Raw genomic sequence first — 144,179 nt, 5'->3', positions numbered from 1 at the left:
TGCAGCGCTTGACCCAGGACAGCAGGGAGAATAAAGTGCCCAGTGTCCAGTGCTGCTGAAGAGGCAGACAGGACTTCAAAGCCTCAAGGTGACAATCTTTTGGGTTGCCAGGGCATAACTTCTGTGGAGAGTATGTCCCTTTTGGCAAACTGGGTGATGGAAAATAGGCAAAATGAAAGTCTTCGTGGATATTTTTCTCCTGTAGCTTCTCTGTCTGAACAGGAAAACCACAATTAGAATGAAGTCACTGGATTCATGAATCTTAGCACTGTAGGATGTTGGGACTAGAAAATACCAAAGAAAGCAAAGAACCAGCTCTACCTTTCAGGTTGCTAAATTGGTGTGTGTTCGCAGGGAGGAGAGGTGTGTGTGTATGTGTGTGTGTGTGAGTGTGTGTGTGTGTGTGTGTGTGTTCTGAGTGTGTGGTGTGTGAGTGTGTGTATGAACATGCATAAGTGCGTGTGTGTTCATATGGTGTGTTTGTATGTTGATATGTGTGTGTTTGTATATGTGTGTTCTTTGTGTACTGGGTGTGTGGTGTGTAAGTTTGTGCACATGTAAATATGCATGTGTGGTGCTCTTCTAGTGTGTGTATATGTGTCTGTGGGGTGTGTGGGGTGTGCATATGAGTGAATGACTGTGCGTGGAGGGGTGTGTGTGTACATGTGCTGTGACTTTCCCAGACTACATGTCTCATCAGCCTCTGAGCCAAACTTCACACCTACTTACTGCAATAGTTTTGAACAGGAGCCACATGGGTAGATCTTCTAATCAGAGTCTAGCCATTTTTCCTCCTTGGTTATCTAGGAAGGACACTGTAGCATCCTTTAAGAATTTCCAAGATCATTCAACTTGATCTGGAGGAGGAAATGTAAACACCACTTTTCAATCTATTCTGTGCATTTCCTGAGAACATGATTCATATGCTCTGGCCACACACATATGAAATCCGATCCCCTGTGAATATAAATGTTTGTGCTGGATTCTTAAAAGGCAGCGACATTCTGATGTAGTTCTCTCACAGGAACAGTTCCCAAATTGCTGTTGATGATGTCTATGCTCCTGGAATTAAAGGTTTGAGGACTTTCATTTGTTTTATTCACTCACCCTGACCCTAATTCACTCTGTAGCTAGTTCTGCCTTCTCTCCCCAGCCAACAGTGTTTTCCTTCAGTCAAAGTTGTTTTCCAAGAAGCACAGTTTTGACACTCTGTCACCTGTTACTGCTCTTGGTCTCCATTTGGTAAATTCTTGTTTGTTTTTCCAATAAGTAGCTCTTAGACAAGTTCCTCTGGGTTTTGCATCTTTTTCCTTCTAAATACCTCAAATATTTGATATTTTTCTTCTCCTTTACTCTTGTTTAACACAACTGTTGCAATTCATTTACAGTAAAAGATTGTTTGGGGTGTATATTTCTCACAGCCCTTGTGTTAAATTGGTTATTGCTTTACATAGTGTACCCCCATGCTCTTACCTGATGTTTCTCTAGATAAAGTTTTCTTCTCTATTCTTTTAAAAGGCTTTTTAATTTTTATCTTACTTGTATGAGTATTTTTTCCTGCATGTATGTGAACCACATGCATAAATGATGCCCAGATAGGACAAATGAGAGCATTGAATGACCTGGAACTGAAATTACATACATGGTTGTGAGCAGTCATGTAGATGCTGAGAACTGCACTGGGGTCCTCTTGCAAGAGCAGCTGAATCACCCTTCCAGCTTCACTTTCTGCATTTTAAATTGTTATTGATTTATGCCTTCTTGTTTGTTTTTTTTCTCTTTAGCTGATCTTCTCAAAAGAAGATTATTAGACTTTAGAAAGGCACAGCTTGGTCCCTATTGGTTTTCAGTATTCTGTTCAGATCTACATTTACCCCTTGTCAATCACCTATTTCTTCTTACATTGTCTGTCAGGAGCCATACAGGAGACGGTAAGACTAGCAGGTGACTTTCCTGCATTTGGACTACCAGTTTTTGTTTGTTTGTTTGTTTGTTTGTTTGTTGCATGGCTTATGGTAGTTGAGCTCTAAAAGGCAAGGTCCCGAGAGACTTCATCTCAGGATTGCTTCTTGTAGTCCATATGCCTTTTCCTATCACTACATAGTACAATGACTCCTGGGCATCAGTATATTCTACTGGGCAGATTTCCTGCAGATCATCATAAAAATGAACTTTTATGAATTAATACCGTTTAGATGAATTAATGTTTTATAGAATACATAATTTAATTCACATAATTTTAGAAAAAAAATTTATGAAATGATTTTCCAGAAACATATAATAAAATTAGTATCAAGCATAGAATGTGCCCACTCCTCATATACTAGTAAGTAAAAACTACATAATAAGAAATGCACTGAGATTTCAAAATTACACTAAAAAGAGAAATAGGCTTGGGACAAATTTATGATAAAAAACATTCCTTCTAGGTCAGATACAAGGATGAAGCCACATGTGTGCATTATGATAAAGCAAGGTCATGCAAAATTGCTGCTTTGAACTTATAATGGGCTTATAGAACAAAACAAGGATTTGAACTTAATGTCATCATACTTCTGTAACTCTTCTTTTGTGTAACATTTTACCTATGAGGTAATTTTCTAAAGAACTCTTGTCTAAAAGGTATTTAAAAAAAAAGTCAGAAAGAAGAAATAGAGTGAGGTCTCTGGGGCTCTACCCCATCCATCCAAATAAATATATGTCTGTTTGTTTATATGTATATACATAAATCTTTAAGTATAGGTTTGTGTATGTAAGTATGCATCAACTTGTGGAGTTGATGAGACCAGTGTGTGTGTATGTGTGTGTGTGTGTGTGTGTGTGTGTGTGTGTGTGTGTGTGTGTGAATATATGTGTGTCTTAGCATATTGCCTGCATAGAAGATTTTTTTTCTGAATGCATGACATTTCTTCCTGGTTCTCAAGGAGTTAATGAACTCCAGGCTTCTTGATGGATCAGCAAGGGACCTGAGAGAAAATAACCAAGAGCCTTATTAATTACTTGTTTACTTAGTGCCCCCTGTACTGCCTCGGCCCTGCTATTAAACAGCAAGTGTTCATTGCCTGAAACCAGCAGAGTTTCTTGCCTCTGAATAATGAAGAGCTAAAATATATGAATATTGGATATGGGGTAGGGAGGGGAGGAACCAGGAGTGAAGTCCCAAGGGCCAGCTGAATGAATAGAAATATAAAACCTCAGAAGATGGGAGGCAGGGGTGACCATCTAGAATCTAGAGACCTGGGAGGTGAGAAAATCTCAGGACTCAAATGAAGGAACCTTAGATGAAATTCCTAGCAGTAGGGAGAGACTTCAGATATCGATTAGGTTCAAATATCTGTCTCTGTCTCAGTCAGATGCTTATTGGGCCTCTTGGAGGACAGCCATGCTGAGCGCCTGTCTGTAAGTACATCTTAGCATCAGTAACAGTGTCAGGCCTTGGAGCTTCCCCTTGAGAAGGATCCCAATTTGGGCCAGTCACTGGACTTCCTTTTTGTCAGTCTCTTCTCCATTTTTGTCCTTGCAGTTCTTTTAGACAGGAACAATTCTGGGTCAGAGTTTTTGACTGTGGGATGGCAACTCCATCCCTCCACTTGATGCCCTGTCTGTCTACTGAAAGTGGATTCTACAAGTTCCCTGTGGTTGAACTAGGGAAGGGCTAGAAGAAGCTGAGGAGGAGGGTGACCCTATAGGAAGACCGGCAGTCTCAACAAACCTGGACTCTGAAAATCTCTCAGAAACTGAGTCACCAAATAGACAGCATATAGCAGCTGGTCTGAGGCCCCCCAACACATATACAGTAGAGGACTGCCTGGTCTGGCCTCAGTGAAAGAAGATGCACCTAACCCTTGATAGACTTGAGGCCCTAGGAATTGCTGAGGCTTCGATGGGTGTGGGAGTGTGGGGACATCGTGTTGGAGATAGGATGGGTGGAGGAATTGGATGAGGAACTGTTGGAGGGTGAACTGGGAGGGAGATAACAACTGGACTGTCAAAAGAAATTAAAGATAATAATTTTAAAAAATAAAAATAAATATTACAAAATAAGCAACAGTTTAGTCCTCCCAAAATGTAGTTTTGTCCCTGAAATCACCAGTGCTGCCCCCATCACTGCTGTCCAGAGAAAAGTGGTGCCTGGGCAGGCTTCCCCAACAATCATTACTGTCCTTCAGTAAGGAGCCCTTACAGATTGCTGGTTTGGTTTGGGTGTTGAGGAGTTAGTTGATTAGAACAAAGGGATTTGTCTTATCCCCTCCTTGATGTTAGTACAGTGACTATTGAACAGTTGGGGGCCTCTAGATTTCAGGGGGTTGTATGTAAGTTTAAAAACATTTATAATATCAAAAGTGTCTGAAGACAACGCATGTATATCCTTGACCATTGTAATCACAATTGCGTATACTTGCTTCTTTAATGTCTGCCTTAGTTACTGTTCTATTGTTGTGAAGAGACACCATGACCAAGACAACTCTTATAACATAAAACATTTAATAGAGCCTTGCTTACAGTTCCAGAGCTTTAGACCATTATCATGATTGTGGGGAGCTTGGCAGCAGGTCATGATGTTTGGAGCAGTAGTTGAGACTTACACTCTGATCCGTGGCAAAGCGGGAGAGAGAAAGAGAGAGAAAAAGCCCATCTGTGCCTGATGTGGGCTTTCGAAATCTCAAAGGTCACTCCCAGTGACACACTTCCTCCAAAGAGGGTACACCTTTTAATAATTTTGTTTCAAACAGTGCCACTCCCTGTTGACTAATCATTCAATCATATGAGCCTATGGGTCCATTCTTATCCAAACTACCACAACTACACAACAGTGATTCCCAATATGCATATTTCCTCCTTTGTGAGACAGAAATGACATTTTTTGGTGGGTTAAATAATCTGAGATGGTTGAGTATTTGTGAGGAGAGTACATACAAGGAGAAGTGAGAATGGGTGTTTTTTTTAAATCAAAGTTCTCGACTATGAAATAATTTCAGAGAACTAGAATGTTATTTGCCATGTATACAATAATGTATAAATTTATTTGTGAGTCATTTTATCTAGCAAAGCCTCAGTTGATTTTCTAACAACCCTAATATCAGTGAGAACCAGGTAGGACCTGTATTCTTGGCAATACCCAATCAGAAGGGAGTGTGTTTTGAGACTGGTATCCTGAGAGAGGAAGTTATTGGCTTGACTGAAGACAGCCTTCGTAGTGAAGCAACTGAGGATAGATTTTAAAAATGCTCTGTTGAATTCCAGTGCTACATGGGGTGCATTGAAGAAGCAAATTGTTTCAAGAGGCATGGCTTCCCTGAGAGTCCTGTTTCCTTATACTGATTTCCTGTTTAGGACCTCAGATACAATCTGCATATTTTATTTATCTCATCACTCTTGTGAGACACTTTCCTGCATATGCTATGGAATTGAAGTTAAGCCATATCTTTATTCTGAACCCCATGAAAGCTGGTATTAAAAACAAAATAAATACACTCCAGGAAAGATAACATTTTTCACAACAGATGTGAGAGCAAAGGAACTGCTGACATGTTTATTAGCAATGGATACACTGAGCATTTCAGTTTGGCCCAGCACCCAGAAAATGCAGATGTGTATCCAGATGCAAATCTCTAGAGTCTGCAAAATATATTTAGTATTGGATATTTTATAAAATCTCTGATACTTTTTACATGACAAGAAGTACCCATGAGAGTCACCTAACTCAGAATATTTTGGCAGGTTTTTTTTTTTGTTGTTTTGTTTTTTTATTTTTTTCTATGCTTCATTTAGTAAGATCCAAGAAATATGCAGGGAAAAAAGACAGGTAGAAAAGAAGGTAAGGAAAAAGAGATGAAGGGGAAAAAGAATAAAAGGTGGAGGAAGGAAGAAAGGGAGAAAAGGAGGGAAGAAGGAAGAAGGGAAAGATGGAAGAAAAGGAAGGAGGGAGAAAGGAAGAGAGTGGGAGGCAGGAAGACAGTAAGAAAGGGAGGGAACAGGGAGGAAGAAAGAAAAGATAGAAGAGAGGAAGGGAGGAAGGAAAAAAGTGAGTGATAGAGGGAAGGAAGAAGGGAGGGAAGGAGACTGGGAGAAAGCATGGGAGAGAGAGGGAGGGAGGGTGGAAGAAAGATGAAAGGAAGGGAAGGAGGGAGGAAAGGAGGAAGGAAAGATGATGGTAGGAAAGAAGAAAGGAAGCAAAAATGAAAGGAAAAAATAGAACTAAACAGACACAAGAAGTTTAATAAACTATATTTGACCTTCAAAATTGGAGTTTAGAAAGTGTCCTTAGCTTAGAATACAGAATGTCTTGTTATCTTTTTGTATCCTGGGTTATTTTTATTTGTTCTGAATACAATGAGCAATCCTTGACTTTTGCAAATGTTGTTTAACACATAAGGTTACACTTTAATTCCTTGACTTTTTTCCCTAGTGGGAAAGTTCTGACTTAAGTCTTAGCAAGTCTGACTTTTTAATGTATGAGCAAATTTTAATCAGAAAGTTGGACTCAGTGCAGTGACCCATGCTCTTAATAATGTTTATTTAAACTAAAAATACTTTAATGATTACTCAGAAACTGAGAATTTGTCAGTTTGCCTACTCTGCCAGTCTATGCAGAATCAGTTAGATTATTAACTAAAGGATCATCCCATGTCATCAGTAAGGTGTTTTGTTTGTTTGTTTTGTATTTTGTATCTGTTACTTAGGTATTTGGCTGCTTGGTTTTTGAGACAGGCTCCCACTACGTAGGTCAAACTGGCTTCCAACTCACAGAGAACCAAATTACTTTGCTTCCTGAGTACCAGGATTAAAGGTGTATTTAACAAAACTTAATTTAATTAAAGGTGTTTTGTAATTTTTAAAGACAGGAACATAGTATTGTATTTACAATCTTCCTGCATGCTGTGATTAAAGACATCCCCATCAGTAAGTTAAAAAAGAGGATAGCATTATAACTGCTATTATTCGAACACATATGACTTCACTGTCTTACGTTGCAGTAACAATGGTTGACATTTTTATTGCTTTAGTATGCTACATACAGTGATAATGAAAACAACGACCTTGCCATCAATCTCAGCATTATGATCACTCCATAGAGAATAAAGTTAAGGCTTGAAAAACTTAAGTTACTTTTGGTAATGGTCTCAGGATTGGGGTTGAGAAGATTCAATGAAGAAAGGTCCGCCACATAAGAGGTAAGGTCCTGAGGTTGGGTCTCTAGTACCCATGTAAAGAGCTGGGCAAGCTGCAGGCTACTTGTAATCCCAGCACTTGGGAAGCAAAGACGGGGCACCCACAGGAAAGCTGTCTAGCAAGCAAGCTTATAGTTTTATTTAAGGCAAGGCTGTGCTTTCATAAATGAAGTGAGCAATGAAGATACTGAAGATTAACTTCAGGCCGCCATTAGCACACCCCAACAGAGACAACCACAACCACACACACATGCACGCACACACGCTCACATGTGCGCATACACACATCTTAAAATTAACTTTTAACAGTTTCATTCTCTATATATTGGTTATTTGCCTGCATGTGAGTCTGTGTACCATGAGCATGCAATACTCATGGAGGCCAGAAGAGGGCATCAGTTCCCTAGAAACTAGAATGAACCTGTTGTTACAGCCACACAGGTGCTGGGACTAGAACCTGGGTCCTCTGGAAGAGCGGCCAGTGCTCTTTATTACTTAGCCATTTCTCCTGCCTCTTAACATTCATTTTAACTAGGTGGAAATGTCATTGAATTTTTAAAATCCTTTTTGGTAACCCTGACACTGTTTGTAAACTTGTTTAGTCTGACAAACCTCAAGCTGACTTGATGATGACTGGTCCCTGCTGTCCTCTCCACTGTGCCAGGAGGAGGTGCATCTGGGCTCAGATGCTCAGATAACTCCTCTTGGAGCTACCATGCTTCCAACACCCAAAGGGAACAGATGCCAAAGCAGTAACCTTGGGTTGAATCATCAATTAGTACAAAGACAAAGGGCTTTTTAAATGATGGATTTATATCTGATCAAGCAACAATAGCCAATGAAAGTGTTATTCAAATTTTGGGGACGCGGTCCACAGGGCCTCCTCTAGCCTGGCCTCTAGCTCTTTTCCTTTTGTACGCTTAAAACTTTATAATCTTCATCTGAAAATGTCTGTACTAAAAAGCCATCGGTGTGGATAAAATGTGTATGAGACATCATGTCGAATTAATGTCCATGCATACACGATTCTTGTACAAAAGCCACTTATAAATATGTTCTCAGGAATGTTAGAAAGCAGAACATTTAAAAATACTTGTTTCCATGGACCAAATATGGGATTTTAATAATTTTTATTGTACCCACATGCCATGTTTGTGAACATGCCCATATATTTCATCATACTTTACTCATCTTTTTGGGAGGCATCCAAGAAAACTGGCTTGATTTTTTTCATAATCACACTCTATTTAAGACCCCAAACCACGTTGCCCTGCTTGGTCATTTGCTTCATCATCCAGGAGCGCTTCTAAGTGATTGTGACAGCTGCTAACACACAAATCCACCGTCAAAGTGAAGCTTCTCACCACCGAGCAGATACCAAATAATGTGCTAGAGGCTCCAACGGCAGCACACAGGACCACTTCTGGAAATACTTTTGGACCGAGAAGCAACAACATCATTGAGATAAATATGTTGTCTCCTAAGGCAACTATTTACCCCACATGTGCACAGGGGGAGTGATGTTCTTCTAACATGCTACACATTATGCATTTAGAAAGGACGCTGTCGAATTTCAACTGAGGTAGAACCCTTTAAGAACTGAGAAAGAAACACTTGCAGAGAGGGTGGGTTCTAAGTTTCAAAAACCTCTGAGAAATCTGCATCGGGGTGAGTGGAACTGGGAGCTTTAACAAACTTCCTCAAGGGATCTTTGTATTGAGACAGGCAGGTGCCTTCAGTGTGCTGATCTGGGCACAGTGCTCATAAGCGTATGCTCTTTGACCAGAGATGTAACTTTCTAATGTGTGTTTTCATTCCTTACTCCACACCAATAAAGCTTAAGATTGTGTTTGGTCTCTCTCAAATATTTTCTATCTCAACTCAACTATAGAAGTTAAACATTTCTGCATGGCTTTAAGCCATGACAGCTTCTAGAATACCAAATGAAGCCTCTCAATCCAGAGTTGAAATGACTAGATGTCCAGAAATATGGGCTGAGCATTTCTTCTGTGCTTGATATTTTGGGGAAGGAAGCCTAATTTCATGGAGGCAGAGGAGTAAATATGAAGAGATTGAAGCTTAGAGATTTTTTCTGTTCTAAAACAGGAGATGAAAGGTACATAAAAGTACAAATAACCATTACCTTAGCATAAAATAATACCACTTTGTTTGCTGTGCATGTGTGTGTGTGTGTGTGTGTGTGTGTATGCATGTGTGTGTTACAAAGTGTGTGTGTATGTCTGTACCCCGGCTTACAGAAGATAAGGGATGAAGTCAGGTATCCTGCTACATTATTGTCCACCTTATTTTCTGAAGACAAAGTATCAACTGAATTTGAAACTTGCTGTTTTTTTTTTTTAAATTTAAAAAACAAAGATAAATGTACAGATTTTAAGAATTTTTGTATAAAAGTATACGAATACATTTTTGTCAGTACTTGATTTTTTTTTTTAAGGTTTCATAGTGTGCATTAAAATCTTACTAGAAACTTGCTGTTTAGATTAGGCTGGCTATTCTGGACCTGCCCATCTGCCCTTCAGCGCTCAAATGAGGACGTGTGCAGCCATACCTGGTTTGGTTTTGGTTTGTTTGTTTTAACAAGGGTGCTGGGGATTAGAACATGTGACCTTGTGCTTACACAGAAAGTGCCCTTAGCTTTCATTCCCACCTCAATCCAACAACTGGATTTCTAATCATGTTCATGGGGCACTCATGTCCCCTGAGACATTTTCTGTTTTGTTGCTTTTTAATGTTTTGTCCCCAAGGTGATAATACCTGTTGCAAATAAAGGTCATACCATGTATTTAAGAAGCACAGACTAACCTTAAATCACTTATTTTGACCCCCACTCCCAGTTGGTGATCTACACAGGGCCTTGCCTTGCTAAGCAAGTGCCCTATGCTACCTCCCAGCCCTCCCTGAACTCTTTAATGTGCTGACATGCAGTCATCATTCTCTCAGATGTTAGGAGCTTTGAAAATCTTCACTTCAGGAGGCTGTGCAGAGGGAGGTAGAAAACAATACAAAACCGCCAGCTTCCTAACGAGGTAGAAGATTAGGCCTGTGGTTTTGCTTCAACATTAAATGGTGGAGTCTCCTTTTATTCAGTTCAAAGGCAAGTGAGCAAAGTTCATATTCTTTGTGATGAAGTGGAAACTTAAGGGTCCTTTGGAAAGTGATTTGGATGGTGTTTTTTCGGAGCAAACATGGGGAAGAACGTTTAGCTGAAGCAGACACAGATGAAAGGATGTTCCGCTAAAGCAAGCACACGAAAGGACATGTGATGAAGGATTCTTTGCTAACAACATACATGTATTGTTCTGCCTTACATTGCATAGTTGAGCTATATTTGTCGGGACTCCATAGAGGGAAACACAGCAAAAACCTTCAAGTGATGTGCTGCAGTTTCTTGCTGCTTCCACAGACTCAGGATGATTGGCAGAGTGATGTCAGCTGAGCCAGATGCACGTGCTGAGGCGAGACTTGTAGAGTGCTGTTTGGACGATATAGACAGGACGGATAGTGACAGAGGCTGAGCTTGGCTTGGTTATAGAGTTCGCTGGGCAACACTTGTGGGTCTCTCTTCTTCGTTGATCTTAGCTTCCCAGAGAGAGGCCCAGCCAAGAACTTCTCCTAGTGCTCCTGTTAGTCCCTCCTGCTGACTTGAGCCGAGGCTGAGGCCTTGCTGTTTCTGCTAGATCTCGCCACCGATGCTGCTAACCCAGCTCTACCGAACTGCACTGCTGGTGTATCTGTGAAATGTTTGTGAGTGGATGGAGCTGCTGCTGCTGACCTGTAAGCTGAGCTGCTGATTTCCACACAACACAGAGTTGCTCCAAAGAAACCTTTCCAAACATGTTCACTTTCCCCAGATCCTTTCTTTCTCACTATCTCTGGTGGGTGGTGGGCAAAAGGGGAGGTTAAAACATTTAAAAACCACCCTTCAAAATAGGTTTAAAAAAATTAAAGTTATACTGTGACAGTGCAGAGGAAGGTCTCTAGGCACAGAGAAGCACTTTTCCGTGGTTTAAAGTCAGTATTACAAGGGTGTGCTTTCTGTAATGTGAATTTTGATATAAGAATCACGGAAGAAGGGGAAAGATTAACTCTGAGCCAATGCTACAGATTAGAGGTGGCAGCAGAAATGAATTATCATCTAGCAGGTAAGAGTGTAAAGCCAGGATTTGATGACCCTGGGTGTAAACTAGTCTTATATGATTATCTAAAGCTGTGGGCAACTTTTCCCCTTCAGAATCTTTGTCTGTAACCCGTTCCTGTTGGTGGGCAATCTGCATCACTGACACAACAGAGTGAACTCAGGCCTGAAGCCCTTAACACTGCGCTTTCTCTGGCATAAGGCGGCTGTTAAATTTTTCGTTTTCTTCTCTGGCAGCAGATGTTTGTAGCTGTTTCAATAGTTTGACCCTACATCTCTAATAAGTTGCCAAAAAAGAATTTTCCATCTCTGCCCCTTTGAACCACACCCTGCTTTAATCATGAACCAGATTTCAACACCACCTCTGAGAGGTCACCACCCACTACAGATTTCTCCATGTAGTTTTACATTTCATTGCATTAAAAGCGATCCATCAGCCAAAATGGATACTTAGTGCCGCCTACTAAGATATTATATAGTTATAGGATCTCACTTTAATCATAAAGAGGAAAGATGTGATTGAGAAATCCAGGGACTGGAGGCATTTATAGTATTCTTGATAACTTCAAGACAGCACTCCACACTTTGTGCAAGGGAGGGGAACCTCACACTTTATAAAAACCATCTCTCCAAAGACTACAATATCACTAAAAAGCTGATATTACCCAAGACCTCCAAATACGCCTGCCCTCCCTGCTCGCCTCACCCTGTCTTTCCCCTCATCCATTTCTTTTACAAATTACTTTCCATGATAAAATACTATAGTCTTAAAGTTCTTATTCTAACACTTTTTATTTTATTTTAATTTATATTTCAGTTTTACTTGTGAAACATACCACACTCAGTTAATAATGTAATTAACCCTAATTTTGAGTAGATCTTGTAGATTTATTTATTTACCAGCTTTGTGTTTCTTGTGCAATAGTGGAAAACCAAACTAAATTTATTTTTAATTAAGAAGGAGGAGGAGAAAATAAAGAGAGGAAGGCGGGCTGGATAACTAGGAAATAACTGAGTTGGTAACATGCTTGTTTTGCAAGCATGAGGTCCAAAACTCAATTCTCAGAACTTGCATCCAACGAACAAATGATTATAATAAATTGAACTTGTAATTACAGCCCAGGGGATGAAGATTGTCACGTCCTTGGACCTAGCCATAAAGTGAGTTTCTAGAAAAATTGTTCAGACCAGGCCAGTGAGAGAATTCTTTTAAAAATACATGGTAGATAAATCTAAGAAATGTACCTAGGGTTATCTTGTGCCTTCCAAATTCCCTCCCTCCCCCCCCCCCCTCTCTCTCTCTCTCTCTCTCTCTCTCTCTCTCACACCACATCATAACCTCTGAAATATAATGTACACAATCCTAATAAGAAAATTTATAACTCTAATAGTCCACATTCAAATATCAAATATTCAAATATCAGAGAAAACTAAAATAAATAAATGCTTTAAGAGTTTGGAAAAATGGGAACAACCCAAGTTGAGAACAAATGATGGGAAGAAATAATCAAGACCAGGGCAGAAACTGATGAAACAGAAAGAACAACCACAACAAAAACTAATACAAACAATTAGTGAAATGAAGAGTCAGTTCATTGAAAATATAAATAATATAGATAAACTGACATCAACTAAACAAGAAGAAAGAGAAAACCAAATTTAATCATATTGATGATTTGGATGGAAGTTATGATAGATATCAGAAATTTAGAGAATTGCAAGATTATAGAGGCATACCTTTAAAGGCCATATTCCAGTGTATTAGAAAGTTTTAAAATCTAAATATATTGATCCGCCAAACTTAAAACTAGATGAAATCAATAATTTAAACATACCTGTAACTAGTAATAACACTATAGCAATGAAGGAAAATATCATGGTAGTAAAAAGCACAGATCCAAAAGATAGAATCAGTGACGAATTTTACCAAAGCTTTAGGAAAGAGTTGAAATTAGTGTTTCCTAAATTATTCCATAAAAGAGGAAACATTGCCTGCCTCCACCTGCCTTTTTTTAATAAAGCCTATATTACTCTAATAACTAAACCAGGTTAAAAACATAACTTAAAGAGAAAACTATCAATCTTGGCCCGGAATCACAGGCAGATCAGGCACACTGTCATCAGGACTGACCATAGAGAACTGAACACTCAGGACAAGCAAAAGTGCTTTCCCTACTGAGCCCACAGGTGAGCCACACTCTCTGTCCACTGATTGTCTGGGGAGAGCCCTCTGTGAATTCTCAGGGTGCAGATATCACACTACTGCTTGGGTCTGTGCCCTTTAGGCCTCCATCTGCACACAGAGCTAGAACTGGCCCATTGTGATCAGACCTCATGGCCTGCTCATAAGAACTGAACACCCAGGACTAATCTTCCTCTGGAGCCTTTGGCCCATAGCCCACAAATGTACAGGAAAGACAAGCTCAATTCAGAGAAAACAAGGTCAACTAACATCAAAGATAAGATGGCAAGAGGCAACAAGAATCTAAGCAACAGAAACCAAGACAACCTGGCAACATCAGAACAGAGCTCTCCCACCACATCAAGCAGTGTATATTCAAACACACACACACACACACACACACACACACACACACACACACACACACACACACAAGACTTGGACTTAAAATTGTGCCTCATGCTGTTGATAGAGGGTGTCAAGAAGCACATAAATAACTTCCTTAAAGAAATACAGAAAAACAAGTGCAAACACTTAGAGAAACACAAGCAAACAGATGACAGAATTGAACAAAACCATTCAGGATTTAAGAACAGAAATGGAAACAATAAAGAAAACACAAAGAGCGACAACCCTAGAGACAGGAGTCATAGATGCAAGCATCACCAACAGAACACAAGAGATGGAAAAGAGAATCTCAAAGGCAGAAAAATAACATAGAAAACATTGATACAACAGTCAGAGAAAACGTAAAAATTAAAAAGCTCCTAACAAAAAATATCCAGGAAATCCAGGACACAACAAGAAGAACAAACCTAAGGATAATAGGTGTATAAGAGAGAGAAGACTTCCAACTGAAAGGCCCAGTAACTATCTTCAACAAAATTATAGAAGAGAACTTTCCTAAACTAAAGAAAGTGATAACCATCAACATTCAAGAAGCCTATAGAACTCCAAATAAATTGGTCCAGAAAATAAATTTCTCCTGACACATAATAGTCAAAACACAAAACATTCAAAACAAAGCAAGTATACTAAAACCAGTATGAGAAAAAGGACAAGTAACATATAAAGGCAGACCAATCAGAATCACACCAGAATTTTCAACCAAAACTATGAAAGCTAGAAGATCCTAGAAAGACATCATACAGACCCTAAGAGAACACAAATGCCATCCCAGGTTACTATATCCAGCAAAACTCTCAGTTACTATAGATGGAAAAATCCAAGATATTCCAGGACAGGACCAAAGATAAACAATGTCCACAAATCCAGCCCTACAAAAGATAATAGACTCCAGCACAAGGAGGGAAACTACATCCTAAGAAATGCAAGAAAATAATTCTCTTGCAACAAAAATCAAAAAAATAAAGGCACACAAACATAATTCTATTTCTAACAACAAAAATAACAGGTAACAAAATCATTATTCTTTAATATCTCTTACTATTAATGAACTTAATTCAACAATAAAAAGACATAGACTATCAGATTGAATACATAAGCAGGACCCAGCATTTTGCTTCATATTGGAAACTCATCTCAGTAACAAAGACAGGCAGTACCTCCACAAAAAAAAAGGGTTGGTTAAAAAACTTTCCAAGCAAATGATGGTCCCAAGAAACAAGTTGAAGTAACCATCCTAGTATAGAATGAAATAGATTTTTAACCAAAAGACATCAAAAACATAAGAACAGACACTTCTTAGTCATCAAAGGTAAAACCTATGAAGATTGACTCTCAACCCTGAACATCTATGTTCCAAATACAAGAGCACCCTCATTCATAAAAGAAACTCTACTAACGCTCAAAACATTAATTACACCACACAAAATAATAGTGGGAGATTTCAACATCCCACTCTCATCAATGGAAAATTCAAAGAAACAGAAACAGAACAGAGACACAGTGAAACTAACAGAAGCTATGAACCAAATGGAATTAAAAAAGCATCAATAGAATATTCCATCCTAAAACAAAAAAATTATATATATATATATACATATATATATATATATGTATATATATGTATGTATATGTATATATACCTTCTTCTTAGCACTTTATGGCACCTTCTCCAAAATTGACCATATAGTCGGTCACAAAGCAAGCCTCAACAGATACAAGAATATCAATATAATCTGATGCATCCAAACAAACACCATGGCCTAAGGCCTGTCTTCAATAATAACAAAAACAACAGGAAGGCCACATACACATGTAAGCTGAACTCAGTGATAGCTTGGTCAAGAAAAAAAATAAATAAATCAAAGACTGTTTAGAATTTAACGAAAATGAAGGCACAACATACCCAAACTTATGGAACACAATGAAAGCAGAACTCATAGCTCTGAGTGCCTCTAAAAATAAACTGGAGAGAACATATACTAGCAGCTTGACAACAAACCTGAAATCTCTAGAACAAAAAGAAGCAGATACACCCAAGAGGAGTAGATGTCAGGAAATAATCAAACTCAGAGCTGAAATTAATCAAATAGAAATGAAAAGAACTATACAAAGACTCAAAAAATCCAAACAAACAAACAAGAGCTGGTTCGTTAAGAAAATTAACAAGATTGATAAACCCTTAGCCAGACTAACGAGAGAGTACAGAGAGAATATACAAATTAACAAAATCAGAAATGAAAGTGGAAACATAACAACAGAAACTGAAGAAATTCAAGAAGTCATCAGATCCTATTACAAAAGCCTATACTCAACAAAACTGGAAAATCTAGAGGAAATGAACATATTTCTAGACAGATAGCAGGTACCAAAGTTAAATCAGGATCAGATAAATCATCTTAATAGCCCCATAACTGCTAAAAAAAATAGAAGCAGTCATCAAAAGCATCCCAACCAAAAAAAGCCCAGGACCAGATGGGTTTAGTGCTAAATTCTATCAGACCTTCATAGAAGACCTAACCAATACTCTCCAAACTGTTCCATGAATTAGAAACAGAGAAAACATTACCCAAATCATTCTTCAAGCCACAATTATGCTTATTCTTAAACCACAGAAAGACCCTACAAAGAAACAGAACTTTAGATCAATTTCTCTCATGAACATTAATGCAAAAATACTCAATAAAATTCTTGCAAACTGATCCATGAACACATCAAAATGTTCATTCATCATGATCAAGTAAGCATCATCCCAGGAATGCAAGGATGGTTCAATATATAAAACTCTATCAATGTAATCCACCATATAAGCAATCTCAAAGCAAAAACCACATGATCATGTCTTTAGAGGCTGAGAAAGCATTGGACAAAATTCAATGATCTTCTTGTTAAAAGTCCTGGAAAGATCAGAAATTCAAGACTCATAGTTAAATATAGTAAAAGCAATATACAGAAAACCAGTAGCCAATATCAAACTTAATGGTGAGAAACCTGAAGCAATTCCACTAAAATCAGGGACTAGACAAGGCTGCCCACTCTCTCCCTACATATTCAATATATTACTGAAAGTATTAGGCAGAACAATCAGACAGCAAAAAGAGGTCAAAGAAATGCAAATTAGAAAGAAAGGATTCAAACTGTACTATTTTCATATGATGTGATAATATAACTAAATGACCCCAAAAATTCTACCAGAGAAATTCTACAGCTGACAAACAAATTCAGCAAAGTGGCTGGATATAAAATTAAATTGAACAAATCAGTAGCCTTCCTCTACTCAAAAGATAAAAAGGCTGAGAAAGAAATTAGATAATAGAAACCCTTCACAATAGTCACAAAGAATATAAAATACCTTAGGGTGACCCTAACCAAGCAAATGAAGGATCTGTATAACAAGAACTTCAAATCTCTGAAGAAGAAAATTTAGGAAGACCTCAGAAGTTGGAAAGACCTTCCATGCTCATGGATTGGAAGAATCAACATAGTAAAAATGGCCATCTTGCCTAAAGCAATCTACAGGTTCAATGCAATCCCCATAGAAATTCCAACTCAATTCCTCATAGAGTTAGAAGAGAAATTTGCAAATTTATTTGGAATAATAAAAAACAGGATAGGAAAAACTATTCTCAACAATGAAAAAAAACTTTCAGGGGAATCACCATCTCTAACCTCAGTTTGTATTACAGATCAATTGTGATAAAAATTCCATTGTATTGGTACAGAGAGAGGCAGGTAGATCAATGGAATAGGATGGAAGACCCAGAAATGAATCCACACACCTCTGGTCACATGGTCTTTGACAAAGGAGCTAAAAGCATTCAATAGAAAAAGGATGGCCTCTTCAACAAATGGTGCTGGTTCAACTGGCAGTCAGCATGCAGAAGGATGCAAATCAAGCCTCCTTGTACAAAGCTCAAGTGCAAGTGAATTAAAGACCTCCACATAAAATCAGGTACACTGAAACTATTAGAAGAGAAAGTGGGGAATAGCTTAAAACACACAGGCACAGGCAAAATTTTCCTGAACAGGACACCAATGGCTTATACTCTAAGATCAAAAATTGACAAATGAGGCCTCATGAAATTGCAAAGCTTCTGTAAGGCAAAGAACACTGTGAAAAGGACAAAACAGCAACCAACAGATTGGGAAAAGGTCTTTACCAATCCTACATCTGATAGAGACCTAGTATCCAATATATACAAAGAACTCAAGAAGGTAGACTCTAGAGAATCAAATAATCCTGTTAAAAATGGGGTACAGAGCTAAACAACAAATTCTCAACTGAGGTAGATAGAATGACTGAGAAGCACCTAAAGAAATGTTCAGCATACCTAGTCATCAGGTAAATGCAAATCAAAACAACCCGAGAATCTGCCTTACACAGGTTGGAATGCCTAAGATCAAAAACTCAGGTGACAGCAGATGCTGGCGAGGATGTGGAGAAAGAAGAACACTCCTCCACTGCTGGTGTGACTGTAAACTGGTCCAACCACTCTGGAAATCAGTCTGGCTGTTCCCCAGAAAGTTGGACATTGTACTATCTGCATACCCATCTATAACATTCCTGGGCATATACCCAAAAGAAGTTCCAACATCTAACAAGGACACATGCTCCACCATGATCATAGCAGCCTTATTTATAATAGCCAGAAGCTGGAAAGAACCCAGTTGTCCTTCAGCACAGAAATGGATATAGAAATTTTGGTACATATACACAATGAAGTACTATTCCGCTATTAAAAACAATGAGTACATAAAATTCCTAGGCAAATGGATGGAACTTGAAGCTGTCATTCTGAGTGAGGTAACCCTGTCACAAAAGAACACTCTTGGTATATGCTCACTGATAAATGGATACTAGCTCCCCAAAAAGCTCAGATTACCCAAGAAGCAATTCACAGAACTTATGAAGCTCAAAGAGAATAAAAGCCAGAAGGTGGATGCCTCAGTCCTTCTTAGAAGGGGGAACAAAAAACTCATGGGAGGAATGGGACCAATAGAGGAGCAGGAATTGGAGAAAAGATCATCCAAAGATAGCCTCACCTGGGGATCCACCACATACGCAGCCATTAAACCCATGCACTATTGCTGATGCCAAATAGTGCTTACTGGCAAAAACCTGATATGGATGCCTCTTCAGAGGCTCTGCCAGAGAAATACTGATACAGAGAACAATCCTTGCAGCTAACCATCAGACTGAACACAGGGACAAAATGAAGGAGCTAGAGAAACAACTAAAGAAGCTTTAAGGGTCTGCAAACCCATGGGAAGAACAAAATTATCAACTAACCAAAATCACCACAGCTCCCAGGGATTAAAACAGTGAGTTGTTATGGAGAGACCCATAGCTCCAGGTACATATGCAGCAGAAGATGTCATTCTCTGGCATCAATGAAAGGAGAGGACTTTGGTCCAGCAAAGGGTAGTTTTTCCAGTGTAGGGGAATGCTGAGTTAGGAGAGGGAGGTTGGGAGAAGGAGCACCTTCATGGAGGCATTTGGGGGGAGGGGATAGGATTGGTCAAAAGGGGATAACATCTGAATTGTAAATAAAGAGGATATCCAATAACAAAATAGTTTAAAAATTGGGGGAAAAAAGAGAAAACTATTGACCAATAAAAGTGGATGCTGACATTCTCAACAAAATATGTACAAACTTATTACATGAAAGTATTAAAAGATTATTCACCATGGATCAATTAGATTTATTCCATAAACTCAAATACAGTTCAACCTATGATAATCAATAAATGCATTTAATCATATACAGAAGTCACATCCCTGTTTCAAATGACAAAATTCCAAATATAAAAGACGCCACCTGAAAACTCCTAAAGCTGATAAACGCATTCAATAAATGTTTCCAGGATACAAATGTATATACAACATTAATGCTTATACACCAATGTCAAAAGTCAGAGTGGCTGGAGAGATGGTTCAGCAGTTAATAGAACTGGCTGCTTTTCCAGAGGTCCTGAGTTCAATTTCCAGCAACCACATGGTGGCTCACAACCATTTGCAATGGGATACTTATCCTCTTCTGGTGTGTCTGAAGACAGCTACAGTACATATATATATATATATATATATATATATAAATCTTTTTAAAAAGTGTTGAGAGACATTAAGGGAAAACCCAATCTACAATCACCTCAAAGAAATTATAACACCTAATGAAGAAAGCCAATGCACTCCAGATGAAGCTTGAGAGAGACACTAGAGATGGTGATGTCTTCTGCTCATTGATCAAACCATTGATATTTCCACTGGGTCCTGGAATTGCTGATGTCGATGTCCATTTGATGCCAAGGCACTGTTAAAGTAGTGGGCCAAAGACACCTTGTGGTTTGGATTCAAGACAGAGAATTGAGGATAGATTTGAGCGGAGGCTCCATCCCCACTGATTAGAGATTATGCAGCCAGAAGGTGCTTTGTAAGCTGTGGGGGCAGGGACAAACGTCATCAGAAACCTAACCAAGGGGACCCATGCACTACAACATTGATCTGCCACACAAGCTGTGTCTGCAAGCAGTGGTGCAGTTCTTGGGGAGGTAACCAGCTGCTTTTGATTGGATCTGAGGCTCATGCCACAGGAAGGCATTTAGATCTGACATTGTAACCATGGGCTCTAGGCACAAGAGGTGCACATAATATTGTTGTTTTGCTAAATGGGCATGGGGTTGGAAGGAAGTGGGAGGTAAATCCAAGAGGAGTTAGGGAGAGGACTGAACACATACTTTGTGTACATTCATGAAATTCTCAAAGAAAAACAGTATATTTTTAAGACACCAAAATGAGATTGAGGACATGAGACTTACTTATAAAAACAATGAGGAGATTGCATTATCTTGGAAGACACTAATTTTAAAATTGCATTTAGCATCGTGTCAAAAATTACTGAGCAGTACAACCCCGGTTGAGTGTTTTCCTTTGCGAGAATGAGGTTTATGACCTTGCATAGATAGGTATCTTCAGATGCAAATTTTCAATTGGTCATCAGCTCATTTGGTCCTGATTATTGAATTGTAGAAAAAGACAGTTTTAGGGTTTTGAATTGTGACACAATTTTTTTTTCTCAAATTAAACCCGAATTAAAATATTTGATGATAGAAAATCGGGCTGTTTCTAGTTTGGAGATCTTAAACTGCTCTAAACAGATGAATGTCGGTCTCTGTGTGGACTGACACTTTCATTTCTCTTAAGGAAAAGAAAACACTGTGCTGAGTAGGTTGTAGGTATATATGCATGTATACACTTAACTCTAAGTTATTTGGTTACTATTCAGGCGTGAGTGTGGGTGTGTAATTTTACACCTCACCAGCAACTCATGAGATCCACTTGTTTGCAAAGGCGGACTTCAAAATGCTTGTTATTTGAGTGGGTTTGTATTTGCTTTTACCAGTGGCTCATAATCTTGAATGCTGTCAAATGTTTCCTGCCATCTGCTTTGGTGAGGTGTCTCTTCAAATATGTTGCTTACTTAAAAATAAAACTATCATTATTACCAAGAATCAAGTGTTATTTACATATTTTAAATACATGCTATAATATCTACTCACTTAAAACTATCTCTTCTTTCCTAGTTTATGGCTTGCCCTCCTCTTTAAAAAAATTGAGACATAGATATTATGTATTACATTCATTTTATACTTGTGTTTTATGTATGTGTATCTGTGTAGTATGTGGACACACATGCCTCAGCTTGAATGTGGAGGTCAGAGGACAACTTGCAGGAGTCAGTCCTATCTTTCTACATGTGGCCTTCGGGCATCAATCTTGGTGCCTAGTACCTTTACCCATTGAGCAATCCTACCCTCATCTCCTCAACTATTTAAGATATCATTTCATTTCATTAATTAAGTTTTTCAGATAAAAAGTTCTTAATTAAAGGGAGTTCCAACATTCCATTGTGTGTATGTGTGTTCATTCAAATATATGTTTAGTTGAAGGTTCCAAAGAATTTTCTCACATATTTTTCCAGAAATGTGTCATTATTTTTATGCACTTTAGGGTCTATGATCCATTTTGAGTTAGTACCTTTAAACTAAGAATAATGACTGTATTTTGTTTTTATATGGATACCTAGCTGTTCCAGCAACATATGTTGGTGAAAGGTACATATTTCCTTCTGTAATATCTTACCCCTTGGCCAACACATATACATTAACAACAACAAAGCCTTGGCTCTATTGTCCCTAAACTTCCAATTCTTCTTCATTATAAGCCATCCAGTATTTGACAATGCCATAGTAAGTGTGACTTTACTGAAAGTCTTATAAACAGTATTGGCTAATTAATATATAATCAGAGGTCTATATATTAAGTTTATGTTTTGATAAATTTGTAGACATATGAATACTAAAACCATCTTCATAACAGAGATAAAGAATATTAATTACCATTGTCTCCAAGTATTTCTATATTGCCTCTATTTTTAAATCCCTTTCTTCATTTTGCTGGGAAATCACTAATCTACTGTCCATAGCTAGAAATTAATTTCTTCTCAGTATTTCCACAAAGTGGAAGTATATGATGCCTAACCTTCTTTCATGGAGTGTTAAGATTTTTCACGATTTAGTATTTATTAATTGTTCATTCCTTTTGATGATTTTGTCAATCTTGATTGAAATTGGGTTTGTGACTATTTGTAAGCTATTACAGGTGATATGAGCATTTGTTTATTAAAGTAGCACAAGCCTCTTTGTTCATAAGAATGTGCTGTAATTGGTCAGATCAAAACAGCCCAGGAACAATAACTCCCAAAGCAATGATTGGACAAAACATATTGTGATGTAAGTGATCCCGGGGCTTCTACCCAGCATGGCCAGTAATTTTCAAAGTGCAAAACCACTGTGAGCCAGAGACAGAGAAAATGTGTACTGGTTTCTCTTTTTCAGAAAACCTTCTCTTTAACAAAGTTCAAGGCAAAGTATTCCCCTTTCCACCTGTCAATCTAGTGACCAATGTATTTTAATTCCACATTAAATCATGCGCTGCCTCATCTGTAGCCAGTGTACATTTCTGTGCTTGACTTTTCAGGATAGATTTGTCTTCTAACAGATCCTTTACATTAGTGGAGGAAAAACTTCTACCTATCTCTACTGCAAAGAAAGCCTCTAGGCTCAAAGACATACAAGCTGCCTCCTTTGCCTGACACGTTATACAGCTGAGACAGAATTCCCTGGTTTTCATTGAAAAAAAATCTCTAGTCTCCTTCTCTGAAGCACTGGTGGCTGCCAACTCATTCAGCCTCTGGGTATCTGGTGAAGCCTCAGGCTCATTGTCTTTGTCAGGTTGGATAGAAGCAGACCCAGGCGTCACTGCTCAAATAGTTTAAATTTGGAAGTAAAACATATTACCCAGCTGTCTCTTACATTCTATAGCATGAGGCTTGTCCTTTCCTGTTCTGAAAAGCTGCAGTGCATATAGGTGAGTGGTCCTTAGGCAACTACACTTGCACTCAGAAACTCTTGACACAGTTTATAATTCCATGCTCCTTCATATATTTCAAAGCTCAAACCTGGGTTTTACCCCTGTCAGCAAGTTCTTAAATAATTTTTGTGTCTTGGATATATTCACAAGTCATTTACATGCTAGAAGGTCTCCCATAGATAAACCATGTTTTCATATATTCACAGTTTCACAAACTGGCCCCAAAAGTCTTTGGTCCATTGGGGAATAATATATTTACTCATTATAGTTCAGTAATAACTGGCATGGTTAAAATTGCTGCAAAGCATTAACATGGTATATATTGACATAACCTTGAGAATTCTAAGTGATTTGAAATGCGATCATCTACAAAATACATCTTCTTATGCTTGTCATGGTGAATTTATACTTGATGTTTAAGCACATTAATGGCTTAAAACTTATATCTGTGGTTTCCATCTTAGCCAAACCCAGACAGATTCCTGCTTACTGAACATAAGAAGATACTGACAAGATCTCTGTTTTTAAGTCTAAAAGATAGTCTTGGACTATATCTTTATTTTATCTCTAAAGCAAAATGTATGGTTAGTAATTATAAATGCATAACGCAAACATTTTATAATTATAACTGTATAATTTATTTTTGAACCGTGGATCCATTAGAATAATTTAGTGCATATTACACATAAAATCCAGGTATCTGGACACTTGGCTTAGCTAAGAAAATGAGAGTGGTGAAAATCCATTGGGTGAGTCTCACAGCTACTAACTTTATGCATTAGATAAAGTTCAAGATGCTAATAGAGGAATCAAAGGGAGAAGAGCAATGCTTGGATCTACCTTTCCAACCTGACCAACACAATCAAACTTTACACACAGAGTCTGAGCGAATTGACAGCTGCGTAGTGAAATTAAAATGTATATACCACCTTGGCAAAGGATGACAATATTTAGCATTTTGTTTTGTAAAAGAATTGAACTTGAAAGATACAATGGATGTTTTAAAATAGACTTTGAAGTGTCATAGCTGATCATGCTGTATTAAAAGCTAAAGCTAATCAGTTTATGAAACTGGTTTAAAGTTCAATTTGATAAGACCTGCTAAGAGTTCACTGTGTGCAAAACAAAAACAAAACAAAACAAAACAAAAAACCTGTCATCGCTTCAGATTAAGAGAGCTCTAGTCTATGGGAAAACAACATTTCAAAAGAGCTGTTTAGCTGGACAGAATTTGTGACAACTCAACACATAAGTGTATGAATGTTTCATAGAACAAGTATTTGACTGTCCTGTGCTTGTTCTTACAGCCTCTGAGAAATGGGGGAGAACTAATGACTGTGTCTCTCAGGGCAGTCCACCTCAAGGACAAGAAAAAGTGACTGACACTCCAGAGGTCATCCTCTCATTGTTCATTTATACCACACACCAGAAATGTTAAAGTCACCCGGGTCCCTGTTTGAAGTCTAGTCTATATTATTCCATGAGAGAAAGCCAAAATATTGATTGGTATAACACAGTCTGAGTTTATCTGTGAAAGATGCAGAAACATGTCTGGAAAGTAAGATCCAACAAAGATCCCACAGGGCCCCAACCAATTCTAAATGGCAGGGAAGATCCATGAGATTGGTATTTGGCCTAATACCTTTAGAGCTACAAATTTTAGTTATAACACAAATCTGGAGGACTTAGTTCTGCATGCCAAAATCTTGTGGTGATGTAATGTGCTGGGCCCAGCAAGCACTAAGTAGTCATTGACATGCTGGGGAGACCTTCAAAAAGAGTGTGACAATTTGGAGGTGGTACCAAGAAAGCTGATGTGTTTACATAGTCATGTCCAGTTTACCTATGTCAGAGGACACGTTGACAGACCCAAGAGAAGGAGCTACACACTGTTCCTGGCTATCCAGACTGCTGGAAATGCCACTAACCTGGCTAGTCAAAGAAAAACACATGTGTCTGCCAGAAGTAACAAAGTAATGGATTTTCCACGAGAAGCCATTGGTTCTGGACAATTTGGTATTTTTAGAGGAAAGACTCGTGCGTGGTAGATACTATGGTTATTCAGTCTTGAACTACTGTGGCTTATGGATTCAGGACGGAGAAGAGAGGTGTTAGTGAAGGATCGAAGCATCAATGAAGAGAATTTATGCCCCCAGAGGAGCAGTAAGTTACCAATATTGGGAAAATATTTAATAGCTCGTACATTGAAGCATAGCATGTCAAAGTCTGTGGATTTCTTATGGCACCAACATACTGAAATGAATGCATGTTTCAGAATGAGAAGCAAAAGCTTAGCAAATGTAAACATACTTTCCCTATAATCCACGGCTATAACTGTGTTCCTTAGAAATGGTTACACAAGTTGTACACAATGTGTACAAGATTTTCACAAACATAAGTATGTCCTAAGGGTCTTTGCCCAAACAACATGAAATAGAGATCTAGTAATTAACTGTGACTGCCTACATTTCTAGATCTTTCCATAGGACCAATTTAATACTTGGATGCTGTGATCTGTTTGTCTATCTCATAAATTTGCATATATATGTGTGTGTATGAACACATATGTGTATACATATATATATATGGTACAAAATATTTTTGTTTTGATTGTTTTATTTTTGAGATTATAATAGAATTACATCATCTCCCCTTTCCTTTGAATTCTTCTATAAAAATATCGTTTCATAGCTTGTAAGATGATATTATGAGAGGCTGGAGAGATGGCTCAGTGGTTAAGAGCACTGGCTGTTCTTCCAAATGGCCTGGGTACAATTCTTAGAACCTACGTGACAGCTCATGACTGTCAGTAACTCCAGTTTCAGGGTATCTACCACCTTCACACACACACACACACACACACACACACACACACACACACACACACAAGCCGGCAGAACACCAACGTGCATAAAATAAATAAATACATTGTGAAAAATATGTATTATGAAAGCTTCCACAGACACAAGTAGGCTCAGTATTTTAAAGGTATATTGACTTAAATTTTCCAAAAATATTGAATATCTGACATATACTTGGAAATCCAGTGTCTTACGATATGCACCAGACCATAGCAGAATCTTACGAAAGTTAGTGCCTAGAAAAACCTTGGACTGATAGAGAGCACATTTTTTCCTCATTAACAAAGTCTATAGAAATGATAGTAGTAGTAAACTATTTTATTTCTCTTGGAACTAAATGCACCATTTAATCTAGGAGTGCCAGATGTCATCATCGAATAAAGTATTCAGCAGCCTATCTATCTGAACATGCATGGGCCCAGATGCCTAGGAAAAGTGACATTGTACAACAGAAACTACTGAAGGTTTATTTTTTGGAAAACGAGTTCCAGGTTTGTGTCTCTTCTGGTTTTGTTCATCACTTAGCTCTAGGCTCGCTGTCCCAGTTAGCACACAGTTCCGTATCAGCACTGGAAAGTCTCCTAATTCTAACACGTTCCTTTTATAATGGAATAAATGGGACAACAGATGCTGTTCTTACAGGACATCCTGGTAATGTCCATCTCAAACAGCTGTCAAAGGCAAAGCACATCTCTTGAAGCTGGTCACTTGGGTTAATAACCATTTATTGCTTTCATAAAAGTTATATCAGAGAATTTTGAGGAAATATTAGGATGGGCAATGACAAACAAGAGAAAGATTTGTATTTACCACAAAAAGGTCTGACATGAAGAGCCACAAAAACACACTGGAAATCTACATAGTAAAGTTCACATTGCACTGTGAATTACAAACTTTATTACTGTAACACCACGTTAATGATGAATATTCACTATAACTCAAGACAGGATATATGGGGAGAATATGATTAGAACTCAAGCTCCAATGCTCAGTGACTAACTGGACAGAAGATATCATGGACTCTGGATAGAACAGATTCTGGGGAGAACCCGGAGTCACTGTGAAACCTGAACAAGTCTCATAAGAAGGAAGTGTCTCAGTTCCCGGCAGAGGTTAGGGTGCGTCAACACTAATCAAATTGCTGAAAGCAGAATGTGGCATGTTGGACCACACTGTCACAGAGCTCCTTAGCACTTTAGGGGCAGTATCTGACCTCTTCAACTACTGCAGACTAAGGTTTCTGCTAACTTGACCAGTCTTGTCTGGTTTAGTTCTCCACCATCCCTATTATGTGCTTGTCTCTTGGGCATGTCTGTCCTTTGGGTCCTAGCTTAGTAAGTGGGTGGCACTTACTGTTCTTTCTCCACTCGGTGTGCTCTCTGTTTCTCTCACATTTGGTCCTGCAGCACTGGGGCTGGTTTCATCACATCTTAAAGGCATAGCTACACTCACCTGTCCTCTGGTCTGGAGAGCTTTCCTGAACATCTGACTTTACTTGACTTTCTAGCACCACAGCCACTGTTCCTTTAATTTCTTTTATCACACTTAAGCAATTTCTGTACTGAAAATAAATATTGAACTCAGCACCATTGTCCATCTGGCTCATCATTTGTGGCATTTGATGCCTGGCACATAGAAAGTACCCAATAAATAGCCACACAAAGAGAAAAGCTAAATAGGTCAAATAAATCCTGATGTGCAATTCAAGTCTGATGTTGAGCAAGAAGGGCACATGCTCACATCTTCCTTCATCTATATGTACAGTAATCTGACAAATCCATACGGCAATGAGTCTGCTTCTCTTGTACCTATTTATTACTCAGAGCAACTCTTTCATCAGTGCCTCCCGTTATTCCTCTAGGATACACTGCAAAAGACACATGGAAACCTGAACTCTGTCCATGGGAACCAACAGACAGTCAACCACACTTCCACCAAAACTGCTTTTTTTTTTTTTTTTTTTTTTTTTTGATATGTTTGGACTGGCCATTTTTCAGCTGGTCACTCTGAGAACAGAAACTTTCTATCCAACTGTGATAGTTCTCAATGCCTGAATCCCTGGCTGCATTTAAGTGGTTAGAGAGACATAATATTTGGCTTAAACATAGGCATCCGTAAGAAGAAAGAACAGGAGGCTGGAATGTCTGTTGCCTTGTGGTTGGAATCGGACACCTGGGTGCACAGGGGCTCACTCACTTTCCAGAGACTGTGTCCATACAGTAGCTTAGGGGTTTAAGGCAGGAGATGGTCTGAGGCTCTCCTAACAATCAGGAAAGGAGGAAAAGTTTGCAGAACAGACAGGAGAAGTTACAATTTGTTACAAAGTTATATTAATTCTACATTACTTAAAACTATTTTAGACTAGGCAAGGTTTGGAGTGAAAGCTGTCCATTTTTTTTTGTTTGTTTTCTTCTCATCTATCAAAATATTTGACTATAAATCTACAAAGGCAGGTTGTGGGATCCACAGACTTAGCTGTTGAATGCCACCAACTGTTGAAAACATGAAGATTCCCCTTCACATTTCTGTATATCATCTAGAGTTACTGTTGACCTGCATCTTACTGAAGCAGATTCGAGGATCTTTGAGAACAAAGAACAAATTACAAGTATTTGAGCCTCCCTCTGCCTTCCTTCCTGCCTCCTTTCCTCCATCCTCCCCCGACACTGCCTCTGCTTTTATTACCCTCTCTCTTTATCTCCCGTCTTCTAGCTCTCTCTACCCTCTAATAATTTTAAGAACTTTTAAGCACACCGATTCAAATATCATCATGTGTTTATTTTTCTCTTAAGCAGAAGAGAGTATGAAGTGTCAGACAAGTAAGATGTTGTTTACCAGCACCTGGGTGCACACTCCATTCCACATTCATCCCCTGTGGGAACAGTGGATGAAAGACATCTGTTAGCCATATAATAGTCATGTCTTCTTGATCCGTCTCTTAAAATTACAGTTATTAGAAAACTCTGCCATCTACTTCCTGTTGGCCAAGACACCTGTCATAAGTGTTTTACATCTAGAATCAATAAGTGCTGGTTTGTAGAGCACACATATCTTTTCTATACCATTCATAAAGATAAAAAGTTCAAGAGTCAGAAATGAGGATTTTTTGTCTCTGCTACTCAGGTTTCATGATCCTCAAAATGTTCATAATATCACCAGCTCACGATATTGTTCCCTGGCTGAGGCCATTTAAAACACATAAACATTAGTCGAATCCAACATATTACCATGAGGAGGTGAAAGGGATGGTTTGGCATTTTGGGGATGTCTTTACTGGAATTTCACAAATAGATTTGTATAGACACATTTGTTAATTAAGAGAGTTCCACATATGTTGGTAAGTAGTTTACACATATTCTACATGGGCTGTTTATCCTATTCCCAAGTCTAAATTAGGTGCTTTTGCAACAGCTTTATAGGGTGGAAAACGGCAAGTGCATTTGTTTCTCAAAACCTAAATAAATTTTTTCCATTTAGGATGTTGACAGAAAGACTATCCTGTGCATTTGTACAGGGCATTGATGTGGGTAACAAGAGAAGAAAGCTCTTCTCTCTTTGCCAATACATTAAGTGTTTTTCTTCTTTTTCTATTTCATTAATACTATACTCTGACAAAATTTATTTAAGGGTGCAAGGATTTGTGGTTTTGGTAAGAAAGTGAAGGCAGCAGAAACTTAAAGAGCTGATCACATATCATCCACCCACAGGGAACATCCAAGGATGAACACAGGTTTCTATTTACTTCCCTTTCTCTCTGTACATCTCAAGATCCTAGGAAGGGAATGAGAATGATGTTACCCACAGCGAACAGCTGGTCTTCCCATAGAAAGCAATCAGGACAAAATACCCAGAGGACCACCTCTCAGGTGAGTCTAGATTTTGTCAGGACAACAATGAACACTAACAGTCACACAATCATTAAGAGCTATAGGGGGGAAGCAAGGTGACAGTAGGTAAAGGTTCCAGCTGCCAAGCCTGATGATCTTAGTTTGGTACCTGGGACCCACATAGTGGAAGGGGAGAACCTATTTCTGCAAGTTGTCCTCTAACCTCCACACATGGATCATAGTATAAAAATGACAGGAAATGGGCATGTGTGCATGTGTACGCTCATACACACAAATAGAAAAATAATGAAAAATTAATTATGAGATACTTGGAAGTTCTCTTTTTTGTCTTTTTTAAGATTACCTTTTTTTAAATCTGTGATCAACTTTTATCATCATTGACATAGTCATTGTCTAAGTACACTTGTGTTCTTGGAAGTAAACATCTCTGCTTGTATCATGTTATCCTTGGGTTTAGAAATGTTTGTTGAAGATGAATGTCTCTACAAACCTTTGATATTCTGTTTAGTTATAGCAAGCATCCATTATTCTGGAAGTTACTGCTACTCTCCCAGACCACTGATAAGGAAAAGGCGCTGAATGGCTATAGCACAGGCTTTATGTTACCAAAACCTATGATCTCCAACTTGAGCCTTTCTTAGTACTCTTTGTGATGGTTTGTATATGCTTGTCCCAGGGAGTGAAACTATAAGAAGATGTGGCCCTGCTGGAGTAGGTGTGTCCCTGTGGGTATGAGCTTTAAGACCCTTGTCCTAGCTGCCTAGAAGCCAGTCTTCTCTTAGTGGCCTTCAGATGAAGAAGTTAAACCCTCAGCTCCCCAAGCACCATATTGCCATGCTCCTAACTTGAGGATAGTGAACTGAACCTCTCAACATGTAAGTCAGACCCAATTAAATGTTGTCCTTATATGAGCTGCCATGGTCATGGAGTCTGTTCATAGCAGTAAAACCCTAGATAAGATACTCTCTATGCCTTAAATGTGAGCCACAGGACATGAGCTCTCTGCTATGGCTCAAGTTCCATGCCTGTCTGCCTGCTGCCATGTTCCCTACCATGAAAGCTATGGATTTTAGCCATTTAGAACTGTGAGCCCCAAGCAAGCCTTATTTTTCTATGGATTATCTTGGAAATGGTGCCTTATCACAACAATAGAAGGGCAATTTAGATAATGTCCTTCTAAAATTCATGTCCTCATCCCATGAAGTCATCTACCATTATGACATTTAATAATCTCATATTCCAATCCTCATTCCCAAAACATAAATATCTAGAATACATGGAAGTCTATCCCCACCTCGTCAGAAAATTAAATTTCAAGTCAAAAGAACTCAACTCTCATCTACTTTGAAATGAGAAAAATTAAATACCTATAAGATCAGCAATGATTTAGTTTTACTGCCACCATGCTGGCTATTGTCTTCTTATTCCATTTTCTCTCTTTTTAGATGCTATATAATGCTATATAGCATATTATAGGAAACTTTGCATTAGAAAAATCTAAGAAAATTTGACTTAAGAGAAAGTAGAAGTTATTGAGAAATACTAACAAATATAGATCCCTAAAAGCTGGTCAATGAAGGACAAGGGAATATCTCTGGAGATCCTGTTGATTATACGGCTTGTAGGTTAATTATTTGTAAAGGCTCAGTGAGTAAGATGGAGAGTTACTGAAAAGCCTTTACAACATCAGCCTTGGGTCCAAATAAATGTATGCTTACATTTTTTTACACCCATACACATTTGTGACCTCACACATGCAAACATGTATACACACAAGCAAATGTGTACACAAATACAAAGAAGATAATCTCAAGTTGCAAAGATAGCTCAGTTAATGAACTTATTGTTTTCCAGCTACAAGGACCTAGCTTTGTATCCTTACCACTCATGTAAAAATCCTAGGATGGCAGCACATATCTGTAATGCCAGTGCTAAGCCACTAGCCACTAAAGACAAATGAGTCCCTAAGGCTTGCTGGCTGGCCATTCTAGACAAATAAGTTGGCTGCAGGTTCAGTGAGAGGCCCTATATCAAAAAGATATAGTAGAGAATAATTATGTTTGAGACAGGAACAAATATATATAGAGAGGGGGAGGGGGAAGGAGAGAGAGAAATAGATGGTAGATAAATAGGTAGATAGATAGATAGATAGATAGATAGATAGATAGATAGATAGATAGATAGATAGATGGATGGATGGATAAATGGGTAGATAGATGGAAGGATAGATAGATATGCATGTTTCGTGATGTGAGTATGTGGTTACAGGTATAGATGCTGATGATAGCCAAAGATGCCTATTGTCTCCCTCTAGTATTTTTGCCTTATTACCCTGAAACAGGGTTTCTCAATGAAATTTTTACTCATTCTTCAGGTATACCAACTGACAAGAGAATTATTGGAATCCACCTTTCTCCAGGCACAGACAGGCCCTACCCAATGCTGGGGTTTCATGCAAATGCACACATACCTAGTTTGTTACAAGGATGCTGGAAATTTGATTCATGTCCTCATATTTTCACAGAAAGTACTTGAATTATCCTTCAGGTTTCCTTCATATTATATTAATTTATTTATTGTGTATGCACTTGTGTGTATATACATATGAATGAATACAAGTGATCACACAATGGCACACATGTGGGGTCAGAAGCAACTTGGGTATCCAGTTCCATTCTTCTACTATGTAGTCCCCGAGATCAGGTTCTCAGGCTAGGCAGCGAGAGCTTTCACCCTGCAAGCCATATTGCCCTGCCCTACTTTTGACAGAGTCTTGATATGTGGTTCAGGCTGTCCAACAACTCATGAAGCTACCCTGTCTCATTAGAAGCCCTATGTATTATGTATTTTGTCATCCAAACATATTTAATTTCCAATACAGAAATATTTTTAGTTATCTGACTTGCCTTTGTTATAAAATAATTTCCTGGAAAGACTCAGGATGTAGAAAAACATCTGTATAGGCACCAAGTCAGGCATTGTGGTGCACCATAGTCATATGGGACTGCTCTTTGCTCTGGGAGAGAGAGAGGCACTGGGCCCAGAGCAAACCTGTTTCCAGGTCTCCATCTCCTTCTCTAAATACTGAGAACTTTCACATTTGACTAGCACTTTTGGCTATAGATAGAGCTGACCAAAGGTGTAAGTAAGGAGATAAGTTCCCTTCACTTCCTCCAGATGGTCAGGCAAGAGATTGCCAGTGGGTTTCAGGGCTCTCTGATTCAAAAAGAACATCAAGAAGTCATGACCATAAATTCTAGGGAGGGAGAGAAGGAGACGGGAGGGGGGAAGGAGAATAACAACGATGACCGTGCTTTTTCCTCGTTTGAAACAGACGAACAACTTTCTTTTGTCCATTAGCTTGCTTAAGAAAATTTAAAAAGTACTCCAAGATAATGTGAGCACACCCCTGAGCGATCGACCAGGAGCATTTTTCTCAGACTGCATGTTTCCTGAGGAAAACTTGGAATTTTTTTGGTTCTGGCCAGACTGGACTTTGTTCCTGCCTACTGAACTCTGCCAAAGCTTTGATCCTAAAGAAACACCTCTGTATTTCAAATTCAAACCCACAATAGCAGACTTTGTGGGTGATGGATTTCACATTTGTGATATTGCTAGTTCACACAGACTTTCCCAAACCGCACTTGCTGGGCACAGGCTGCATACCACATGTCTATTCGCATCTTCCAACCCTGGCGGCGGCTTTTGTCACAGCATCACACACTACCCCCCCTTCAATCAAATTTACTATCCATTAATCATGGTTCAAAAGTTTCTGAGATTCCAAATCTCTAAAGTATTTTTTTTTTCTTGAATCAGAACCATGATGGAATTTTCTTGGAATCAGAGTTGGAAGATGAAGCCCCAATGTGCAGTAACGCCCCAAAACCAACAGCTCCTAAATGTTGGGCTCAAGTGTTGCCTCAAAAAATTTTATAAAATTTTTGCCTTTTGTGAGTGTAAAGTGGAAGTCATTCCCTACTTAGTTTTTAAAGAGTAAAAGCCGGCAAGGCAGAAAATTCCATTCCTGACATCTCTCAGTGGGATGTAAGAGGCAGAACACCAGAGAACCTGCTGCTTCTCAAAGCATGATTGATGGGCTCTGGACCCAGAGTTTCCTCAATATGTCGACTTCAAATAAAACACAGCGGCTACAGTGTCTTAGTGGTTGCTGCACTTTATGACCATGGATTTCTTTGTTCTTGGTCTGCGATGTTAAAATTGTTTGAAAATGCTTCACCTATCCAAACGCTTACCCCCTTCCATTCAAATATATTTTTCCTTACTATATGAGGACTAGGCATACCATTCTGAGCACAGGGCTGAAAGAGAAGGGGCCTTTCTGCTTTTATCTGATACAAGACATGTCTCCTGTCATTTATCACCATACAACCTTGCTTTGCAGTTATTTACACTCGAAGATGAAGCACTGTATATGCACCGTATGTGCACTGTATGTGCACCCCCAAGTGCACCTGCAAAACTGAGCTGGGAGCCAAGTCCATATATTGCTTCTGCTCTTTTCCCTTGAAGTTTATCCAATTTAAACAGATTTAGCCTAGGCTAATCTTTGGATTAACATTTGAAAATGAAGTCACTGAGAGTCTTCATCTTTGTAAAGGACACTAAGAATTTTAGTTTTGGTTCTATCCCTTCTCTCCCTCTTTTCCTTCCTTAATTACATTTCTTGTTTTTTTAATTTTTTTTTTTGTGTTGTTTGCCTCAGCTTTATGTTGGAGAGGAGTAAGATGGAATCCCAGAGTTTGACATTGCCTTGGAGAGTCACACAGTCACACAAATTCTTCATTGACATCACCTCTCTCTCTCCAAGACTGTCCTTTAGAGTGGCTTATTATTTCATATTAGTGATTGGAAGATGATTTTGCCTGGAAGCAAACCATAAGATCCCTTAGAGGAACATGAATCCCATTATAGCATAAGGCATTCATGAATAAATAACAGGAGTGAAAAAGTTTATGTCCGCAGGAAAATCTGTAAGAAGCTACTTTTAAAGGAAAAAATACTGTTAAAGACGGCGATAGGTTTTAGGCTATCTATTTCCTTGATAGTTTTAGATAGTGTATGTTGAATTATATCTAAAAATTAATGCTGATGTTTTTTTCTTGGTAATATGTTTTTCTGACATATACTTATTAAGGAAAAAAAATGACTAGGCTGAATGCCAAGCAAAATACTTAACAGTTATGCCTTAAGTGGAATGGAAGTGAATGATTTATAGACAAATTCCAGATACCTTCTCTAACTAGGTAAGTTAGCAGTGTGGCATATCTCTGAAATATGCTGTCTACCCTGTTAGGAGAGACACCAATACAGAAGTAACTCTGATACTACAATAAACCGTTTTACCAGTGACGTGTGCCCTCTCATACCTCACTCTGTCAGCTATGACAGTGATTCGAGGCACATCCTCCAAGAAGACTGTCATGAGCAAGAACAGCAAGAGTCTGAAAATGAAGCTGGGTTTACTTTAAAGATAGACACTTTTAAAGCTTTGGATAGAAGCTCCCAGATGATTCTCCTCAAAGTTGAGCCAACATGAATGTGATGTGCTACTGTGAGCATTTCCCAAAAGCCCACAGATTGTCAGAAATTGTAGTCACTTTATTGTTTTACTATATTTTTTCAGTAATGTTGAATAAACCTGGCTCTGTACCTTGACTACATGTCTCTTTAAAAATAAATGGCTACCCATCGTCCTTTGTCCCTGACCTTATACATATTTTAATACCTGAGCTTCTATCTCAGTCCTGATTTATGGAGCCTCTTATTTTTAAATGCAACAATTCATCTTTCTTCCTTTGAATTTTACTTGTGATACTTTTCTGCAGCAAACCACAGTTTGCAATGTCTGGTCTTGCATTCCCAGCATTTCTTTTTGCTTCTCCCCTTCTCCAGAAGGTCTAGACATTTTGAGAAAATTAAATTGATTTTATAAAAGTCAGACTTAAGTGGTATAAAAACTCATTCAGGATTTCCATGTGTCCCTATATACTTTATGCTTACTATCAAACTGCTCCTGTGGAACACCATTTTCTCCTCAGTTTTAGCCAGGAGGCTGTGCTATTTCATATAAATAAATGCAGTCTTTTCAGTTTTTGCAAAAAGAAAAAAATAAATTTAATAGAATATCTTCTAATTCTAAGTTTTCTTACCACATTTCCCCTCAAAGGTTTGGTGCTGCTACTCATTGACTTTATTTGAATCTCATAAAACCTGGTGTCATATTATATATTCTGTTATTTTAAATTTAATATGTCAATATTAAACAGTGTTGTGCAAAGATCCCGATTACTTCCAGATGTCCTAGCAACTGACAAGTTCAAGGATCTCTGCTGCGTGTTCTCTGTTTGTCACAGTGAAAACTAATAGGAGATAATGTTCCAGACAGAAAATGAGAAAGCTGAAGGGTGGGAGTTCTACCATAGGTACCGCTCACACCTTTCCTTTGTTTAGGTCCCAGACTTCAGTTGTAAACCTTGCTGATGCATGTGTCCACTATAGTTCAATGACCACACTTTGCAAAGGGAAAGGTTTCTACCACAAAAATATTACTCTTTACATTCACAAAGAAGGAAAGGCCATTTTATTTATTTTGGTCCATTTAAAAAATGCATTCCAAAGGCATGCTTTATTGCTGTGCTGGGTTTGTGAAGAATACATACAAAGGCACCCCTCAGCTGGCCTTCAAAAACAGAAGCTTTGAAATTGTGTGCTATAAAATGCGTGTGTTGCCAGAGTAGGTAGCCCCTTCATTCAACAGACCATTAAAAAGCACATTCAGAGGGCCTCACACGCTTATGTCCACAGCAGGTACTTAAAGCTGGTGAACCTAGAAGAAGAAAACAAAACAAAACAAAAACAAAATGAAGTATGGCTTACAAAGAACAGAAAGCTTATGTCCAAGCCCCAGATTTCTTCCAAGGGCAACACTCCTACAACAAACAGGTAACAGGACAAAACCGTCTCACTTCCAACTGGCCGATCCCAGGGCCCCTCCTGCCCTCCAAGGATCAATCATCAACCCAGCAAAGCAAATGAACTTTTAATCAATAACAGCTACTGTTTCTTGTACCAAGACTGTTTATGATTTCAAAGGGGGAGGAAAAACTAAATCAATCCTGATGTGAATGTTTTTCCTCATGAAGAGAAAAAGTAACACCCCTATGTTATGGCAAGGGGTGTAGTTTTATATATATATATATATGTGTGTGTGTGTGTGTGTGTGTGTGTGTGTGTGTGATATAAATATATATGTAGCATTATAACAAATTTGACATTATAGATAACCAGCATATAGTAATACCAACACTGGCTACTATGGATTGCTGAGCCAGGTCAGCCAAGCACTATTGATCTTTGTCTTCATGCCATTGCATTTCCTGTTTATATTCATACATTGGCATGAAAAACTAAAAATAGAAGAGAACTTAGGAATATCTGCTGAGAGATGGCGGCTGCATTGGAAGAGTCTGCAGCTGTTCAGATATAAAGAATTAATCAGCTTGGGTGTAGGAGAGACAAATTAGAGAGATGTTCCCACTGTTTTGCAGATGAGACAAGTCAGATATGGAGAGTTAATGTGCCAATCCTAATAAAGTATTTCTGTCTGGTTGAAGATTCTTGTCACCCTTTCTATCTATATCCTAAAGGTAACCTTTATCTTGAATTAACAGAGTTCTGCTAAGATTTTCCAACACAATATCAGTCTTTTAAACCTGAAGGATTCTAATTGCTCCCCATGTGTCTTTCATCTAGACTTCAACATCCAAGTACTACTTTTGACTCACAAATCCAAATAGCACCAGTTGTCACTCTTCCTGCATCCCGAGTTTCCGTCTAGCCAGAGACCCATCAAACTGGACTCTTTATGAAACTGGCTGCATGATTTTGGCCTCTTTTCCCCAAACCAGAAATAACATCCCTGAAGATTACTGAAATGAAATCATCTTTCACCTAATTGAGAAAAGCTACACAGGCTTATGCCCAGTTCTAAAGAGTAATGTGATGGGGGAAACGATGATGATGATGGGAGCCATTTCTTGACTGTTTTCTTTTACAGTTTGCTGAAATGGAACAAATCAATCCTGTCTTGATTATTTATAAAACCTTAACACCAACTGGGCGGGGTGAACTAATGAAACCAGGCACAAGGAATGTGGAAACTTTCATTTCTAAGCTGCTGGCACACAGACACACATTAGTGTCTTGGAGCTTTCAAGCATTAAAGAAACGAGTTGGTTCACCTCCCCCCCAAATGACTGTTGACTGTCGGTGAACTGCAAGCATTTGCACCTAATTACTCCTCACTATAGCTGGCAAGTGGGTGGAGGATATAGCAAGAAGCCCACAGTTATGAAGAACTCTAAAGGCATTGATACTTAGATTGAGGGGATTATCTCAGTGCACCCCTCAGGCTGTTGATGTTAAAACAGAGCTGGACTCATGGTTTCCCCTTGTGGGAACTCCCTGTTTTAACAGCTATAAAAAGAGGGTGATTTTCTAACATACTATACGTTCTCTGGCATTGCTCTCAACTCAAGACACATCAGGGTCTCAGGAAAGTTTCTTTAAGTGGTGCTGTCTCCTCTTCCACACTTGTCATGCTGCTCACACTAGTGTTTCATGTCAGGCACAAGTGTGCCCTTTCTATGCCCCACCTCTGGAACTCCAACTACAGTCGTTATCACTCCTTCATTTTCCACCACTGGGACAGAAGTTCAGCCATCTAAGTGACAAGAACTCAGAGATCCCAAAAGCTCTCGAGTTAGCAGAAGAAACTCACGAGGCCCATCTGTGGCCAGTACATGGAATTTCTGTTGCAGAATTATTCGAGAACGGACCTCCACAATGATGGAGAATGAGTGACTTGAATCGGTGACTTGAGGTCAAATTGTTTACATAAAGAATAGCCCTGCAGAATGGTTTGCACTGGGGCTGGGGATTTAAGCCTGCCTTTATAGAGTGAACCACTCACTAAATACATTACTCCTATGGAATGTCCTAACTTAATGACTTACAAATTATTTTAAGCTCTCTAAGGGAAGGATGGTAGCAGACCAAAGACAAAGGAAACACACTTGTATGTCTCAAAATCTCTATATTACTCTAAATAGTCATATCTTCTAATATATCATTTCCAGGTGGACTCCTGCAGTTTTCAAATTATAGTGACCTGAGATCAATAGCATACCTTGGAAGAGATAAAATGGGAGATTTCTCCAGATGTAGATTCACAAGAAGGAACAAAATTTTACCCAAGCTTTGAGCAAAACAAATACTGTGAGTCATCCAAACTTTTACAATAAAGCAGTCTGGCAGCAACCTATTTTTCCTGAGAAAAGCACATGTTGTTCGGCAGTGTCATGAACGTAAAAATGTCACTGATTATATTTGATCATTGAGAAAGCATAAAATGTTATTATCCTGCTATAATTTTATTTAAAAATAAATTTAGCATTTTCTAAAATTATAATAGATTAGATTTTCTGTTGTTACTGTATTCTTGTAGTTGTTTACAATAAAGAGGGAGTGTGACTATTATAAAATACACAGATACTTAATCAGTAATAGAACATGCTTGAAAATGGAAGTAATTTTTGCTCTCTCTCTCTCTCTCTCTCTCTCTCTCTCTCTCTCTCTCTCTCTCTCTCCCACCCACTAACACTCTTCAATTTTCTTTTATCCCCCTTTTAAACTTGTGCTATCTTAATATTTACAAGCTAACCTAAGGATGAGATAGAACTGAATAAAAAAATTTACCCCTAGTCCAATAAGAGTGTCTCCTGGGCCAAAAAAGCCATAGCTTGCTTAATAAAACTGTGAATTTAAAATATTAATCTTAACGGGAAGGTTGGATAATACATCAGACCTTAATATTTTAAGCCTTTGTAGTTTTAATAAATATAACTAATTGACATTTTATATGGATAAATATTACTGATACTGTGTTATATAATTGTTTTGTAACTTCCTTCAATTATATGCATTTCTACCTAACTAGTCACTCAAATTTTGTTATTCAATAGACTATGAAATGACTACTAAAGGAAGGCAGTATAATTTCTTAGCTCTAAATTATGCAATGTTTCTCACTTATTTTTTTATTTAAATAGTTGCATTAGACAACTTTGTAGCCAAGACAAGGCGAGTTTCCATTTTTCCTTAGGATGCATTTCAACATCTGGAATTACAGAATCAGAAAGAAGTTTAAAGCAGAGCCCACTGCCAGCTCTCTGCGTTCTCCACATGAGAGAAAACAACACTCGTGTTTCTGAGGCTGGCTTGTAGCATTTAATATGATCTCCATTTCTGTACATTTTGCTCCGAGCAAGGTAATTTCATTATTCTTTAGGACCAAGTAAGACTTGACTGCATGTGCACACATGCCATCCTTACTCTATTTTATTAGCAGTTTATCTGGTAATGGGCATCTGAGCTTTTTGCACATAATGTTGTAGTAAACATAGATGTACAGACATTTCTATGGTAAACTGCCTTTGATTGGTGCTATTATATGTAACAAATTCACATAGCTGGACCACACAGTAATTGCATTATTAATTTTCTATGTGGTCTCTATACTGATTTCTATAGTTGCTGGGCTAATTTTATACTCCCCTAAACTATGGATTAGATTCCATTTTCTCCTCAGTTCTCGTTAACAATTATGCTCTTTTCTTAAGAATAGTCCTTCTCAATGAAGAGAGATGGAATCTAAGTGCAGCTTTAATTTAAATTTCCCTAATGGCCAAACATATTGAACATTTTCCCCAAGGGTTACTGGTATGTATACTTGATGTGAAAAGTGTTGAGTTAGTTTGGCCATTTATTGATGAGACTGCCACTTGCATATTTAGTTGTGTCATTTTTTTGTATATTCTGTCAGTTGTTTCATTACACTGTTGTTTCTTTTGCACTGACGCTTTGAGTTGATGCAATCACATTGGTCAATTCTCACAATTATTACCCAGGTTACTGGAGCTCTTGTCAGTAATGCACTTCTCTTAGTTAGACATTGAAGACATTATTGCTTTTTGATAAAAATCACCTTCATCCTTCTCAAGTGTTACATGCTGGGCATGAAGGATCTTCTCACACACACTGTGGATACCGTCTTTAGTTTTTTTTTTTTTAATCACTAGTATTCAAATCACTACATTTTAATCATTATATTATGCAAATTTCAGAGAGATTGCATATGTCTGATTGATTGATATTTTGGGGGATAAACATCTCATTTACCTATTTTAAGTATTACTGAGAAAGAAGTCCTGGGTAATTATACAGAAAACAATTCTGAAACCTTAACATTGGGTAAACCCAGACTTTGTGTAATTCTGATCTACTCAAAGATTAGAGGTAGAGGAAATGAATGGCTTCTCTTGGCCTGGACAAAGGCTCTACAGGACCCCATACACTTTAACTAGGTTTCATTCTAGAGCAAAGTAAATTGATGTTTGCTTGGTTGGTTGGTTGTCGATAAAGAAGAAAACCTGTAATTTTGCCAAAACAAATTTTAAAGAAGAGTGTTGGAGACTAATTGGCATCTTACATTCTATTTAAAAGTCTTTTTGAGAGAGAAAAATAGCCCTTTCCTAAGAGAAAAAAATGAAAAGGTTTTCTCAGATATTTATAAAATTTGTTGCTATATTTTGTTAATTTCTTGGGTCCAATTTCTTAGGAAAGATGCATGCTTCAACTAATTGCTTACTTTTGAACAAGCCCCTAAGATCAAGGGTAGAGTGATTCATTTGGACAGTGCTTAAAACACTCTGACTCTGGTTAAACTCCACTCCCCTCAGTATGACTTTTTCTGCTCTTTGACACAGAATTTTTCAAACCCGAATCTGTGTCCAGATTCCTCTCTATACCAGCTTGCTTGATTCTTATTAACTCCAGAGCTCTTTGGAAACTGTTTTATTTCATACCTTTGGTCCTTCTGGCGTTTTTCAGGGGTCTCTTGGTTTCTTCCAAACACTCAGCTGACAGATTTCTGGAGGACAGTCTCTCGGAGACTCTGTGAGCTGATGCTATCCTGACACCCACAGAAAGGCCTTCTGGGTGACCTTGTGCAAGGCTGTGTGAGTGCTGTATTGAATCCTGTCCTTCACTCTCTGGAAGCGAGTCCAGGAGGAGAAGACTTTTAGATACATAATAGTTGCTTCCTGCATAAAAATGTTCTCAGAAACAACAGGCTTTCGGAAAATTGTCAGCCACATTATGATGCCTCTAACTCACAGTTCAACGCTTTCAAGTCTCCCAAGGCCTACTTCTTTACTAAAGAAGTTTGTGTTTGTTTGTTTGTTTTTTGTTTTTTTTTTTTGTCTTCAGTATACTTTTTCTGAATGAACATCCAAAGGCCATGGAGTATGTCTACATAGGCAAAAAAAAATAAAAATAAAAAAATAAAATAAAATAAAACTAATGCTATCAGGAATTTTCATAGCTCCCCAAGGCTGAGTTTAGGACTTGAAACAAGAAGAGGACAGAGCAATTAATTGAAGAGACAGGAAAAGTTTCATGTAGCAATATACTTTAAAACATGGAAAATAACATTTGGTGTTTTTTCTATATGGTCACTTATGCAAAATGCAGCTAAGTTTGAGTGATAAGACATGGGCTGTTAGGAGATTACATAATTATTTAATGTGGTTATATTACAGTAGCGGTTATAAGCCCACATCTAAAGTCTGCTAAAGCCTTTATGGACCCCTTGCCTCTCACTGGGTGGTATTTATTATGTTTCCTTGTTGTCTTCAGTCCCATTGAAAACGCAGCACTCAGGTTTGTCTCTACCTTGTGTAGAAATATCCATAGGCCTTTATCTTTGTATTGTTTATTAAATTTATTCAACTTAATATATGTGATGTGTCCATGTACTTCAGGATACATAATATACTTACAGCTTCAAATGCTAAAGCATTTTTCTGTTTCATTCAATATAAAAAGATGAATAGATGTTTAACTGAAATCATTTTGTGTACTGTGCTTGAAGGTTTCTAGTAGTAATGTTTACATTCAAGTTATGAAATATTATTTTCATTAATGTAAATTTTCTTGAACGATAAACATCATAAAATAGGCATCTCAGACAATGGTAATGAAAAATATTAGTGTAAGTTTCACAGGTAAGTAGTTAGTGTAGAACCTCCTAATTATCTACTACAGCATTTTTGTACTTTTAAGATGTAGGTAATAGGCAGAGAAATAAATTCTTTTTAAGACTGAAATTATTAATATATTTAAAATTATATGTTATGAGATATATCTAACTTTTTAAATGTGACACAGTATTGTCATATACAAAATATATGTCCAAGAAGAGCACAAGAGAGCTATGAAACACTGTAGAAAATAACTCAGAGTTTAAGTTAGCTTAGAGAGCTATGCAACACTGTAGAAAATAACTCAGAGCTTTAAGTTAGCTTAGAGAGCTATACAACACTGTAGAAAATAACTCAGAACTTTAAGTTAGCTTATGATGTTGTGCTAGAACGCAACCATAGTTACCCTTGGTTTTGTACAGCCCAATGATGGCAGATTAGACACATCTAATTATCAACTTTAACTATAGTTGGTAATATATAAGATATTGCTGCTGCTGATAAGCCACAGCTCATAGAAAAGGATGCTCCATTTTCAAGCATATCTGCACATTTACTAGCTAAATACCTTTAGCAGGGTATATAATCTGTTCACACTTGTTTCTGAATTGGTGACATGCGAGTCATCGTAATTTGAGAGACGAGAAGATTTGGTGAAATGGATATAGATACTTAGCAAACTTGAAAATACTAAATGAAACATTTCCCTCTGACTGTGAGGCTTAGAGACATTGGGAATAGTTTCACTACACAATAGAATTCAGTTTCCTTAGGATGCTTGAGTTGGTCTTACACCCAGGAGCTACTCAAGACATACTGAGTAAGCGCATTTCTTAAACCTGGTTAATATGGAAGGAATATATTTAAGTGTTGAGTAGTGCAGTAGGGTCACTATAGTTTACAGTAGTTTATTATGTAGTTTATAAAATAATAGAAGACAACATGTGAGTGACTCTCAACATAAAGAAATGATAAATATTTGTGATATGGAATGCTAGTTGCTCTTATTTGATCATTACATATTGTACATTTGCATGCTATAAATGAATGTCATGCTATAAAGACATTCAAATTATATGATAATTTTTAAAATTAAAAATATAAATACCAACTGATTCCCATCTTCACTCTGTTTCTTAGGCACATGTATATGGCAGCAGAAGAGGGTAAAATACTCTAACAAGGAAGGTGAGGAGTTGGAAGTCTTGCCTGTAAGACATAGTCAGCAATGCCATCTCTGAAATAAAAAATATGGTGGATAAATAGCTACATAACCTTCAGGTGACATTTCTAGGGAGCCAAAATGCAGATTCTCATTATAGCTGCTTGATTCAACCTCAGAAGTCATATCCTGGATGATTTACCATCTACAACAGAGCTTAAGATCAAGGCCAGTTAACAGAGAAGAGAAAGCATCCTACAGTGGAGAGGTGAGTAGAACAGCACAAGACAGTGCCAACCACAGCACTGGTTTCACAATCTCGAACTACTGTTGCTCTGCTGTAACAATGTTCAGTGATAATCGAGTGGTCCCACAGTGGCACTGTGACATTACAAAATATTTGTATTTTAAAAGTATAACCAATCCTCATTAGTAGTGGATTCTGTGTTTTCTTACTTGCTACAGCTAGTATGTAATTCCAAAATCTATACATGCGGTGGACTAAGGTAAGGTAGTGAGTGTTCTCTTCTATGTGTCCTCCTCATAGATTATAAAATACCATGATTGCAATTCTGTTTTAACGAGAATTTTGCTGTTCAAACTTCTAGACTCAAAGCTGAAATATTGTCAAAGGTTTCTGAGAACAAAAAAACCCATCTTAGGGAGAAAATTAAGCATCAATCCAGCCTCTGTGACTAATATTGGTCATGATTTCAATTTTAAGGAATAAAATGACTTAGTACTTCAATTAAAGAATGCATTTTAAAACAAGGCAAACATAAAACACAGTTGTGTGTTGGTCAGTTGATATGAAGGTGCTCAGAGGCATGCTTTTCTTTCACTGGGATAATTGCTATTGTGGTTTGAAGATTAAATGGCCACCAAAGATTCTTGAGTTGTTGATTCCTCAGGAGGTGGCACTGTTTATAGAGTGTAGAGCTGAGATGTGATATGTGATCTAGCTAAAACTCAGCAGGCTTTGAAAGTTAGATCCACCTTTAGTTCTGACAAAATATCTCTGATTCCTCATCTATCAAGATGTGAGGATCATCTGCCACATGCTCCAGCTGCTGCCATGAACTTGCTCATGCCTTTCTCTTCTGTGACAAATGGAAAACACAAGCCAATATAAATTCCTCCTCTGGTAGGTTATGTTACAAGGTATTTTATCACAGTCATGAGGAAAACAACTTCAATAGTTAGTTTTCTAATTACCAAATGAGAGGTAATCTAAATTAAATTGACCCATGAGTATGTCTATGGGGGTATTATCTTGACTGACTAATGTTGGGGGGAAAATCTGTGCTTGATAGATGGCACTATTCTCCAGGTAAGATGTGCTAGGTTGTATGAAAGCCAGAACACATGCATTAATTAATTCATTGTCTTATACTCTTCACTGTGGCTGGGATGTAGTTTATTGCTTCAAGTTCCTGCTGCCTTGAATTGCTAACAGTGATGGACTGAAACTTGGAATTAAGAGCCAAACAAGCCCTAGTCATTCTGCAATGGTATTTTATCAAAACAGCAGGAAAAAGACCTAAAATAATAATACAGAAATTGATAATGGGAAATATTGCTTTGGCTGGGTATTTCGTCACAGAGGATGGGACAAAGAATAGTTTATTGATAATTTGATCCAAATTCATAATTTTCATACATAAACTGAGTTAAATAATGGTTTGTGCTATTTTCCTAAATCTAGATTTTTTTGCTTGGTTGGGAATGTGAGGACGCATTGGGCAATGACTTCTATCAGGACTAAATGAGGTCCGCGTGTTAATATTTTTGTTTATCTAAAACATTTTCTATTACCATGAGTACGCTTCACTTAGACAAATAGGTCAACGAAATTTCCTTGTGTAATATATTTTTCTCTATGTTCCAAGGACCCTGCAGAACTCAACCTTAAAGTAGGACAAATAGGAAAAAATGTGGCTAACTTAGACCAAATTAGGTCATGAAGAGAAATCCGAGTCCTGGGGGTAAACTATCCATAGAAGCAGAAAGGTACCTGTTTTCCCTAAATGATGGTATCAAATTAAACAAACCTTTGCACATCTGCTCAGTGTAAAACATTTTGCTCTGTGTGTCAATATTCAGCTTTCAAGGACTGTGTTTTAGTAACACTATTTCAATCCCAATTTCATTCTGACCTCTAGGTAGGCCATCTTGAGATCATTACAATACATATGTATAATCTGTCCTATATAATCTTCTTTAATTTTTTTTCTTGCCATCTTCTTGTTTTTCCTACAATGTACTTTTTTAATTTATTTATATCCCAAACTCCGACTCCCCACAGTACCCCTTCACAGAGTCCCTCACACCTAATCAGAGAGGGTGAAGGCCCCCTTTGGTATCCTTCTAGCCTGGCATATCAAGTTTCTGCAGAGTAAGCAGAATCCTCACCCACTGATTCGGTAGCCCTATGTGTGGGGGACTCCATTTAGCCCATGTATGTCCAGAATAGTGGCTCAGTCTCAGGGAGCTGCCAAGAGTCCAGGTTAGATGACTCCAAGGGTCATTCCCATCTCCTTCAGGGCCTTTAAGTCTTTCTCTTGCTCTTTTACAACAGTCCCTGACCTCTGTACAATGTTTGACTGTGGGTATCTGCATCTGCTTCAGTCAGCTGCTGGGTGTAGTCTCTGAGGACAGTTATGCTGGGCTCCTGTTTGCAAGCACAATAGAGTATCATAAATAATGTCATGGATTGTTGCTTGCCAATGAAATGGGTCTCAAGATGGACCAGTTATTGGTTGACCGTTACTTCAGTTTCTGCTCCATTTATGTCCCTGCATTTCTTTTAGACAAGACAAATTTTGGTTTGAAACTTTTATGGGTGGGTTGGTGTCCTTATTCCTCTACTGGGAGTCCTATCTGGGTGCAGAAGATGGCCTCTTCTGGTTTCCTGTCCCCACTGTTAAGCACCTTGGCTGAAACCACCCTCATTGACTCTTGAGAGCTTCCCCCATCCTAGGTCTTGTGGACTTTCTACGGATCCCCCCATCCCCCTGAAGGTGCAGGTTTCCATTCCAGCCCTCTCTCCTGTCTCTCCCCATACCTAATTCTGATTCCTCCAATTTACCTCCTCACCCACTCTCCCATCCAGTTCCCTTTCCTTACTCTGCCTCCTATGATAAAATTAAAGCAGCCTTGCTTGTGCCTTCTTTCTTGCTTAACTTCTTAAGGTTTGTTAGTGTGTCATGGGTAAACTGTATGGCTAATATCCAATTATCAGTGAGTGCATACCATGCATGTCCTTACTCAGCATGATACTTTATAGTTTTATCCATTTGCCTGCAAAATTCATGATGTCCTTGTGTTTTTATAGCTGAGTAGTATTTTGTAATTAACCACATTTTCTGTATCCATTCTTTGGTTGAGGGACTTCTGTGTTGTTTCCAGTTTCTGACTATTATGAATGAAGCTGTTATGAACACAATGGAGCATGTGTTCATTTAGTATGGTGGAGCATCTTTTAGGCGTATGCCCAGGAGTATAGCAGAGGGATCTCGAATGGCCAAGAAGCACTTAAACAAATATTTAATGTCCATGGGAATGCAAATCAAACTGACCCCAAGATTCTACATTACATCAACCAGAATGGCTAATTATTACTTAATTGATTAATTTAGTAATTATTATTGAGTTATTGAACAATAACTTAGGTGATAGCACATGCTAGTGAGGATATGGAGTGCAGGGAACACTCTTCTATTGCTGCTGGGATTGCAAATTTGTAAGACCACTCTGGAAATAAATCTTGTGATTTATCAGACAATTGAAAATAGTTCTACCTCCAAAGTGTTTTTTAAAAACATCATATGAAAACACAATGAGTCAGTAAGTTAAATGGCTTATCATTATAGAAACTCATTGTCTAAGGATAAAACTTCAGAGTCCAGATTTTAGATCTGAAGTCCAGGTCAAACTGATCTGACCCTTAGCAATGGAGACACTGTTTCTGTGGCCTCCGAATAATCAACTAATGTACTTGTATGCAGATGAGAAATAGCTCAGCTCCAAAGTACATTGAAGAATTTGATGCTAAATTTATATCTGAGTCCTATACAAATGTGAAGTTCTGTCTTACTCTTGCACAATTTCTCAAATGGTATTATCTATCACTTGCCCTTGACATTGCTTTTTTAGTATTTAAATCTTCTGAGCAAAGGGGAACAAATACCATGAACAGGCTGCATTGACAGATTCAGGCACTGTCTCGTTTAGTTGTAAGAGAAAACACTCAAAATGAGCAATAAAGGGGGTAAGCAGTTATCAATGGAGATTATGCAGCTAGCCAGCAGAGTCATTGTTCTTACACAAGGATTTCAAGTTTCACCCTTTTCACTACTTTACATAGTTTCATGTTATAAAATTTCAGATTTGAAATGTCTTCTAAATATCCAAGCATTTAAAGTTTAGACCTAAACCCCTGATACCTTTGGGAGGTAAGGCCTACTTTAAAAAAATTTGGTCACTGGGGAGTGCCCTTGAAGTGATATTCTCTGTCTGTCTCTCTGTCTCTATCTCTCTCTGTTTCTCTGTCTCTGTCTGTCTGTCTGTCTGTCTCTCTCTCTCTCTCTCTCTCTCTCTCTCTCTCTCTCTCTGTATGTGTGTGTGTGTGTGTTTCTGTCTGTTTGTCTGTCTCACCTCAGTCTATCACCTAGGATGTTTAATGATGCCCAAATCTAGATTCCACCCCTGAACTGTGGGTCAGAATATTGCCAAGCAAGGTTCTCCGTCTTCTTGGTTAATGAACTTGGTTAATGAGTAACAAATTTCTCATGTACTCCGAAGGTTGAAACATGAGGATCTATGTATTTATATAGTTCAAAAGGAATAGAGAAATAGAGTATATCACGAAACTCACATAGGAAATGTTGGGGTTTATAGTGGCTATTATCAGCAAATGACCTGCCAATATCCCTTGAGCCTTGAGCCTTGAGCCCTGAGCCTTGCTCATGTCATTCAAGATAGCCAGCTTTAACTGTTTCAACTGTTGCTTTCTGTATGCCTTTCTGTGGACTGATCATGCAATCTCACAGGGAGCTATTTGCATTTACAGGAAAGTAGCAGAAACTGACTGTTTCCATTGCTCTCCTGTCTTTCATGACTCACAACCAGTGACTGGTTAGAACTTTGGTTAAATTTATTATTTTGACTACTTGGGCAGGCCATTCTGTGGTTTGGCATTATGTACAGTAATACCACAGTTTTTCTAAGACCTACATAATATTCAATTCCCATGATTTTGTTGATGATAGCTCAGAATGCCACCATTTATTCTTATCCTGTTTTTCTTTCTCGCTTTTTTAATTACCTCCCATTTTTGTTTATTTGTATATTTGCAAAGGGTTCTGAAGATGAAAACACCTATACCCCAAAAAACAAACAGGAAATGAGGTTGTCTACATTACTGGTTGAATTCTGCTTTACCAACCAATCTCTCTCTGAAGCAACCCATATACCACTCAGTTTACACTGTATGAAGTATCCTTTACACACGTTACAGTTCACACTATACCTCTTTACACTTCTGTCCATCCCATTGCTAACAAAAAAACTGATAATTCTTCCACTAAATGTAGTGTACTGAGTGGCCAGCCACCATGGTAACAAGAAGAGCATTGATGTGGCTTATGAAGTCCCTTTCTAGTTCAAGATAGACAGTGGTTCTAAACCTTTGGGTCATGACACTTTCACAGGGGTCATCTAAAACCACAAGAAAACACAGATATTTACAATATGATTTATAACAGTAGCAAAATTACAGTTATGAAATAACAACAAAGTTAATTTTATGGTTAGGAGAAGGTCATCACAATATAAGGAACTTAGGAAGGCAGAGAGAGAATAGTTTATTCACTATGGAGGGAAGCATGCTGAGCACTAATTATAATGCTCCTTCCAGCCTGGGAAAATGGGCTGTGTGGGGGAGGGTGGTCTGCTTGGGTTCCCTCACATTTCCACATTTGCCCATCATCTCTAATCTGCATCTTGATCCTTGTCTCTGGGTCAAGAAACCAGAAAGCATTCCATTAAACACCCTCTAAATGTAGAAGGAAATTAAAACATTCCATTCTCCTGCAGAGGACTGGAGTTCCTGCAAAGTTAAGGTCATGAGGGTAAGATGCATGTTTGCAGAGCATCTTGCAGGTTATAGGTGGCAAAGAACGGCTGCGTCATGTCTAGAAACTTTCCTTAAAAGAATGTTTTACTGAATGAGCCGAGTCTGAGATCATAGCAGACCCTAGGCAAAACTGCAGCTCCCTTTCTCTTCTCATCCTTATGCTGGCCTGTGGCCCAATACATAATTGTTTACTCCTTTTCTTGCTTCTACACATCTTATTTAATCCTTGCATTCTGTGTCTGAATTTTATGACTACATGCTGAAGGCCTTCATAGTGCTCCTTTTTACGCTGTTTGTTTAAAAACATATGTGATACCTTGTTCTTTTGGGTTGGGGGCCTTTCTGCTTCCCCTAATAAATCTTTTCTTTACAAACTGATTTTCACGTCTTCTCCATATCTAAAACTGATTTTCTTCGTTTTTCTTCCTGATGCCTGAGAGTAAAGTGAAAAATTAGGAGAGAGTGATGACACTTCCCAGAAGATAAGAAGCTAATGCTTTGTGTCTACTCGGCCACATCCACTTCCCTTCGAAACGTACTGAGAGAAGCAAAGGCATCATCTACCTGCCAGAACAATGCACTTGCCTGATTCTATCAGGCTTTGGAATTGTCTTGTCGCTGGTCCACTGGATGAGCCACCCTTCCTAGCATGTGGAGCAAGCAGAACCAGAGAAAGCAAGTGAGTGTTCACCTATGCTATACATAGGCAAGCAGAAACAACGAAGGAAGCCATCTTACTTAGACAAGATCTGAGCAGCTCGGAAAGGGAATGGAAGAGCCATAGATTTGGCATTGGAAACCATCACAGCAGAGACATAAGAGATGTAGGTCTGTGGAGGAGATGAGCCTGGTTTCAATATCACAGAGTCCAGCAGAGCACAGTGAGCTCAAGTTCAAGAAAATGAGCTACAATCTGGGAAGCATATGAAGGATGATCAATGAGTGATTTATAATTCTTTTCTTGGCAGCGAAGGAAGTGTTGGGTGAAGAGCAATGCGGAGCAGGAATCTTTCTTGTCCTACAGTAATCTGTAACTCTTCTGTCTTTATGGCGATTTTGATGCCAAGCCTCAGTGCCACGTACAGTCTCAGGCTTGGTGACCACTTCACTGAGGTTCCAGATTTGTTCCCATGGTCAATTAGTTCTGGGAGTTGTGTAGGTCAATGATCTGTGCAAAAGAGAAGCAAAAGCTACCTGATTACCTTAAAATCATGCAAATATATTTTCCCCATCCAACTAGAGTCAAGATGTTCTGCTTAATTTTTACGATGAAAGTATCTTTCCCAAAATGTTATGGTGATTCACGTTCCCACTTTTAGTATATGAAAAAGGTCGTTTCCTCATAGCGAAAACATTTAAAGAAGAAGAAAACAATACGGAGAATTCAATCCATAGAATAAAACGCTGTAAGGCTGGCTCTTTTTTCCTTCCACGTGTTTGAATGAGGAGGGGGTAGCACAGACAGACAGACAAAACAGACACCTTTTATACAGATCAGATTTTAACTGGAGAAAATAAACATTGTCATGGGGTGTGTGCCTTGGGAAAGCTGAGGAGCAGTAATGGTATAGGGTGGATCTACACTTCTCTACATGCCATCACGTAGCTCCTTCTCTCTCTCTCTCTCTAACTTACTGGAAGTGACAGGCCTTGGATTACATACAACTCTGGATATATGGGAAGGATGTTCCCCACATGGCAGAAGAGAAATGGCTCAGATGTGTGCATTCCTGAGGCCCGCTGAATGGTGTGGTCTTCGTGAATTCCACGTATGTTTGAATCAAGGTAGCCACATGGGTGGTGCTGCATATGGATAATTTAGAATTACCTTATCCAGGCTAAGGATGCATATTAGGCGTTAGTGAGAAGAGGAAGAAATGGCTTCCAGCCATGGGGGCCATCTTTCTCTGTGGGTTTGCTACATCATCATTTTACAAATAACATTCCATCAGATAACGTAAAGGATACAGATTGTTTTCTACAGTATTTAAAATATGTAAACCAAGTAGAATATAGGAAGATCTTATACCCATATCACCTAGAGATGAGATATAATCTTTATGGTATATCGAATTATGATCCTTTTCTATTCATAATGAAATTGGTGTGTATAACATTACACCCATATGGTACACCTGTTTGTATGCCCTGCCCCTTTTTTTTTTACAACACAATACTGCAAACATTTTAGTACATTAATATTCTTCAAGCATTTGTTATCCAATGTGTGCCTAATAGTTCACCGTATTACTATGTACTGAATTATTTTAAATGTTCCTATTGTTGAATCTTAAGTTTGCCTCCATTATTTTACTACTCTGTGTAACTGAGTGATGGACATTCTCTAACAAAACTCTTTGCTGTATTTTTTTCAACTTCCCTAACGCATACTGTTTTCGAGAGCTTTTGTCATATTTAAGTAAAGTTGACCTGACTAAGTCCCTAACGGGAAATCTTATTTTTCTCTTGTTCCACATATTCTGTTCATATAGGTCCATCCTTTGCTTATAGTCTCTGGTTTTCTGTTTGTTCATGGATTTAAAACTAATGGTCCTTCTATCAAGAATCCATCTAGATGATACTCCAACCTCAGTGCTTTATCTTAACTGTTCATTACCTCAAGTACCAATACCCATTGTTAATATAGAAAACATCCCCACTGACTGGGGTTTGCCTCAGCAAAGCCATCTCTCTGATGCTCAAGTTTCTTCCAACCACTGAGCATCCTGCTCGGGGACTGGGGTTGCTTCCTGAAATGCAGGCCCCTTTCCCTCAGATCTCCCATTTGATCACAGCTTGGTTCACCTGCTTGTAATAGAAATCCAAAGGTGTGGCTCCACTGAGTCTCCTGAAGGTTCTGCCTAGTGAACTGCACAGCATGAGTCTCACACCTGCAACACATTTACTTAGAAGTCTAAAGGAAAAACACCCTAACCCACACCCATGGAGACAGAGATAAATAGGAAAGAGTATGGGTCTGGTTTAATGTATGAATTATTACTCTTGAAAAGGAAATGAGGAGGAAGCCGAGCTACTGTGCACTCAGATCGAGATAAAGGAAGTAGTTTACAGGGAAAGAGCCAAAAGGTTCTTACAAGACTGAGCATCCACTTCAGTTGTGTGACCTCATGGAAAAGGAGGTTAGCTATTTTTCTTTTTTAATTAAAGAACTTTATTTTTTAAAAAAAACATAGATAAATGTACAGATTTTAAAAGCATTTTTGCATAAAACTACATGAATATATTTTTGTCAGTATGTGATCTTGCTAGCTACAATAAGCATAAAGTACATGTAAAACAAAATGTAACATAGAAATACTCAAAGTTTTCATGGTATGTAATGATTAAAAATAATGATTTTCAAATACCAAGAATTGCCACAAGTCTATCTTCTTAGCTCTTAAATTATTAATGATTTAAGGTCTAGGTGTACTACACTCTGAGAAGGTGCTATACACTTTTTTTTTTCAAAAAAAGACTGAGGTCTCCACTTTCTGGCCTTCCTTCTTTTTGAGCTTCAAATGGTGTGTGAGTTGTTTCTTGGGTATTCAGAGCTTTCTGGAGCTAGTATCCAATTATCAGTGACTGCATTTTATGTCTGTTCTTTTTGTGACTGGGTTAACTCACTCAGGATGATATTCTCTAGATAAATCCATTTGCCTAGGAATTTCATAAAGTCATTGTTTCTAATAGCTGAGTAGTACTCCATTGTGTAAATGTACCACAATTTTTGTTTCCATTCATCTACTGAAGGACATTTGGGTTCTTTCCAGCTTCTGACTACTATAAATAGGGCTGCTATGAACATGGTGGAGCATGTGTCTTTACTGTATTTTGGAGTATCTTTGGAGTATATGCCCAGAAGTGGAATAACTGGGTATTCAGGTAGTACTATGTCCAGTATTCTGAGAAAATGCCAGACTGATTTCCAGAGTGGTTGTACCAGCTTACAACCCCACCAACAGTGGAGAAGTGTTCCTCTTTCTTCACATCTTCGCCAGAATCTGCTGTCATCTGAATATTTGATCTTAGCTATTCTGACTGGTGTGAGGTGGAATCTCAGGGTTTTGATTTGCATTTCCCCGATGACTAGGGATGTCCAGCATTTCTTTAGGTGTTTCTCAGCCATTTGATATTCCTCAATTGAGAAATCTTTGTTTAGCTCTGTACCTTATTTTTAATAGGATTGCTTGATTCTCTAAAGTCTAACTTTTTGACTCTATATTATATATTATATATATATATATTATATTATATATAATAGTATATATTATATATTAGACCTCTATCAGATGTGGGATTGGTAAAAATCCTTTCCCAGTTTGTTGGCTGCTGTTTTGTTTTTTTGACATTTTAGGAGTTTAGCTCTTTAGATTCCATTCTGCCCAACAGCAAATAAAATTTAATATTATCTGGACCCTTATTGTCAAAAATATAATCTGTGTAAACCTAAAATATCATACTCCTTGCATTGTATCATAGTCTTTGGAGAAAAAGGAGTTAACACTGGAGCTTAATTTTTAACACAAGAACTCAGATAAATGTGCTGTTGCCTTTGGCTCTAGCATCTGAATACATAACAGCACTCTAATTTATTGTTGGCCCAGAAGCCTCTCCATGACATGAGACTTGTCTCAAGGTGCCATCTCTTTTAAGATACATCCAGCAAGTAGATATCAAACACTCCTCAATGCTTAATTGGCAATACTCCCACATTTTTTTTAACACACTGTAGGTTTACCTTCTGGAAAATTCTATTTGGTACAGTGAACAAGTCCCCCTCTTATTATGTAGGTTCTAATTTTTAAAAAGTGTTCAGATCAAGGCTGTGCTCATCTCCCTTTCCTGTTGGAGAATTTAAACTGGCCTGGACCTGGTTGGTCAGACTGAATGGCCTTGCCATGGCTTGTCAAATGTTGCATGTTTGGTATGGAAATTATCTAAGAAGTGTGACTTTTCACCTGGGCGTGACATTGACACTGGAGTCAGGGCTTTGCACCTTAACCTCTCCTTTTAAGCTGCAGAAGAATTCTCTCTTTCTGTAAATGTTCTTTTCCATTTACTAGAGAAGTGTTACTTTACATCCCTCTGACCTAGAGAACAACCTCACCAGGTGAATTCAATTTGTTACTGTGCTGCCCACACCACTAGGATGCATTCACATCCTTTTATTTTCTGATGGGCTGTTATGACATAGTTATAGGAAAACAATATTTTATTTAAGGACACTTTAAAAATAGCCCTTAAAATGAAACAAAATGGCATGAATAAATGCAAAATATTCATGTGTACAATCTATACAGATCCTGTGATTCAAGATCTCTAGCAAGAATTCCAAGAACAAAGAGATTTATATCTCAGTTTAAATTCTCTTGACATGTTTTTTTTAAATAAATTGAACTACTTTATTTTAAAAAAACAAAGATAAATATATAGATTTTAAGCATTTTTGCATAAATGTATATGAATACATTTTTGTCAGTACTTGCAAATTAAAATCTTACTAGTTACATTGAGCATAAAGTACATGTAAAACAAGATGTAACCTGGAAAAAGTCAAAGTTTTCTTGGTGTGTAAAGATTAAGCATAATGGTTTTTCATTTTCTTTCTTTCTTTTGGCCTCTGTTTTTTCTTGAACTTCATATAGTCTGTGAGTTGTTTCTGGGGTGTTCAGAGCTTTCTGGGGTTAGTATCCAATTATCAGTGATTGCATATTATGTCTGTTCTTTTGTGACTGGGTTACCTCACTCAGGATGATATTCTCTAGAGGCATCCATTTTCTTAAGAATTTCATAGTCATTGCTTCTGATAGCTGAGTAGTACTCCATTGTGTAAATATACCACAATTTTTGTTTCCATTCATCTACTGAAGAACATCTGGGTTCTTTCCAGCTTCTGGCTATTATAAATAGGGCTGCTATGAACATTGTGGTGCATGTGTTTTTGTTGTATGTTGGAGTACTATGTTCAATTTTCTGAGGAATCTCCAGACTGATTATCATACTTCTGCATGCCGAGTGCCAGTTGGACAAACACCATTTGTTGAAGAGGTTGTCCTTTTTCCATCGAATGTTTACAGCTCTTTTGTAAAAAATCAAGTGACCATATATGTGAGGGTCCAACTGGCACTCAGCATGCAGAAGAATGAAAATAGACCCTTTCTTATCTCCTTGTACAAAGCTCAAGTGCAAGCAGATCAAAAATCTCAACATTAAACCAGGTACACTGAAACTATTAGATGAGAAAGTAGGGAAAACCTTAGAACACATAGGCACAGGAGAAAATTTCCTGAACAGAACACCAATGGCTCATGCTCTAAGGTCTAAGATTGACAAATGGGACTTAATGAGATTGCAAAGATTTTAAGGCTAAGGACACGGTCAAGAAAACAAAATGGCAGCAAACAGATTGGGAAAAGATCTTTACCAACCCCACATTTGATAGAGGCCCAATATCCAAGGGATACAAAGAACTCAATAAGTTAGACACCGGAGAATCAAACAATCCTATTTAAAAACGGGGTACAGAGCTTAACAAAAAGTTCTCAATTGAGGAATATCGAATGGCTGAGAAGCATCTAAGGAAGTGCTCAATATCATTAGACATCAGGGAAATGCAAATCAAAACAACCCTGAGATTCCACCTCACACCAGTCAGATTGGCCAAGATCCAAAACTCAGATGACAGCAGATGCTGGCAAGGATGTGGAGAAAGAGGAACACTCCTCCACTGCTGGTGGGGTTGTAAATTGGTACAACCACTATGAAAATCAGTCTGGCGATTCCTCAGAAAATTGGACATAGTACTACCTGAAGATCCAGCTATTCCACTTCTGGGCATATACCCCAGAGACACTCCAATATACAACAAAGATACATGCACCACAATGTTCATAGCAGCCCTATTTATAATAGCCAGAAGCTGGAAAGAACCCAGATGTTCTTCAGTAGATGAATGGAAACAAAAATTGTGGCACATTTACACAATGGAGTACTACTCAGCTATCAGAAACAATGACTATGAAATTCCTAAGCAAATGGATGCATCTAGAGAATATCATCCTGAGTGAGGTAACCCAGTCACAAAAGAACAGACATAATATGCAGTCACTGATAATTGGATACTAACCCCAGAAAGCTCTGAACACCCCAGAAACAACTCACAGACTATATGAAGTTCAAGAAAAACAAAGGCCAAAAAAAAACAAAAAAAAAAACAAAAAAAAAAAAAAAAACATTATGCTTAATCTTTACACACCAAGAAAAATTTGAATATTTCCAGGTCACTTCTTGTATTACATGTACTTTATGCTCATTATAACTAGTAAGATTTTAAGGCATACTATCAAGCCTTTAAAAAATCAAAATGTATTCATATACTTTTATGCAAAAATGCTTTTAAAATCTGTACATCTATCTTTCTTTTTTAAAATAAAGTTGTTCAATTAAAAAAAACGAAATGTCAACTAGGACACAAACTCAGAGATTTAAAACATAGGAAGTTTTAACTGAACAATGTTGAAGTTCAACATGCTATGTCCTGTTTTCTGAGAATGGACTAAGGGGTCATTTAGGCAAGAATCAGATAAATGGGCAAGGGAAGTCCTTTGCTGATGAGTAAGATCAGAGGCCTTTGAAGCTCAATGCACTGCTGCTGTTTTCTTTCCACCTCTGTGATGCCTCTCTGTTTATTTATTTCATTAACTGATGTCTGATGCTGCTTATTGTCCTCAAACTCCATAGTACAGGTCAAGTGGCCAGGAACGATCCTTTGGATAGGCAATCAGAACAGTAATGCAGGTGGCCCTGTGAGTCACTTTTCAATGTCTTGCAACAGGCAAGATTAGGCTAAGACCACAGAATGAACTGCAAAAAGGAACAAGAAAACTTCAAACTAAAAGTGATAAAAATTTTAACAGTCACAGTGAATTATCGTTATCAACACACCAGAGTATTATTTTTGATTGTGTTCATTTATCAGCTCAATGAATCCTCACAGTAACATTATTATCTCCATTTCCTGTGAAGGAAATGCTCGGAGATTAAATAACACACGCAAGGGCAGGGCCCCAGATGTGACTCTCTCCAGATAAGCCAAGCCCTGTATCATCTCACTGGGGCTATCTTGCTCCATAAATCACAGCAGAAGGCAACACACAGCAGCTGAGGAGAGACTCCCTTGGTAAAATATACACCTTGTAAGCAGGATGACTTCATTTTGATCCCAGAACCCATGTAAAAAAAATAAAGAAATATTAAAAATACAGGCACAGTAGAGCAATATTGTAATCTCATTGTCAAAGAGGTAGAGACAGGAAGAACTTGACCAGTGCTAGGTAGTGTCCCTCCCCCCTACCCCCTGATCTCTTCCTTTCTCTTTCTTGCACGCTCTCTTGGAAAATACCTGATGAATGATACCTAAGGTTGTACTCTGAACTCAACAAGCCCATGACACATATGAATACCACATACATAAATATTCACATGCACACATGCATATGTAGGAAGTATTGAAAGAATTCAACAATCTGTCTCTCCAAGTATGGCAGATAATGAACTTACCAACTACCTACTTCATGCCACTATACATATATTCTCAATACTTTATCACTTAGTATAAATCACATTATTCCCCATTCAGTCTTATCTTTCATGGTTGTGAGGAAAATAAACACGTAGCACATGTTAGCTCCTATTCTTCCCACTGTTGCTTTAATACTTTTAATGAGGGGCCTGGAGTGAATCAGTGTGTAGGCGAGCTTGATGTTCTTACAGTGGATCCTCTTCCCAATATCCACCATGAGTAGGATAGCTCACAACTTCTGGCAAGGACAGCTCCAGGGGGTCTAGCATCCTCTTCTGGCCTCTATAGGCACTGTATTCATACAAAAAGCACTGCCACCATGATGCCTTTCCCATACACACGTAATTAAAAATAAAATCTTGACAAGGTGAGATTGCAAACATCGACAGCTTTCACCATAATATTTTCATATTGATGTCCATTGTGGGATGTTTAAACTGAGTTTGTTGACATATCCATTAGTTGGCATATTTTTACATGGTGCAAATGTTTAATGCACTGTCTTGGCAAATTTCAAGTCTAGGATGAATTACCAGTATTTCACTTTGAGAAATGCGACTATAGAAGCTAGTGAACTTGTTAAAGTTTACCCACTGGGAAGATCTGCCTGGCTTGCTCTGTGGCCACAGATCCTCAGGGAGATTCAAAAGTACTTTCAATCCAATGACTTGAGAAAGCTTCGTTGAGAAGGTAGCCCTAGAGCCTGACCTTGCAAGATGAACTAGAGTCCCAAGGGCAGGAAGGATGAGGAAGGCTCTCCAATTGTTGCCTGTGCTATTTAACCTCACTGAAATTATGTCTATAATTTAACAACACTCAAATCTCTCAAGACTTCAGCCTTTAGAACTCTTGCCAAAATAAATCTCAGGCTGGATAAAGAAAAAAAAAATCTCTGGATTCCTTTAAGACACTCGTGTGAAATGTGTGGGGATTGCTTGTGTATTCAGGCTGGGAATGGAGGATGGAGAGTAAGCTTGCTGTCCCATATAGAGCGTGATGTCCTGACAAAGTGACCACAGATATTCTCACTGACTCAGTGTTAACATGAGCCCACAGGAGGTCATGGCCCAGCAGTCCAGCCCTGTTTTTTGGTGTAATGAATGGATATCTTCATCCATGTGTCTTCCTGGAGGAAATCAAGAAGTTGAACTGTAGCTCTCAAGCCCTTGGAGTTACACCCACACACTACAAATTCCCAGTCAACAAATCATTTTTGCAATGCCAGTTCACCATGGAAAAATTTAAGAACTAACAAAAGCCTGTTTCCCATCAATAAGACAATTGACCAAGGAGGTGGGGTGAATAGCTGAGATCGGGTGGCCCTGGCATAGGAGGGACCAAGAGGCTGGTTAGAGAGCAAATTCAGCAATTCAGGGTTATAGACCCACTGAGTTCTAATGAATTAATGAATCTTACCATGAAGCTATATTAGTCACTCTAGAAAAAGATAATTGATAGAATGTATGTATGATGTATGTATATATATATATATATATGTGTGTGTGTGTGTGTGTGTGTGTGTGTGTGTGTGTGTGTGTGTGTGTATAACAAAGACTCATTAAATTGTCCTTCCCAATAATTGGCAAATCAAAGAAAATGAAAACCCAGTCACAGCTCAATCCATGAGGCTGGATCTCTAAGTGGTCCCCACCTGTTGATGAAAGCTTGTTGGGTTCCATAGCACCTTGAATCTTTAGTCCAGGTGAGAAGGCTAAAGGAGTTGGGTTTCAATGTTGGTAACAGTGGCAGAGACACTAACAGAGTAGAAGCATGCACTCACTGGGGAAAGAAGGCAGGCAGGAAAATGTAGCCCTTTATTCTCATCAGAACTCTTTATATCTGCTCTGCTCCCACATGGATTTCCCCCATTCAGACAACCTTTTCAGGAAGTATATGCAGAAGTATGTCCAGATGTGTGTGTCACAGTCCCAGATCCTATCAAGTTGTCTACAAAAGTATCCTTCACAGGAGTGAATCTCTCAAGCACATTGTTGGATACTTAATCCCCAAGTACCTATGTCAATGATATCTGAGGGTGTGGTTTTGGGGAACAATTAAGCTTAGATGTTCTTGTGTGGCTAGAAGCCCATGATGTAAATAGTGGCTTTGTAAGAAGTAGCTGGAGACAGAGTTCAATGACAGACCACTTACCCAGTATTCACAAGAGGCCTGCTTCAGTCCTCAACACTTGGGGAAAATGTAGAAATGTATTTATTTGTGCTAGTTAGAGTTAGACATGCCTGAAATTAGGGGTCTGAAGCAGTAGGAACACACACACACAACCAAAAATAAAAGAGGAGAAAACTACGTTGGCACACGTGTATTACATTCTATGATGACTTCTGGCATGTCCCAGTGCACAGACAAGGTCCCCAGCAGACACTGGTGCCAAATGTTAGACTCTCTAACCTTCAAAACCATGAGCTAAGTAATTCTCTTTTCTCCTTGAGTTATGTGGTCTATAGCAACTAGAAACTGACCCTATGCCCTCTATTAGAAACTGACATATATGAAAAGGCTTCAGCACTTTTCCTTACCAGGCCTTATATACATGAAATAAAGCCCACTGTATATTCCCACTGCTACATGTCCCTGCTAATTCTTAAAAGTAACAACTCTGACAAAAGGAATCACAAGTAAATCTGGGCTAATAGAATTAAATTCACACCCTGGTCCTCTCGGCACTCAATCAAGGCCCCTCTTATGTCACACTGTTTTGTAGAAGCTGGAAAGTAAAACTACATTTCCCAGACTCCCTTGTTGCTTCATTTCATAAAATGAGTTGAGTCTCACAAGCACACACATTTCTGTAAGACTGGAGACAGAAGTGTGAAAGAGGACACAATGATTGAATGAAGGACAATGGAATTTTCTGGAAAACATGCTGGAGAAAGATGTGAGTTCTTCCATGGTGAGCTAAGTCTCCTATTACAGGTACCACACTGTCAATGTAAAAACACAGTTCCTACCTACCTTTAAAGGCATATGCAATGGTTTATTTAAGAGCTAAACATGAGTAACCATGGCCCAGAGACACAGAGTAAGGTTTCCCAAAATTCTATGTTCCACCACTGTAACAATGTATGAAGTTTCATAGCAAGTGAATGGAAAAAGTACAAATCAAGGCACTTTTCAAATATATTTGTGGTAACATATGGTTAGCAGGATACAGAAAAGCAGCCAAACTCTGTTATAGGCCTCACACACTGTCTGATGTTACTCTTAGCCTTTTGGTAAGTGAAAACTATTGATTTGTTAAGTTGATACATTCCAAAAACTGTCAATGGATATGCAAGGAATATGAACAAGGAATGCTAATTACAGGGGCTAAATATAGGCCAGATGAATTATAATTTGCCTGTAGACCTGCAACATGCCAACCCAACCCGTCATTATTATGAAAATTCTAATTAGCTAATCAGTCTCATAGAAGGTTAAGTGTGATGTGCAATTTCTCTTCTAAAACTGGTTCATGGAGCAATGAATCCTGTTTCTCTAGGATGCACTGTCTTGGGCTAGCACCCCCATGCTCGAAACCTTGGCCCATTTCCAGTGATCTGTTTAAAAATTCCTTCTGATTAAATGAATCCAAGATGGACAGAGATGCATTTTTCTTAGTTTGCTGAATCTGGGAGGGTGTGGGAGACAGAAGGGATCATCAGTGCCTCCCTGGGACTTTCTAGAAATATTTAAAAGATGTTTCTAGAGTACACTGGTCATAAAAACTGATGGAATTGTCCAGACCTATTTACAAGGAGGCTCAGAAGTGTGGTTTAGATGGACAGAGTTCCATTCCTATGAGGAATTCCTGAAAAGAAAAGTAGATATTGGGCAGACTTATTAAAAGTAGATTCCTTTCTCATAAATGCATCGTGATAGCAGTTTTCCCTTTCTCTACTCCTCCCAGTTCCCTCCATACCTCTCTCCAATCAGCATCCATTGCATCACTGTCTCTCATTAGAAAGGAACATGTTTCTAAGAAATAACAACAAAACATGACAAAATCAAATAAGATAAAACAAAACCCATCACATTGAAGCTGAACAAGGTGAACCAACAGAAGAAAAAGAGCCCCAGGGAAGGAACAAGAATCACACACACTTCTTCTCACACTCAGGAGGAGTCCCATAAAAAAACTGAGCTAAAAGCTTTAATACATATGTACATACACACATACATATATGTATACACACATACATACACGCATACACACACACACACACACACACACACACACACCCTGGTAAATAACCTGGTGCAGAGCCATGCAGGCCCTGTGCTTACTGCCTTAGTCTCCATAAGCTCCTTTTAGCTTTGCTCCTTTGATTTAAAGGGTCTTATTCTTCTGGTTTTTCTCTATCCCCTCTGGCTCTTACAATCTTTCTGCCTCTTCTTTCAAGGATTCCCTGAGCCTTGGGATGATAAATTTTGTGGAGACATCCACCCACTTAGAGCTATGTGTGCTAAAGTCTGTCTGTTTGTCTCTGCTGAATGCCTAGCTATGGGTCTCTATTTTCTGTTGCTGAGGACACCTCCCTAATGATGGCTTAATAAGGCATTGATCTATGCGCATAGCAGAACATCTTTAGGAGTCATTTTATAGATAGGTTTGTTTCTTCAGATCAGTAGTATGGTTTTACCCTTGGTCTCCTGGTTATCTAGTCTCTGGTTCTTGGCCACTCAAGCCATGTTGGTTATCTCCTGGAGTCCATCTCATGGAATGGAGCAAAGCATATCAAGTCAGACATTGGTTAGTTACTTCCTTGGCAGGCATTTCCAGTCTCTCACAGATGTGACTCAGGCTCTGGATACATAGTCCTAAGCAGCTTTTCAGAAATGTTTACAGAAGATGGAAGTACACCTTGGGAAAAAAATTAAATGTACATCCAAATAGTTCTTAACAGAATGCTTCTTCCCTAAAACATACCAGAATTTGTTCTAGAAAGGGTGAAACCAAGTAGTCAGGGTCCTGCTCCCCAGAGAGCCACCACAGGTTGATTTGTTAAATATTGGTGATTGTTGATAAAAAGCTGAGATTCAAATTTTGAAAGGTTAATCTGAAGCTTTCCTTCAGATGTAGGGTCTTGAAATATGGAGTCTGCATTGTGGGGAGGGGTATTAAGAACTAGTGACAGTAGAATGAAGTGGCTAGCACATGCTAGCAAGCAGGAGACTTACCCAGCTTATCCAATGGTACATAGCGTGAGAAATGGAAACGGGGGAGGGTGTGGAGATCAGGTGGCAGCAACCTTACCTAAACCAGTGATTTAGTTAATCCAGTTTGAGGGGTTTAAAGTGAATGCTCACAGGTAGAAGGAAGGCAGCTGGTCGGAATACTCGGGAAGTAAGGAAGCATGGGGAATGGCCAGTGGCTCATTTCAATGTTGCTCTCAAGCAAAAAGGCAACAGTGGGTTGAGATAAATGGGGTGAGGAATAGGCCAGCCCATGGTGCTATGTAAGATGCAAATTTTACCTGATGGTAAAAGGAATCACCAAAAACCATCAGAGCAAGGATGTGACCACCAGAAAAGCCACCAGAAAGAAGGAAACTCTGCACCTGGGAAAAGCACCCAGAAAGAACCTATTAAATGTTGAATAAAGTCACAATTATTCCTGGTTTCAAAGCATCAGCCTGGAAACAATGTAGAATATGGGCGTAAGAATGGGAGATTGATAAAGAGGGGTTGACAATGAAGAGACAAAGTGAAATACCCAATGAAAAAGAGAGGGGGAGAGGGAGGGAGAGGGGAGAGGAGAGAGGGTAGGAGAAGGGAGAGGGGAGGAGAGGGGAGAGGGGAGGAGAGGGGAGAGGGGAGCAGAGGGGAGAGGGGAGGAGAGGGGAGAGGGGAAGAGAGGGGAGAGGGGAGAAAAGAGGAAGAGAAGAGAAAGGGGAGAAGAGGGGAGAGGGGAGGAGAGGGGAGAGGGGAGGAGAGGGGAGAGGGGAGGAGAGGGGAGAGGGGAAGAGAGGGGAGAGGGGAGAAAAGAGGAAGAGAAGAGAAAGGGGAGAAGAGGGGAGAGGGGAAGAGAGGGGAGAGCAGAAAGGGGAGAAGGAAGAGAGGAGAAGGGAGGGGGAGAAATGGCAAGAGGGGAGAGGGAAAGAGATGGGAGAGGGAAGGAGAAGGGCAGAGAGGGGAGAGGGGAGTGGCTAGGAGAGGGGAGAGGGTAACAACAACAACAACAACAACAACAACAACAACAACATCCCAAAACATGTAGAAGGTGCGGCTGAAAAAAGGAACTAGATTCCAGCGTAGGGTGCTGGTGAATCCAAGAAGCTAATAATCGAGTAAAGACAGGATGGACAATCTAACTGACAGGAAGCAGTGGGTGCCTGTAAGACATCAGATGATCACATCCTCTCACACCCTAATTCTTCAGTCTAAACCAAAGCAGAGACCAGGCCATTTTAAGTGATTAACCCAAACTTTCAGCATCTGAGCAGGGCAGGCTTCCGTGTGGAAAGGAAGAAACAGTGCTGCCGCCTCACTGTCTTCTTACCACCCAGGGGTGATTTTTCTCATGGACTTTGAAATCCCAGTTAATGTGTTGGAGGAAGAAGAATGTTTGCCTTGGGCTCCTTTCAAGGGAGAGTGTCACAGGAAGTCACTCGCCAAAGACATGTCTACAGTTTTATTTTTGCCTCTAATCAGGAACGGGAGCTGAGAGAGAAAATCAGGCAGATCTCTTGACTTAATGCCTGAGCGCAAGCTTGCCAAGGCACTATCTCCACGTGCCCATCCAGACCTTTGTAATTAAGAGATGATCAAGGTGCGGTATCACAAGGACAGACTGCCTGTGTTGGATGTCTGCAGGAGGGCTGTACATTGGGACGGGGATGTATCCTTGACAGCTCAAATCTTAACTAGTCAGAGCAGAAGACTTAGAAATTAAATGTTTCTCATTAAATTCTGTTTTACTTGCAGCTCATTTATTTTTAGGGTCAAGAAAATTGCTTTCAGACCTCCTGCTTGCTGCAATGTGATATTTCCTAGCCCTGCACTGTGACCTGTTAAGTTTGACTCAAAACTCAGGGGGTAGCAAAGAGTCCTGTTTCTTCTAGATTCCTAGAGAGGAAAGGGGTGGGGAGATGAGCTTTTGTGTTTCTTTTCTTTGCTTGTTTGTTTTGTACATGTCTGATGCTTACTCAAGCTGAACAATCAAACCCCATGTAGTTCAGTGAGGTTTCTTTAGAAATATCAATAACTGCAGAATGCAACCAAGTCAGCTCCTGATTGGACTCTTCTTTTTGCCCATTGGGAGTTGCAAGCTTTCATGTGGAACAACTTAAGGCTGCTTATGACCTTCAGTTCTCTCACAGGTAAATGAGGTTTAAAACGGTGCTCATAAGGCTGTTGGATCAGGTAACTCAGTGCATGTCAAGATCTCTGAATATTGCCTGGTATTCCAAATCAGTGGACTTGGTTAGACACTTGCACAAATCAAAGTGCGTGTTTAAGCTGGCTGTCACAGCTAAACACAGCCACAAGTTTCCAATAACAAATGATAGAGTCTTCATTTACGATGTTCAGTAGAAGCCAATATTCCCAACAAAGCAATGGTTTTCACTGTTTATAGTCTTTCTCGGAGGGGAGACACAAGACATAAATTTTTAAATCACCATTATTAAATGTTTTTAAATTACATTCTTTCATCTGCTGTTTTTCATTATATAAATTTAGTCATTCTCTCCTGCCCTGACAATTCAATTTTTGCAAAAAACAAAAACAAGTAAGACAAAAAACAAAACAAAACAAAAATATTGTTTCCTGTCTCTTCTTTCAGACATCCCCTCTTCCTGGGCAGTTAATTCTTCCTTGATCCCTGAAGATTGTACCTGCAAAACTTGTAACACAAGATATTCAGTTAGCATTTTTAATTGCACACACATCTTATGTTGCCATGCTATTGGACAGGGAGACTTGTAACCATGAAACACCATCAAAAACATACCAATGCAATTTGCATGAAAACTCCTGACAGGTCCCTTTAGGCCCATTTGATATAAGCTTGGTACTAGAATGCATTTGTTAGCCTGTGTAATTTTTTCTGGTGAAAATCCCCTTGTTTACATAAGGATGTGTTCATGCTCTTACAGGGGTTGGACTTCTTCCTCAGTCCTCCCCCTGGGGTTCAGGTCTATAATGGACCAGTGGTTTTGATGACTTCCTGGAGTTCTGTCTCCGGGAACGCAGGGTCAAGAGCTAGGAAAGCAGTGGTAAAGGACTAGAGGAGAGTGTCTTGGGACACAAACTGCAGAAGTTAAGCCCCACCAAATGGGAGATCAGCAGACCTGGGGGAAATTGAGCTGGGGAGAGGTGGTACCACGTGACTATATACTCAGCACTTGTAAAGTAAGGCAGGAGGATTGGTGTGAGTTTAAAACCAATCTGACCTTAGAGACAGATGCTTAAATTTTGTATATATATATATATGTATGTGTGTGTGTGTATATATATGTATATTTATATGTGTGTGTGTGTATATATATGTATATTTATATGTGTGTATTATATGTATGTATGTATTATGCATAGATATGTATATATGTGTGCATATATGTATATTTATATATATATATCCATACATATATTTATTTATTTGTTTTTTATATATATACTTATTTTGGCAATTCTTTATGAATTTCACACCATGCTCCCCAATCCCACTCATCTCTTTCCCTTCATATTTATATTTGCCCCACATAAGAAAATAAAAAATAAATATAAATGTAAATATCTCACTATGAAAGGTGTTGTGTGTCCCACACTATACTCTTGTCTACACATCTTTATGTGCATTTGTTCATTGCAATGAGTCATTGGTTTGGCTCAAGGCCTCTAACTTTTGATACACCATCAGTACTGGAACCTCATTGGGCCTCCTCTCAGATAATCTGTTGCTGCTCTGTGTCCTGGAGAACTTGTAGGTTTGGATCTGTAGGACTGACCTCCTTCCTGTGCTCTAGGAATTCACAGATGGGGTAGATGATGGGGTGGGCCAACTCACAGCCCTGGATCTGAGCCTACATGGTAGCTAAGGCAGTTCTCCAGCTTTCCCATACCAGCCTACAAGACCAGGCCAGGTCTCCTGCTCTTACGCCCTGGGGGCCAGCTCACCTGTACCCACAGCACGCTGACCAGTTCTATTGTGCTACCTGGGTGCTAACCAGACCTGCTATCCCAAGTGGTACAGGGCTAGCTTCCCCACTCTCATGACCCTGGTAGTTCTGCCTGCTGCAGGAGGTGAAGGATAAGGGGTGGAAAGAGCATCTCTCCTGCACACACACACCACCTCCCGGCAGATAATATTCTTAGAACTAAAAGAACAGAGTAGCACAGGAGGCTTCCAGCCTTTCCCCTTTCTTTTTCTTTTCACTAGGTGTGTCTACATCCAGGATGGATGGAGCTCTTGAGGTTGCTCAGAAGGCCTTGGCCTTTACTTTGGTGCCTTTATAGATTCTTCTACCTCTGTTGGTCTCTTAGCTCTTCTGCACTGAACTTGTCCTTTTAAAATTACACCCTTGCCCTCTTTCCTTTGCTTCTTTGAACTGGTTCTTTCTTTCAACCCCCAAAGTCCAACCCAGTTCAAAGGTAGTCTCAGTGGAGACTTCTCAACGCATGCCCAACAGCAACATAGAAGGACCCAACTACCTCCTCCTGTGTTCCTGGGTACTTTGTAGCAGGGCTACTTTGTAGCATTACATACAGAAGTCTGTAATTATTTTTATATGTTCCTTTCCTCTATAGTTTGAGGTTCTTCAGAGGCCAAGCAACATGTTTTATAAATTTTATCTACTTCAATTCTTCAAAACTAGTGAATGAGCTAACGAATGAACCAGAGAGCCTATTGACTTGTGTGAGAGTCCACTAATAAGACTGATAGAAGATGGGGTATGGAGTGGGACTCCATCCTCTATCGTCTCTTTGTCTGGACTGTCAAACTGGCTAAGTTACTCCATAGAGGGTTCACTAGTAACTTACAACAACAGACTCTCTGGAAAAGATCTAATAAAAGTACCCTTTGATGGAATGAAAGAGACCTTCTAAATTGCCAAAGATATCCACTATGAAAAGTTCCCCAAGAGAAGACAGCCCCATAGCATCTGCAATCAGAGTGAAGGGGGAGCTATGGGAAGAAGCAAGGCACAGGGCCGCCTTTACAAAAGAGAACAGCTTTGTGGCTGAGAAGTTCTATTTCAGAGTCATGTGCTCTGGAATGTGCAAGGAAAAACAGATTCAGTAGGGACTTGACTCAGAAAGCCCTGGAACTGATGCCCAGGGATGTTCTTGTAGTTCCTGGGGCACTGAGATTCACAGTGGTCTGAGCCCAATTGCACACGCCTGGCATGTATCAGTACAAGCCTTAAATCAGAACCACCCGCGCGGTACTGTTCCACCTCCTCCCTTCTCTCTGGCTCTGAGCCCTCCCCCCCAACTACCCCCCCCCCTTCGCTGCAGACTCATTAAAGCCTTTCCCAGTGTGGAGACACTGCGTTTTGGGGACTGGTGGAGTGTTTGATATTTTCCACTCTGCGTGTCAAGGGCATTTACAGTCGGCGTCAGAATGTTATGTCGGTCCGAGGAGGCACTTTGAAGTGGTAGTGGTAGAGGCCACATGTGCAGACAAGATGTGCCTCCTCCTGATCCCTGGATCCCAAGGTTCCTGCTCAGCGCTTTCCCAGCATCATGTGACAACGAACAACACCACTTAACCCTTTACTTCTTGGCCCAGTAGCTGCTGATTAGTATGACTATATAGAATAAATATCCTCTTGTTATAGAGAATAATAGCACTGTGCCCTGTCCTACTCGTGGTCACTGTACTGAGACCTCTCTCTATGCCTTCTGCTCACTACATGGTACTTTTGGGGGTTGTGTCTACTACCATGTTGTGCATATGTAGCTGTGGAAAGAGTTGCAAATAGTAGGCACAAAAGCAAACATTTTAATACCTTGTAGGAAGTATAGAGCAATGGAACAAAAATGATAGCTTTTTTTTTTCTTCTCAGATTCAGATCATGGCAGAGTCACTCAGAAAGCTGATAGGCTGTTTAATCATTCCTCTCCTGAGCCCCACAAGCCCCATTGAGAAGACAGTGACAGGCCAATCACCATCTAATTTAAGGTTTATAATATCTTTAACAGCCAACATTATTATTTACATCTAAAATTCATATACATTGATAATGAACAAAGACCACATTAGAAAATGGGCTGGTTCTTGTACAAAAACTCACCCTTAAGCTATACAATTCCAATTAGTGATTTTTTTTCAGTGACCCTCTCTGCCAGCCCCGGCCTCACATTCTCCCTGGTCCAAGTTAGGAGTGCATCATAAATACCAACGGGATGAAGGACTGAGTGAATGGCTTAGGCTCTGATTCTAAGGCTGCATTATCTCTCAAGTTCTCTAATGAAAATGCCTTCCCCGATCTTCCCCAACAACAAGAGGACCCCTGCCCAAAGCTGACGGGGATTCAGTCTTTCAAGTTCAGAGCCCATGTTTCCCTGTCCAGACACCCTCCCAGATAACACAACTCCCAGACTTCTTATGTCTCCTTTTTTCCTATGCCTCACTCTGAGCCTTTCAAAAAATTGGGCACAGTTAAAAAGTCTCACACACACACACACACACACACACACACACACACACACACACACACAAACAAGTCAGATGATAGCACTGGCTCACATAGTTAGTTGGAATAGCTTTGCTCTGTGTGTTTTTCTATGTACAAGGTCAAAATCTCTCCTTCTACATTTGGCTATTGCACTCCTATGGAAGAGTGTCACATACGCACATAATGAGGAGGACATCAGTGAGCTCATACTATTGCAAAGTTAAGGCATTTTGTCCTGTAAGTTGGTCCCAGGAAGGCTGCCAGCATTAGTTTGGGGGAAGGGTACACTTACCCACCATTTTTTCTCCCATCCTTCCTTTCTCATTTCTGCCCCTTCCATCCCCCACTCCCTCTCTCTCCCCCTTTCTGCACCCTCCTTCTCTCTGTTGGAATGAGAATCCTTTCTTGTCACTCAGTCCAGAAGATAGAATGTTTAGTGTGGAATAGTTTCCAAGATACTTGATCCCTGAGGCCACGTTAGCTCAGGCTTGAGTGATGTTTTCAACTAGGGTTTCTACCTTGAGTCCCCTGTGTGCCTTCCATCATGGAGCTGTGACCTGACCCTTTCCTGATAAGGCTTTTGGCCTCTCCCTTTACACAGCTCTGTCCTTAACAGAGCTTACTTCATCTGTGTCCAGTGTACAAGAAAGAAAAAAAATGTTTTTCTGTTGCCAGATGAATTCACAGAAGTATTTTTATTGTTTTAGGGCTGAGCTGGTGGTTGATTCTCACAGGACACAAGATTGGCAGGCAACTGATTTTTAAATTAGGCATTTTTTTCATAATTCTTCCGACTCATGAATCTAAATAAAATTCCAAAATTTAAATGTCAAAACTGTGAAGACCTAATGTGAACTATTCTTTGTGGGTTTTGATTAATAAGTACAGTTGGTGGCTTTTTGCCTGCAGACCCTCGCCACTACCATGGAGTCTAACTTCCCATGCACTGTCTTTGTACTGAGCTATGTTTTCTTTACATTTTGTTGTTCTTACTGCTACTGTTGCTTTGGTTTGATTATGGCTTTGGTTGGTTTGCTTGTTCCATTGGTTGTTTTTTGTCTCCCCCTGTGTCATGTTTACCCTGGCACTTTTTTTAATTGAACAACTTTATTTTGCAAAACAGAGGTAAATGTACAGATTTTAAAAGCATTTTTGCATAAAAGTATATGAATACATTGTTGTCAGTATTGATTTTTTAAAGGTTTGATAGTATGCATTAAAATCTTACTAGTTACAATGAGCATAAAATACATGTAAAACAAGATGTGACCTGGAAATAGTCAAAGTTTTCTTGGCGTGTAAGGTTTAATATAATGATTTTTCTTTTTTTTTTTTTTTTTTTTTTTTGTCCTTGTTTTTCTTGAGCTTCATATAATCTGTGAGTTGTTTCTGGGGTGTTCAGAACTTTTTGGGGTTAGTATCCAATTATCAAGGACTGCATATTATGTCTGTTCTTTTGTGACTGAGTTACCTCACTCAGGATGATATTCTCTAGATGCACCCATTTTCTTAAGAATTTCATTAAGTCATTGTTTCTGATAGCTGAGTAGTACTCCATTTTGTAAATATACCACAATTTTTGTATCCATTCATCTACTGAAGGACATCTGGGTTCTTTCCAGCTTCTGGCTGTTATAAATAGGGCTGCTATGAACATTGTGGTACATGTGTCTTTGTTGTATGTATGTATGTATGTCTCTGAGGTATATGCCCAAAAGTGGAATACCTGGGTCTTCAGGTAATACTATGTCCAATTTTCTGAAGAAACGCCAGACTGACTTTCAGAGTGGTTGTATCAATTTACAACCCCACCAACAGTGGAGGAGTGTTCCTCTTTCTCTGCATTCTCACCAGCATCTGCTGTCATTTAAATTTTTGATCTTAGCCATTCTGTCTAGCATGAGGTGGAATCTCAGGGTTGTTTTGATTTGCATTTCCCTGATGACTAAGGATGTTGAGCACTTTCTTAGATGCTTCTCAGCCATTCGATATTCCTCAATTGATAACTTTTTCTCTAGCTCTGTACCCCATTTTTTAATAGGATTGTTTGATTCTCTGGTGTCTAACTTCTTGAGTTCTTTGTTTAACTTGGACATTAGACCTCTAGCAAATGTGGGATTGGTAAAGATCTTTTCCCAATCTGTTGGCTGCCATTTTATTTTCTTGACAGTATCCTTAGCCTTACAGAAACTTTGCAATCTCATTGTTTCATTTGTTGATATTTGACCTTAGAGCATGAGCCATTGGTGTTCTGATCAGGAAATTTTCTCCTGTACCTATGTGTTCTAAGGTTTTCCCTACTTTCTCTTCTAATAGTTTCAGTGTACCTGGTTTAATGTGGAGATCTCTGATCCACTTGCACTTCAGATTTGTACAGGGAGATAAGAAAGGGTCTATTTTCATTCTTCTGCATGCTGCGTGTCAGTTTGACCAACAACATTTGTTGAAGAGGCTGTCCTTTCTCCATTAACTATTTACAGTTCCTTTATCAAAAATCAAGTGACCATATATGTGAGGGCTCATTTCTGGATCTTCTATTCTATTCCATTGATCCACATGCCTATCTCTGTACCAGTACCATGCAGTTTTTAACAGAATTGCCTTGTAAAAAAACTTGAGGCCAGGGATGGTAATTCCCGCAGAAGTTTTCTTGTTGTTGAGGATGGTTTCACTATTCTATGTCTTTTGATATTCCAGATAAAATTGCACATTGCTCTTTCCAACTCAATGAAGAATTGGGTTGGAATTTTGATGGGGATTGCATTGAATCTGAAGATTGCTTTTGGTAAGATGGCCATTTTTACAATGTTGATCCTTCCAATCCATGAGCATGGGAGATCTTTCCATTTTCTGAGATCTTCCTCAATTTCCTTCTTCAGAGATTTGAAGTTCTTGTTATACGGGACCATCACTTGCTTAGTTAGAGTCACACCAAGGTATTTCATATGTTCATGACTATTGTGAAGGGTATCTTTTCCTTAATTTCTTTCTCCCTTTGTTTGTCCTTTGAATATAGGAAGGCTACTGATTTGCTTGAGTTAATTTTATATCCAGCCACTTTGCTGAACTTGTTTATCAGCTGTAGGAGTTCTCTGGTGGAAGTTTTTTTGGGGTCACTTAAGTATACTATCATGACATCTGCAAACAGTGATGTTTTTACTTCTTCCTTTCCAATTTGTATCACTTGATTTTCTTTTGCTGTATAATTGCTCTGACCAGGACTTCCAGTACTATGTTGAATAGGTAGAGGGTGAGTGGACAGCCTTGTCGAGTCCCTGATTTTAGTGGGATTGCTTCAAGTTTCCCACCATTAAGTTTGATGTTAGCTATTGGTTTGCTGTATATTGCTTTTATTATGTTTAGTTATGGGCCTTGGATTCCTGTTCTTTCCAAGACTTTTAACATGAAGGGGTGTTGAATTTTGTCAAATGCTTTTTCAGCATCTAGTGAGATGACCACGTGGTTTTTTGTTCTTTCAGTTTGTTTATATGGTGGATTACGTTGATGGATTTCTGTATATTAAACCATCCTTGCATCCCAGGGATGAACCCCACTTGATCATAGTGACTGATCATTTTGATGTGTTCTTGGATTTGGTTTGCAAGGACTTTGTTGAGTATCTTTGCATCAGTATTCATAAGTGAGATGGTCTGAAGTTCTCTTTCCTTGTAGCGTCTTTGTGTGGTTTACAAACCAGGGTTATTGTGGCCTCGAAAAATGAGTTAGGTAGTGTTCCATCTGACTCTATTTTGTGGAATAGTTTGGAGACTTTTGGTTTAAGTTTGTCAATAAATGTCTGATAGACTTCTGAACTGAACCCATCTGGACCTGGGCTCTTTTTGGTTGGGAGGCTTTTGATGACTGCTTCTATTTCTTTAGGTGTTATGGGAACATTTATATGGTTTACCTGGTCCTGGTTTAAATTTAGTATCTGGTATCTGTCTAGGAATTCATCCATTTTCTCCAGATTTTCCAGCTTTGTTGAGTATAGGCTTTTATAGTAGGATCTGATGATTTCTTGAATTTCCTCAGTTTCAGTTGTTATGTCTCCACTTTCCTTTCTGATGTTGTTAATTTGGATACTCCCTCTTTGCCCTCTAGTTAGTCTGGCTAAGGGTTTATCAATGTTGTTAATTTTCTCAAAGAACCAGCTCTTGGTTTTGTTGATTATTTGAATTTTTTGTTGTTGTTTCTATTTGGTCAATTTCTGCCCTGAGTTTGATTATTTCTTGCTAGTCCTTTAGGTGTATACTCCTCTTAGGTGTATCTACTTCCTCTTGTTCTAGAGTTTTCAACTGTGTTGTCAAGTTGCTAGTGTATGCTCTCTCCAGTTTCTTTTTGGAAGCACTCAGGGATATGAGTTTTCCTCTCAGTACTGATTTTATTGCATCCCATAGGTTTGGGTATGTTGTGTTTTCATTTTCATTAAATTCTAGAAAATCCTTAATTTCTTTCTTTATTTCTTTTTTGACCATGCTATCATTTAATAGAGCATTGTTTACTTTCCATGTGTATAGGGTCATTTTGTTGTCTTTATTATTATTAAAGACCAGCCTTAGACCATGGTGATCTGATAGGATGCATGGGAGTATTTCAATATTCTTATATCTAATAAGGTTTGTTTTATGACAGATTTTATGGTCAGTTTTGGAGAAGGTGCCATGTGGTGCTGAGAAGAAGGTGTAGTCTTTAGTTTTAGGATGAAATGTTCTGTAGATGTCTATTAATTCCAATTGGTTCATAACCTCTGCTAGTTTCACTGTGGCCTTGTTCAGTTCCTGTTTCCATGATCTGTCTATTGATGAGAGTGGGGTTTTGAGGTCTCCACTATTATTGTGTGGGGTGCAATGTATTTTTTGAGCGTTAGTATGGTTTCTTTTATGAATATATGTGCTTATGTATTTGGAGCTTTTGCATCTTCTCTGACTGTTTTGTCTATGTTTTCAATGTTGTCTTTGGCCCCTGAGATTCTCTCTTCCATCTCTTGTAGTCTGTTGGAGATGCTTGAATCTGTGACTCCTGATTTCTTTTTTTAGGTTTTCTACCTCCAGGGTTGTCTCTTTTAGTGTTTTCTTTATTGTTTCCATTTCCATTTTAAATTTCTTCTTCAATTCCTTCATCTCTTTGGTTCTGTTTTCCTCTAGTTCTTTGATTTCTTTGAGTGTTTTTTATGTTTCCTCTTTAAAAGCTTCTATTTCTTTATGCTTTTCCTCCCATTCTTGTTTATGTGAGTTACTCACTCTCTTCTCAAAGATCTCCATCATCATCTTGAGGTATGATTTCAGATCTGAGTCTTCTTTTTCTGGAGTGTTTGGCATTCCCCTGTTCGCTGTGATGGGTGAGCTGGGTTCTCATGTTGCCAGGTTGTCATGGTTTCCATTGGGTAATTTCTTCTGCTTTGCTCTTGCCATCTTGTTGTTTGTGATTATACGTGGTCTTGTAGTCAGTGATTGGTTCCTGTCATTCCCATGTACCTGGCCTGTGTCCCTGGATCTCTGCTGCTCCCGATAGCAAATGGCCTGAGCATTTTTTCCCCAAGCAAAGGTCTTCTGGGTAAAAACCAAGTCCCTATGGCAGAGTTTCTGCTCCCCTGAACCAATCAGGGGGCCACACTTTCTATGTGCTCTGCCCAGACCTCTCTGCCCCTCATCGACTTGCAGTGCAGTGTCACCAGGCCTGCATCCCTGGATCTCCACTGTTCCCAGTGGCAAATGGCCTGAGAGTTTGGTCCGCACTCAAGGGCCTTCCAGTTGGAACCCTTAACTTGGCTTTTATCATGCTCTTTCTCTCACTACTTTTGAGTCTCCCATGTAGATGTTGCTGAACAGAGTGAAGGAGGAAGACCTGCAGCTGTTCCCTTCCAGTTACTGTTTCCTCATTGGTGCTTCCTCCTTTTTACCAGTTTTTCTTGATCTCAATTTCCTCTGCTTCTAATTCAGAAAAATGAAAGTAGCTATTATTCTAGTAGTGCACTTACATATTGTATATGCTGGACACACCAAAATTCTGTCATTTAATCATCACTGGAATCTTTAAAAGTGACTCCTCCTTATCTATTTGTTTGTTTTAAATAGGCTTGTCTGGCTTCTGATTCTTAGCAATTCCCCTGCCTCTCTCAGTGTTGGGATTTCATTCTGGTATATGTCATTATGCCTGACCTGCCTATCTATTTACCTATCATCTATCTATCTATCCATCCATCCATCCATTTATCTATCCATCTATCCATCTATCCATCTGTCTAAGAGAGGGTTTTTTGTAGCCTAAGCTTGTTCAAAATTCCCTCTGTATCTGAGGCTGGCCTTGAGCTCCCGATATTCTTGCCTCTTTCTCCTGAATGTTGAGAGGGGACCAACAGGCCATTTTCCTCCCAGCTTATTATCATTTTATGAAAGGGATGTCAGGGTCCATGTTGGTTAGCATGTTAGAATGAGGATATTCTGCCACAGAACCTCACAAACCCTTAGCTTCCCTCCTCCTCACAGCATGCTTACTTACTCTGTGATCTTTAAACTGCTAAACTAATTCCCACACTCCCTTGCTGACTTCAGTTTTGGTCTTCACAAGATCTTTAGATAGGTGCATGTCTGTTTAAGGTCTAAATACCTGTGGCCTGACCTTGGAGGCTATGCATAAACTTCTAAGGTGGATAGGTTCAGTAAAGGCAAACTAAGGTCAATAGGAGTGTAGAAGTAGAAAGGAATTGTTTAATTCAGCTAGATATATTTGGATTCTATAAATACAGTTGCTATTCAGGATAGGCACTTTATATTACCTTTGGTTAAATTTTCACACACAGAAAATAAAAGAAAAACATCACTGAAGAAAATATGTTATAATGAAAGATATTTTGTGCATTGTATATTCAGTTGCTGGTTTCTGTACCCAGAGATCTGGTTACAGTTCAGACCCTAGTTTGTTTTTTTGTTTTTTTTTTTTTTTTTTTGATTATTTAACTATCTCCTGTATCTATGTTATGTAAAGAATGCTCTCAAATTATCTCTGATCAGTTAATAAAGAGCAGAACAGCCTGTGACTGGGCAAGAAGGCAAGACTTTGGGTCACAGGGGAGGAACCAAAAGAGATAAAAGAAGGACCACAAAGAAAGAAGGAAGAGGCAGCCATTAGGCAAAAATTCCAGAAGGCATTGTGATGAGCAAGTCACTAAAGGATTCTCTATGAGAACATACATGGAACAGAGAAAGCCAGGACAAGACTCAAACAACAAATAAAGTAGAGCCTGTGGCTGGGAAGTAGATAGCTTAGAGAGTTAGAACAGATGAATACCTGCCCAGTCAGAGTGCTTTAAGATAGCTGAAAATACTTAATAGTTGTATCTGTCAATTACTTGGGAGTTAGAATGGGAAAAGATAAGGCTTTCCTCCTTGAGTTACAGCCTATAAAATTACTTTACAACAAATTTACTAAAGCAGTGTGATTATTACTAGAAATTATTCAAGTTGCTACCGATTTTAGCAAGAAAGTAAGAGTTGACTAACAATGCCTAATATAAAGAAATGAACATATGACATTCTTATGTTTCAAGGGATAAGGTCAAAGGCTATAGAATTTAGAAAATGTTAAGTCTTAGCTTTAGCAAGTAGTTTTGAAGAGTCTTCTATTTCATTTCAATAGTTTCAGAAGTGCTAAACAAATAATTAGAGAATATTCAACTTCTTTTGAAAAGATTGTGTTGATTAAAGATTTACTTTCTTAAACTTGAGCTTTGTACAAGGAGAAAAGAAAGATTTGATTTGCATTCTTCTGCATGCTGACTGCCAGTTGAACCAGCACCATTTGTTGAAGAGGCTGTCCTTTTTTCACTGAATGTTTTCAGCTCCTTTGTCAAAGATCAAGTGACCATAAGCTGTGGAAGTTCATTTCTGAGTCTTCAATTCTATTCCATTGATCTGCCTGCCTGTCTCTGTAGAAATATTATGTAGTTTTTATCACAATTGATCTATAATACAACCTGAGGTCAGAGATGGTGATTCCACTGGAAGATCTTCATTGTTGAGAATGGTTTTTGCTATTCTGTGTTTTTTATTATTCCAGGTGAATTTGCAAATTGCTCTAACTCTGTGAATGATTGAGTGGTAATTTTGATGGAGATTTCATTGAATCTGTGGATTGCCTTAGGCAAGATGGCCATTTTTACTATGTTTATCCTTTCAATCCATGAGCATGGAAGATCTTTCTACCTTGTGAGGTCTTTTTTTATTTCCTTCTTCAGAGACTTGAAGGTCTTATCATACAGATCCTTCACTTGCTTGGTTAGAATCACCCCAAGGTATTTTATATTATTTTGAGACTATTGTGATGGGTGTTGATTCTCTAATTTCTTTCTCAGCCTATTTATCATTTGAGTAGAGGAAGGCTACTAATTTGTTTGAGTTAATTTTATATCCAGCCACATTGCTGAAGTTGTTTATCAGTTGTAAAATTTCTCTGGTAAAATTTTTGGGATCACTTAAGTATACTATCATATTATTTTCAAGTAGTGATATTTTGACTTCTTCCTTTCCAATTTGTATCCCTTTGACCTCTTTTTGCTGTCTGGTTGCTCTGGTTAGTACTTCCAGTACTATATTGAATAGGTAAGGAGTGAGTTGGCAGCCTTGTCTAGCACCTGATTTTAGTGGGGTTGCTTCAGGTTTTACACCATTTAGTTTGATGTTAGCTACTGGTTTGCTGTATATTGCTTTTACTATGTTTAAGTATGAGCCTTGAATTCCTGATCTTTCCAAGACTTTTAATATGAAGGGGTGTTAAATTTTGTCAAATGCTTTATCAGAATCTAAAGAGATGATCATGTGTTTACTATGTTCAACCTACTGATCTACAAGTATGGGAGATATTTTGATCTTCTGATATCCTCTTCATATTTTTTCTTAATAGATTTAAAGTTCTTGTACAGATATTTTAGTTGTTTGGTTAGCGTTAGACCAAGACATTTTCTATTATTTGTGGCTATTGTGAAGTGTAGTTTTCCTAATTTTTTTCTTCAGCCTATCTATCATTTGTATGTAAAAGGAACACTAATTTTTTTCATTAATTTTATATCCAATCACTTTGCTGAAGGTGTTTATTGGCTGTAGAAGTTCCCTGGTAAAATTTTTGGGGTCATTTATGTATCTATTTTATCATCTATGAATAGCTATACTTTGACTTTTTACTTTTCAATTTGTATCCCCTAGATCTCTTTTGTTTTTTTTTATTACTCAAGTTAGAACATCAAGTATGATATTAAATAGACATGGAGAGACTGGATGGCCTTGTCTCAGTTCTGATTTTATTGGGATTACTTTAAATCTCTCGTTGTTCAGTTTGATGTTGACTATCGGCTTGCTGTAAGTTGTCTTTATTATGTTTAGGTATGTTCCTTGTCTCTCTAATCTCTTCAAGACTTTTTTGTTGAATCTTTCTGTTGTTTGGATATCAGAATGACTGTGGCCTCATAAAATGAATTTGGCAATGTTCCTTCTGTTTCTATTTCATGAAATAGATTGAGAAATATTGCTATTAAGTCTTCTTTAATTTTTCACTAAAACCATCAGACCCTAGACTTTTTTTAGATTGGCGACTTTTAATGATTGCTTCAATTTCCATAGGAATTATAGGTCTATTTAAATGGTTTATCTAAACCTAATTCCATGTCTTTTAGATTTTCCAATTTTGTGTAATACAGGTATTTAAAGTATAACCTAATAATACTTCTTTGAAATTACTCAGTGTTTGTTGTTAGGTCTCCATCTAGTTCCAATTTTCTTGATTTAGATAGTCTCTCCATGTTTTAGTTAGTTTGAATAAAAGTGTACCAATCTTGTTGGTTTTCTCAAAGAACCAACCCTTTGTTTCACTGATTTTTGCATTATTCCCTCTGTTTTCATTTTACTAATTTCAACCCTCAATTTCATTATTTATTTCTGTGTACTTTCCATGAGTGTGTTTGCATCTTTTTGTTCTACAGCATCCAGGTATGTTTATAAATTATTAGTATGAGAACTCTCCAATTTGTTTATGAAGACCCAATTTGTTTATGTTTTGTAGATATCTTTTAGGTCCATTTAATTCATAATGCCCATCTGCTTTTTAGTTTTTGTCTGGATGACCTGTCCATTGGTGAAAGTAGAATATTAAAGTCCCCCACTATTACTGTGTAAGGTTCAATGCATTATTTAAATTTTAGTACTGTTTCTTTTACAAATGTGGGTGCTCTTGCATTTGAGGCATAGATGTTAAGAATTGAAACATCATTTTGGTGGATTTTTCCTTTGATAAATATGTAATGACCTTCTCCATCTCTTTTGATTAAATTTGGTTTAAAGTCTATTTTGTTAGATATTAGAATAACTATGCCAGCTTGCTTCTTGGGTGTATTTGATTAAAAAATATTCTTCCAACCCCTTTCCCCAAAGTAATATCTATCTTTGATATTGAGTTGAATTTCTTGTATGGAGCAGGATGGAATTTTTTAAATCCATTCTGTTAACCTATATCTTTTTATTGGAGAATTGACTTAATTGATATTGAGAGATGTTAATGCCTAATGCTTGTTTAATTTTTGTTATTTTATTGGTTGTTGTGGTGGGGTGTGTGTCTTTTCCTTCTTCGAGTTTTTCCTGGTGTCAAATTATTTTTGCCTTTATTTTAATGGGTGAAGTTAATTTCCTTGGATTGAACTTTATCTTCAAGTACTTTGTATAGAGCTAGGTTTGCAGCTAGATATTGTTTGTAGTTGAATTTGTCAGGAAATATCTTGATTTCTCTATTTATGGTGATTGAAAATTTTGCTGGGTATAGTAGTCTGAGCTGACACTCATGGTCTCTAAGAGACTGCAAGACAACTAACTGTTCACATACTTCTGCTCTTAGAATCTATACTGAGAACTCAGGTTTAAATCTAATAGTCCTGTCCTATAGGTTACTTGGCCTTTTTTTCTTGTATCTTTTAATATTATTTCTTTCTTCTATAAACTTAGTGTTTTGATTCTTATATGACAAGGAGACTTTCTTTTCTGGTCCAATCTATTCGGTGTTCTGTAAATTTTTGTACCTTTATAGGCATGTCCTTTTTTAGGCTAGAGTTTTTCTTCTATGCTTTTGTTAAATGTTTTTTGAGTTTTTGAGCTGTGATCCTTCTCCTTCTTCTACGTTTAATATTCTTAGGTTTGGTTTTTTCATAGTGTTTCAGATTTCCTGAATGTTTTGTGTGAGGTGTTTTTTAGACTTAACATTTTCTTTGACCAGTGAATTTATTTCTTTTACCAAATCTTTAACACCTGAGATGCCTTGTCCATCTCTTGTATTCTGCTGGTGATGCTTGCATGTGTACTTTCTGTTTACTTTCATATATTTTCCATGTTTAGAATTTTCTCAGTTCGTGTTTTCTTTATTGATTCTATTTCCATCTCCTAGTCTTGAACAATGGTTTATTTTTCTTGGCTTCCTTGGCATTTATTAAGAAATTTATTAGTTTTCTCCAATTTTTTGTCTTTCCCTCAGTTTTTTTTAAGGATTTTTCATTTCTTCTTTAAGGACCTATATTATTATTAAGTTGGTTCTAAAATGATTTTCTTGTGCTTCAGCTGCATTGAAATATTCAGATACTACTGTCATAGGATAGCTGGGCTTTGGAGGTACCAGATTGTCATGAATGTTGTTGATTGTGTTCTTACACCAGTGTTAGGCATCTAGGTTTTGGATAATTATAGGTTTTGATGCTGATTCCTAAGTTTGTTTTTGCTGATATGGTGTTTTGTTTCTTGATTTCTCCATCATCTGTAATGTTCTGGTCTTTGTAGCCTGTATTTCTGACAGCCAGTTTAACCTCTGATCTAGTAGGGAGTCTCTGACAAGTTGGTTTTTGGACTTCTGATAGCTTGCTTGACCTTGGGTGCAGCAGGGGTTCTGTGTTCTTCAGACTGCTGTGGCTTATTCCTGAGCAGAAATCTGCTGGAGTGGAAACTTTTGTTTCCACTAAAATCAATCATATCAAAAACATTCATTTTTAACTAGTTTTATTCAATGTATAATCTATTTGTCACATACTTTTATAAAATCACCCTGGGAGTATTCTGAATCTTGGATGAGAATCATGGAGCCCAACAAAATGGCAGATAGTTTAAGAATTGGAGGGTGACTCTGTGTATTATTTCTATGCAGAGTCTTGGCTCACATTGCCATCTTTGTAGATCTATTATTTCTATACAAGTCAACTATTCCCAAAGGTATTACTGATCACTATTAGCAAGCAAATTAAATTCATCATGAATCGGGAGCTTTCTTTTAAAGTAATAAATGTGGAGAAGGACCATTATTACCATTACAGAAATACAGGATCCAAGTGAGAATACACAGAATATGTTGGTGGAACAGTATTCTGTTAGTGTACAGTAAAATTTTACCTTTTTACTTTGTAAAATTTGAACACTCAATTATTTTTCAAGCTGTTGTAAATTTAGTTGTTTTATTAATTTCACGTTCAGCTTATTTATTGCTGCTGGTTTCTTTTTGTGTATGTTAATCTTCTATATTCCAAATTTGTCAAATTGTTTCTTAGTTCTTATTATTTTTTGATGAATTTCTTAGGACTATGTGTATATAAAATTATGCTATTTGCAAATAGAGGTATTTGTATGTCTTTGTTTTCCATCTGACTATGTTTTGTTTTTCTTGTCTAATTGCTTTGGCCAAAATCTCTAATACAATGATTAAGTAGAAATGTTAAAGACAGATATCCTTTACTTATTCTCTTCCTTAAAAGGGGACATTCAGTTTTTCATCATTAAAAACAAAAGGAAGATCATCTAATAAAATAATAATGTTAAAAAAGAACATTAGTCATGGTTTTGTTTATTGTAGAGGTCGGTTATTGTGTTGAAGAAGTGCCCTCAGTTGCTAGTTTGTGTGTGTTTATTTCTTCAGTCACATTAAGGTATAGTCCAAGAACAGGCCACTAGATATGTGGTTACAGCCGGTTACTGGGGAGAGTGGTCGGCTGGAATTTGGTAATAGGGCTGCAGTTTGCAGGTAGGGACTATGAGGAGAAAAAGTAGGGAGAGCAGGAGGTCTTCATTAGACTGGATGGACCAAGAGTACATGGCCAAGATAAGTGCACACTGAGTACAGACTGATGGAGCAGATACAACCCAGGTAAGACTCAGACAGCAAATAACTTGGGAAGTAGAGCTGAGAAACAAGCAGTCTAGCATAGAAAAATAATTTATGGATAATCACCCAGCAATTGTGCTAAAGCTGATTAAATAAATTTACAAGTCTATCTAGATTATTGGGGGGGTTAAGGAGGGCTGTTCGCCAAATCATAAATAAGAACTAACAGTTATTAAATCCCATACAGCAACATTCTACTAACCCCTTCTCTTATGGCATACAATGACCAATGTTTACTAGTTTCCTTGGATTCTACTGCTTCTCCAAATTCAGTACACATATTTAAAGATTTGAAGCTAGAATCCACATTTGAGAGAAAATACACAGAATTTATCTTTCTAAAACTTGGTTACTTCATTCAGTATAACTTTTTTCAGTTTCACCCATTTTACCTGCAAATTCTAATTTTCATTTTTTTAAACTAAATAAAATCATACACACACACACACACATATATATATACATACATACATACATATATACATATATACATACATACTTAACATTTTTACAATCCATTCATCAGTTTATGGACATCTGGGCTGATTCTATTTTTTAGATATTATGACTAAATCAACAATGAGCTCATTGAATATGCAAGTGTCTATATACTAGGATAGAGGCCTTTGGGTGTGTCCCAGGAGTTGTTGGCTGAATCACACAGTAGATCTACTGCTATTATCTTGAGGGTTCTCCACACCAATTTCCATAGCGATTGCACTAGTTTTCACTCTCACCAACAGTAGATAAATGTTTGTCTTCTCAGACATAATGCTGGTGAGGATGTGACAGGTGAGATACTTTTAATTGTCTTCTCAAAACATGGCAAATAAGCATCATTGCTGTGTTTTTACATATCAAGAATTTAATGTTCTTTTTCTCTACCCTTTAATTCAAGGTGGTACCCTCTAAGGTGTTGAATATCTAGGTCTTTGTGCTAATTTCCTCTTCTCTGGCCTAAAGTCATCATCATTTGTTGGTTCAAGGCCAAGGGAAAGTATATAGTACATATTTAGTTAATAAAAGATATGGTCCATTTGCACATAGCCACCATTTTTCATCATCCACTTATTATCATCTCTTCTTTCATTCTGGAACCTAAGGAATGCCTATTCACTGCTGTAACATTAAGTGATAACTTTCTGCATTTTATACAGGGTTTTTATAAGGGGTTTCTCCACAGAGTATGTAATATATCAAGTTATTAAACCTGTTGGGTTTTTTTTAAAAATTCAACATTTTAAAAACTTTACATTGAGGTAAGAAGAAAAGTATGCATGAATTCTATTCCATATTTATTCTGAAAACAAAGAAAAAGTATGGAATATATCTGATTTACTTATTTCTGGGTCAAGCAGACATGGACAGGCTTCTTAATTTCCTAGTGTGGGCTGGATTTCTAACCCTTTCAATTTATAAGATAAAGTCAGTTTTTAGATCACTGAGTAGTTACTGAATCTGAGTGGACCCCCTACCCCCCACCCACACACCCACAAAAAAAAAGCTAAAAGCTGTGAGCTACAAATTACAAGCTGTTGAATAAGAAGTATAATTTAGAAACAAAAATGATGTGTGCCCACAAGGCATTCTTGAAAGTGATGAAAGAAAGTTGCACAGATTAGTGACTGACCAAAGTAAGTGCCATGCTAAATTATGTTATAAGTAAGCCAAAATACTAACAAAATTCAAGTACTATTTAGTCACTAATTATAGGAAACTCAAGAAGCAACCACATTTGACTCAAAGTGAAACTTTTTGGCATCATGTTGCATATTTTTATAAAAATTTTGGCTGCTGTTGTGAAGAATTAGATCAAACCTCCAAGGCTAGGTAAACGCCTTAAGTTATATTCTAATATATGTGACCCTGGGATTTATTTAGAAATTATATTAATTGATTATGAGGCACAAACACAGGATGGCAAATTATGTTTGTGATTTTACATTAGTTTTCTTTTTTCTTTCATTTTCTGTTTCTTACAATAAATCTAGAGAAAGAGAACAATATTACCAGGGCTTGGAAAGTATTGCCTTTTATACAGTAAGGATCTGGAATGATTTTCTTCTAATAGATTTGTTGGGAAGCCTCCTTGGATGCTCATGCTTTTCCCTTTTTTTCCTTTCAAGTTGTTCAGTCTAAGCACTGAGTTATCTGACTATAAAGAAGGCCTTGCACAGATAAATCCTGCTGATCTTTCAGAAAGTGGCCACCACATTCTCTTGGCCATGCTTGGAAATGGTTCACATGAAAGTCTTGGTTAGGAGCTTTGTCAAGTGGTCTGGGACTGATTCTAACACCAGAAAGAATATAAGCTAGGATTACACACCTCAGACTACTCAACCCAATTACACAGTGCCACTTTTCCAGAAGGCAAGATAAAAAAAAAAAAAATCTATCTTCATTTGTAGATGTTAACTCTCGGGTGGTACTGGTTTCAGTTGACTTCATCTCAAATTATTTTGTAACATTTCTATTCTTTTGAAAATTATTTCTTACAAGACCTTCAAGCCTCTGAAGAAGAAAATTCAAGAAGACTTCAGAAGATGGAAAGATCTCCCATGCTCATGAATTGGAAGGATCAACATAGTAAAAATGGCCATTTTGCCTAAGGCAATCTACAGATTCAATGTAATCCCCATCAAACTTTTAACTCAATTCTTCATAGAGTTAGAAAGAGCAATTTGCAAATTCATTTGAAATAATAAAAAACCCAGAATAGCAAAAACCATTCTTAACAATAAAAAACTTCTGGGAGAATCACCATCCCTGACCTCATGCTGTATTACAGATCAGTTGTGATTAAAACAAAACAAAACAAAACAAAAAAAAATTGCATGGTATTATTACAGAGACCAGCAGGTAGATCAATGGAATAGAATTGAAGATCCAGAAATGACCCCACACACCTATGGTCACTTGATCTTTGAAAAAGGAGCTAAAAACATTCAATGAATAAAAAACAGCCTCTTCAACAATGGGGCTCATTCAACTGGCAGTCAGAATGCAGAACAATGCAAATCAAACCTTTCTTATCTCCTTGTACAAAGCTCAAGTGCAAGTGGATCAAACACCTCCACATAAAATGGTACAATGAAAGTAATAGAACAGAAAGTAGGGAAGAGAATAGGCACAGGGGAAATTTTCCTGAACAGAACACCAATGGCTTATGCTCTAAGATCAAGAATAGACAAATTGCAAAGTTTCTGTAAGGCTAAGGACACAGTCAAAAGGACAAACCAGCAACCAACAGACTGGAAAAAGATCTTTACTAATCCTACACCTGATAGAGGGCTAGTATTCAATATATACAAAGAACTCAAGAAGTTAAACTCTAGAGTATCAAATAATCCTATTAAAAATGGGGTACAGAGCTAAACAAAAAATTTTCAACTCAAAAATATAAAATGACTGAAAACACCTAAAGAAATGCTCAACATCCCTAGTTGTCAGAGAAATGCAAATCAAAACAACCCTAAGATTCCAACTCACACCAGTTAGAATGGCTAAAATAAAAAACTCAGGTGATAGCAGGTGCTGGTGAGGATGTGGGAAAAGAGAACACTCCTCCACTTGATGGGGTTGTAAACTGGTACAACCACTCTGAAAATCACTCTAGTGGTTCCTCAGAAAATTGAACATAGTACTACCTGAGGACCCAGCTATACCACTCCTGAGCATCTACCCAAAAGAAGTTTCAACATCTAACAAGGACACATGCTCCACCATGTTCATAGCAGTCTTATTTATAACAGCCAGAGGCTGGAAAGAACCCAGATGTCCTTCAACAGAGGAATGGATACAGAAATTGTGGTACATATACACAGTGAAGTACTACTCAGCTATTAAAAACAATGAGTTAATGAAATTCCTAGGCAAATAGATGGAACTTGACGCTATCATTCTGAGTGATGTAACCCAGTCATAAAAGAAGACTCATGGTATGTACTTACTTTTATAAGCAGAAACTAACCCAAAAAGCTTGAATACCTAAGTAACAACTCACACAACTTATGAAGCCCAAAGAGAAGAATGCCAGAAGGTAGATGCCTCAGTCCTTTTTAAAAGGGAAAACAAAACACTCATGGGAGGAAATAAAGGTACAAATAGAGGAGCAGGGATCGGAGAAAAGATTATCCAGAGACTACCTCACCTGGGGATCCATCCCATATGCAGCCACTAAACCCAAGCACTACTGCTGATGCCAAGTAGTGCTTATTGAAAGGAATCTGATATGGCTGTCTCCTTAGAGGCTCTTGCCATCAGAGCCATACTGATACAGAGGAGAATGTTTGCAGCTAATCATCAGACTGAACATGAGAACCCCAAAGAAGGATCTAGAGAAAGGCCTAATGGAGTTAAAAGGATCTGCAGCCCCACGGGAAGAACAAAATTATCAACTAACCAAACCCACCACAGCTTTCAGAAACTAAAACACCAACCAATTAGTTTGCACTGAGAGACCCATGGTCCCATATGCAGCAGAGGGTAGCATTGTCTGGCATCAATGGACAGAAAGGCCTTTGGTCCAGCGAAGGCTGGTTTTCCCATTGTAGGGGGAATGCCAAGGTGCTGAGGTGGGAAAGGGTGGTTGGGAGAGGGAGCACTTTTATTGAGGCAATGAGTCAGTGAGGGTGGAAGGAATTGGGGGAGGAGATAACATCTGAAATGAAATGCAGAGAATATCCAATAAAAAATATTATTTCTTTTACTTTTTCAGATTATTACAATCATTACATCATTCTTTTATCCATTTTCTCCCTCTAAACCCTCTGATATATGTCTCCTTACTCTTTCAAATACATGGGCTTTTTTATGTTAGTTTTGTTTTATGCATATATGTATATTTATATACATAGATATTCCTTAATATGTAAATACAACCTGTTCCACCTATATAATGATACCTAAGATGTGTTTTCAGGGCCGACCATTTAGCATTGGGTAACTAATTGCTGTGTTTGTCCATGAGAAAGACTATTTCTCCTGCTCTCAGAATTCCTTATCTGCCTATAGTTTTCTGTGTAAGGTTAAGGTTTCTTTGGGCTTTCCCCTGTCTACTTTAGTACATCTGATGCTGTTTATCTTGTTTTTAGCTCATGTTATGCAGTCATGATGGGGAGACTCTAATGAGTCTAGTTTCTGACATTCTTAAGGGATATAAAGCTTTGTGATCTGTGGCTGTTATAAAACTTTTCAGAATGATTGCCGAAGACGATTCAAAAGATAGGTGAAGATGTTTTATAGATATATTCACTAAGATTGGGCTCTAAAACCGCGTTTAATTGTTTTTGGTTTAGTGATCTACAGATGCTGCAAAGAGAAGTTTCTTTGATGAAGGAAACCTACCTGTGGGAGCTGCTGATGTCATGCATCTTGGAGGAGAACCTACAAACCACATTTTGGCCAATCCAGTGTAATTTTAATGTTTCCATTCTTATTTATATAATCTAATTTAATCAGATTAGTGCTGCTTTTCTCTGACTCTTAAAATATCAATTTCCAGAAATATTGTGAATAAAATAAAAAATTGAATGTATATATCAACTTCAAAATAATATTTTACTTTCAGAAAAAAAAACCTAGTATAAAATATTTTGTATACACATCCAGTGCAATTCATATCCAAACAGAAATATTTTGGAATCCATCTTGCTTGGAAAAAAAAAAAACTATCTTCTAGGGTCTAAGTATCTTACTTTCTTCTGGGAAATGAAGGTGTTAGTTAAAATCTGAGGCAGTGCTGAGCCAGGATAGCCTTCTCAGACATGACTTATACAGATAAACTACATTTTTTTTTCTAGAATGGAAATGTTTGAGTCATCAAGACCACAAAGAGTTGGACTGTTCATCATAACTATATAGAACAGTATAGATAATGAGAAAACTCAGTCTTCTGAATGTGTGTTTATGTTGCTGAATTTCCCTGTATATACCACAGACTATGACTGACAGGGTTTAAAGAAAGCCAATAAACCCATACATTGCTGCAGCGTCCAAAGCAGTAGAAATTTGTGACTTCAGGTTAGCATGTTTGACTTAGGGTTTCTATTGCTGTGAAGAGACACCATGACCGCAACAATTCTTATAAAGGAAAGTATTTAATTAGGGCTGACTTACAGCTCAGAGATTTAGCCTATAGCTGTCATGATGGAAAGCACACTAGCATACAGGCAGACATGATACTGGAGAGGTGGCTGAGAATTCTACATTTGCATCCATGGGCAGCAGGAAGAGACAATTAGCCACTAGGCCTGGCTTCAGCTTCTGAAACCTCAAAGTGCCCCCAAGCCCCCAGTGACATACAAAAAAAGCAGTACCTCCCAAAAGTGCTACTCCCTATGTACCCGTGAGGGCCATTTTTATTCAAACCACCACAGTGTTCATCTGCACTAATCCATGCTAGAAAAAAATTACAGATTTTGAAGCATAGGGGATTTTATTGTTGCTTAGAATCCACTAGCCAAAGCCAGTCATATGGCATGGATTTAACAGAGGCTGGAAAACATACTAGCTGCATGTTAAGAGGAAGAATCAGATGGTTTTGGCAAACAGCTGGCCACTTTTAGACCCCAGTATCTTCATGAATCTAGTTAGGTTAATTCTGAATTGATGGTTGTCCTGGGGATACTGCAAGCTGAATGAAATGAGATACTGTAGTCTTCTAGAAGTCAGAGGAATTGATTTGCACAGACGGGTTCCACAGGATGCATGTGTGTTCTAGCTGTCACAGTTTCCTAAGGGTATCAGAAGCCAAGAGCAGAGCGTAAGAGAGACGTGGATGTGTGATCATCACCATATGTCAGGGGTGGGATGAAGGAGGCAGCCAGGCCAGCACTGCTGAAGCCAACCTGGATGTGGCTGCTGATATTTAACACATGAGGAATAGTGAATAATTCTAAAACAGGTCCAGCTGAACAGCTACAAACAAACTCCAATAATCTTCACGAAGACCTCTAATACCTCTAAATTAGCTGGAAACTTATTTTAGACCTCTGTACTTATTCTTGAATCTTTGTCTAGAAACCCAGTACCACAAGAATGTGGAGGTAGATTAATGTGACTTCATCTGTATAACTGAATTTATTAATTCCAGGTCATACAGATTTCAGAATATAGGTAGGTTTATGTGATACTTCAGTGTCAAATATCCAGAAGGCTGAGCCCCATGTGAGGATTCATCCAACTGCAATGCCTAGAGGTATATTCCACTGGGACCATCTGATGCTGATGCAGATCACTCAGTTCTACTGCCTGACAATACTCTAGAGCTACAGCACTAAAGAAGCAGCATGCCCTTTCTTGAGAAGAGAATCATCAGGACACATTGGCCATGTACAGTTCTAAATACTGGAAGGAACTAGTGCATATGTCTGGGGTACAACTCTATGCTTCTCTGCTTGAATCCAACAAAGCACTTTCCCAGCTCTGTATAGATGTGGATGGAAACCAGAAATGAAGGAACCATTCTAGGACACTTGGGTGGTATTATCAGAGAAGATAAAAATTATATCAACATAATTCCCACAGATGGCATAGCAGAATCACTGAAGCAGAAACACAAAGAAGATATATGCAGCTGTGTAAATAATCAATAGATTGTCTATTGAATACTAGCTGAGAGAGCTCAGAGAAGATGGTATGAGATGAGTCTTGAAAAAAAACACTGAATTACAGACAGGAGGGATAATGCAAGAGGTGCATAAATGAGGAAGCTCGTGCATTTGGAGAGAAGAACCATCTGACTTTACTGGAAGCAATTCAGTCATTTCTCAATAAATATTTATTGACTCTCTCTTATGTGCCAGATATTGGTACTCGTGATACATCAATGAGCAAAACAGATTATACGTCAGAACAGAGAAAAAAAACCCTGACCTGGTTGCCACGATGGGTGAGTAGAGAATAGGAACTGTGAGAGAAATAAGAGGGTGTGTATGAAAGTGTCTGGGGGGGCCTTGAACCCTTTGCCAAAGATCTGGATCTAGAATGATGGTTTGGAACTTTTTTGTACTGTGTGAGAACAAAAATCTCTAAGGACAAATACTGCTCCCCAGAGAGAGACAATGAATCTAAAAGGATTTCGAGGATGTCAAAAGCAAATAGAAGAAAAAAGAAAAACAGAAAAAAGAAAGGAATGCCAGATGCTGAGTTCCTGGGGGCAGGAGGATGCTGAGTTCCTGAAGGCAGGAGGATGCTGAGTTCCTGGAGGCAGGAGAATGCTGAGTTCCTGGGGGCAGGAGGATGCTGAGTCCCTGAGGGCAGGAGGATGCTGAGTCCCTGGGGGCAGGAGGATCACTTGTTTCTGCCCCACTGGCTCCTTTGCACAGCTCCACATCTCTGGCCGGATCTGCATCCTTGTACAAGAACTGCTAAAAGAAGAGAGGATGGCATTAAGGATCTGTGAGTGTCCAAGGGGGGTTAACCTTTAGAAAAATAGCATAAAATACTTCCCAAAGGATAAGTAAGAACAGTAACTAGTGCATGAACTTTTCCTTGGGAAAGCAAATGTCTATTCACCCCAGATGGGGTGTCGGATAACAACCAAAGTAAGGATTCATCCAGAACGAGCTTGCTGAACCAGTGAGACCGGTGGGCTTAGTGTGAGTACAGGTTACTTATGGGGACATGGGTATCCCCAAAACTGCAGCATCAGTGACATCTCTGCATAGATGAAGACTTTCCCACAGCTACATAGATGGCTTCCTCTGTCATTTGTTTCCCCTTTTTCTGTATTCTCTGGCTCTCTCCAAGGCCGTGAGCAGTGGGAGCAGCAGTAGCTACAGCTCATGAAAAGGCACCGGAAGGAATGGCTAAAATCCCAGGCGAGAAGCTGATGATCTTCCTGACCTCCTCCTTCTATGGGTGAACATCAGGGAGCCTGCACTTGACTGTCCCTTGCAGGTGCTCATGGCTGCCCTGAGGATGGTATCTCTTATGCCCAAAGGACAGTGTTCCACTTTGTCAGCTGAACTCTGCCTTGTTTTCATGGAATTTAATGAGCTAGATTTTGTGGGGTTCTGATTCCTTTTATTTTAGGGTCTTATCAATCAATAGGAGACACTAATTACAATAGGCAGAGACTATAAAGTAAAAGGAGGTGTCCTCTCTCTGGATCAATGCACTAAAGAGGTTCATTCCCCCACCCCACCCCAGCCCGCAGAAGACCACAGTGAAGAACAAACACCCGCAGTTCTTGTTTACTTCTGGAATAGTCCTTTCCCCATCAGCCTGTCTACATCAGCCAGAGCCTGCACGCATTGTCAACAATGTTTATCACCCATAAGGTTCCCCACAGGATTACATGGCTTCACTTAACATCACTTTGTTAAATTTACACTTTCAGAGGGGTATTTACTGCCAAGACCATGACAAGCCAAGTGACTAAAGTCACTTAAGAGTTGAAAATCCAAATGGAATAAGTCATTGAGTTCACAGTTTTAGGAAAGAAAAAGCTAGCATAGAGGTTTTTTTCTTTTGAATTATAAGAATAAATAGTATGAAGAAGACACAAGCAAAAAGTCTTCTGCAGATGATATTGTTTTGTAAACATGAGGAAGAAGTTCACCTATGCTTGCTTTAGAGAGAGAACAGAAGAGAATAGAAGGGTGGATCTAAGACACAGTAAGCAGTGGACGTCTGTCTTGGAGATGTCAGATTAAAGGTACTGGATAAGGAAACAAGGGTGGGGTAGGAAACAGACATGCAAGGTCTGGTAGAAAATAAGACAGTGGGGTGGGGACGAGCAGACGGTTTCTGTCTTCTCGGCACAAGGTGTATCAATATTTGCTAACATAGTTACAGAAAACTGTCCATGATTTGAAGGAAGGAGAAAAAGAGAAAGGGCTTAATAGCTGTGACTCAAAGTTTGCTCCGAGGTGACATTCAGAGATGATGAAGTCACTAAGTCCAAACTTGACTCCACGGCCGTCAATGGGGCAGTCGGGAAGTAAACCACCATAGCTGAAGACGGAGCCACTGGTGGCTATGCTCCGATTCCAACCCGGGTAGAGGGAATGGGCTGGATAAAGGAGTTGTGCAGCGCTGATCCAAGTGTGAATCATCTTCTCAGAGTCTCAGTGCCCAGCACCATAGATGGCACAACGTAGAATAGAAAATGTACTTTACATTTTCAAAAAATACACAGGCTAGCTGGGACAGGCCAGCTGGGACAGTGCAGAAACATAAATGGCTGTGTTCTGTAGACCATAAGCTGGAACTTAGGAAAGACTTTTGGGACCAGGTTCAAACCAGGCCCTAAGGCCTGTATGCCATTCACTTGGTGTCAGATATGATATCAAATAGTCTGCTTCACACCTGCATCTTGGCTTCCCAACAAATAAAGAAAATTGGAATCTATGGCTTCCTCAGTGACGGTCCATTGTAAAGATGGTCACAGATGTTAGGAGACACACCTCGTGCCAGGACTGAGGCAATATAGTGGGAGACAAACACGTCATCTTGTAAAGCAAAAACGTACTAAGTGATTAAGAGATGAACCCCAAAATTGGTGCAACTGGAACAATTTTACCAACATTATACATCTTAATATCCAATTAGAAGCAAAGCTATAAAGTTTATAAGAACACATGCCAACATAAATAAAAGACAGAATAAAACTCACAGGGAAAGAAGAGTCCCATCATTTAAGAATTTAAAAAATTTGAGGACTTTTAGAAAACTTGATTCCTTTCTGTATTCAATCAGAAAATGGGTCAGGCTTACTGGCTTGTTTCCTGATTGATAAAGAGAAAACAGCAGCTTTGTACCACTGATGAATAAATTATTCATGCTTGCTATCAACCAAGCAGAGGTTATGTTCATTAGCAATGTGCTGTAGGCACAAAGTGCCTCAATATGGCGTGCCGAGGAGGGCTTTGTCTCTGTGGTCTTCTACTAAGTCTATAACCTCAGTATAATTACAGAAAGACATCAGATGAACTCAGCCTAGAGATCTTCCTTGACGACACTATCCAAGGCTGTCAGTGCCGTAGGAAAATGGAGATGAGCGGCTGATAAATTGCCACAGACCAGAAAACAAAAAAACAAAACTGGAGAAACTTAACAGCCAAGTGCAATGTGCTACTCTGGGCTGAATTCTGGAACAGGGTAAGGCAATTAAAATAATGAAAATCAAACAAAGTCCAGAGTTTAGTTAATTACAAAAAAGATGGTCCATCTGGTAGCCATAAGAATAATACTTATTATCTAATTACTTCAAAACTTTGCATATTACTTGCAAAGAGCTATGGACACATGCAGCAAGGGAATCATGACAGCAGGATGAAAGGCTTTAATCAACTGTGTTTTTTTTTTTCCTTCCATTTCTCTGGTTTTCATAGTTGCCTATTTCCAGGATGTAATATGTGGTTAGCCCAGAGAGATTTTTACAGCCACCCTGATAAGTGGAAGTCTGCTGTCATTTGTCTGTTGCTTTCCCAGATAGGTGCCCCTCCCCCCACTGGTGGAAAGAACAACACTCTTCAACCAGCAGGTTCTCTTCCTAGCAGCTTTCAGTGTCTGGGGCCCCCTTGCTGGCCACCAGAGGAAGCAAGCTATGAAACTGTTGCTATAGCAATGGTCATAGTGGCAAGGGCTACCTTTGGCTCCTTTGGTTTTCCTGGACAGTTTCTTTGCCTTTAAAAAAAGAGCAGTGGTTTATGGAGCCCCAATGTGAAATCATGCTGGTTCTGATTCATGACATTTTCCTGAGACTTTATAATGTTTCTTTTTTCTAAATAAGCAATTTCAGGTCAGGTAAAAATGTGAGTAAATCATGCCTGGCTCTGGTTCCAGATGTATCAATTTCTGTTCTTTCCTTTCCCCTCTGTTTCATGGCTTTGGTACAACAAAAATAAGCAGAGCGTCCACTCTGGAGCTTTTCTGAGTCTGTAATATATGGATGGTATACTTTGCACCAAGCGATTTTTCTACCTTGGTCATTACCAACCTTAGCATTTTCTCTGGCAATTATCTGAAACAGAGTAATAATACGGAGTAATGATTTTGGCATGCCTGAGACCCTGGGGGGATCAAAGAGGCTGATGTGACAGTTCATGAAGCAGGGAGGAAGCAACCGGTCCCCCACTGCCAACACTAACATAGCCTTGCGCTTGCTAGTCTGGGAGGACCCAGTTGCCAAGTGTCTGCCTTCATTTTCTTTGAGGGAGCCAGCCCAGTGCAGGTCAGGAAAATGATGGTTTTTATCAAGCAGACACTGTGGCTCTCTTTGAGGATGGCCAAAGCCCCAATCACTGCTGGTAACTGCAGCCCATGTGGTCTTTTAAAGAGAGGGCATGGATATTTTCATTAACCGGCAAAGAGATACCCACATGAGACTTCATTTATTTGGAACTCATAGTGCAAGGCTAAAGGGGGTGAAAAGTTTGTAAAGAAATTAAGAGTGGGAACTCTGAGGACAGACTGCCTGTGTTTGAATCCTGATTATGATTTCATACAGAGTAAGTACACTATAACCTCTCTGCCTAAAGTCCCACATCAGTGAAATGAACATAGGCACACCCTAGTTGTATGTTGTCCTAGTGATTGACCTTATGGGGTGTCATCACAACAGTGACAAATGTCAACCGCTCCTATGGCTTTTGTTTTAGCTACTTATATTCAAGACAGAGAGCAGTCAGGTTTGCCGGTGGTTTATGTGACCTGGTTTTTCAGACTGCTTAGTCTATAAACATTCACTGGGCACAAAATGTGCCAGACATTGTGCTAAGTACTAGGAGATATGATTTCAGCACACAGAAACAAATCCAGTACATTGCCACAGAGAATTTAGATTATGCCGGGAGAGTAAACGCACACAAAAGTCTCTACCACATTGCAGAATGTTTTCCCCTGAGTGTAGATTGCTTTAGAACTTTAGAGAAAGAATTGAAGCTTATAGCCAGTAGATGAGACAGTACTTATGGAGGAAATGAGCATAGGCACACCCTAGTTGTATGTTGTCCTGGTGATTGACAGTATGGGATGTCACCACAACAGTGACACATGTCAACTGATCCTATGGCTTTTGTTTTAGCTACTTATAGTCAAAACAGAGAGCAGTCAGGTTTGCCTTTAGATAGAACTTGAGAAACAAGTGGATTCCTTTTATAATAGCAGAGGATGGAGTGATATGGGCGCCATGCATGTGTGGAAGAGGGCAGGACAGGATTCTGATGGACTTATAGAGGGAGGATGGGGATGAAGGGCTTGAGAGATGGGAGTGAGCATCCAAATTATAGTCTTTGTCTAGTGATGCTTGCTTCCAAGAGGTCTACAGACATATCAGGGAATGTCAATGTCTACCCTTGACTGGACCTGAACTGGAATTATGACTGTAGGATTAGAATGATGCTTTGGAAAAGAACTTGGGGAAAAAAAGTCCTGTCATAGCTTTAGGACAGGTAAACACTTCCCTGTTTGTCACTGTGCATAGCACACACTTAAAGAAAAATCGTAAAACTTAACAACGTGCCATATATAACAAAGCAATTCTGCAAAGTCGGGGGTTTCACAATTGAACAATACTATGGCCTCAGGCCTTAGAAAACATGCTATGAGTAAGTTCAATATTTTCATAACAAAATGGGATTTTTTTTGCCAGTACTTCTCTTTTTAAAAGATGTATTCCACATGAAAAGAAAGCAGACTGCAGAGAGTTCTCTTTTAAAACCTATTTCTCTACCTTTATGTGCTTTAACATAGATCTGGCACTTGGACCTGAGACACTGCATAGGAAATATTTCTAACACAATGTTTTGGCTACAGGCTGTTATTTCAGTCATAAAAATGCCCAAGAAAAAAAAATCACAACAAAAAATGTTTTCAAAATATTTTTGAAACCAAATTTAAAAGTACTCTCAATTTAAGTAACTAACTACAGATAGAATAATTTTCCAGAGCCGAACTCTGTATCATATTATACAGGGGCTGCTAAGGAGCGTGATCCGTGATCCATTGCTTTCCAGTAAAGAAGGCTTTCCAGGATGAAGACTTTACAAGTCTTATCTTCCCCCTGTCCATTCTTCTGTTATCTCCTCCTTTCTTCCATTATTAAGTGCTTGATACACATTTCCCTTCTGCTACATATTAAACCAGAGGTTTCTTCATCCATGTTTATCAATCCCAGTGTGAGAGCTTCTTCGTCAGTGACAATGAAAAAGGGCCCTGAAATAGAACTCTGAAGCTCTCATGAAATTGCCCTTTCAATAGAGTGTCTTATTTTGTTGAGATGGGCTCACTAAAGCCTTACTATGTAGCCCAGGATAGCCTTGAACTCACAATAACCCCTCCTCTCCTTTTCAAGTACAAGAATTAGGGGTATGTGCTGGACATCTGACTAAAGCTTAACTCTTTAATCAGAGAAATTCTATTCAGAAGCAAAGTGAAAGGACAGAGTCAAAGTGACACAAAGGAGGATCAGGCTGCCTGAGTGAACCTACTCACAGGCTCCTGGGGTCTGCCCCAGGTTTCCTTTCCTGGATTTAGGAAAAGACAGAGTCAGTTTCTAGGTATGAAGTGAAGGTAGTCCTCTAGCCATGGTTGATGAATTTGCATTACATAATCCCTCCATTCACTCATCATGTTCTTTCCCATGATGCATTTGGTTTTAATCAATGTACACACCATTATGCATAGGCATAAGATAGTAAGTAGAAGTATCTTCCCTAAAATTTCATTCAAAGGACAGTACGCCTTACTGTACATGTGCCCCAAAACAGTTCAGGCTGAATTACTCCATTTCTCTTAGTTTCAAGGTATGTTTGGGGATGTGCTTGATCACAAAGGGGATCAGGGTGTGTGTGAAAGTCCATGCAGGAAAGAGTGCTGGGTTGCTGAGAACATGGTAAGCGCGGATGTGTGCATAGCCCAAGTCCCTGATTTCTAAGCTCTCCTAATATTTGCCAACCCAATGTTGCCATACACTGCAGCACTACGAAATCAAGTATATTGACAAAATGTCTTGGCTCCCCAGATAAAAGGGTTAGCTTAATGTTTAACAACAGGAAAGTAACAAAGCCAAATGCAAGAGAATTGTGGTGACTAACTTCATTCCTTTCTTAATGGAGTTTTCCCACACTCTTACAGAAGCAAAAGTAATCTTTTTGATAAAAATGGGATGGGTGAGGGGACGTGACTCTGTGTCCCCTATACATAAATTAAATAGCAGAAGAGCAGTGTTTCAAATGTTTAAGAGACAACACACTTAGAGGAGAAAGCACTGACCTTCAGAGCAGCTGTAAGACCTTAAGCTTCCTTGGTTTGTTGTTCCATCTGCCACTCAAAGAAGTTAGAATACAAGATCCATATGACATTTTATAAGAGAAATAGTTTGAGAATCTTGAAACCTCTAGGGAGTCAGCTCTAGTATAAATTTCCAACCAGTAACTAATTTGTTTTTGTTTGCTTGTGTGTGTGTTTTCTTTATGTTTATGTACATGTGTCTGTATGTGTGCAGTTGCCCATGGAGGCCAGAAGAGGACATCTGATTCCCCGAGGCTGAAGTTACATGTAGCTGTTAACTACAAGCATGGGTGTTGGGACCACATTGGGTCCTCTGAAAAAGTAATATGTGCTCTTAACTGTTGAGTCATCTCTTCAGAACCTCCAACCACTAATTTAAAAGTACTTAGAATTTAAAGTAGTCATAATCTCTGAAATTATGCTCTAGTTCTTCCAAAACTACTCTTTTGATGGGCTAGCCAGAGAACACAGTGTTTTCCCAAAGGTCTTTGCTCAACTTCAGTTCTGCCTCTTCTGTTTTACTTACTGAGAGTTTCATTGAAATTTGTATTATTATTATTATTATTGTTGTTGTTGTTGTTGTTGTTGTTACACCATAGTTGAAGTATCCAGACTATTTATTACCTGAAGCCTTCTCAAAGTTATTCTCAGAGAATGAGCTTGAGAGCCACTTAAAGAACATCCTGGAAACACAGACTTTTCCTACAGAGACAGCTGAATTCAGTTCCCAGAGTCTGGTCATTCATCTATCATCAAAGCTGGGCAGGGCCAGAAACAGTTCCACTGCTGTTCTCAAGTAACAGTTCAGGTTAAGTTAAATTGAAATGAGAAACAGGAACCGAATAATATTCTTTCATAACATTGTTGCAGGGCTTTGAGAGGAGCATGTGAAGGTGCCGATGGGGGAAAGGGATGCAGTAGGTAACAAGAGCTACTCAGGCACACAAGGTTGCATTTCCACTATACATTATCCCTACTGAAGATCAGTGCATAGCTTTCCTGAGTGACCATGCTTTATTTTGCTTCTGAGACAGTGCTCTGTTGTTCTGTCTTCGTTCCTCACGCCATTCTCTCAAAATGCTTTCATAGATCCAACAAATATCTATTGATTCCTGTTCAATATGTAGTTCCTGATACTATGAATACATTGAGAAATGAAGCAGATCACAGCTTGGCGTTTCTAATGTGTTCTGTTTTCAGTTTGATCTCCTCTGGACCTCACAATCTGGAAGAAAAGAACATGCCTTTCTAAGCAAAACCACACTAGGGCTGGCCCAGGATCAAGCAAAGTATGGCATATACTAGGTGCTTGCGGGGTGCTGAGAAATGCAATCCAGAACTGAGTGTGCAGTACATGGTGAGAAGCAGTGCACTATAATGCAAAGAGATAAAAACCCGAGTCAGGATGAACTAAACTCTATTGGTATTCATTGAGCATCTTCTCAAAAGTCACAAAGGAAACTGAAATAGCAACCTCCTATAGCCAGGCAGGACTTCCAGTGGAGAGACTGGAAACATCAGTCCTGCTTACAAGATGTGCAAGAATGAAGACAGAGAAGAGATTGAAGGAATGGCCAGCCAATGGCTGGCTCAATTTAAGACCCATCCAATGGGAGAGAGCCAACCCCTGACACTATTAATGATACTCTGCTATGCTTATAGACAGGAACATAGCATAACTGTCTCCTGAGAGGCTTCATCCAGCAGCTGGAGAAAACAGATGTAGAGACTCATAGCAAAAAATTAGACAGAGTGTGGGGAGTATTGGGGAAGAGTGGGGTCAAAGATTGAGGGAGCTGGAGGGGTCAAGAACACCACAAGAAAACCTACAGAGTCAACTAACCATGCCCTATGGGGCCCCACAGAGACTGAACCACCAACCAAAGAGCATGCATGGGTTGGACTTATAGCCCCTAAACATTTATAACCAATGCGCAGCTTATCTTAATGTGGGTATCCTAACAGTTGAATCAAGACACAGACTCTGTTGCCTGACTTTGGATCTCTTTTCCGTAGCTTGGTTGCCTTGTCTGAACTCAGTGGGAAAGGATATACTTAGTCCATCTGTGACTTGATGTGCCAAGACAGGTTGGTACCCATGAAGTACCCATGAGAAGGGAAAGAGGTAAATTGGAGGAAATGGGATGTGAGGGTAGGACTGGGGGGGGGGGGGCTGTGATTTGGGATGCAAGGTAAATAAATTAATTAATTAATGCAAAAGGAAATAATATAAAAATGTCATGAAGCATCTGAGTCTAGATAAAAGTTTAAGTTTATTCTTAATCTTTATGTTCATAAAAGGTTAAAATATCATCTTAGTTGCAATGAAGATTGAAAGGAAAAGAAAAAAACAATGTGAGGCTATCCCCAAAGATGTTGAAAAGATGCATCACTGTTATATATATTGTGCTTGTAGAAGAAGAACAATTTGTGGAAAAAGAAGGAAACCTAAATTAAAGTCAAGAAAATCACAATTCTTATCTTATTAGGCTATTAATAAACAGTAAGTCAATAGTTACGTGCTAAGTTCAAAATCAGTCAGGGTATGGGCAGAAATCTGGCCTGCTCCAAGGGCAAAAAGCTTTCAATGATAGATCTTTTCCTAGGGGTTGAGAGGGAAAGAAGTTAAGCACTGAGCAGAGGGGATAAGTTCTCTACTCTAAGGCTTTAACAGAGCAAGGAGGGTATGGACCTGATGACTCAGGTGCTCTAAGAGAGGGCAGCTGGGTATGTGTCCAGGTATTCTCATCTTTGATGGGAACTGTAGCCACAGTGAGGATAGGAGATAGGGATGAGGGAAAGAGGGAGGGAGGGAGGAAGGATAGAAGGAGAGAGGAAGGGAGGGAGGGAGACTGAAAACCTTCTCTTCAAAAGGTTGAAACCCAATCCTATGATATGAACAAGAATAATAGGAACAGAGAGAAGCAGTACTAATTCTGGGAAATAGAAAAACTACACACACATATCCTATGTGTGATATATTTCATTTATGTCCATTCATTCCCCCGGCACAGCTGTGAGAAGGCACTCTGAGTTTTCCATTTAATATTAGAATGGCGTAAAACCCTTAACCCCAAAGGATACACTATGAGGGAGATGCAAATAAACAAGAACAAAGCATTGTAGTGTATTAAGAGCGAGGTACACGGTCAATGGAAAATGTCCCCCTAACAGCTGCAGAAACCAACAAGTGAGGTGACTTATAAGCTGCAGTTTTAAGTACAGGGTTCTGAGTGCCTAAGGAAAGGCAGGAGTTTGGAGTTAAGACAGTAACTTCCGCACAGGGATGGGAATGCTTTATATAAAAAGAAAAGCCACAATAACTCAGCAAGCTGGAGTTTGCAAAGATGATACGATGCTAAAGAAATTTTAAAGGCTGAGAATAATACGTATAAATTAGGTGGGTGATTGCTGTGGTTTGAATGTGGAATGCCCTCCAAAGATCCATGTGTCTAAACAGTTGGTTCCAGCAAGTGTCACTGAAAAGGTTATGGAACCCTACAACAGTTGTTCTCAACCTGTGGGTTGCAACCACTCTGGGGGGGGGCGGGTGTCTCATATCCAATATCCTATATATCAAATGTTGCCTTTGTAATTCATAAAGGAGCAAATATACAGTTACGAGGTGTCAATGAAAATATTTTTTATAGTTGAGGGTCACCACGACATGAAGGCCTATTACACAACATGAAGAACTGTATTAAAAGGTCACAGTGTTAGGAAGGTTGATAATCACGGCCTTAGAAAGAGGCACCCCCAAAGTGGGTCACTGAGGTGGGCCTTGAAGATTTGCAGTCTGGTCTCATTTTCTGTTCACAGGATGCTTGCTGAGCTCACACGCATTGCAATGATTCAGCATCCACTGCTGTCACCAGACCTTCCCCATCTCCTGCCCTGTCTCCCCTACAATCATAAGCAAAAATAAAACCTTTCTCCTTTAAGTTGTTTTGTTGGATTATTCTACCACTGCAACAGAAAGTTAGCTAAGACAACCATTATGAAATTATTATTCTGTTTTAGGGAGTAAAGAGGAAATAAAAGGGAAAAGAGCAATAAAGTATATAACATTATTTTATCTAAATCTGTGTCTTCTGTTACCCTTGGTTTTATATGTTTGTAGTATTTGGTTGACAATGGAGGTCCACTTCAGTCCAAGGAAAACAGAATAGGAAATGAACAAAAGATGGGATTTAGGTAATGTTGGTGCCTTTCCCTCCTACAGTACAGCTTCAAGTGAAGGAGCTCACACATGGGCCCACACATGGGCTGGCTTCTGTTTGCTGCCTGGATGTGGCCAGCCCACCACTGTACAACCAAAGGAAAAGTGGGAGACAGGCTGCATTCCAGGCCAGTGCATCACTGGAAATACTGGAAAATATAGCTGGGAATGTGAGAGGCAGACCCAAGCCTCCCGCCTCTGTCGGTTAACCTTGACAACAGAGGTGAGCCCTTTTCTGCTGTTGCTGCTGGTCCTCAGCTGGGAACACCATTTTCAGTTGTTACAGATTCTCCTGATCACTCATCTTAATTGAATTCGACACTGGGTTCCATTGCCTTTCACAAGAGAGAGCTTGGGAGGCTGTACACCAGTATGGCTAGGAAGAGATCTTACTGCACTCAGTGGGGAGGGAGATAAGTTTCAGTTTCCAACTTTCACAGCTTGTCTGCCTACAGAGACTGTGCTGCAACGTGCTCTTGAAATCATTTGGGTGGGCCTTGTTTCTGAGGAAATAAAGAGGCCCCAGAACCTCCCAAGTGACGGAAAGAATGATTTCCAGATAGTCAAGTGGAGTGGCCTTCTGGCTACATGTACTGAATGTGCTTGGCAGTCTTTCCATCTGGCTGGCCAGGATTCTGAGGTTAGCAAAGCAGAAAGCCAATCTTCGGGGAGCTGGAAGACCTGTGCATGTGCCAGAATTTTTGACAAACTCTCAGTTAATTGTTTTCTGTGATTCTTCTCCTGAGACACAATCTGTGTGCACCAGGCACTGAGAACTATTCCCTCCCACAACCTCAAGTCTCAGGGGAAACTTCATAATTGTGTGCATTTGGGCCAAGCATCTACCCCACAGGAAATAGATGGATCAGCCCCTGGGGATGAAAGAAAGATTCAGGGCATGAGAAAACAGAAAGCTCCTGAGTGAGAAAGAAGACAAATTCACATATGTGAAGCCAGAGAATGTATATGTGCATGAGAAACTTGGAGTTTCTTAAGAGTAAGAAAATGGTGGCCAGTGGAGGCGTGGGTAAGCTAATAGGAAATCTGTATTGTTCTGTAGCTGGTAAATAATTTAGTACTTGGAAACCTTAACATTCCAGGAAGGGATTCAATTTGGGATTAGTTACTGGAAATAGTGGCATGTGCAGTGGCTTCCAAAACAGATTATGCACACGTAGAGATGAAACAGGGATCCAAAGTCTAAAATCCGTGTCCTTCACAAATGTTTTCTTCCTGCTTTTAAGACATTGCCTTTTTTGACTTGGATAATTCTCTAGTTATATTTAGCTTTGCATCATTCATCAAACGTGCATAGTGGTACACTGTGCTGGGCATCTGCACAGTCTTCTCTAACTGAGTGGGGAAGGGTTGGAAGATATAGTACTCTGAATGAATGTAACAGGGGCAGAATCTTACCTGTATCTGGTTATTTTTGCTTTTGTAGAGCTTGAGAGTCGAATGGCAAAGACGTCCACAACTATAGTAGTTCTGAGATTGACTTTGGTGGGCATGACTTCCTTTATTTCTTTTTTTTCAAAATTGTGCAATCTAAAGTTTACATCCTATAAGCAAAATTTCTCTTTCTACATAGCAATGAATTCATTTCTGTTATAAACACTGATGAACATATCTTAAACAAATTCCACAGAGAAATCTCAATCTCAAGAGAAAAGTAAGAGGTTAAAGGCCATATGGTTAAGGATTCCTTCTCTTTTTGATCCATAGTTTTTAAAGCTAACATAAATTATCTCAAAAGTTGCACTTAAAAACCATTGAAATCATAGATGAAAGGGAGAAAGACATAGAGAGAAAGAGACAGAGAGACAGAGACAGAAAGACAGAGGAACAGAGACAGGGAGACATTGATAGAGAGACAGAGAGATAGAGAGAGACAGACAGACAGAGAGAGAGAGAGAGAGAGAGAGAGAGAGAGAGAGAGAGAGAGAGAGAGAGAGAGAGAAGCTGGAGTATGATCTGCTTAATAGGCTATAAATGACCAAAGAACTGGTTCAATAGACTTCAATAAAACACTGACTGAGAGGAGCTGAGTGGGAGAAGACAATCTCAAAACCAAACACAAGACAACAACAATCAAAACCCTAGTGAGCAGGAAAATGTCATTAGTGTACATATGAGTCAGACATAAAGTAGGATTGAAAAATTATGTTTGTTTGTTTTTAAGACTAAGACAGTAGAGACAATGGCTTAAAATAAAGACAAGAAAAATATCTGAAAGGAAGGGAGATAAAGAGAGAAATTTGACTGCTGTTTTCTTTCTTTAAAAAAATTTAAATAAATATCTTAATCATATTAACTTCTCTTGGGGCAAAAAGGTGAGGTTTTATTTTGCCTTGTTTTTATTTTTGCATTCTTTTGTTTTTATTAGTGCAACAGCCAGGTCTCAAATAAAAATATTGACCAGGAAGGTTCATTGGCTAAAAGATGCCACAAAAGTTCTGGAACAAACACAGGATGTTTGTATTTAGAACACACACCCTTTGTTCTTCAGTGAGTGGTAGTAAAGCATTCGGGTATGCTTTGTTTGAAAAAATTAAAAACAATCTCAATGAAGCTCCTCTCAGACATGTGTCATGGCCTTATTCTTACTGAATTCTTCCACATTAACAAACCAAGTTGCTCTTCTTTTCATTCTTTTGGCCACAGGACAGATGGAATTCACTGAAGACTCCACCACAGACGTTCTCAGATGGTGCTAATAAAAAGAACAAACCCAAACCAGAATTGGTGGTCCACACTGTGAGAGTTGCTAAACGTCATCACAAAGCAGTAATTATCCTGTAGCATGCTTGGTGGCTCAGCATCCTGAAATGCAAATGTCAAGGGCAAACAGTCTCTGCAATGTTGCTAATGGGAGCTCATGTTTTGTGTTGGGTGGTCCTGTGTTCTGCCTGGTGGTCTTGTTTCTGCCTGCTATGACAGCGCTAATGATTCCATGTAACCCCCTCCATCTGACACAGTATTCACTTGTGTCCCTTTGGTAATTCACAGCCAGTCATAAAAGACAGACTACCCAGAAATGACACTGCAGTGTTCCAGACATGCTCTCTCTTGGTGGTGACAGTTCCAAATCAAGCTGGCTCAGGGCTTAAGTCAAAGCATTCTTCTGCGTTCTGGTTCAAAATACAGTCTTAGATCTGGAAAATCAAAACTGGGCTCCGCTTGCCTCTTCCATCATTGCCTGTAATAAATATTCAACTGTTGGGCTTCAGCGGGCAATTTATGATAGTTGACACAAAGAGAGAGCCCACTCTCTCTTTCCCAGATGTAAGAAACTCCTCTTTTGGTTAAAAAGAAATCACTACCTTTTGCTAAGCAAAGGCAGATTACTTTACAGACTCTCTTGCCCTTGACATTTGCATATAAATCTATATAAATGTATAGATTTATTTCCCTATGTCCCACAAAAATTAGCAAAGATATATAAGTTCTATTCAGAGTATCGGAGTGTCTCACATAATAAAAATTAACACATATGACTCTCCCAGTTTTTACTCTAAAACCCAGATTAGGGTGTTTTTCAGTATAACCTAAATATAAAATGATTGTATTCTTACCCAATAATCAGATCATGAATTTAACTTCAGTAGACCACTGTGGGCCAAAGTGGATTTGGCTTGAGGGAAATCAGTGCTAGAGTTTTATTAAACTCCCTATGCCAAGGTGATTCTGTTATGTTGTCTGACCCTACCATTCACTGACTGCTGTATTTGGCCTTCTGTCTTAGGGTTTCTATTGTTGTGATCAAATACCAATGACCAAAAGCAGCAGGAGCATTTGCAAAAGCCACAGAGGTGTGCTGCTTACTGGCTTGCTCCATATCATTTTCTCAGCCTGCTTTCTTAGAAAACCCAGGATCACCATTTCAGTGACCACACATGTGGTCACCATGATGGACTGGATCCTCAGATACCAATCATTACTTAAGAAATATGCCCTAAAGGTTTGCCTATAGACTGATTCCATGGGAATTTTCTCAACTGAAATTCTTCCTCTCAGACGACTCTGGCTTATGTCAAGTTGTCATTAAAAACTAGCTAGCATACCTAATATTATGGCTAAATTTTTATAATCACTTTACTAATGAAAACTGATGGAGTCCATATAACCTTTTATAAGGCCAATGATGTGACATTTTGGCTGGTCATTTAGGGAGTTACCATAACATTCCTAATAAGTGCCTAGTATAGAAACTGCCATGCCGTTCTACTGCACCCATCTTTTTTTTCAAAACAACTCTCTGACATGTTCTCTTCATAAATACACTGCCTACCTAGCACTATGCTGGGAGCAAGCACGGAGTCAATACATGTGTTTAGTAAGGAACATACTAACCTTAAACTTGGACTCATTGTAGGCAAAGGTGATAGATTGTTATACTCAATAATAGTTCTTTTTTCTTCGATATCTTCCTGATTGAGCATGTGCTCAGGTACACAGAAGGTGCTCAGTAAATTCTGATGGATTAGTCATTCTTACACACTCAGTTACTTTGAATGGAAATACAACACTACTGAATTGTCATCGGTTCTAGATGATGTATAGTTTTGTTCTTTTGGGTAACAGGCATTATTAACATAGTCCCCTCTACTCTGGACCAAGAAGAATCCAGTCCCAACTAGAAGGAATCAAAATGTAGGAATTATATACCACTACACCCATACTATCTACAGGCCATAGTGTGTAGTTTTACATCAGGAAAGGTTATTTAAAATAGGACTATAGTGTCTGATGCTCAGTGCTCCTGGTCTCCAAAGATAAGCAATAAGGCACGATTTTCTCCTTAACAACTGACACAGCTCAGTAACTATACAAAGATGATTATCTGCCTACATTTGCCCACAATACACAAGTGTTATGCCCAGAACATATAACTGTGTGTTTAGAGATACATGAACCAATTTAGTGAGTCTACAGTGAGAACATGATTTGTTTTCTCCCCTTATTGACTTACACTCTTTTATCAGTGGGTAGGTCAAATGGGGAGATCAATTTCGGAATCAGAACCAAAGGTAACCCATACAAAGTAGAGCATTTTAAGAGAAAGAGAGTTAGAGTTTAATAGGCTAACAGATAATTAGAAGCTTAGGATTCATCATTTACTCAACAGACTCATAACTAAGGTGCCCAAGATAAAAACTGTGAAACACAGCTGTGTGATCAAACTCCAGCTCCATGAGCAGATGCTCTTTGTATTGTGTGAGAGGGGAGATGGCAAACTAAAAGCAACCAAGGTGATAAGTGCAATAGAAGGCAAGTGTGATTATGCTTGAAGGAGAGATGCAAGCAATACATTATGGAAGCTTGGAGAAGGTGAACTGAAAGAGGCTTCAGGGAAATTCACAGGAAAGATGAGATATAAGGTCAGCCTGAAATAGAAAAAATTTAAAGAGACTTGGTGGGGATAAAGAACACCCCAGATGGAATTAATATAAGAAAAGCATAGATATGAGAAATTCATATCTGTTAAATGAGCTCCCAACTATACTTTTGTTTCAAGTCCAAGGTATCGATTGGAGAAAAGTGAAAAATGATGCTATAGAGGTTAATGTGGCTAGATTACAGGCAGCCTAGTTATTAACTTATTAATTATTAAAGTATATTATCTGGACTCCAGTCAACAGTCTTTGGGCGCTGCTTAAGATATGAAGAAAGGAGATGAATTTGCATGTCACTATAAATACTAGTAAACATCTTCAAAAAGAATGTGACAGTTGGAATGCTCTGCTGCTTGTCTGAGTCCATTAAAGCTGTTATAGTAAAACACCAAGGTGGCTTATAAATAACAGAAATTTATTTTAGCAAAACTGGAGGTTGGTATGGTAAGAATTTTATTCCTGTATAATAGGTGATAAGTGTATTCTCCCATGGCAGAGAGCAAGGAATTTAGGGACTTCTTTAAAAATGAGGGCATTAATACTCACTGTAAAAGTCTTCCCTGACCAACTTCCAAAGTCTTTACCTCCTAATGCTATCACTTTAGGGATTAAGGTACTAATTTTGAGGGGACACAAGCATCCAGACCACAGAAATGATATGGAACAGGATAAATGTACATTTTAGTCAACTTGACAATGAGTTAGGTAAAACCCATTGTAGAAGATTGTAGGAAGTGAGATCCAGGTAAGGAATGATACTGGTAACACTGTAGGGTCAGGTATGGGGAAAAGATACAAGAGGGCCAGTGGCTCAGGAGCCACTGTGTCTGACCAGTCAGACATGGAGTCCCATGGCAGAATGAGGAATATAGAAGTGGAAGAAAGTATCAGGAAAATAAAAAACTTCAGGTCTAGAATCTCTTTCAGTGAAGGTTATTCTGACAACAGACTTTAGATAAATATGTCCTGTAGCATTTCCTTCATAACTCTTCCAGATGTTCGTTCTAGGTCTTCAAGAGACTAGGAGCAGCTCTGTTGGCCACATCAATAGAGAAGATGACAGTAATAGAATTAATATTCCCTAATGGTGTGGACTCCCTTCTCTGGATATCCTTCACAAATCACTCACCAGTCAGCATGTATATGATAGACAACTACTATTTGTTAGGACATGGTCTATGAGCTTAGAATATTTTGTAAATTGATTTTATAAAACAAATGACTACCTTTTGTGATATGCTAGAGGAAAAGAAACTATTTGTGTAATGATTAACCAAATTATACAACGTAGGAAAAGGTAATAAATCCTCTAACATGGGTAAAATAGAACAGTCCTCTCATGGCAAAGGGATTCTAGAAACCCTTCATACAAAGAAACTATCACTGTTCATAAAAATGCTCCTTGACTGCTTTCAAAGGCTCCATCTCCCATTATTATCACTTTAAGAATTAAGATATTAATTTTGAGGTATAACTACAAACAAATTATACAGTATAGTTGATAGTAATAAGTCCTCTAAGATAGTTAAAAATAAAATAGTCAGGAGACTTACAAGAATAAAGTTGGGCTTGTAGCAATTCCCAACTCTGAAAAATGTCATCAGGACAAGCCTTTCTGAGGTATGAGATTTGAAAAAGGCCAAAAGAGAAACAAATCAGTGGTCTATGAGGATATTTGAGGGCAGAATGTCTTGGGTAGAATATCCAACTCAGGATCCAACGAGAATGTTCTTGCTGTGTTCTAGAATAGCAAAGATAGACCTGTGTGACCAGGACACTAAGTTGAGAAGGAATACTAGGAGACAAGACTTCTAAAAATATAAAAATAGCAGATTATCAAGGCTCTTTCTTTGCAAGGGTTAGCATTTTGAGTGGCTGATACATGCAGCTACTGGAGGAGTCTAGATCAAAAGGTGACGTGATCTTATTTGTATTTTAAAGGCAAAGCTGTGCTTTCTGTGCTGAAAATAGAGTTTATAGAGCAAGTGTGGAATCAAGGAGACCTCTTGGGAGGCAATTATAGTAATCCAAGAGAGAGGAAAGCATGTCTTGGCTCAAATTAACAGTCATAAAGATAGTGAGATGTGCTCTGATTCTAAACACATTTGGAGAGTAGAGCCAACAGGATTTCATATTGAATAAGATACAAAGTAAAAAGAGTCAAGGATGACACAATACCATTGGATCAAGTAACCAGAAAGATAGGGACAATGAAAACTGAGGTGGGGAAGATTACAGAAAGGCAGCTTTAGATTGTGATTATGAATTCCACAATTTATCTAATATGAATCTATGAAGATATGACATGGGCATTTAAAATTCAAGAGAGAAGGCTACACATAAATTTTGGAGTATGGAGCATAATGACATTTAAAAATATGAGACTGAACATACTCATTAAGAGAATAAGTAGAGGAGAGTGTCTGAGTTTTTATGAGATTAATTATATGAGATTGATTATACTGTAAGAGGAGAGTTAGCTACAGGACTGTGTCAACAACCAATAAGGCAAGAAGAACTGAAAGACATTATTCTAAGTGAAGTAACTCAGGCTCTGAAAAAGGGATACTCTCTGTTCTCTCTCATGTGTAGATCCTAGACTCTAACTGTTAAATATACATATCCAGGTGGGTGTAAATAAAAGGAAGGCCCAGGGAACTAGAAAAAGCCATCTGTAACTGGAAAAACAAGGAAGCTCTGAAGTGGTGGGGGCTGGGGGAAGGGAGGTAGAAAGGGTGAATACTGTTTGGTGAAAGACCCAGGAAAGAGATTAAGGAAGGAGATGAAGGGTATGATAATGTACTAAAATGAAAGATGTATAAAAATATTAAATTAAGAAAAAAATAAGAATTTAAGAGTTACAATAGTGTGAAATTCTCAAAATAATAAATAAAAGAAGAGATAGTCAAATATAAAATTTACTTTTTAAAAGATTTATTAACTTGCCTTACACAAATACAAACACACCAGAAGAGGACATCAGATTCCTTGTTGTGAGCCACCATGTGATTGCTAGGAATTGAACTCAAGAAAAAAACAAAACAAAACAAAAATGTTCTTAACATCTGAACCATCTCTCTAGCCCAAAGTTGATTGTTTTAAAGATTAGTTTAAATGTATTTAGGTCATATGAAATTAAATGTGTTCAGAGATAATAGATTTTGTAGGGTTTAGGTTGTATAGAATGAACTCAGACAAACTGAAAAAAATACACAAATTTTCCAAATACACTATTGAATAGGCTTTAAGATTTTATGATAAAATAAACGTAGGGTTTGTAGACACTTTTGCCAAATAAGTGTAGCTTTCACCCCTCATCAGAGATACTTCTCTTTGTAGCAAAGGGAGCCCATCGCAGAAAACCACAACTGAACACATGCAGATATTAATGGATTATGCAGAGCACAACCCCAACAGAAACATCTACATCACAGCTCCTGCATCTATGGAAGATGAAGTAAAAAGACTCCAAGAGAGAATTTGCCAAGTAGTCAACTTGAAACAGTCTCTCATATGAATGACTGCATCAACAGGATCTAAACAACACTATTAACACCAGACACACAGATGCTAAAGTCTCATGAGGTCACACCCTGAGATCAGGAATTAGAAGCAAGCAATGGCTGAGAGTTGGCCTCTATTAGCTCTGTTTGTTCAATAAAAAAACCCTAAAACCATAAACACACAAACAACAAAACCAGACTCACAGGCTGTATTCATGTATATTTGTGAGTATATGCAGTATGTATATACACACACATATATACGCACATATATACATACATGTATACATACTGTTAAAGGGTTAGTTTTCCATTTGTGAGTATACATGGCATTGAAGGAATTGGAAGGAGGGCTTGTTAAAGCCGTCCAGTGGCTTGTATGTCAGTCAGAGGAAATGAATGAATTTTATTTTTAAGATGTAAGAAATAGTAGCACGTTTGTGTGCTTTGAGGAAATTGTCTCAATGCAAAAGCTATACTACCAATGATGAGGAAAGAATTGATAAAAGAAATGTTTGTTGAAGCAATAATTCCTTCTTGGATGTGTACCAAGAACACTTATTCACAGCCAGTGAGAATGTAAACTAGCCCAAACAACTAAAAATAAACCCACCAAAGGATCCAACTACACTTCTTCTGAATATTGACCTAAATAGCACTGAAAACACTACTTGCCCCAAATGTTTATTATAGAACTATAATATCTAAGTTATAAAGCGAATCCAGGTGTCCAGCCACAAAGGAACAGATAAAAATTGCACATGAACACCCATGCATACACGCAAACACACAGAGAGACAGAGGGAGACAGAGAGAGATATCAATCTTTTCATAACTATATGTATAATTATATCTATGAATGAAACTATGTTATTATGTGGGGAAATAGAAGCAACCGGAGGCAGTAATTCATTTTAAGAGATTTGGTAGGGCACTCCTGCACTTGCTCGCTGTGAGACACCCAGGGTATGGACAATGCTTTACTACACTTTATCTGCCTTGAGAACCTGCATCAGTTAAATGTGAAAAGCAGAAAGATGTGCTTCTTTGGAAGGAGCAAGTGAGTGGAATCTGGCTTGAGTCCCAGCTCCAAAAATAGACATTTCCTGCCTTCTTAACAGTTATTTATTGCCACACAATAGTCAATGACCAGAGGAGGAGACACTACCAACAGATCAGAAAGAACTTGTCATTAAGTGGAAGGAGACAGATTGCAATAGAGCATGAGAGGAGACTGAGAAAAGGTCTAAGTTTGGGAACCTAGTCAGATGAAGATGTTCACCTGGCTGTTGAAGTTGACAATGAGTTAGCAAAATTCAGTGAAAGAGATGGATTAGGTCTACAACTGATTCTTCTTTTCAAGACTATATCTTCAAAAAACAGTTTTATTACTATTTCTTGCCAGGATACCCATCTTTTGAAAGGCAAAATGCAGTACTTACCCAAGTACCATCATTGAGCTGAGGAGAGTGGTTCAAGAAAGGGAAAGCTGACCAAAGAAAAGTTCAAGAATGTGTGTGGGTCTGTGTCTTCTGGATGCTTAACTATGGGCCAGAACAAAGAGAAGATGAAGCAGTCAGCACATGAAGTTGTGAGTGGAGCAAAACAGATCATTTTACTCTGGAGTTTAGTGATACCTGAAAGCCAGGAAATCTAGAAACTTGCCCCCATTGCAATGGTGAAAGACTCTTAGCATAATGAGCCAAAGGAAGTGAATTAATACGAAAGATGTTTTAAATTGGTTCCACGTGTCACAATGAGCCAATACTAAAATAAGGACTGGAACTCAGGACTTCCGGCTCTACCCTCATAACTGCATTTTCAGTGATTCTTGTTTTGATCTTGAGTTCACTCTCAACTTTTTTGTGTGCTTGCTGGCTTTCCTTCCCTCTGTTCTCCACTCCCTCCCCTTCTCTCTCACATACCACGGGTGACCCCTGTGCATGTCTTCATAAATCACTCTACAATGCTGCCCCTTTGTAGCTCTCTTCTCTAAGTATCCAGAAAGAGATTACGGCAACCAACTAGGGCTCAACATTAAGGGAGACAATTGAAGGTCATTCAGCTGAAAATAATTCATATTTATCCATGGCTTCCTTTACTGGAGCATCTGGTTCCCGTTAATCAGCATGGTGTCCTCTGGTTCTTACTGTGGTGGCCTATGGCAACCACATTTTTGCTAAAACAGAAGAGAGCTTGCTGCGTTACATCTGTTGCTGAGATGTCTGAAATTCCTCCTTCAACCAAGCCATGCTCAGCATTGAAATCATGACTGTTTCATGAAGCTTCAGGTGTTAGGTAGTAGTGACCTGGGACTGCCACTGGGCAGCCTCTTGCTTGGTGTGTTGACTGAAATAAACAATAGATTTACAGAAGAGGAAGGCCTGTGACTTCATCTTACGGATTCCTCCTAAAAACAAGTTGCTTAGATTTATTCTATTTATGTGGGTTTTTTTTCAATTTATGAACATAGAAACTGTTATAACTGAACTAATGATCTATCCCTGTCCTGAGGAGGTGCTATTTTTTATATGTAGTTTTATTTTGTTTTATATTTCTGTAGTCCTAGGGATAGAATGAAAGACCCTGTGCATACTAGGTAACTACTCTACTACTAAGCTACAGCCTCTAGTCTCAAAGACTTCTTTGGGGGTTCTTTTTACTTTTGTGTGTGGTGGTGGTTGAACTGTGTTATGGGCAGACTCACGTCTCTGTTTAAAGCATAATCAATCGTCCTCAGCATGTTTATTAATAAAGGTTCCTCTAGCTAGTCATTGTGTAAGAAACATATCAGGCAATTTAAATAAAGACACATAAGAGAAGAATAATTTAGAAGCAAACATAGCTTACCAAAAGCTAATGTATAAAAAATTCTATATGCATAATATTGGGAAGCAGAATTTTTAAATATAATCAATAAGGGTGAACTTATCTTAAAATTATTTTTGTTGCTATTATCAACAACAGTAGTTGATACTTAGCCAGTGTTTTCTACAAGTGTAACTGTTAATTTATTGTATGTATCACATATGTATGAATGCATTAATAAGCCACAGAACACACATGGAGGTCAGAGGATGAAGTTCTCTCCTTCCACAATAATTCCATAAGCTGAGCCATCTCACTGGCCCATCAAGCTTTTCTTGTACAGCATAATTAATGCTTTAAATACAATGTCTGTCTTAGTCCTCACACTTGGGAATCCTATTTTCAGGAAGGAAACTGAGTCTTCACACAGTTGTTCATTGGGTGTCAACAGGAAGCAGATGACTCATTCAACAAAGGCTACATGGATGAACATTAAGTAAAAACTGTTTACCAAAGTATAAAAGATCACAAGGATGGACACAGTGCCTTGCTACTAGGAATGTTGGGGCCATCCCCATCCCTAAACCTATTGGAAGTATGGAAGTGATCTCTAAAATCCAGAAAGAGAACCAAAAGAAGGAAGACTGTCTGCAAGAAAGTCCCTTTAAAAAAAAAGATGCACCCTAATAAAAATCTAAGCAAAAGGTAGAGGAGCAGGCACCCCACAATCACACTCTCCATGTTTCCTCCTGAGGCTCTCAGTCAGCTAAAATCAACCAGAAGAGCCAGAGCATGGGAGCTAGCAGTTGCAAGCCAGAGCATCAGATGAGACAGACGGCAGGGAGAGAGCAAGGTAACGAGTCTGGGGTGCACTGAATCAACGATCGTGGTTATTACAGGTCCTTATGGGAAAGTCCCTAAGGAATGAGGTAGAAGTTTAAACTCACTTTTGTCTGAGTTTAGAGCCCAGGCTCTTGGTCACCATGCGCTACTGCTAACGGCTTTGAAACAGCTGAGTATGTCAGCAGCATGAGAGACAGAGAGCCGGGAGTGTGAATGGCCACAGCTTTTACCACATGTGCCCCGAACTCCTGCAAACACATCCCTGAGTCTTCCACATCTCAGAAAGCATCTGCAGCAGATGTGGCCTCTTTCCCTAAAAGTATTTAATATCATCTGGTTTATTGTTCTGATCCAGCTTCGAAAGGAAGTGAGGCATCCACTTCGTGTTTACACACCATTCCTGCTCTTACAGAACGGACAGCATTGTGAAGAGCCACCTGCTTCTAAGCCACTCTTCTTAACACAGGGTAGGCAGGAAAATGACTCTTGTATTTTCAATTATTTGACTTACTAGTTTTACGTCACCGAAGGTCTCAACATCTATAAGAGGAGTAACTCAAACACACACACACACACACACACACACACACACACACACACACACGCACGCACACACACACGCACACACGTGCACACGCGCACAGATTGTTAGCAAAGAACCATGGGATTCTCCTCTACTGTAATTTCCTGACAACACATGATAGTCGTCAGATGCATCCGGATGTGTACGTACTGACCAGTCCCTGTGGGGTCTTAGAAGAGATAAATATAGTAGCTCACAAAGCATTCAGGAACTTCCATGACAAATCAAAGGTAATAAATATGACTGTAAATTGAAGAATGAGCCAAGAGAATAGGAGCTAAGCACAAAATGCAGAGCAGTAGAGGTTCAAGAATCAGTTTTTAAAAAGCCACTTGGAAAGACATTTATAGTTACAACAATGCTTTGATTTCACCAAGGTGTAATGCAATGGAGCATCTAAGTGAGTTTAAAATTAAATTTTCAAAATAACATTTCTACTGGTCAGAAAAATATGACTCAATTGATTTCTTATAACTTGGGAAAGAGTAAGAGATGAATCTGGAAGAAGCAACTAATAAGAAAGGAATTTAAGGAAAGAAATAATTTAAAAATATGAAATTCTGTCTAAATGAAGGGCAAATTTAAAAGAGTTTGTCTTATCAGATGGGAAGCAACATAAATTAGAAAAGACCCATAGTTGAAAATATTAAACAAATTTTAAATATAAAAAGTAAGAAAAGTATATAATTATAATAATAATAATAATAGTATAAAATCAGAAGTAAATAATCATAAATATAATAAAAAGTTTTACATGGGTAAAAGTAAACTGTTATCAATAAAATTATGTGATAAGAACAGTATCTTCAAGTTCAAGGTAAAAATAAATGTTAAGGTTTTAGAACAATTCAGACAAATTAAAAGCTTGATGTTAGGAAAAGTTATTTGGAAGTTGGCTCTTCCTCCAGCAGTCCCACATGTGCAGAGAAACCCATACACAGACAGGACTGGCACACCCATGGAGAAATCACATGTGTACCTAAGAACACATGGACAGGCAGAGGAGAAAAACACCCATCTGTAGCAGAATGACTCCAGCCCCGGATTCCTCATTCTGCAGACGGCACATGTGCTTGCGTTCTCAGAAGCCTCACACAGGCAGAGACCCACACACAGATACCGCAGCTCTTCTCTGCCCAGCCTGTGACTTTCCTCCACATGTCACATATGAATACAGAATTATCACTAATGAGACCTCCCTCACTTGCTCTTGTTTTACAAAATTCTCATGAAATCCCAACTTGCTGGCCCATTCAAGACAGTTGTATGGAGGAGAAATAAGGCATCGTTCACTAGGTGTGTAAGGTGACAGAGATCTGGAGAGTTGATAAAAAAAGGTGTCAGAGATAACAGTGACTGGACGTTCTCATCACTGGATGTCTGCTCAGTAGAACAATGCTTAAAGAGCATTTCTCACTAAAGATAGTTAAAGAAGACAAAATGTGTGTCTATAAAAGAAACTGAACTTTAGGTCCATGGATTTATGTCTATATTGAGGAATGTGATTAATTAGAAATCCGAGTATCTGTTTACTGAACAAGGATGCTACTTTTCAGTATTGTGAGAGCACAGTATAATGACATACATGACAATCAAAGGAAACATATATATCACTTTGTTCTTGAAGTTGTTCCCAAAAACATTCTGTAAACTCTTCAGATAAATACAATAGCTTTAATTGAGAAGGGTTTTAAGTGCAAAAGTTTACATGTTCACTATTTTCTTACAAAACAGAGTGACATTGGTCAGAACTCCATGATGAGGAAATAAACAAATGAATGAATGGACAGATTGAGAGATGGATAAATGTCACTTTACATATTCATTATTTTTGTATGAATTATATCAAAATGTTTAATAAGGCAGGAACATGGCTTACAGTCTGGAAGATCATCAACAAAAGTCATGAGATAGAACCAGCAACGTTTAAAGAATTGAATAAATTTACAGAGTGATTTGGAAGGAAGAATCCAGGATGAATGAGAACTAAAGCACACATGATTTAGAAAATGTCATTTCATTAATCAAGCTATCCAGTGGTCCCAGTAATCTACTGCTGCACAGTGACAGAATCTATAATTTAGTAACTAAATCAACATATTTTGTCATCTCTTTGGAAGCAAACTACATAGGCCTAGCTCAGAATGTGTCATGTGGTATAAATCTGATTTGTGTCATGTCAGAATGTGTCATGAGGATGAGTCTGAGTTCTTTATTCAAGTGCTTAGAGTAGTTACTGATCACATCATCTACAGATGACTCACCCAAGGCAGCCTAGGCTTTCCAAGGGATGGGCTGGGAATGAATGATATTTTCTATGAACTTGATTTGAAAAATGCATAAAGCAACTTCAAGCCTCAATCACAAAGACCTACCAGATATAAGGAGGGTACAGTTCCTCCGGGTTGGTACAGGAGATGTTATCCTGCTGCATTGTGATAAGAGTGGAAAATGTAAAGGCTGCCAGTATTGGTTAATATAACTTGCTACAGAATATTAAAAGAGCAAGCTCGAGTCCCATTATGTATATGTTGTGATTCCATTGTCTTTAGCACACAAAGACAGGAAACAATAAACTTGTTACTGGAATGTAGGACTTTTGACAGTGACCAGGATATTCATAGTAAATGAAGTCCCTGGAGTAGATATTACACAGGAAACACAAAAGCAAAAGAACTAGAGAGAAGTGAGAGGAAACCAAATAGTGGGGACAGTACAAGATGAAGCAAAGGGATAACGGGAGAGAAAGGAATGGAAAAGAAGGAAGCAAGAGGGGAAGTTAGTTTTCTTTTTGTCTTTTTTATTTGTTCTTTCAACTTTTTTTTACAGTCCAGACTTTATCCCCCTGCTGGTCCACCCTCTGACTGTTCCACAGTCCACACCTCCTACCAATATCTCCAAGAGGATGTCCCCATACCCCAACTGTACCAGACCTCCTCACTCCCTGGGGCCCAAAGTCTCTCAAGGATTAGGTGCATCTTTCCTGATTGAGTCCAGGCCTAGCAGTCCTCTGCTGTATATGTGTTCGGGACCTCATATCTGCTGGTGTATGCTGCCTGGTTGGTGGCTCAGCTTGTGAGAGATCTTGGGCCTCCAGGTTAATTGAAGCTGCTGGTCTTCCTATAGGTTGCCCTCCTCCTCAGCTTCTTCCAACCTTTCCCTAATTCAACCACTGGGGTCACAGCTTCTGTCCATTGGTTGGGTATAAATATCTGCATCTGACTCTTTCAGCTGCTTGTTGGGCAATTCAGAGGACAGTCATGATAGGACTCTGTTTGTAACCACAGAATAGCATAAGTAATAGTGTCTAGCCTTGGGGCCTCCCCCTGAGAGAGATCCCAATTTGGGTCTGTCAATGGACTTAGTTTTCTTTGGATGCCGAAAGAAACTTCCACCTTGTGGAATCCCAGGTGCTCTTGGTATCTAATCTCTGTTGCTCTCTTTATATGTCTGTCTTTCCCAAATGAATGTCTGCATTTAAATAATTCTTGCTTTTAGGGATACCAGAAGCATTTGGATTATGTTCTCTCTGATTCAGTATCAGTTCATGTTAACTTAGATAATTACCTCTACCACAACATTATTTCCAGATAAGGTCATATTCTAAGGTGCTGGAAACCAGCTCTTCAAATCTTTTTGGCAGGCGGAGTTCATCATTTAGCCCATAAGAGGAAAAGAAAATGGAGAAGAGGAGATCAGAGGGCCAGATCTCAACAGTGTTGCAGTGTAAGTTAAGACAGAAGAAGAGAGATGGGAAAGATGGGGGATATGGAGGGTGGACAGAGAAGCACATGTAACAAGGGTTAAGATGTAGAAGAAAGATATCATCTAAAACTTCATTTGACAAAACACAGAAGATTCCATTTGAGTCATAAGCTGAGCGAGTAGAACTTTATAGGGCCGTACTTAGGAGAAAGGTGGGAGAGGAGCTAATTTGTGGTACGCTAATGAGTGGAAGGAAGTTGAGGGCGTGGGCTGGGGTATTTCACAGTAACACCTCTAAGGGTTTGTTTTCTGTGCAATTGACCCTAATGATCTGGTATTTATGTTAGCTAAATCCTTGTTGAAGTACTGAACCCAAGGCCTAGACAGGAGAACAGAAAAATATAGCTGTGGCAAACAGGCTGGGCAATCACATTGGGAATCTTCTTGTGGTCTCCCCAGGACTGAGTAACAAGCTTCCAGGGTGTTGTGGTCCATGATAAATGTGCACTGCAGTGAGAGTGTACACACAGAGATGAGCGGATGCAGAGAGGAGGAATTAGCCTCAGAAATACTACCAACAATTTGGAGGTTGGAGAGATGATACAGATGCCAGAAGACAAAGGATGTGGCCAGAGCACGGCTTAATTGTTTATTTCCTTGACGCCGAGGGAGCATCCAAGCAGAGTCAGTTCTGGGAAACTCTTTAACTGTGGTTTTCACAAATGAGAGACAGGGTGAATCAGTCTTTTCAACGCTCCGGAACACTACTTCCCACCTTCTGAACTTGAGCTTTCCAACTTCTCTCTGGTTCTCCTGCTTCCCTGGCACATTTAACTTTCATATTTCTCCTTTTCATTAGATCCATGTGGGTCTTGCTTTTTTCCCCCTTACTTCCTAGTTAGTCTAGTCAAGCTACAAACAGGACAGTCTTTTCTACCCCCTTTACTACATTTACAAAATGAAGGGCAGCAATACCTATTTTTATTCATATATTCTAAGTCACAAGTATAATGGAAAAATAAACCCCTCTCCCAAATAAGGTAATTGTACTGGCTGACTCTGTGTGTGAACTTGACACAAGCTGGAGGAGTTACAGAGAAGAAGCCTCCCTTTAGGAAATACCTTCATGAGATCCAGCTATAAGGAATTTTCTCAATTAGTGATCAAGGTGGGAGGGCCCAGTCTATTGTGGGTGGAGCCATCCCTGGGCTGGTGGTCCTGGGTTCTATAAGAAAACACACTGAACCAGGGGAACCCCACCCTGACCTCTGCATCAGCTCCTGCCTCCAGGATCCTGCCCTGTGTGAGTTTTTGTCCTGTCTTCCTTTGGTGATGAACAGCAATGTGGAAGTGTAAGCTGAATAAACCCTTTCCTCCCCAACTTGCTTCTTGGTCATGATATTTTGGGCAGGAATACCAACCCTAACTAAGATAATAAGATAACATCATCCTTAAAAACCAGGCCTTGAATGTATAGGGAAGGTAAAACTAAAGTTGGCATTTTGCAGGCAGAATGTGGTCAATAAAATGATCTTTTAACCTAACCCTGCAGCTAACTGATTCTTTATTTTTAAGACAGGTAATAAATTTGGTTTTGGATGTCATTAAGAGAAACTTTCATTCTGTTGTTTGATAACAGAATTAGTCTCCTTTCTGGGAGAAATAAGGAAAACCTTTGTAGGCAATTCAAGTATCCCAAAGATCATAGGGGGGAAATAGCTTAAAATTCTGATAAAAGAGAATGGAAAATTTAGTAAAAAGTTAGATAGGTGCTTCATATTAGTATTGGGGCTATAATCATATGAAAGATAAGGAATACTATTACTTGGGGCCCACAAGTGATCACAGGTGAACAGGAGAGGTGACTGGAAACAGTCTCCATGGGTTCAAGTTCTAGCTCTTCTGAATCAAACTGTTCAATGTATTTGAATTCAGTATTCACAGTCACAAAATAACGAAGATGATGGTAGTAGTTAAACAGGTAGGGTGCCAGTGTTGGAAAGATGACCCTGTGTTTTCTGGTCTTCCAGAGGACCTGAGTTTGGTCCTTGGTACCTACATCTGGTGGTTCACCTGTAACAGTAACTCTAAGAGAATCTGACACCCTTGTCTAGCTTTTGTGGATACCTGTATACCCCTCTCTCTCTCTCTCTCTCTCTCTCTCTCTCATACACACACACACACACACACACACACACACACACACACACACACATCTACATACACATAAAATAAAAATGAATTTTAAAAGAAAGTGATTTAATATTAATGAAGATTTTAAAGAAATATCTGTCACTTACCACACCATTAAAAATCACTTGTTACAATGCACACTGACAGTTATCTAATTACCTACAATTATTTAGTTTTGTTTAAATTCCATGCAAAATTGTTTGTGTTTGTCGCAAATATTATTATGCTTTAAAATACGTACGCATGATGGAGGGTTTGAAGAGATGTCTCGGTGGCTAAGGGCACTTGCTTTTCCAGAGGACCTGGATTAGATTTCAGCACCCACTTACTACACTCTGTAATTATAAGTCACAGGATCCAACACCCTCTTCTGGTCTCCACAGGCACCTGGTAAGCACATGGTACACAGATATACATACAGGCCAAGCATCCATACACATATAATGAAAATAAGTAAATCTTTAAAATGTTAAAATGTAAATACATATACATAATGGAATAATTAAATATGACTAATTAAAATAAAGCATCTTAACTTATGCACTTTTCTGTCTTCCATACTACTAATTTTTTTTTTTCAGGAAATCACTATGTTTGAAAACAGATCTCCAGGGCTCATTCCTCTAACTGAAATTTTTGTGTCCTTCAATCAAAATCTCCTGCCATTCTCTACTATTTACCATGTCATTCTCTGATTCTAACAAATCAGTGAATGTTGAATCCATATATAAATGACATTAGATGATACTGGTCTTTCTGGGCCTGGTTTATTTCATTTGCAATGCTGCTTCTAGCATCTTCATTCATGTTGTTACAAGGGACAGAACCTACTGTAAGTTTAAATTCTTCAACACTTTTAATAAGTGTTCTCAAATGCTTCAACCCCCTTCTAGCCTGCCATCCAAAGGTGGAGGAGAAAAGATGGTAAATAGGACAAAGGGATATAGACATGTTTAGAAGTAGTTTGGGGGAAGTAGTGATTCCAGTCTTGGAAGATACCAACAGTCCACTTCATCAGTGTCAGGATACCAAACATGAACCAGCACTGGAGGCACGATCTAGCAGAAACAGCCAAGCCCCTGCCCAATTGGCAGGAGGAGTCAGTATGAGCGACCAGAACCAGCTACAACACCAGGAGACATTCTCTGCTGTGCCTCTCTCAGTGAATGAAGACAGAAGATCAAAGATGCAATGCAATGTTAGCTATGCAAGTGCCCTGTCATTGTCTGCTGGGTCTTATTCATATTCTCCCCAGGCATCATGTGTCCCATCCGGGCTCTTGCCTCAGCAAAACAGCACATGAGTTTGCATCCCATGACAAACCAGAAACTTCCACTTCAACTTACTTCTTCTATAACTTCCTGAAGAGCATTCCACCATGAATACATGCAGTTTCTTCATCTGTCATGCATTGACAGATACTGTGCCAGTTACTTATTACTGTGATAAAATCTGACAAGAAGCCACTTAAGGAAGGAAAGGCTTATTTGGGCTCTTCTCCTTGTGTTTGTTTTGTCTTATTCCAAAGTATTAGTTTTTGTTTTTTCTAGTTATATTTTATTATTATCACTTAGAAGCCTGTTTGTTTTCTACTGCCAGACAGAGAGAGGCGAATGCAGATGCATGGGTGACAGGCTGGAAAGGGTAGAGGAGAAATTTTAAAAGGAGAACTCCAATCGGATATTTTTTAAAGGAGCTATTTTCAATAAAAAAGAAAAGCATTTTGAAAATTTATAAATGGAGTTCTCTTAAAATACTCAGGCATGATAGAATCAAATAAGTAAGAATTAAATAAAGCTCAAAATCTATTTTAATGTCATGTATGTTAAAATGTCTGTACTAATCAGAATCACAGTATCATCTCTGTTGGTCTTGCTCATACTATTGCTTAAATTTTTTTATAAAAATATTATGGACTCAAATAGTAATTCTATATATTGTCACTTAGCTAACACATGCTTCCAGAAGATTTGGGTTAATCATGTCTAATTTACTGCTCACCTTCACTACTATATGTATTTAGTGTTTACAGACAAGATCCTTGAGTCATTGTTAGTAGTCACAGCGCTGGACTCTGGCATTAGTAAAGAAATACACAGTAATAAGAAATAGATGTGTGGACACATAAGAAAGAATGGTGCTTCAAGCTAGATCGGGTCTGCTTAGCTGATTGCCAGGATGTCCTTGCATGGGTGTGTGTTGTAGATGTGATGCTGTTCTACGTGATCACTATGTCATTTAGTATGGTAAGTTTCTGGATGCCAGGTGAGACTCCGCAGTAAACAGCAAGACTTCTAAAAACATATCTCTAGTCTGAAGCTGTTCCTGGGAAAACTGAAGCCAGTATTTGTAACAATTTTCATCACCAATTTATTAAATTTAAAAGCAATCTTCATAGTTCATAATTATTTTGATTTGAATTTCTTTTATTAGGGTGGATATATCTTTTTTTCTCAATTCAAATATCATTCTATTAAATCTTTTTACCCCTGTAGAGAAGTATGTACCCAAATACAGTTAGTTTGGCTGGTATGGTGAGCTTTATGTGACATCAGCCAGCTTGCAGCCAAGGTTTCTTAATGACGGTTTATACACTCCCCCTGTCCTGAAGCAAATTCTTATCATCACAATATTTCACTCACAGAGTTTTCAAAGCCCTATCATACCAACACTGTGCTTGAAAATGTAACTCCTTAATGATTTGGATTATCTAGTTAGCATTAAATTACCTTTACTGCCTCAGATAAAACCAAGTTCAAGGGGTACACTTCATCACTCACATGGCCACAGAATCAACAGTTACATTTTATCCATAATCAAGAGGTGGGGGAGCAATGGATGGAAGAGAGAGAGACAGAAACACAGAGAGACAGAGACATAGAGAGAAGGAGGCAGCGAGATGGAGAAAGAGAACTAGAGGTGAGAAACAGACAGAGAGACACTCAGAGAGAAAATGGAAACAAATGGACAAAAAGCAAAGCTGGGCTATAAAACTTCTCTGTCAGTGCTTTGCTACTAAAGGGTCTGCAATCTTCCCACAGTATCATTATGTGGAGACCAAGTTTTCAAACACAGCCTGTGGGAATTTCTCATTCACACCGTAACAGACTCATAGGTTGGCTCCTAATCCCAGCGACTGTGAACCATGGCTATGCTTGTTTCATTTCCTTTCCTTTAATATACACTCAACAAAGGATCACCTGGTAGCTCTCATCCTAATTCTTGAGGCATCTTTATTTCCCAGCCTTACTGATTTACATTCCCATCAACAGTGCACAGGACTTCTCCTTTTTGTTTTCCTTGCACACACACACACACACACACACACACACACACATACACACATATACTACCTATTGTAATTCTAACAGTTGTGATTCCAGCAAGCATGAGGTATTATATCACTAGGTTTTTTAAAATTAACTTAATTATGTGTATGTGCACATGATGCTTATGTGTGTGCATTATGTGTGTATATGTGTGTATGCATGGTGCATGATCATATTCATGATGTGCGTGCACGTGTGTGCATAATGCATATGAATGCTCATGATGCATGTGTGAATGAGTGATATGTGTGTACATGTGTGCATATTTGCTTGTGTAGGCACATTTGTGTCACAGTGTAAATCTAGAAGTCAGAGGACAACTTGGAGGAGCAGATTCTCTTTTTCCACATCTATGTGGCTTTTAGGCTCAGCACTCAGGTTGTTAGGCTTTCAAGGAAAGAACTTTTCCCTGCTGAAGAGCTCACTCGCCACACTGTTATTTTTAACTTGTCATTTTCCAGATGATTAATGATGAACTGTAAACAATCATGTACAATTATAAAGTGTGGATGTTTGAGAAATGTTTATTTGAATCATTTGTCCAAGTTTTCAGCAGATTATTTGTTTTCTTTTCTATTTTTGAGATATTAACTTATTAGAAGTACAGTTTGAAAAGGTTTAAACTCTTCTGTATAATCCCACTAGTCTACTTATATCTGTAAACCTTTACAATTGGACGTTAGGAAGAAAGAAAAATAGAAGATCATTGTCCAAATCAGTGGTCTAGAACTTTCCTGTCACATCTTCTGGTAAGTTTGTAGCTTCAAGTCTTCCGTTTAAGTATTTAACACATGTGCGGTTGACTTTAGGAGATGGCGGGACATAGTGTCACTCTTCATGCCGCTATCTGCTTTTCTGAAGAGCTTTTTTGAAGAGACGCCTTTCTTCTCCTGTATTCTTGTTAACTTAATCAAATGCCAGTTATGTGTAGCTTTAGATCTAGGCCACTTATTTTATTGTATTGGTCTGTCTGCCTAGTTTTGTGCCAGCATAGTAAGTATGTTGTTTATCGGGGCTTTGTAACATTCTCTAAAGTCAGAAAGGATCAGACCTGTGAGGGTTTCTTTATACTTAAAAGTTTTTCTACAGGTTGAATTCTTAAGACAATTCACTTTAGTAGTATTATTTCAAATATCTAAGACTAAATTTTTTATAGCGTCAGACATTTTAAATAATATCTAACAAAATGAAGCATTTTCAGTGCAATGATTAGCTTTATTTTTTATCTGTGTTTCTTGCATATCCATTTTGTGTTGTTGTTCTGCTTTTGAGATGGGATCTCACTTATGTTTCTCAGGCTGGTCTCAAACTTCTGAGCTCAAGGGACCTTCTCACCACAGCCTTTCGAATGCTAGGATAACAGACACGTAGCACAATGCCTGACTACATATATTTTAGATTTGCTAACTGTACTTTTAGTGTAGCTCTTTGGAAATGCTATTTTTATTTTTACTAAAATATCCAACAATGTAAACAGAATACATTTAGTCTTCATAAAAGAAAGGAAAGTGAAGTTAACTTAAAATGAAAAGCAGATTTCTTTTTAAACTTGGCTTTGACATATACACACATTATTCTTTTCCATAATAGAGTACAACCGAGAATAGTATTCTGAACTTTAGATCTGATGTAATTAAAGATCCAAATTTCTACCATATTTAATTTGTGACCTTAAATGAATTGGCAATCTATCCCTGCTTTCCTTTGGTACATATCCAAGTTATACTGAACCAGATACCTTTCTTTTAACATTGTTTATACCCCACTACCATTATCTTTAAGTGCTCTATTAGTTTAGTCTCATGTGCAAATGCATATTTACACACAAACACATCGGCATCTTCTAGATATGCTTTAAGATGCAAATAACAAAACAGGGTCCTAAGCAAATATTGTCTGTGCCTCTTGGTTTTGCTTTAATAGATCAAAATGGCAAGACTTTGTTCCAAAGGTACAAGAGGCTCCATAATTAAAAATTTGTGTTTCTATATTCATCTCAAATAAAAGACCCACAGAAATAAAGAGATGGGAAGATGAACAGAGGTCGAAAGGGCCAAGGGCATAAAAAGGGAGAGAATAAGTGGAAAAACAGAAAGACTGGGAGATGTGGGGAAAGGAAAAGATGTAAAGAGAAAAGACGGAGGGAAATGAGGAGAAAAATTCCTAATAGTTTTATTTGGATTCAGCCACTTGTAGCTACAAAGGAAGATAGCATTATGGGAAGAATTCACATAATGGGCTTATATAAAGTGTGATTCATCATATAGATACACATATTACCAACCTGAAGAAAGCCAGAGCTCTCTTATCCAGGGAAAAGGAAGAATAATATTATATGCTTTATTAATATTATCTGCTATAACAACTTTCTAACTCTATTCTGCAGGAGGCAAGAAACCTATTCATTTTACGTATTACATGTCACATATTACATTGTATAAATATTATAAACTGATGAGTTTTAAATATTGTCTGTATGCTACACCTTATAGATAAGATGAATGAACCTTAACTCTAGACACAACTGGAAATATGGCCTGTGCTGGAAATAAAACTTGAAGATCACATTTTTTTCTACAGGTTCATACTGCACACAATCTTCCCACCTGTTCTTTATTCATTCATCACTCCATAATGATCATTCAGAAAGCACTATTTAAATCCTCACTTCCAATTACATAACCCTACTTGCTTCTAAAATGAAGCTCTGTAAATCCCTACCTTCATGGTTTTTAAAAAGCCAAGGATGACATTACAATTTTGTTTCAGCTACAAAATGATTTCACAGTTCAAAACTGAAGGCAACAATTCCACAGAGTCCTGTGAGCATTTGATTCTTGTAAGAGACATGAAAGTATTAACTTGTAAATTAAACAAAGACAGTCAGGGGAGCTGAACACACAGTCATTGAGAACTTAGTTTGTAATAGGTAGGCATTCTTCAAAATCCTTTCAGTATAACAATATGAAAGACAGACTAGCTTCTTGGCATTTAAGGTCCCATTATAAGGAAGAAGAAAGGTATATAAGCCTGATGGAAGAACTTACTACTGTTATTTTGCCAAATAGGCACACTGTCAAATTCTTTTCTAAATATCCATGCTCTAGCTAAATATGCAATACTCTAGCTAAGTCAAAGAAGCTTCTTTTTGCAGATATAGGTTTATGTAGAGACGAATAACTGGTCAAACTGTGGAAAGTAAGTGGCTAAATGCTTAGCCGTATGTTGACCATCTATCTCAACTTCACCTCTCTAAGATTCAGAGAACATCAAAGAAGGGCAAAAAATATAAAAGTCAGAGGATAGAAAGGAATTTTATAAAACGTTGTATTCTAAACGACATGGCCATTGCACACATGAACTCACAGCAGCTGTGATTCCCTGGACAAGACCAAGACAGTTAAAACTTCTAGCATGATCAGAAGGAGTAGCTCTCAGGCCCCACTCCTATGTCAATGCAATTGTCAGTTGGTGGCAGGAGAATCCCTTTTCCTCTGGGGTATGGACACTGGTAATTGTCTCATGACCCAATGGATGGCTCTACATCTGTGCATATATGAGCAACAGTACTTGGATTCAGGGGCTAACAAAAAATAGGGACATATTCAGGGAACTGTTCAGAGGGAACTTGTGGATGGGAACTAGGTATGATCAATATATACTGCATACAGGTTGGGAATGCTCAAAGAACAAAATGTTTTAAAAGATACATTTAGTTTGAGTGTTATAAAGAAAAGTAAGCACATAGTGAGATAAAAATAAGGTTCACAGACCAAGGATAAGTCTGTGAAGCATGGCACCTTCTTGGTTCCTATACAGCTAGGTCCTGTGTGCAGAAGAGATCCTTAGGTAAGGGCCTTCTGGATATAGGACATTTTGCTACTTTTAAAAAATAGAAATCTAAAGAAGGTCAGTGTTTAGGAGAAATGGGATTCAGAAAGAGCTGACAAGGAACACGACTGTGTATTTTATCTAAAGTGTAATGAGAATTTTGATGAATTTTAAGTGGAGTTGAGGGAGGGTAACACAGTCTGCCTTTTAAATTTCACCCCAGGGCAGAAGTCTAAACAGGGCACAGAACAGGAACCACAGATGTCAGGGAGGTGATTTAGCCACAGCTGATGGACACAAACAGGAGTGAATGGGTCCAACATGGGAGAGCATTAGAATACAAGTTGTGCTCTCGGTAATGCCATCATGTTGAGTTCTAAACACCTGGTATCACATCACACTCATGCATGTGCTCTGATGAACTGTGGCCACTGTTCTCGAAGCCTCCTCTAATGAACTCCTTGCCATGCTGTCAAAGTTCAGTCAGCTATGTAGCACTTCCTCTTATTTGAGTGGACAAGAAGGTCGTGAAGCAATCAGTTCACGAAAACAACTTCTGAATTCAGAGCCCCTTATCCTTCCAGGGGAAATTACGATCCAGTCTCGTATCCTTTTATAGACATGGCCTGTCAGAGGCTTAGCTTTGCATAATTTGCTATAATGAGTTCTAAGTGTCTCCCTTTTTTCTCTGAGTTCATGAAATTAGGATAATAGACATTAAAAGTCTCCCTGCCCCCAAAGGAAAAAGAGCTGTGTTCTGGGGTTAATCAGTGTGTTCCTAATTGGAATTATGAGCTGAGTGAGGAGAAACACATGTTATTGTTTGGAACCCTCCCTTGTAAATTCACTGTCTGAACATCTCCTTCTGGAAAAACCATCTTAACTTAATTGCAGTGTGAGTAAATCATCATGTCATTCTTTACGGTGAAATGTAGATATAGACAATCACCTAGCCTTTACTGTGATTCGTCAATCATACTTAGAAGGTGCTTCTTAAGTTATGGGGGAAAGGAGCTGGATTGCCAATGATTTTCTATGTAGATCATTTCAATTTCCATTTTCATCAATTTGGATGATGTTGGATTTAGAAAAGAAAGCTAGCTTTTAGCAGTTGTGTGGATGATTGGACAATAGATGGCTGAACCCAAAGCAGTGACTCCTGGGCTCACTGATCTTTAAGAGACTAAATATCCTGCTTTAAGGAAAAGTCCTATTTATCAATATTGTAAGTGAACACTTGCTTTCTTTAAAAAATATATTTATTTTATGTATGTGAGTATACTGTAACTGTCCTCAGACACATCAGAAGAGGGCATCGGATCCCATTACAGATGGTTGTGAGCCACCATGTGGTTGCTGGGAATTGAACTCAGGACCTCTGGAAGAGCAGATGCTGCTCTTAACCACTAAGTCCCCGTAAGCAAACACTTTCAAGTATAATATCTAATGTAAAGATTCCTGCAGTTTAGATATTCCCTACAAGTCTTAGGCAGTTGGATATGTGGTGCCTAGTTGTTGGCTGTTTGGGAAGAATTAAGAGGTGTGGCCTTGTTGGAGGAAGTATGTCACTAGAAGCAGCCATTGAAGTTTCAAATGACATGTTCTGCTCAAGGTGTGGTCCCTGCCTCCTGCTTGTGGTATTGCGGTGTGAGCTTCCTGCCGTTCCCGTTGCAAAGCCTACATCCCACAATCATAGACTCTAATGTTCTGTCAATTAAACACTGTCTTTTGTAAGGTGTCTTGGTCATGGTGCTTTATCACAGAATCAGAAACGTAACTAGTACAATTCAAAGAAGAGAAAGCAGTCAGAAAATAGCTACATTTTTAAAAAACAGGTAAGCTTAACTATAATCAAAATATGTATCCACCCTTAGGCTTAGTGGTTTAATAAGCCTCAGATGCAGTTTTGAATCCCAATCCAAATTGCAGTAGCCATGAACCTGAAAACCCTGCTTCAGTGGAGAACGGTTCCTATGGGTCTCCTTCCCCATAGCAAAAGGATGATTTATAAAATCCTGGAGGAATTGGGTTTTTGGTTCTAGATATTAACACCAAAATAAATAAATATTATGAATAAATAATATTATAAATACTATATTGTGAATATTATGAAATATAAAATTAATATTACTAATCTCCTGACTATTATAGGTGGTTAACTACTATTTGATTTTTTTTCGTATTGCCTTCTGTTAATTACACAGATTAAAACTTAGAGGAGCTGCTGATGCTTATCCACTGTATCTTCCACAGCAATGGGCTGTACTAACTTGTTTATCACAAAGTTTCCTGATATGCTTGCATTGTTTGTGTCTTAGCTATAATGCTGGCATGATAAATATATTGGAAACATCCAAACACTACTGGCATGTCCCCTCCCACACTCCTGACAATGCTCCATGTTCTTCTTGCAAGGCCTCTTCTTTTCCACCCCACTGTCAGCCTCAAAAGTAAGTCACAATCAACCGGGCAATACAGTTTTCTGACATCACTCAGTGACAGGGCATCTCAGCATACCATTGACTGAGGCAGTCACCCAATTGACAACCTTGTTTCCATGGGTTTGGAGGACATGGACATTCATGGAACACTGTGAACCAAGAAGAAAGCTGTTGCTAAGTACATCGAATGACTATCTTAGTATGTCCTAACCACGACAACAAGGAGGAAAACCTTCACAATTTGAAAGGTTTTCTGAAAAGTATTCCCTATACACCAATCCTTTGATCTTTTGGTCAAACTGTCATTCTCTTGAAAAATAAAATATCAGTTCTCTTGTGAATTTTATGCCCTGGTTCACAAACAATTAGTAATGTAAGTTCTGAACGCCAGACCCACAGAGCTGTGTTTTGTTTTGGAAAGTTCCCTAAACAGACATAGGTAACCCTAGCACCAGCACAAGTGCTAAAGAGAGGTGCCCTGTGTTGCCGATGAGACAGCCCCACCTCTCTTTCCTTTGTCATCTCTTTCCTCCCCACTCCTCTTCTTTCAAGCCCCCCACCCCACCCCCCACCCCCTATTCCCCCCACCCCTCTGCAACACCCCAGCTTGGCCTTGCCCACCTCCACAGCTGGGGTTTCATCCAGCCTCTGACTTTGCCAGCCTTGTTTAGAAAGCTTCACATACAGACAAAAGAAGTTTCCACGTTTAATTAGAACCTAGACGAGACACTGGGTGTCACAGTGAAGGGAAGTCCTGGATCTTCTAAGCACAGCTATCTCAGAATCTCCCAAAAGAATTTTCCTAGGCTGTTTGAAACAAAAGGTTTTGCTGTTGCCATTCAGTTTGCTTTGTTTGTTTCAGTTCAGATTAAAACTATGCAGCATTTCAAGATCTAATTAAAACAGATTTGTATATAAATAGCTCTTGTTATTTCTCACTTTTCTATAATATTGAGGAAAATCCAGGATTTTGATAGTAGGGTTTACTTTCTTTTTTTTTTTAACACCTTTATTTTACAAAACAAAGATAAATGTACAGATTTCAAGAATTTTTACTTAAAATTATACAATACATTTTTGTCAGTACTTTTTTTTCAGATTTTAAAATAATTTTTACATAAATCTATATGAATAGTCAGTATTTGATCTTTTTAAAGGTTTGACAGTATGCATCGAAAACCCAATAGTTGCAATGAGCACAAAGTACATGCAAAACAAAATGTAACATGGAAATAGTCAAAGATTTCTTGTTGTGTAAAGATTTTTTTTGTTTTGTTTTCATTATTTCTTTGAGTTCCTACATTCTGTGAGTTGTTTCTGGGGTAGTGCGAGCCTCTGGGGTTAGCATCCCACTATCAGTGACTGCATATTATGTCTGTTCTTTTGTGACTGGGTTATCTCACTCAGAATGATATTCTCTAGATGCAGCCATTTTCTTAAGAATTTGGTCAAGTCATTGTTTCTGGTGGCTAAGTAGTATTCCATTGTGTAAATGTACCAAATTTTTGTATCCATTCATCTTCTGAAGGGCATCTGGGTTCTTTCCAGCTTCTGGCTATTATAAATAAAGCTGCTATGAACATTGTGGTGCATGTATCTTTGTTGTGTACTAAGGTGTTTCTGGGGAATATGCCCAGAAGTGGAATAGCTGGGTCTTCAGGTAGTACTATGTCCAATTTTCTGAGGTATCGCCAGACTGATTTCCAGAGTGTTTGTATTAGTTTGCAACCCCACCAACAGTGGAGAAGTGTTCCTCTTTCTCTGCAACCTCACCAGCATCTGTTGTCATCTGAGTTTTGGATCTTGGCCAATCTGACTGGTGTGAGGTGGAATCTCAGGGTAGTTTTAATTTGCATTTCCCTGATGGCTAAGGATGTCGAGCACTTCTTCAGATATTTCTCAGCCATTTGATATTCCTCAACTGAGAACGTTTTTTTTTAGTTCTGTACTTCATTTTTAATAGGGTTATTTGATTCTCTGGTGTCTAGCTTTTTGAGTTCTTTGTATACCTTAGATATTAGGCCTCTATCTGATGTGGAGTTGGTAAAGATCATTTCCCATCCCGTTGGCTGCCGTTTTGTTTTCTTGACAATGTCCTTCGCCTTACAGAAACTTTGCAATCTCATTAAGTCCCATTTGTTAATCATTGACCTTAGAGCTTGAGCCATTGGTGTTTTGTTTAGAAAATTTTCTCCTGTGCCTATATGTTCTAAAGTTTTCCCTACTTTCTCATCTAATAGTTTCAGTGTATCTGGTTTAATGTGGAGATCTTTGATCCACTTACACTTGAGCTTTATATTAAGGATATAAGAAAGGGTATATTTTCATTCTTTTGCATGCTGAGTGCCAGTTGGACCAGCACCATTTGTTGAATAGGCTGTCCTTTTTCCATTGAATGTTTACTGCTCCTTTGTCAAAAATCAGGTGACCATATACATGAGGGCTCATTTCTGGATCTTCTATTCTATTCCATTGATCAACATGCCTATTTCTGTACCAGTACCATGCAGTTTTCAGCACAATTGCCTTGTAATATAGCTTGAGGTCAGGGATAGTGATTCCCGCAGATGTTTTCTTGTTGTTGAGGATGGATTTCGCTATTCTGAGTCTTTTGTTGTTCCATATGAAATTGCACATTGATCTTTCCAATTCCATGAAGAACTGTGTTAGAATTTTGATGGGGATTGCGTTGAATCTGTAGATTGCTTTTGGTAGGATGACCATTTTTAAAATGTTGATCTTTCCAATCCATGAGCAAGGGAGATCTTTCCATTTTCTGAGATCCTCCTCAATTTCCTTCTTTAGAGGTTTGAAGTTCTTGTCATACAGGTCCTTCACTTGCTTAGTTAGAGTCACACCAAGGTATTTCATAGTTTTTGTGACAATTGTGAAGGGTACCTTTTCCCTAATTTCTTTCTCCACATGTTTGTCCTTTGAGTATAGGAAGGCTACTGATTTGTTTGAGTTAATTTTGTATCCGGCCACTTTGCTGAACTTGTTTATCAGCTGTAGGCGTTCTCTGGTTGAAACTTTGGGGTCACTTAAGTACACTATCATGTCATCGGCAAAGAGTGATGTTTTTATCTCTTCCTTTCTGATTTGTATCCCCTTGATCTCCTTTTGCTGTCTAATTGCTCCAGCCAGGACTTCCAGTACTATGTTGAATAGGTAGGGGGAGAGTGGGCAGCCTTGTCGAGTCCCTGATTTTAGTAGGATTGCTTCAAGTTTCCCACCATTAAATTTGAATTTGGCTGTTGGTTTGCTGTATATTGCTTTTATTATGTTTAAGTATGGACCTTGGATTCCTGTTCTTTCCAGGACTTTTAATATGAAGGGGTGTTGAATTTTGTTAAATGCTTTCTCAGCATCTAGTGAGATGACCATGTGGTTTTGTTCTTTGAGTTTGTTTATATGGTGGATTACATTGATGGATTTCCTTATATTAAACCATCCCTGCATCTCAGGGATGAAGCCTACTTGGTCATTATCAAAGGTCGTTTTGATGTGTTCTTGGATTCGGTTTGCAAGGATTTTGTTGAGTATTTTTGCATCAATGTTCATAAGTGAGATTGGTCTGAAGTTCTCTTTCCTTGTAGGGTCTTTGTGTGGTTTAGGTACTAGGGTTATTGTAGCCTCAAAAAATGAGTTAGGTAGTATTACATCTGATTTTATCTTGTGAAATAGTTTGGAGAGTATTGGTTTTATGTCCGCAATAAATGTCTGATAAAATTCTGCACTGAACCCGTCTGGACCTGGGCTTTTTTTGGTTGGGAGGCTTTTGGTGACTTCTTCTATTTCTTTAGGTGTTATAGGGTTATTTAGATGGTTTACTTGGTCCTGGTTTAACTTTGGGATCTTGTATCTGTCTAGGAATTTGTCCATTTCCTCCAGATTTTCCAATTTTGTGGAGTATAAGTTTTTGTAGTAGGATCTGATGATTTCTTGAATTTCCTCAGTTTCAGTTGTTATGTCTCCACTTTCCTTTCTGATTTTGTTAATTTGTATACCCTCTCTTTGCCCTCTAGTTAGTCTGGCTAGGGGTTTAACAATCTTGTTGATTTTCTAAAAGAACTAACTCTTGGTTTTGTTGATTTTTTCAATGGTTCTTTTTGTTTCTATTTGGTCTGTTTCTGCCCTAATTTTGATTATTTCTTGCCGTCTACTCTTCTTGGGTATATCTGCTTCCTTTTGTTCTAGGGCTTTTAGCTGTGCTGTCAGGTTGCTGATGTAAGCTCTCTCCAGTTTCTTTTTGGAAGCACATAGGGCTATGAGTTTTCTTCTCAGTACTGCTTTCATTGCATCCCATAGTTTTGGGTATGTTGTGTTTTCATTTTCGTTGAATTCTAGAAAATCCTTAATTTCTTTCTTTATTTCTTCTTTGACCCTGTTATCGTTTAACAGAGCATTGTTTAGTTTCCATGTGTATGTGAGCTTCTTGTTGTTTTTGTTGTAGTTAAAGACCAGCCATATACCATGGTGACCAGAGAGGATGCATGGGAGTATTTCAATCTTCTTATATCGATTGAGGCTCATTCTGTGTCCAATTATGTGGTCAATTTTTGAGAAGGTGCCATGGGATGCTGAGAAGAAGGTGTATTCTTTTACTTTAGGATGATATGTTCTGTATATATCTATTAATTCTAGTTGGTTCAAAGTCTCTGCTAGCTTTGCAGTGTCCTTGTTCAGTTTCTGTTTCCATGATCTGTCCATTGGTGAGAGTGGGGTATTAAAGTCTCCCACTATTATTGTGTGGGGTGAAATGTATTTTTTGAGCTTTAGTAGGGTTTCTTTTATGAATGTGGGTGCTTTTTTATTTGGAGCATATATGTTAAGGATTGAGAGTTCCTCCTGACAGATTTCCCCGGTAATGAGTAAAAAGTGTCCTTCCTTATTTTTTTTTTTTTTTTTTTTTTTTTTTGATAACTTTTGGTTGGAAATTTACTTTATTCGATATTAGAATAGCCACTCCAGCTTGCTTCTTGGGGTGTTTGCTTGGAAGTTTTTTTCTCATCCTTTTACTCTGAGATAGTGTCTGTCTTTGTCTCTGAGATGACTTTCCTGAATGCAGCAAAAGGCTGGATTTTGTTTATGTATCCAGTCTGATAGCCTATGTCTCTTTATTGGGGAGTTGAGTCCATTTGTTAATAGATATCAAGAAATAGTTGTTTCTGTTTCCTGCCATTATTGCTTTTGTGGGTTGAGTTGTGCCTGTGTCTTTTTCTTCTTTTAGTTTTCTTGTTTAGGAGTTTTTTTGTTTTTACTAGGCTGTATTTTCCCTCTTTGTATTGGGTTTTCCACCTATAATTCATTGTAGTGCTGGGTTTGTGGTCAGATATTGTGTAAATTTAGATTTGTCTTGAAATATCTTCATCTCTCCATCTATGGTGATTGATAGTTTTTCTGGGTATAGCAGCTTGGGCTGGCACTTGTGCTCTCTTAGGGTGTGCATGATGTCTGTCCAGGCTCTTCTAGCTTTCATAGTCTCTGTTGAGAAATCGGTTGTGATTCTGATTGGCCTGCCTTTATATGTTACCTGACCTTTTTCCCTTACTGCTTTTAGTATTCTTTCTTTGCTTTGGGCACTTGGTGTTTTGAGTATTATGTGACGGGAGGGATTTCTTTTCTGGTCCAACCTATTTGGAGTTCTGAAGGCTTCTTTTATGCTCGTGGTCATCTCATTCTTAAGGGTAGGGAATTTTTCTTCTACGATTTTGTTGAAGATATTTACTGTGCCTCTTAGTTGATACTCTTCTCCCTCTTCTATTCCTATTAGCCTTAGGTTTGGTCTTCTCATTGTTTCCTGGATTTCCTGGACATTTTGGGTTAGGAGCTTTTTTTTTTTTTTTTTTTTTTTTTGCATCTTCTCTGGCTGTTTTGTCTATGTTTACAATGTTGTCTTCTGCCCCCGAGATTCTCTCTTCCATCTCTTGTAATCTATTGGAAATGCTTGTTTCTGTGACTCTTGATTTCTTTTTTAGTTGTTCTACCTCTAGGGTTATCTCTTTTAGTGTTTTCTTTATAGTGTCAATTTCCGTTTTAAATTCCCTCTTCCATTCCTTCGTCTCTTTGGTTGTGTTTTCCACTAGATCTTTGAGTTCTTTGAGTGTTTTTCTTGCTTCCTCTTTAAAAGCTTCTGAATCTTTTTGCTTTTCCTCCCATTCTTGTTTAAGTATCTCTATCAGCATCTTGAGGTATGATTTCAGGTCTGCGTCTTCTTTTTCTGGAGTGTTTGGCAGTCCAATGTTTGCTGTTATGGGAGAGCTGGGTTCTGGAGTTGCCAGGTTGTCTTGGTTTCCTTGGGGTATACTCTTTCGCTTTCCTCTTGCCATTTTGTTGTCAGTGATATGTTCTCACCTTTCCCTTGTATCTGGTCTGTGTCCCTGGGTCTTCACTGGTCCAGGTGGCAGATGGGCCGAGCCCTGTTCTATGCCTCAGAGTCGCCGGGTGGGAACAGAAGTTCCAAAGTTCTGTTCCTGGTTTCTGGATCAGGGAGGGCTGGGGGTGCGCTTACCATGGGCAGTCCGCAGAGATCTCTCTGCTCCCTGGCTGCCCAGGTCTCCTACTCACCAGTCTTTAAAGCTTTAGGAGCTGCTGATCCGTGTGGCAGATCTAGGGTTTACTTTCTAAATAAATCAAATTATTTGATATTTTGAGGTAAAAAATGAGCAATGCCAGGATTAATGTTCTAGGCCTGACCGTTGGAAATATAAAAACTAACCCAACAGCTTTTGTCTGAGGCAGTTCATCACATTCTCATTTCTTGTCTGTGATAGTGTGTGACATCTCATGTAAGCATAAAGTGAAGGTAGCTAAAGACAGTTATCACTGATAGATTTACATAGGTTAGTTAAAAAGGCATCTTATTCTTCTAAAACAAAGACTTTGGCAAAGGCAATGAGGTTAACAAATTGGAGTATTCAAAATATTTTTATGTCAGGATTCCCAATTATTAATAAAACATCAAAACTCTCTTGCAACACAGTCCCACTAACAATTACCAAAAGGCTTCAAAGAAATCGACGTCTAGACTTTCATGTGTATTTATTTTCCCTAAAAAGCCATTTTCCTCAAGCCTGTATCTTCCAAAGTCTTCACATCCCTTTTCCTTCCCCCTCCTCTTCTCATGTGCATAGCCTTTCTTCCACTTACAAACGAAATGTGCATCAAGACCCCTCGCTGTAGGTCACTGTTCTGACATGCTGCAGTTTCTGGGATGACAAATAAAGGAGCAATTTAAAGTACCCACATCATCTCAGTTAATCTAAGGCACACAAACTCTCTCATAGTTCACACCAAGAGGAGTTCCCCCAAGACATCTACTTTTGATATTTAATGATTATAGTTAAATGTATCCTCTGACCATTTGTACATTAAGAATAATTCTAAAGATAACACAGAAGAAGTATATATATATATCTTCAAACTCTAGGCTGTTAAAAACTTTCTAACAACCACTGGTCTGATTTCAATTGTACTAAAAGGAACTTGATTTAAACGTGAAATCTGAGTATAGAGATTAGACAACGTAACAACAGGACCTTGTTTTTCATTGTTGTTACACAAGTATGTGTAAATGGAATAAAAGAATTAGATGATCAAAGAAAATATCTTACATTGCTATTTTATCCTAAGATACAAGTTGAAGGGGAGCATATTGCAGAGATAAATGAAATTTCTCAAAATCAGTTAGCTGTTTAGGAAATATGTATGCCTTTAAAAATATGTGGTAGAAAATATCATGTTCTTATAGATTAATGTAAAAATAAAGAGACACTTCTTGTTTGAAATTTCAATATAAATGTACAAGAAACAATGGCCTTTGTAGCAGAGTGAGCTTCTAATTTAACATTTTGATTGTCAACTCAAAGGTGAAAAAGACTAAATCAATCAAATTTTATTATGGTATTTCAGAGCAGCACAGATGACCCTACTCTGTTGACCCTACAGGCTCAACTCTGGCTAGGGAATTTCTGAAGTGGAGTGAGTACCTCACAGCCTTTATGTTCTCTGAGGTTACGTGTCTTGACTTTCATTTCTTGCCAGAGAGGTTCTCACTGGAAAAAAATTCAAACTTATTTACCTTCTTGTCTATTTACAGCTAAATTACTAAAATAGCAACAAGTGTAACTACATAGCTGACCCTTCATTCAAAAGTGGCTTCTACTATTCCAATTGATTGGATTGACCTTATACTTCCCATATGTTCAACCATATGTCCATAGGCAACAAAATATAACACCTAGTAGCAGGTGCTAACATCCTACTTAAATAAAACCCATTAAGAATATATACTCCAGACAAACTTGAATTGGAAAGAAATGGAATAGAGAAAGTAGCCAAAGAGTGATCCCAAGGGTGGGACTAAGATCCTTCACCTAGGACAGCACAAAGATTTCAGGACCTGCTAAGACCCCATCTACCCCATTGTGTGTGTGTGTGTGTGTGTGTGTGTGTGTGTGTGTGAGAGAGAGAGAGAGAGAGAGAGAGAGAGAGAGAGAGAGAGAGAGAGAGAAAGTTCTTTGCTTAGTACATTACAGTAAAAGCTTCTCCAAAGCACAAAATATCTCACAATATTCCAATCTGCTTGATTTGCTGAGGGAAAAAAAGAGCTAATTTCGCCCAAGCTTCAGTAGTAATATTCTAATTGGTAGGATCTTCAATTAGCTAATGAAAACAGATTTAGTTGGTAACACTGTTCTACTGTTTGCTTCCAGAACACTCACTAGACGCCATCCCCATTTGTTTGAAGGAGTACTGAATGGTTAAATAAAAATACCGGTGCCCCCAACCCCTTGCAATGGGAAAAAGACACCTTGATGGCTGTGTCGTTCTCATCTCAGCCAGAGGCAGAGCAGATGGCAGACCTTTGTCCATCCTTCCCTGATGCCTGGCTTAGTGGCCAAAGCTGTTGTATGTATAAAACTCATAGAAACTCAAATCCAGGCAGCATAGCATGAAAGGAAAAGACAGACAGAGAGACCTGCGGACCAGCATGCTACCCACAGACCTGCCCTCCAGTGCATGCCATAGGCAGGCCTTAGACACCATCATGGTGCTATACCATGCAGCACAGATGGAGGACACTGGACCTTCATTTCCTGCCAGAAATGAAAGCACACTTGGCCAGCCCGCAGCAGGGGCCATCACAATGTGTGAGTATGCAGTGGTCAGATGGGAGGGAAGGAGCAGGAGAGCAGCTTAAGCATCATGAAGAGACAGAGCTGGAGAGTCGAGGACAGAGAGGAGTACCAGCCCTGCCACCCTAGGCAATAGGGAGGCCCCAGCCCACGCTGCCACGAAGGGCAATGTCTGGGTCTGTGGCTATGCAATGGCAGAGGTCAGTGTTGATGTCCGTGGCTCATCTTACCACTAGAGATTATGGGTACTCTCTAGTGGGGGCAGCCACCGGACACCATAGGTGGCCCTGCCCTTCACTGGACCTGGTGCTCTGCAGAGCTGGCCTGGTCTCTCACGACTGGCAGCACTACACAGAGTGAGCCCTGCAACTTGACCAGGCAGCACAGTGGGGCTGGTCCTTATGAAGTTCATCTGGGTAAGCAGGCCCCAAGGGTGTGACTGTGGAAGAGACAACCCTGCCACTTGTCTGCCATGGAGCAGCACTGCCACAGAGGCTCCCTACCCTGCCGCTTCCTGTCATGAGCTAGAAAGAGCTATCCTACTCTTTGTTGGCTACAGCACTCAGAAGAGTGAGCCTTGGACCTCACCTGAACAGCACGGGAAAGCTGGCCCTGATGGTGGGGGCACAGGTCAGCCAGCCCTGAGGATGAGAGCGCGAAAGAATAGGTTGTGCATTCGTCTGACTTGAGATAGAGTGTGTACAGAGATGATGCCCTCTCCTTCCCCCTCTCCCTGCCTCACCACAGGCAGTAACCAGAGGAGTTGAGAACAGGAGAGCTAGCCCTACCTCCTTACTGGCTGTAGCACTATGCAGAGAGGACCCTGCACCTCACCTGAGCAATACAGTATAGCTGACCCTGATGCTGAAGGCACAAATAAGACAGTGAGATCGGGAGGGCTGGCCCAGTCCCTCACAGTCTGCAACAGTTGAGAGAGCACCCTCTGCCCTCCACCCTCTTGCCTTGACTGTGAAGGACAATGGAGCTGGCTCTGGGTGTGTGGGTGGGGTGTGCAGGCTCCAAGACTGTTGACCCTGCCTCCTGCAGGTAGTAGCCATGGGTGGCCTAGCCAGAGCTGTGCTGCAGAGCTCATCCTGACCAGCTTGGCTGCCACACAGATCCAGATCCAAGGCCTGTGTTGGCCAACCCTAAACTCTACATGATCTGCCACCAGTTGGGATGCATGAAGGGTCCAGTCCTGCTGATCCCGGGCTGCAGGGTCCCACATGCCAGGTCAGCAAGGGGGTGACCCAGAGGCATCCCAGTGAAGATGCAATAATGTTGATGGTGTCCTAGAAGATACCTCAGTCCAGACTGATGACCCACAGCAACAAACAATTTGTAAATGAAGATATGTGGACAGAGGGGTCACTGCCACATACTACAGCTTACATGGTGAGATGTTTTATGTTTTGGTTGTTGTTGTTAGTGGTGGTGGTGGTGGTGGTGGTGGTGGTGTGTGTGTGTGTCTGTGTGTGTGTGTGTGTGTGTTTTATTCAGGGGGCTGTGAGGGCAAAGGGCAGATATGAGGGGATAAAGAGATGAGCAGGGTTAGGGTGCATGATTTAAAACTCACATGGAATCAATAAAAAGATTTTTTAAAAAAAAACAAAAAATATGGTGAAGAATAAAGTCAATCTTCCTTGTGTTTATCCAACTGATGATAGAATTTTTTCCAAATCTTTATAAGCACTAAATAAGTATGGTGTGATAATTAGTCTAATACGAGTTTAACTTTAGTTTTGAACTGTCCGCCATTTTCAATATTTTTTGTTCCCTCCTCTGTCCCATGTTCTCATGTCTGTTCCTTTCTCAGCAGTGATTTAGGCTCAGAAAACACAAGAGAACAAGCTCTTAAATCGTGCAACTGACAGAAAAGAAAAAGCCTGGGATAGGGAGAAAGCACAGAACCCTATTCTTTATATTCTGACCCTGGAGAATAACCTATGTGAAATTCACAGTGCCTAAGCACCTAGCTGGCTATTCAGATGCTTGGTCTCCATCAAAGACCCTATTATGTATTTTGGTAAAGCTTGTGAATATAAGACACTTTAACTCCAAACTTGCTATGACCACCTTTTTTTTTTTTTTTTTATTCTCTCTCCTATATAATTCCTTCCTGTGAGTGATGTGTAAAGAAGAAGCAATACACATACCATATCAAGAAGAAATTAAAGGAGAATTTGGCTTGGATCTGTTAGGGTCAAGGTCAGATGTGTGTACATGAAGTTATTGGCATCCTCACTTGTGTAGAAATTATATGCAGGAAACATACTGCAATCTATGTTTTCTTCTAGGCTCAGTACACAAAGTCTAGCAGTCGTATGGCTTTGGTACTTGTAACATGCCCAGAGGTTTGGGGAAGAAACAAGCATGAAATGTATGAAACCAAATATCAGTCTGAAGAAAATTCTTCCAATTATTAATATATAAACTTTTATATCTAACCCATGATATGCTTTTCATACACATCTGCTTAAGACATCTGTTCTCACCTGATTGGAATTAAATGTGGCAGGTTGAGTTATACACAAAATGTGTATTATGTTTTTCCCAGTTGATGGTAATCACTATAGACTAAAGAATTGTCTGAATTCCTGTTTTTGTGTAGCAGGAACCAGAAGCAACAGTAAACCTAGTATGGTATAGCTGTGTCTGGAGCTACCATTCTCTCTCAACCAAGCTAACAGTGGTAGAAAGCAATTTGGGATCAACTCTGCTAAAGAAAGGACTGAAGCATCTCCAATTCTTTGGGGAAAGCCTTATAAAAACATTTTTAATATGGGAAAGCCATCAAAGGGTGTTATGATTTGTACTTGACAGGTTATAGATTCATCTTGAATAAGTCTTCCTGCATATCTGTGAGAAATTTTCTAGACTAAGAACACTCACCTCATTTTCCATGTCAAATGAGAAGGAAGGAGGTTACCTGTGAGCTAGCATCCTCTACTCCCCGCTGCCTCAAGGTCCCCCCCCCCAGTATAGCTCTCAAAACTGCAAACAAAATAAACCCCATCCCCATAATATTTTATCACAGGAACAAGAAAAATGACTGGTACAAGGGGCATACAATCAAAAATATTGAGAGCAGCATAGT

The sequence above is a fragment of the Micromys minutus genome (genome assembly GCF_963924665.1).
Source record: "Micromys minutus genome assembly, chromosome: 1".
Lineage (NCBI taxonomy): Eukaryota > Metazoa > Chordata > Mammalia > Rodentia > Muridae > Micromys > Micromys minutus.
Note: the sequence above shows the minus strand (reverse complement) of the source record.